Source organism: Pseudonaja textilis, chromosome 3 (assembly GCF_049901715.1).
Source record: "Pseudonaja textilis isolate UNSWEBS1 chromosome 3, rPseTex1.2, whole genome shotgun sequence".
Lineage (NCBI taxonomy): Eukaryota > Metazoa > Chordata > Lepidosauria > Squamata > Elapidae > Pseudonaja > Pseudonaja textilis.
In genome coordinates this window covers 73940518-74060519 of record NC_141992.1, presented here as the reverse complement: position 1 = coordinate 74060519, position 120002 = coordinate 73940518, and the positions used below count along the sequence as shown (strand labels likewise).

At 37.6% G+C, this 120002-nt stretch overlaps 6 protein-coding genes and 1 long non-coding RNA gene across 20 annotated transcripts in view; 6 read left to right on the top strand and 1 right to left on the bottom strand.

The window, feature by feature from the left end:
* The window catches only part of SSX2IP (SSX family member 2 interacting protein), a 23771-nt gene extending 14033 nt beyond the window's left edge, over positions 1 to 9738 (top strand). For 4 of the 5 annotated variants that reach the window (XM_026700250.2, XM_026700248.2, XM_026700249.2 and 1 more), the window contains 6 exons: positions 66 to 216; positions 2080 to 2216; positions 3010 to 3183; positions 4817 to 4928; positions 7667 to 7787; positions 8483 to 9738. In XM_026700250.2, the coding sequence (XP_026556035.2) occupies positions 66 to 216; positions 2080 to 2216; positions 3010 to 3183; positions 4817 to 4928; positions 7667 to 7787; positions 8483 to 8657 (870 nt within the window). In that variant the 3' untranslated portion in view covers positions 8658 to 9738. The remainder of the gene's footprint in view (positions 1 to 65; positions 217 to 2079; positions 2217 to 3009; positions 3184 to 4816; positions 4929 to 7666; positions 7788 to 8482) is intronic. The other variant, XM_087930099.1, reaches the window with a different exon arrangement.
* An 11703-nt stretch (positions 9739 to 21441) lies between these two features.
* Positions 21442 to 49803, top strand: LOC113435964 (vitellogenin-2-like). Its single transcript, XM_087930100.1, has 38 exons — positions 21442 to 21496; positions 21631 to 21651; positions 24745 to 24765; positions 25794 to 25814; positions 25988 to 26008; positions 26475 to 26623; positions 28356 to 28601; positions 29229 to 29396; positions 29697 to 29842; positions 30826 to 31012; positions 31128 to 31279; positions 31455 to 31632; positions 31763 to 31885; positions 32092 to 32295; positions 32768 to 32985; positions 33292 to 33389; positions 35030 to 35148; positions 35357 to 35458; positions 36227 to 36340; positions 36428 to 36614; positions 37289 to 37358; positions 37686 to 37871; positions 38357 to 38471; positions 39042 to 39219; positions 39314 to 39436; positions 39771 to 40798; positions 41808 to 41861; positions 42456 to 42548; positions 43621 to 43800; positions 43905 to 44047; positions 44851 to 44989; positions 45404 to 45515; positions 46134 to 46320; positions 47064 to 47155; positions 47560 to 47657; positions 47992 to 48142; positions 48484 to 48633; positions 49457 to 49803. Exons 1-38 carry the CDS (start codon positions 21457 to 21459, stop codon positions 49567 to 49569), a joined length of 5727 nt encoding a protein of 1908 aa, XP_087786226.1. The 5' UTR covers positions 21442 to 21456; the 3' UTR covers positions 49570 to 49803.
* Positions 49804 to 53849: 4046 nt separating this feature from the next.
* On the top strand, positions 53850 to 68527 carry LOC113436075 (di-N-acetylchitobiase). Its single transcript, XM_026700246.2, has 7 exons — positions 53850 to 54185; positions 57064 to 57202; positions 59996 to 60204; positions 65543 to 65714; positions 66502 to 66599; positions 67206 to 67367; positions 68239 to 68527. The coding sequence occupies exons 1-7, from the start codon at positions 54045 to 54047 to the stop codon at positions 68425 to 68427; spliced, it is 1110 nt and encodes a 369-aa protein (XP_026556031.1). The 5' UTR covers positions 53850 to 54044; the 3' UTR covers positions 68428 to 68527.
* Positions 68528 to 68641: 114 nt separating this feature from the next.
* Positions 68642 to 83400, top strand: LOC148126164 (di-N-acetylchitobiase-like). Its single transcript, XM_087930109.1, has 7 exons — positions 68642 to 69192; positions 71261 to 71399; positions 72477 to 72685; positions 78841 to 79012; positions 80487 to 80584; positions 81484 to 81642; positions 83130 to 83400. The coding sequence occupies exons 1-7, from the start codon at positions 69163 to 69165 to the stop codon at positions 83358 to 83360; spliced, it is 1038 nt and encodes a 345-aa protein (XP_087786235.1). The 5' UTR covers positions 68642 to 69162; the 3' UTR covers positions 83361 to 83400.
* Positions 83401 to 83516: 116 nt separating this feature from the next.
* Positions 83517 to 113186, bottom strand: SPATA1 (spermatogenesis associated 1). Of its 10 annotated transcripts, XM_087930105.1 has the most exons (14): positions 108769 to 112612; positions 108116 to 108301; positions 104935 to 105041; positions 104323 to 104440; positions 101783 to 101836; positions 101359 to 101695; positions 100382 to 100627; positions 96138 to 96285; positions 95725 to 95785; positions 94953 to 95076; positions 93194 to 93319; positions 92760 to 92938; positions 90729 to 90827; positions 83517 to 87006 (listed from the first exon to the last, which is right to left on the bottom strand). In XM_087930105.1, the coding sequence occupies exons 2-14, from the start codon at positions 108164 to 108166 to the stop codon at positions 86902 to 86904; spliced, it is 1755 nt and encodes a 584-aa protein (XP_087786231.1). In that variant the 5' UTR covers positions 108167 to 108301; positions 108769 to 112612; the 3' UTR covers positions 83517 to 86901. The 10 variants fall into 10 exon arrangements, 9 of the variants coding, with proteins under 9 accessions (XP_087786231.1, XP_087786227.1, XP_087786228.1 ...); XM_087930101.1 differs by adding an exon at positions 113064 to 113186 and having other exon boundaries at positions 101359 to 101836; positions 108116 to 112275; XM_087930102.1 differs by adding an exon at positions 112681 to 112801 and having other exon boundaries at positions 101359 to 101836; positions 108116 to 112277.
* On the top strand, positions 90823 to 93118 carry LOC148126163 (uncharacterized). The gene is made up of 2 exons (XR_015742901.1): positions 90823 to 92556; positions 92929 to 93118. It is a non-coding gene; the product is annotated as an uncharacterized LOC148126163 (long non-coding RNA).
* An 87-nt stretch (positions 113187 to 113273) lies between the features above and the next one.
* On the top strand, positions 113274 to 119593 carry GNG5 (G protein subunit gamma 5). Its single transcript, XM_026700240.2, has 3 exons — positions 113274 to 113631; positions 115954 to 116083; positions 119065 to 119593. The coding sequence occupies exons 1-2, from the start codon at positions 113551 to 113553 to the stop codon at positions 116077 to 116079; spliced, it is 207 nt and encodes a 68-aa protein (XP_026556025.1). The 5' UTR covers positions 113274 to 113550; the 3' UTR covers positions 116080 to 116083; positions 119065 to 119593.
* The last annotated feature ends 409 nt before the right edge of the window (positions 119594 to 120002 follow it).

Genomic DNA, 120002 nt, shown 5'->3' with positions numbered 1-120002 from the left:
CCATAACAAAATGCAAATGAAACTAGTAGAATTATCTTTTCAGAATTATATATATATCTTTTCAGATTCCCTCAGACTTGGAGGAAGACTCTGGAGAAGCAAATAAAGAAGACATGTGGGAACTTTCTTGTGAAACAGTGCGTGAACAGCTTGCTAATAGCATTCGAAAACAGTGGAGAATGCTGAGAAATCATGTCGAAAATTTGGATAACCAAGGTGACATCTATTTTCCCTGCAACGTTTATATGATTTCTGGTTAGGCAGAAGGCTAATGTAGTTTGATCTGGGTCTTGTGAACACCAAAAATGTTTTTAGCCTAGAAACATAACGTGTTCATTAGCATAATAAAAAACGTGGAAGAAAATTGTGTTTCAGATAATAACAATATTGTTACAAAATATTAAAATAGAAAAATAATGAAACACACTATATTTCTTGTATTCTTAAGAATATAGTGTCTTTTTTGTTTTAAACGCTTTTATTTTGAGAAGTTGCTTCCTTTTATAATTACTTGTCATTTTGACAATCTTCCCATTATCTTCTTTCCAAAGAATTTATGTCAGTCAAACAGAATGTTGTAACAACCATGAATTAGGAAAAATTGCAGAGAAATGATATAACATTTAAGATTAGTTTAATTTTGATTTAGAGTATTAAACATAAGTGTAGCGTATGTTTTTTCTACATTATCTGACCTCCATGAATGACTACTGTTTGGTTTTGCTTAAGATTTCAAAGAAATTATACTTTTTATAACTGGAAGTCCTTAATGAGCCCATTTATATTAGTGTATATTTTTTCTTTGTTCTCTAGGCAATCATGTCTGATTCTACTCATTTAAGACAAAGCCTTACAAATTATTTTATTATTGGTATATTATTTTTTTTATTTTTACATAATTATTTTCTAACAGCCCTGTTAATCTAAAGGATCTAAATAAAAGTCATGAAATCCCAGAGATTATAAATAATTAAAAAGCAATTTAATGGCTTGTCAGTTGAGAGGATTAAATAGATTTAATGAAAATACATTTTATGTAGAATTCTACTATATAGTGTTTTTTTTAAACCAATTTCAGTAAGAAATATAAATTAATAAAATCCAGTTGTCTAGATATGCAGGTGATCCTCAGGTTACAACCATTTGTTCAGTACCTTACAAACTAAGCCAGTGCTGAAGAAGTGGTTGTTACAACCAGTCCTTGGAATTCCAACTGTCAGAACACCCACTTGGTCACATGATCACATCCTGAGTGCTCACTGCCCAGTTCAAAATTATCTCTCAATAAGCTGCAGTCATATGCTTGCAATTTCCAGTATTCCCTGCCAGCTTCCCATGAGCAAAGTCATGGCAAATCTGGCAAGAAATTTGAAGTTGAGGTCACTTGAAGTCCTTGCTTAACAGTCCATGAGGTCCTCATTTAATGACAACTGGGACTCCCAGAACTGCCTACACTAAATAGTGCTGTCATGTGACATTGCACTGTACGACCATGTTTCTTACGAATGGCAAATCCATTTCCAGTTGCTGACTACAAACAATGGCATGACAAAGCCTGCAAGCAAGAACTTGTGGGTAGCCCTTGACTTGCATCCACAATTGAGGCCAAAATTTCTGTTGCTGAGCAAGACAGTTGTTAACTGACTTTTGCCTCATTTTATGATCTTTCTTGCCCCAGTTTAGTGAATCACTGCAGAGGTTAAGTCAGTAACATGGATGTTAAGTGAGTGGCTTTTCCATTGACTTAGCAAAAAGTCGCAAAAGGTGATTATGTGATTCTGGGACACTGCAGCTGTCATAAATACAAGCCAGTTGCCAAGCCTCTGAATTTTTATCATGTGACCATGGGGATTGCAATTGTTGAAATTGGTCACAAGTTATTTTTTTCAATGATGTTATAATTTCAGTTACTAATTAATGATTGTAAATTGAGGACTGTCTGTATTACATATCAAAGAAGGGATATGTCAGAGCTGATAAATATGCAATATACTTTGTAAATAACTGTTTAATTGAATATTTACAATGCAGTGTAACTAAATACACCAAAAATAATCAAGCACTTTTTCAAACATGTAGTATCGCATGTATATTCTGGTTCTCTGAGTGACAAAGATACAGTCTCACGACATGCGCATGAACTGGAAGTGGAAGGACTGCAACTGGAAATTCAGCAGTGCAAAGAGATGATAAAAACTCAGCAGCAGCTTTTACAGGTAAGCATTCAAATATGTACCAGTTTCAAAAAAGAGATGTAATGTAAAGAAGAATAAAAGTGCATCAGACCATACTCCTGCGTGTTGCCTATTGTATAAATAGAAAAAAACCATATATTAAGAACCAGTTCTTCAGAACTTATGTAATGTTCTAAATATTTAATTGGTTTTGACATATTGATAAAAAAGGAAAATTGCATGAATCATTCACTCTGCCTTCTTGGAATTGCTGGAAACTATGTTAACATAGTTCCAAGCATTGCTTGGAAGTATGCTAGTGTTAACATTTTCCCACATATGCTGTAAGGAGAACAGTGAGCAGCGTGGTGGCTTAGTGGTGAAGACGCTTGCCTCCAGAAGGTTGAGAGTTCAATCCTAGATAGCTGCAGATGTTTCTTTTTCCTAGAGTGCAAAGAAAAAAAAAACTGCTGTGAACTCTGTGTGGCATCAGGAAGGGCATCCGGCCATTAAACGCTCAGCTCCATCCAGTCACCCCGACTCTTATCCCAAATTAAGGGTCGTAAAAAGGAAGCTGTAAAGAGAACAATTATTCATGTGGAGTTTGGCTTTGGTTTGGGTTTGTTTATTTAGTAATTTAGTTTTTGAATTCTCTCCATCCTATACATTCTTTTTACTTCTGGCTTAATGTGATGCCATTTGCTTTGTTCCAGTTAGGTTTTTAATGTTATTTGATTAACTTTTTCTGGCAACTAATGATAACTTGATTGTGGCCAGGGAGGTAGCTTTCAGATAACCTCATTTGATTTCTGCGTACTTCACATTCTATCTGCAGCAGCAGCTAACTGCTCCCTGTGATGATGACACCAATATGTTGCTACAGGATTGTTACTTGCTAGAAGAAAAAGAGAGACTCAAGGAAGAATGGAAGTTGTTCAGCGAACAAAAGAAGAACTTTGAAAAAGAGCGCAAAAGTTTTACTGAAGCAGCTATTAGATTAGGACTGGAGGTACTCTTTGTTTCATAAAACTGGAAATTAATAATTTCTTAGGCAACCAGATGACCAAGAATTATACCCATAAATGTAGTAGGCTTTCTTTTTACTTTACTTCACATGGGGATCGTTGAACAGTTCAAAAGGAGGAATATTTATAACAGCATGTGCACTTTTTTTAAGTAAAAGATAGATTGTCCCGCTGTTACTGCATACAAGGCTCTTTGGAAAAATCTGAGTCTTTCATTCTCAGCCATATAATTCAAGTGCCAACATCATCACAATTCTCTATTTTTCAGGATTAATTTCTCACATTCTTAACTAGTTGCATGCCATTGTAACTCCCCTGAAGGAGCAGGTTCCTGATCTATAGCTGCCACTCGATTCACACATAGCAGCTATGATGAAGAGTTGCTCCCAATTTGGTTAGATTTAATAGTAGTCAAACCCCGCTTGACTATTGCATGTTCTCTATATGGGGGCTACTCCTTGACAGTGGTCCAAAAGTTTCAGTTGATGTAAATACAGCAAGTAAATTGCAAGATGATAAGAAGGCATAGCAATCACATAGTATCTACAAAAAGATCTTCCCTGGTTACCAGACATTTACCAGGCATAATTTGCAGTATTGATGTGGCCCTAACCAGCTTCATGCCCAAGGGATTACTCTTCTCATTACCAATTGGTTTAATTGTTAAGGGAAGATCCTCATACAATTATTTATTTATTTTTATTTATTAAATTCATATATCACCCATCAAGCGATTCTGGGAGGCTTACAATGCCATAAATAACAGCATAAACAACTAGGATGTTAAAAAAAACATTAAAACATTCAGTATTGAAAAAAACATTAAAATTAATACAAAGTGAATAAAACGAGCCAATGTGTAACTGGGGTGGATGTAGGAATCTTCCCCTAATCTACTAGCCACTTCCAAAATGGGAGACTCCCAACAGGGCCCCAAGCAACAGGGCCCCAGGACCAAGCTAGGTTTTCAGGCTGTTTTGGAAGGCCAGGAGGGTGGATCTCACCTTGAGGGGCACGATGTTTTAGAGGGCAGGAGTCAAGGCATGGAACTGGGGGTCTCTCCACAGAAACATATAGAGAAGGATTTCAGGCTCTGTGCATTTGGATTTTGCTTGCTGAGATCCAGATAGACAGGAAATGGCAGGGACCTCTTTTATCCTGCTCTCAAGAGGCAAGAGGGAGTCCCCTCGGCAAGGGGGAGTAGTTTGCAACTTTCCTTCCCAGCTTCCCCATTGACTTGCTGGGAAGGGAAGATTGCAAATGGCAATCAAGTCATAAATGCAAAGCAGTTGCTAAGCACCCAGATCACAGCCATGTGAACCCTGGGGTGGGATTGGTAGTTGCGACCTTTTGCAATAATCAGAAATAATTTATAGGCTGCAAAATGTTGTAGATTCAATCATTAAGCAACTGTTCTTTAAGCGAGGACTGCATATGTTTTATTAGCTACTTTGAGTGCTCATCAGAGTAGAAAATGAAGTATAAATCAAATAAGTGATACGTTACAAATACAAAAAAAAAAAGTAATTGCAAAAGTAATTATTGCATTTTTTTTGAAGTTGACAGAGCATTAAATACATCAATTTTTTTGTAATTTTATATTTTCTCTTGATGCAGAGAAAGGCATTTGAGGAAGACCGTGGAGTTTGGCTGAAGCAACAGTTCTTAAATATGACTTCTGATCAAAATAAGGCTGACCGGATGAAAGCGCAGAATGCTTTCCTGGGAAGTAAGACTTTTATATATATTTTATCAAGTTTGGTTTTTCCTTGATATCTCAAACACTTGTTGGTATAAATCACTGGTGATACCCAAACAGGAGGTTGGAGCCACACATAGATGCATGCAAGCTTATCTTTCTCATGTGGCCAAATTTGCCCAGAATGGGATAGGGTCTCCTCCCTCAAGCAGCGGGTTGAACTAGAACACCTTCAAGATCCCTTCCAACGATGTTATTCTATATTCTGATGTTCTAACCTAGTGGTTCCCAAAGTGGGCAAGGAGGCTGGCAGAGGGGCGCTAAGAGGCAGCAGGGGGGCGTTCAAGGCGCCAGCTGGCCCTGCAGTTTCACACATTGTGGCATCAGCTCTGGAGAGGTGCTGCTTTCAACGGGTGAAACTGTAGGGCTGGCGCCTTGAATGCCCCCCTGCTGCCTCTTAGCATCCCCAAGGGAGCCAGCAGAAGGGCACTAAGGAGGCAGGGGGGTGGCGCTTCAAATGTGGCTGCGGTGGGACGTAACATGCCACCGCTTCCGCATTAGAGGCACCGGCTCTGGAGTGGTGCTAGTCAATGGATGAACCTGCCGGGCCAGTCGGCACTTTGAGGGCCCCCCTGCTGCCTCTTAGCACCCCTCTACCGGCCCCCATGGGGATGCTAAGAGGTGGCAGGGGGGCATTCGAGGCACCGGCCCTGCAGGCTCACCCCATTGACTATTGTACCGCACCGGAACCAGCACTTTGAATGTGGCAGCACGTTGGGAAAAGCCACTGCTTTGCCAAAGTGCTGCCACTGTCGCATTCTGTCTGTCTGTCCGTCCGTCCATCCACCCAAAAGGTTTGTCTGTTTGCCTTCCTGCCTACCTACCTGTCTGTCTTTCTGTTTACCTACCTACCTACCTATCTACCAATATAGATCTATCTGTCTACCAATATAGATCTATCTATCTACCTACCTACCTATCCATCCACCCAAAAAGTCTGTCCTGCCTGCCTACCTTCCTCCTCCTCTCTCTCTCTCTCTCTCTCTGTATATCTATATATATATATATATATCTATATCCCTCCCTCCCTACCTACCTACCAATGTATCTATACCTACCTCCTCTCTCTCTCTCTCTCTCTCTCTCTCTCTCCCTCTCCCTCTGTCCCTCCATCCATGTTCAAAGCGCCAGCCACGCAGGCACATAGGGAAAGTAGAGCAAAGCCAATCTAGGAGGGAGGGAGGGAGAGAGAAAGAGACCTGATGCATCAGATTGAATGAGGCCTAGTTTAGACTGAGGCCCTTTTCCATATTGAAACCTCTTTGGCTTCTGTTAAAGGTTTTATAGACGAAACATGGTCAAGACTACCAGGAAGCTCTCACATTTTGTTGAGGCTTTAAACAGGATCCATTGGACCAGATCTCCGCCCTAAAAATTACTTTTCCCCAATGTATTACAGTGCCAATTCTGAAGAAGCCAAAACCAAAATGTACTGGTAAATTACAAGGAGAACACACACACACGCTCCCTTTTAACCCTGCTGGAACAGGTGATTGGACTAGAATAGATATCTCATTATCTTTCTTCTCCCTCCCTCCCTTCTTTATTTCTTTTTCTTTCTGTCTCTTCCTTCCAACCCCACTTCTTTATCTGCCCCTTTTTCTTTCTTTCCCTTTTCTCTTTCTTTTCTTCCTCTCTTTCTCTCTCTCTTTCTTTTCTCTCTCTCTTTCCCTCTCTCAGGCTCACCCCTTTAGATCAGGGGTCTCCAAACTTTTGGACCTCAGGGACCACCAAACTCATAATTTTAAATCCTGGAGACCACTAATATGAATTTTGACTGACGATGGCTTTCTGGCGTTGGTGGGAGAGAGAGAGAGATCTGATCCAATCCAACCTCTCTCTCTCTCCCTCTCACACACCCACATAGGCACAGGGGTGGGATTTAGACCCCTGATCTAAAGCTGTCAAAACTCCAAAAACAGGTCAAGTAGCTCTGGGGAGGCCAATCATAAATTAGAACACTTGATAAACCACAGGCCATTAAGTGAGGAGCACTTGTATTTGGTTTGCCAGTCACCTGGCCATGCCCACTCAGTCACATGACCAGCAAGCCACAACCACCCAGTCATGTGACCAACAAACCACAACCTTAAATTAGGCCACGCCCACAGAAATTTGAATCCCACCCATGGTGGGGGGGGCACCGAGGATGAGTTTGTAGCACCAAGGAGGCGGTGGACCGAAAAAGTTTGCGAATCACTCGTTTAAAGCATGAGGTAAATGCAACCCCATTATTTTCTCAGTCTCACCCAATGAATTTTCAAAGACTTGTAATTAAAAATAATAATTAGAAACAACAACAGAACATTTGTCAGCTTGGAAATCTCTTTCTAAAATCAGATTGAAGAAAAAGAAGTAAACTTAGCTGTGATATATTGATTTCTGTTGTAAACTTCCCAATAATCACAATTCTCTGGAGACTATACAAATACATTAAAAATACTTTCTACACAATCAAGTGACATAAAAAACAACAAAGGGAAATAACATTTATAACAGCAGCAATAATGATACTAATCACAACAAATAGGGCACAAACCTTATAGTAAAGTACGGAAGAATTAATAATTGTAAAAACAGTTTTAAAATATCACAGAGAATTAAATAAAATACAGATTTTTCCCTTGGTACTGGAAAAAAATCATAGAGTTGCCAGCCTCTTTAGGGAACACCTGAGCCTTTTCTGAGAAACAGTGTTTGTCTTTCAGGTTCTGAATCAGATAATCCATTAACCAATGTCAGGTCGCACCAAAAAAAAATTAATCATATGTCCAGTGTACCCAAATTTTCAGATGTTTATTCAACAACTCAGCATATTCTTGGGAACAGGTATGTTTTTTTTTCTTTTTTTCTTTCTTTTCCAACAACAGAAAACATTAAACAGGTAAAATCAAAGTGTTATGAATTGGGAGAAATTAGTTAGCTATTCCAAAAGATGGCAAAATTTTTCAATATGACTTATTGGAGTAATTGGTTTTAAGAAGGCAAGTGCTAGGCTATTCAAGTCACGGTACTGTCTGCAGATTGGCGGCAAATATCTGCAACCATTTCTTCTTAAGACTTCAATAAAATTATTGGTTCTAAGGCTGGTTTTGGAATTCTCTGGCATATGCTCAACCTGTAATACATTAGGACAAGTATAACAACATCAACTATGGGTATCTTCTTGCACAGAGAGTTTTTTATTTTTGCAGCAGTGAAGATATAGAACTGGAACCTATTGTATGTTGTATATTGTTGACAAGCTATTTGGTTTGGGGTGGATGGGTGTTTTCATAAAGGGAACCAGCTTTTATTCATCTCATAATTGTGTTTGTATGCAAACCGTATTGAGAACCAGTAGCAAGTGCAGCAAACCCTGATGAAAAAATGATGCCCTTAGGTACTTGGGTCCTGACATCTGAGAAAAGTAGAGGAAGCATTTGTATGATGTTATGATTCTATATTTTATCATTCCTTCCTCTTCTGCAAATGCCTATGTTAAGAATAGTGCATTAATTTTCTTATTTTTTGTTTTCTCCCAGTTTGAGTACTTTTCTGGATAAAATACCTGAAGACCAAAAGACCAACCAGATTAAAAGGGAGCCATTAATGCTACAGATTAAGGAAGCCAGCCCTGTGTCAGAAGACAGTGGGAACAACAACATACATGGGCCACTATCAGATTTATGCACAGACTACATCATTAATTCATCTTAGCTTTTTGAACACTCTTGCTCTTTTTGTTCAGCTGTTTCACCCATAAATTTTTTGAGTTTCACAAAACAGACTATTTATGAGTGGAATTGATGGTGATAGCTGTTATGCTGTATGTGTGGCTTTTTAAGAACCCCTCTCTGCCTCCCAAAAAACTTCCCTGTATTCCTATCCCATTTAGAAAGAGAGTCTCTTTGCCCTTTGCTCAATATAAATAGCAAATCTTTATTCAGATTTATGTATATTCTTATTACAGATAATAATGGTTCTTTAATTGAAGGAATGTGTGTTTTTTTTAGAAGAAAAAATGAAATGCTTCAGCATTTGTATGTTTTCTTGCAAGCAAAAGTAGCACTTTTAGCAGTCAATTAGTTTATGATGAACTGGTTGCTTGTATATTTCAAGTGTAACTGGCATTGAAACTTTTTTCTCTTAACTTGAATGTATTGTATATTATAGAGTAACATGGCAGGTTCTATATTTATTGTATAATTTTGGATTACCTCTTTTCATATATTTTAAACAAAAAGCAGGGCCTTAGCTTTCAAAAAGATAAGATATAAAGCATTATGTGATAATGCCATTTAATGTATGAAGCACTACATTCCCCAAACCATAGTATTTTACATGCCAAAACATGCTTATGAAAGTCTTTTTTTTTAAAAAAAAGATTATTTCAGGAACACAAAACTTAAAAAAATGAAGTACTACAAAATATGGACAAATGTACATGGAGTGCTTTTATAGGAGTTCTTATATGATAGATTCTGTACAGTGAATCAGAGATAAGCATTATGTCTCTACTTTGTCAGAGTGTTCTAACTGGCCTTTGGAATTCAACAATCAGACAATATGTCATGTTCCTGATGTAAGAATTGTTGACGTGTCTCCATTTAAAGAACCAATCTATATTTACTAGAGTGGAGATAGGCCAAATGATTCAGAAGATGATTGCAATATTTTTCCACAGCACAGTCTGAATGTAGATGATACATGCTTCAACTAAGCAAATCAGCAGACTTGAATCCCTCTGAAAATATCTCGGTTTTTAAAACGAAATAAATGTTACAATGTGTATTTCAAATTGTATAGCCTTTTTGTCTTCCAATTCACAGATAAGAGTAGATCCAGTACTCATTTAGAAGTGCAGAATAAAAAGTTGACGGCAGTTTTTACAGTGCTTACGAGTTGGAAAAAAGTGTTGCAAAGTGGGTGAATTATCAAATGGTATTTCAATTTAAGCCAATTGAGGCGCTTTGGAGCAAACTCTGAAACTTCATAGATAGTCTGAAGGAGTCTATACTTGACTGCATCTAAGTGGGAAGAAGATACTGTATAATGTAACTTGGTAATGATGTGAACTCAGCCATGAAAAAAGTGACTTTGAATAGGGATTCTGATCCAGAAGTATACACAATTGGTGCACAAAAGGGATTTGTGCAAAAACTATCCAAATTGCAGGTGCCATTTGGTTCTCAAGGAGCAGAGAGATCATACTTGCACCAGCTATAAGTGGAACTGGTCCTGAAAAACCCTAAAAACTTTCCATAAAAATGGAAAGTCCCCAGGCCAAGGGATCCTAACTGCCATACCCACTCTAAGTTGAAGCTTATTCTTCCCTAGCCAGACAGATATCCTTTCCAGCCTTCAGACTCTGGGAAAGAACTGATTGGCTGAATAAAGAGAAGGATGTGAACATCATCTTTACACAGATCATATTTAACTCCATGCTAACCACCCTGCAGCTTCATGCAGATGTTAAATAGGAGAGGAAAGAGTATAAAACTCTGACAGACCTCACAGATAAAAAGGCCTAGAACTATGGTCCAAAGGAACTTGAAAGAAAGCCGCTACCACAACGAGTCCTCTCATTCCCAGCACTCGGTGGCCATTGAGCAATCAAAAAGATCCTGGCAAAGATTGCAATCAATCAAAATAAAAAAATCTTGGTCTTGTACACCTGACTGAAAAAGTGCCTGTGTTTAAAGGCCCTCTAAAGCCTGCAAACCAACTGTCTTCTCTAAAAAGGAAAGGTTGGAGATGGGATGACATTTTTTGAACATTATTGGCTACAGGGATGATTTCTTAAAAGAGAAATGATACCACCATGCCTTTAAGAGATGTCAGAACCAACCCTCAAGGATGTATGGACTTATTACCTGGGTTCAAGCACACATCATCAGGAAGGCTTCATGGGTTCTTGTTTCAACCACCAATAACCATACCAATCAATCCCAATGAATGCAAAGCACTGGCAACTTGGATGACTGTGTTTTGGTATATCCTTTCAATGGTGGGGTAGCGTAAACTTTTTACAAAAGGAGAGTTTACACAAGAAAATTTATAAATACTCTTAACTACTTCTGAAATTAATAATAAAACACCTACTTTTTTATAGGCTCTTTATATCCTTAAACGTCCAATTTTAGTATATTTTCATGTGCTTTAATAATCTGAAATTTTACTAGTCCCTCAATCTACCCATCCAACAAATCAAAAATATCAAAGAAGGAATTAAAATAAGTATTAAAAGGCAGGCCATTTATTTATTTATTTTCAATGCTTTATTGGTTTTTTTCATTTATACATGTTACCATTACTTATTAAACACTACTGTGACATTATATATACATTTAAGTGTCCTATCCAATACATTCTATACACACTACTTCGATACCATCATATCTATTATATACATTATTTACATTTTCTATTCTTACGTCTATTGTCAATCCAGATATACCATGATTATTGCATAGCATTCTATGCCTGCTTTCCCTTTTAGTTCTATAGTTAATTTGTCCATTTCCACGCGCTTGAAGATTTTTTTGATTATTAAACCTTCAGGTGGTATGGAATTTTTCTTCCAATACTGCGCATAGGAAATTCCTGCTGCTGTTAATACATGTAACATAAGATATTTTCTTTCTATTATAATTTCTTTTTATTATTCCTAGGAGGAATAATTCTGGGACAAAATCAATTTTGTTTCCAAATAATTCCTCTAACCACAATTGTATCACTTTCCAGTATTTTTTCGCTTCGGGGCATGACAACCAAGAATGAAAGAAGGTACCTTGTTGTTCACACTTCCAGCAATTTGGTTTTAAGTTTGGATAAATCTTAGCCAATCTTGAAGGTGCCATATGTCAACGGTAGAACATTTTATGTTGATTTTCCTTACAAGCCGCTGATTTTGTTATTTTATAATTCTTATTCCAAATCGTTTCCCATTCTTCTAAATCAACAATATGTCCAAAATTTCTATCCCATGAGATCACTGATCCTTTCACAATCTCTTCTGCTCTATCCATTTCTAATAAATGTTTATATATCTTTGATAATTTCTAATGTGGGCCAATCAAAATGTTATTTAGTTTTTGTGATTCGTTGAAAAGACAGATCATTTAATGCCATTTCTGTCATACAGAGTCTGCCTACCAAGATGAGGTGGACCGGTTGCTTTCGTGGTGTGGAGACAATAACTTGGTCCTCAACTCCAATAAGACCAAGGAGCTTATAGTGGACTATAGAAGGAACACATCAGACATCAGCCCTTGCTTATCAATGGAGACCAAGTGGAGCAAGTGGACAGTTTTAAGTTTCTGGGTGTTACCATAAAAGAGGACCTGACCTGGGGTGCCCACATTGCAGCCCTGGTCAAAAGGGCCCTGCAGAGATTATACTACCTGAGACTTCTCAGAAAATAACAACTGAATGAAAAACTGCTGTTGACCTTCTATGGCTGCACCATAGAGAGCATTTTAACATACTGCACCTGTGTATGGTTTGCCAATTGCACAGTGGCAGATAGGAAAGCACTCCAGATGGTTAACATCATTGCCCAGAAGATCATTGGTTGCCCTCTCCCCACTTTGGAAGAGCTTATAGCTCCCACTGCCTTAAGAAAGTTCAGAACATTCTCCAAGATCCATCTCATCCTGGGAACCCCCCCCCTTTTTTTTGAACTATTACCATCTGGCAGAGGGTACAGAATAATAAAAACAAGGACAAATAGGCTGAAAAACAGTTTCTATCCCAGGGCAGTAGCTCTTTTGAATTCTGTATAGTGCAGTATTGGTGTGTTATCGGCGGTTTCCGGTTCAATGTGTGAAGGGTGAAGGATGTGTGTTTGTATTTACTTTCATGGTCATAGTCATGATGTGCACTGAAGATGGTGTTTGATTTTGTTGTACAAGGTGCAGTGATAATAAAATAAACTAAACTAAACAGTAGTATGTGTATACTGAAAAGGATATGATACTTCTGCCTTTTAATGGCTATTACAACACAAATGTTCTCAGCTGCTGCTTTATGCTTTGGGTTGTTAATAATTTTGATTGGCTTTTTCTGGTTTAATTATTAGCTGCCTAGTCAAGTACATAGATGAGCAGCCACATAAATTGAATTAATATATTTCTATTCTATTTTTCTAATCTTATCAGTTTATTGCTCACTTCTATGCTCCTATTGTCTTAATCTCTGTATAATATGGTCACTCTATAGAGAGCTAAACTCATTACCTATAGGGGATTTTTGGAGGAGGGTTCTATTTCTGTTTTGTCCAAGTTTTCCTTTCTCTTCATCTTTTCTCATTGTTTGTTCTTTGCTGTTTTTGATTCTTCTCCTCTTTCCCTTTTGAGGAAATTGGCTAGAAGAATGTTTACCTTACACCACTCTGGGGGAAGGAAAACAGACCCCCCCCCCTGTTTTTCTCAGCTGCTGCCTCCTTATTGCCTGTTTCTCAGCAGGATGTCTTGGTTTGCCTTGTTACTTTGAGTCTTGGGTTTTGGTTCCATTTATTCATTTTCCCTTTTCCTCCTGTCCGGAGCTGCTGTTTGATTGGCAGCTAGTATTTGATCGGCATCTGGGTTGCACTGACAATGGTAGAGGGCCAAGAAGAGAGGAGGAAGGAGCAACAGGACTCACTATAGTAGGCCTTGCAATAGCCACAGGATGCAGACAGACTTCTAAATGATCTGTCAATTAATTCCTGCTGTCACCAACATTGTCATCTGAGTGTGTAAGGCAATTGAAAAATAACATGCTGGACTAAGATTGGTCTCAGCCTGGTCCAGCAGGTATGTTCTTACATTCTTAACATTTTCTCCATCCTTGCAAAGGAGAGATGGTTTGAAACACATCTCCCAGGGATCAGATACTGTAACTTAAATCTTCATCAGGTTTAATTAAGCTAGTTATGGAAAAATGGGCAGCAAATTTAACAAAAAACAAGTTACAAAAAATATAGTATGTTGTTTAAAAATAGATTTGTTTAAATTGTAATGTAAACCTTGCAGTTTTAGGAAATTTGAGAAGTTTCTGTCTATTATGAATATGAAAGGATCAGGAACAATTCTACTTGCTTCTATCTTAAATCAGAGCAACCACTCAATAAAGGAAAAATAAATTAATAGCAATACAACAAAGCAAATTGCCAGGCAGCAGAGATTTCTTCAAGCATTATTAGCAAAAATGCTTCTACAATAACATTTCTTACACTGACATCTGATTCCTGTTGCAAAGCTAAGAGAGAGAAAATGACTCGCCAAGAAATTATACCTGAAAGAAATAGAAATATTCTATTTGCTGTTTGTTATGGCACAGTTTCATAGGATATTTGGCAATATTTGACAGTGAACAAAAATTGATCCTTGATTGACCGGTCAATTGATAATATTTGACTGATGAACTGACTTGCCAGGTTAGTGAAAATTTCAATAAGGTCATAATCAGTTAATTAGTATCTAACAGTGAAATTGCAGTGAAGAATTGGCCCACTGAAGATACTTTGTATTTGTGGATATGTGCAATAAGCTGGACCCAGTAAGCATTTATTTTCATAATCAATTTGCTCCATTGCATTCAGTACACCTAAAATATGAATTAATGATTTTACATTTCTAAATTAACCTTCACTCATGAAGTTCCAGATTGATGAACCAAATAGCAAAGTGCAATTAAAACTTACTGTAAATTAAAAAAAACCAGGAGCTAACATGATACAATATAATCTGAGAGTGGAATTGAAGTTAGAATAAAATAAACCATTAAAGTATTCCTCATTCATTTCAATATTTATAAGGGCTGCCTAATAACTTTGTTCTCATGAGGAATAATAAAAATAAAATAGCAAGAAATTGCAGCAAAAATAATATATTTTTATTCAAAGTTTTTTTCTTAATATAAAATACAAATAGAAGTAAATAGAAATAAAGACCATGGAAAAAGGAGATGTGACATATCCCTCGCCCTCTCCTTTAAAGATAAAAGTAAAGGTTCCCCTTGCACATACCTGCTAGTCATTTCCAGCGACTAGGGGGCAGTGCTCATCTCCGAAGAGCCAGTGCTGTCCAAAGACATCTCCGTGGTCATGTGGCCAGCATAACTAAACGCTGAAGGTGCACACAATGTTGTTACCTTCCCACCAAAGTGGTCCCTATTTTTCTACTTGCATTTTTACATGGTATTGAACTGATAGGTTGGCAGAAGCTGGGACAAGTAACAGGAGGTCACTCCGTTACGCAGTGCTAGGGATTCGAACCACCAAACTGCTGACCTTTATGATTGACAAGCTCAGCATCTTAGCCACTGAGCCACCTGTAAAGATATGTCAGCTAAATGTTCGAAGTGTAATCAGACTCCAGGCTTGTGCTACCACATGTGGTGGATGTGCCCCAAAGCAAAAACATACTGGACAAAAATACATACTTGGATAGAAAAAATGATAAAGGAACATATAGATTTAAAACCAGAAATATTTCTGTTGGGTATCATATTAGAAAAATACAATAAAGGGACTATATATCTAATATTGCATGTGTTAACAGCGGCCAGAATTGCATTTGCACAACATTGGAAAGGCCTGGAGATCCCTACAGAAGAGAATATAATAAAAAAAAATATTAGAATGTGCAGAAATTGATAAATTAACACTTGAAATTAAAAAGAAGGAAGATATGGAATATTTTAAAGCATGTAATTCATTTTATCAATGGTTAACAGAAACCAAAGTTAGAATATTCAAAAGTATAAGAGAAGAATTAATTTTATCATGATGGTTTATTATATGTTTATTAATATGATTTAGTATTAACAATTATTAATATTATGTGGAGAAAATATTGTTATTATATGATCACTATTAATGAACATGATATAATGATGATGACTATTGCTCAAATTAACTGTAACCAGACAACACACTGTTTATATAGACATTGAAATTGTTGCTCTTTCTCTATATATAGTAAAAATAAAAAAATATTTAAAAAAGAAAGAAAAAGGAGAGGGGAAAATGATGTAATTAGAAAGAGGAAAAAAGAAAGAAAGAAACCAAAAACAGCAACTTTCAATGTTTTTCGATGCAATAAGATAAGAAATAAAATTATAGAATCAACTTTTTTGGTTTTTTTTGTTATGATTATTAATACTGGGAGACATATAGCTAGTTTCACCTCATTTCTAAAACTATATATTACAACATCTAACTAGCGGCTTTGTTATAAAAAAAATCAAAGATTTTATGAGACCTGGTTAAGAAAGTGACAAATGAATCTCCCTGGAGTGTTGCCACTAAAAGGATCTTCTCCGTCAGCCATCCTTCTCAGTTTGCTCAGTCTGTCTGAGTTGTGATTGGTAAAGCAGGATTAGATCTAATAATTCTGTTCTTACATAATTCTTTAATCTTTTATTACACTCACAGACCAGAATTAAAAACTAAAACATTGAAACAAAACAGAACAAGATATAACAGTGGTAGCTTTTTTGACAGGTGGTCAACTGCTGCCTGATTTTACAGATAGCAAAATTTAACCACATTCAATAAAAATGTATCATGCTGATTCAATAGTAACAACTGCAGACCAAAAAGATCAGAATTTCCTGGATATTGCAAAGTTGTAAGTCCACGAATCTTTACAGAGGTTACAGTATAAGGAGGACATATGCTAAAGATTCAGTGGCCCCTTGTGCACAGGGGCACAATCTCAGCTCATATGGGGCATTTTTGTACCTGCTCTCCTGAACTATCATGGTGAGAGCATTATCATATATATGCTAGAGTTAGTGCTCTTTGAAATATAGAAACAGCTATATAATACCATAGGTTATATTCAGGGGTAGGATTCTACCAGTTCGCACCTATTTGCTAGAACCGATTGTTAACATTCTAAGCAGTTCAGAGAACTGGTTGTTAGAAGAAATTACTGGCCTAATCCTGTAAGGAAGGCAGGAAGGAAACATTCCGGTGTTGCTTACAGAAACTGCCTCTCTATTAACTCTTATTACATTCTTGGCAGGACTAGACTTCCTGTCTCAGGACCGTCTCTGGAGTTTTTTTTCCCCTCCTTTGCTGGTACTTTGCTTGTGTGGAGTGACCATTCAAAGTTACAATGGCACTGAAAAAAGTGACTTATGACCATTTTCCCGCTTCGACTGTTGCAGCATCCCCACAGTCATGAAAGACCAGGTGAGGAGATGCGTGCCTCGATGTGAGTGATGTTGAGTTGGCCACGCCCAGCCAATAACATGACCGCCAAGCCATGTCCACCAGTCACATGACCACCTAAGCCACGGCCACCGCCTAAGCCATGCCCACAGAAACGGTTGTTAAATTTTTTGAATCCCACCCCTGGATTATATCTGATTTATCAGGACTACATAAATCTTGTTTTAATTTCAAGAACCTCCCACAAATGACATGTAGAGGTAGACAGTGAGAAGAATTAATCAGTGGAATGACTTGCCTCTGGAAGTTCTGGGTGCTCCATTACTGTGGGGTTTTAAGAAGAAATTGGACAGCCATTTTCCCAGAATGGTACAGAGTCTCATGCCAGAGCGGGAGGTTGGACTAAAAGGCTTCCAAGGTTCTTTTCAACTTTGTTATTCTGCATTCTGCCATCTTTCTCTTTCTTAATGATCTCCAGGATAAGAAAGAAGAGTATTTTTTAAGACAGGGATATCATAAAATAGGACCGAAAAAGATGGAGCTTGACTTATTCTTGATTCTGACTTTACTGTGATCTCAGTCCATTGATGGTTTAAAACAGCTCATTCATAAGAGAAGTGACAAAAATAAATCTTATACCTCTTCTAAACAATTTAAAAAAACAGACACTTATAAAGAGATATTTTATGTAGAATTTAATCTAGAATATAAAATAGAATAAAAAGCAAAGAATTCTGCTTAGTAACAATCAGCCTGAATAAAGCGGAGTTTCCCGTTCCTAAGGTGACTTGTTTTTTAGGAGAACAAAAGGTTCTTATTGGTTTGCGGGTCAGCCTGAACCCCAGCCTTCTGGAAATTTCTAGTTCACAGTTGTTCCCATTTTAACCAGGCATTTACCTTGGAAGCTAGAGTATTTGCTGATCATTGCAGCTATGTTCATGTTCAAACAAATTTTTTGGCCATTGTGACCTGTATCACAGGGCTATGTAACCCTTGCAAGTAGTGTTGCCAGAGTGGAAAAATAATTTGCAAAAACATTTTGTGAATTCATATATTTTATTTTTTAGTCTTATGAATACTTAATTTACCCTTCCCAGATCTTTATATATGCTTTCTGGGTGTTCTTCAGAATGGTTGCCAAGATTTCAACAAAATGTGAAAAAAATTAAATTAAACATATTAAATAATATCTATTTAATGTTTTCCCTTTATCATATATTAAAGGTGACAATCTGGGGGGATATATTCAAGGTTTCTGGATCTCAGGTTTGATTTGATTTAAATCCTATCGCAGACCCATAATTTCAACACTTTTCATGTTTTTTTTCCCATTGCCCTATAAGAGATGACTAGGCTGAACCTGATGGAGGGGTCAAATGCATCATCAGTAATGAGTCCTTTCCCGCCGGCAGAAATGGACAGATTTACATTGAAGATTAAACAGAAAGAAGATGCAGAATACTATCAAGCATGGAATTTATTTTATCAATGGCTAGAAAAAAGGGGTAAAGATTAGGAATATAATTTGTATTGTTAAGCAAACCAAACAACCCAGACAACATGATGTTTATTAAGCATTAATTAAATGTAATAGTAGAAAATTAATAAAACTTTATAAAGAATAAAGAAAAAAGAATCTGAACTATTAGCAAACAAGGGAAATTAGCGGGAGATAAGACTAGAAGGAATTCAAGGGGGGCTGGACCTAGATCTCTTGAGGGCATGAAGGGAGTCATGATGTCTCCCATGGACTCAGCCTAATCATCTCCTACATGTTCCTTTCTTTCCAATCTTTTGGATCCCTTAGTTATCTGACTGATTTCTTCAGCCACCTCTCCCTTCCTTTCACCCTTTCTCAGTGACATGTAATATTGAAAAAGAAGAGGAAGAGCCCAATATAACAACTCTTGACCCTGGTTTTCCCTACTTGCCTGAAAGTTAGCAAATGAAGGATAACAATGACAACCTTCCAGAATATCTGTATATCTTGATCTCATTTTCTCTCTTTATTACTAATTTAAGATCTCATATTTCTCTTTTTCAGTGCTAAATATTTCCAGGCTCCCAATGTTGTTCTTGTTTTTTTTTTTAAAGGTTGGCTGAGTTTTTAATTTGATAGTTTATTTTAGTTTGATGAAGAACAATTTTATACTTCAACAAGTCTATTACACAGCTTTTGGGCATTTGTGCATGTAAACCAAATTCTGTTACTGAGCATAACAGTAATTCCGACTAATTCATATAAATAGATGGATTATGAAACTTGGAACCATATTTAAAAAAAGCCACAATTCAAATAATTTCAAAAGTTGCCAATATTTTGATGGTATTAACATATGATCAAGACATCTAGGCATTAACATTAATCAATACAAAAGTGTTGTGAGGATCTGTTTTGTGATTTTTACATGTTAGATGCAATTAATAGGGTAGATGCAATGAATTACTTTAGAGTTTAGAACTGGGAAATCCCCATCATGATAACATTACCATACCACTGTTGGTTGTATCTCTCTTAAAATGTAATTATATTATGTATTAGCTCAAAACATTGAGCAAATACAAATGACTGTCTTCCAGTTACAGACAAGCAAATGACTTTAAAAAAAAATAGGCGCAGAAAGTAGGCCTAAACGGGTGTCAGTATGGTGCCATGTGGCTACAGTTCTTTAAGTGACAAGCTGACAGCACACACATGAACAGATGCTTTACAGATATTGGACTCATAAAAGAAAAATGATATTTATTATCAACAGTGAGGTCCAGCATGTAAAAGCATAGATTTGATTTATCCTAGCAGTGCAATTGCAGCTGAAAAATGTTACTGCGGCTGGTATTTCTCTGGGTAGTTCTCACAGAGATTTCCAAAATGAAGCCTTTGGGGATAGGCAGTCTTGGGGTGCAGTGGTGGGATTCAATTTTTTTTTACTACCGGTTCTATGGGCGTAGCTTGGTGGGCATGGCAGGGGAAGGTTACTGCAAAATCCCCATTCCCTCCCCACCCCACTAACCTGCTTTCCAGCTCCGTTCTCCTGGGCAGGGCAATAAAAGACCCAGCCAATCAGCTGGGACTCAGGAGGCAGAGAAAAGATGGGAGCGGGGCCAGTCAGAAGTGGTATTTGCCAGTTCTCTGAACTACTCAAAATTTCTGCTACCGATTCTCCAAAACTGGTCAGAACCTGCTGAATACCACCTCTGCTTGGGTATAGGACACATGGCCCCACTGCCTCTTCTATTCTGAATACATCCTTAGATACATTAGAACTGACAAAATGTTTCCCACTGCTTTTGTGAAAGTCAGCCAATAAAAATCCTGCTAACTTGAGGGAATCAATTGTTTCACTATGTTCCCCTTCAAAGGTAGTCCTCGACTTACAACCATTTTTTTAGTGTCCATTCAAAGTTACAACAGCCCTGGAAAAGTGACTTATGGCCGTCCTTCACACTTATGGCCATTGCAGCATCCCCAATGGTCACGTGATTAAAAGTTTGGACTCTAGGCAACTGCTTCATATTTTTGATGGTCACAGTATCCCAGGGTCATGGGATTACTTTTTGTGACTTTCTGACAAGCAAAGTCAATGAGGAAGCCAAGATTCACTCTACAACTGGATTACTAACTTAACAACTGCAGTGATTCACTTCACAAACGTGGCAAGAAAGGTTATAAAATGGAGCTAAACTCACTTAATAACTGTCTCACTTAGCAACAGAAATGTTGGGCTCAGTTGTTGCCATAAGTTGAGGACTACCTGTATAAGATTTCTCTATAGTTGTAATCCTGGCACTAGATACATGGGACTTACTGATACTTCAGAGAAAAGGCATATAGGATTGCACTGCCTTGTACAAGAAAAAAAACCCTCATACATCAACTAATCTTGCAGATGTTACGCAAGATACCAGTGTCTTTTCCCCATGATGATTTGTTAAGTAAATATTTGCCTCATAAATGCAAAAAGGTCAACATAACCAGGGCAAGGTTTTCATCACCTGAAACAGTGCCCAAATGGCCATCAGACAGAAGTAAAAATTGGAAATAAAATCCCTTAAAACATATTTTATGACATATTTGACAACCTTCAAAAATAGTGTAGCAATATATATATATATATATATATATGATGAATTTAAGAAATATGGAGGTATTTGTAGAAAGAGAGAAGAAAAACAGGACTCTTTTCTTTCCAGGATTAAAAGTAGGATCAGTTCAGTAGTCCAAAAAATAAAAAGTTGCTGAAACTGATTAAAAAATGTGCAATCAGCAAAATCCTGGTTGACCCAGATCACATGATGCTTCTCATCTCTCTATAAAATACCCAAGATTGGTGAGAGTTGCCATTCACCTTCACCATGAAGGGAATCGTCCTACTTCTTGTAGTGGCCATTGTGGGTAAGTATGGCTTTCTTTTTACCATGACTCCATTGTAAAATTTTGCATGATTTTAGTCAAAATATATTTTATAATTTAAAGATAACTCCATCCTACTATGTTCATATTGTAATCTCTTGAATTTCTTTCCTCAGCTGCTGAGAAATTCCCAGCCCGTAAGTACAACATTAATATATCTTATATTATTTCGACTTCCGGTTGTCGGCTTTGCTAACAGCTGTGATTCGCTTTCTCTGTGATTCCTGCTGTGCTAGCCGCCTTGGTGCCTCCGATCCTGATGGATTTGGAGGCTAAGGCTGCCCTTTGGGGCAGCTGAAGAGAGGGGGGATCCGGACAGGGGTGAGGGGCATCGCAAAACTCCCCCCCCAGCCGGCAATAACCCCCTTTTCTCAAGACGGTTCCAACGGTGGTCTTTTATGACCACCATAAAGAAGCCGGCAATTGGATAATAAAGAATGCGCAGGAGGGAGAAGGAGTTTTTCTTTTTTTTAAAAAAAGAAAGTTTTTTCTTGGTTGAACTGGGACCTTAAGGATATATTTAACACCTGGGAAAGTAATGACTTGGAAGCTATTGTTCCTGATTGATGTTTTCAGCTGCAAAGAATAGTGACAAACAGGGGAAGTTACTCTCCCTCCCTTATGGAATTAACAAATGGAAAAGGGAAACCAGCCTTTTGGTAGAAGGTAAAACCTAAACTCCTTTGTTATACGTGGGAAGGGAGAGGCTTGCGAAAATCAATTTTTACTCTAAGACTTTGTTGGAGGAGATGCCTTGAAGATAAAGAGAATTTTCTTTCCCTAATTTGACTTCACCCCTAGAAGAGAAACTGTAAAAAGAAGAAGCTTTTACTCTGCCTGGACTGTTTGATGACTGTGGGACTTTGGGACGTTTGGGAACTGTTTTAAGCCTTGAAATAACTGATTGGTTTAAGAATAGGATACAGAAAGAGAAGAAGAAACTTTAAAATGGCTCTACCTCTTGATGAACTAAAAAAACAATATCTAAAAACAAAAAAAGAAGGCAAAGATGTTATGGGAGAAGCCCTTTGTTTCCTAGATAAGGCGCTTGCTATGTGTCAGCAAATTAAACAACACCTTGAAGAAATCGAGGAAGAAGAAGCCATTTTGAATGAACTAAATGGCGTGACTAAGAAAGAAAGTAGAAAGAGAGGAGCGAAAAGGAAGGACTTAAGAAATAAAAAAATATTTATAAAAGAGAAAAAGAAGATGCAAAAACAACAGAATGCTAGAAAGCAAAAGGAAAGAGGAATGCAGAAAGGGGAAATTAAGAAGACAGAGGTTTTGAGAGGAGGGGGTAAAAAGTTTAGGCGGGCTAAGAAGGAAAGGGAAAAGGGGGAAAAAAGTTTCAAAGATATAAGACAAGATGGAGATAAAGAAATTTTTTTCAGGGATAATGGGTAATATATGGGTTTTTATTTTTTTTTAAAGGGGGGGATTCTGCAAAGTACACATGAGTATTGTAATAGTGGTATTTGTATTATAAGTAGATAACCAGAACTTTTTAAGATCTAATAAAAGGCTAAAATATCAAGGTATAACTTTAAAAGGTTTAATAATGAATGATAATAAGTTTTAATAAAATACTAAAGGGAATGAAAATATTAGTTTGAATATAGAGTTTAATGGATTGATGTGTTGATTGTTATGGATTTATTATTGTAGTATTGGTTTTTGAAATAGTAGAATGTACTAAGCAGAATCTGATTGGGATTTAGGTGTTATTTTAAATTTTAACTTAGGGGAATGATAGAAAGGCATCATACTCCGATTAGGGTGTTGTAATGTACTGTTACAGACTGGTACGGTAAGCGTGGCAACCTTGTAAGAGTGATGGATGGACAATGGAATGTAGCCATGTGATAAGGTGCCGTGTGGAAAAGTACTAGCCAGAGAAACGGAGAAATGAGAGTAATATGGGAGAAACGAAAGTTATGGAGATAAGAGTACCTGGGGAGGAGCTAAGAAGTAGGAGCATAAGATATCAGCTATGGCATAGGTTTGCATTAGCATAATTATGTAGAAAGTTCTTTGTCCTGCTATGACGTATGCATGTAGCCTATAAAAGGAGTACCCACCATTATTAAAGGGTCTTTCATTCTGAGTAAACACTGTGTGCCGTGTGTTTATTTATTTACCATGAGAGGCCCAGGGCTCTGAGTTCAGACCCTGTCGTCGCCAGGAAGCAGGCGGAGAAAAGCCACAATAGGGATATGTTAATTCATCAGTTAATTCTAAGTCTGGGTCCATATTTCTTTCTAGTGAATCTACTACTTTCAAATCACATTCCTTTTGTGAATTTAATTTATTTACGATTGCCTGACTTTGACTGTTTTCCAAGGCCTTTATAACTTCATCCAACTTTTTAAAAAAGCTTTCAGCTAGGAATGGCATGTTATCAGAGAGTCTTTTCTCAAGTATCAGCCTCATTCCCTTTTCTATAATCTGATATGTTGTTCCCCAATAAAGTAAATAAGAGAGTTCTTCAAAGCAGAATAAGACAATAATCTAAGGAACAGGGAAGATATCTTCTAGATATTTCAATCCAAAATTAAAAGAAAGAATGAGAAAAATAAGCACTAAACTTTTTGCAAATTGATACAATAAAAAAATCCCTGTATGAATATCCAATAAAAGTGTAAATCAAGTAAAAGCACTTTCACTATCCGGGAATACCCTGTGATTTTCCTTATGGAAAAGCAGGAGTTAATGAAAACAGCCAGATACATCAGAAGAAAAAAGCAAAAAGAACAGATAAAATCCAGCAGTGGGTTGAATAAATCAGCATTCAACCAGCCAATTAACTTTTAAAGATAAAAGAATCAGTTTTGGCAGCAAAATCAGCAGATTGTCAGCAGGAGAGAAAATGTTTCCTACCAGTCAGCAGCCATCTTGGGGAGGAAGTGTGCTCTTTATTTGCAATTCTGCTAATTAAAAAAAGTACTTCTGCTTATTTTATAATTCAATATAATTATTTAGCAAATTATACAATTAAAGCATGCCAGTCTGATTATGATGTATTTGTTAAAAACAATAAATGTAAATGGTACCTTTTAGTAGTCTTTGTGGAAACTTTTTAGCCTTGGAGATCTTTGCTGGGATTAATGACTTTTTGTTATAAACCAGCATACAATAGGATATTTGATATTTTTGTGTATATATTCTACATATAAATCGTATGTTGTACTGTTAAAACTAACATTATATCATGTTCATTTTCTTTCTACCAGGGAACCAGAAATCCCAGACAAGTAAGCTGAAAAATTACAACAAACCTAACCTCTTGTTGAAATGACATTAAACAAAATCAACTATTAAACAATTAATCAATTGATACTCATTTAAGGACTATTACAGTTAAAGTCAAAGCTCTATATAATTACTTTTTTGCTTCCTAAAGGAAGGAAACATCTGAAACAGACGTGATTTAGTATGCAACAGTTCGCAATTTAAAGGAAACAATGATATATCAAAACAGAAGGAGATTAAAAAATACCTACATATACTCTTAAATGTGAACCCTGGAAATTTAAAATGGCCTTCCTGGTTTTCAAGTACTTTAGTTAATTTAGTAATGAGTCTGGCTAATGATTTATAGTACATAAGGAATGGATTAACATTTGTAGGAGACAGTCAGGCTGAGACTGAGAGAGGGGTAAAATGTATCATGAGTCTCGAATCCCTTCATGCTCACAAGAGATCTAAGTCCAACCCACCTTGAATTCCATTGACTCTTATCTATTATTAATATGCTTTGACAGTTAGTAGCTCAGATTCTTGTAGAGAGCTTAAGCTTGCAATAAATCAACATATGTATTTGAACTGCCTGGACTTCTGATTTCCCACACTTGACAACTTTACTACCAAAATGTTTTGCTGGTACAAATATAAATATACCATCCAGAATCTGGTTTGTGTAATCTCTCTTAAAAACTAACAGTGGTGAGATCCGACAAAGACTGTGTAGAGCATTAGACATGATAAGGATGGTGTCAAAGGAAAGCCATGATTTGCAGAATGCCTCATTCCCACCAAAGGAAAAACACCACACAACCTGTGTAGAAGACGGAAAAACAAGACATAGTCAGGCAACTTGACATTTGGATGCAAAACACTTGAAAACAGTGGAAGGAAAATATCCTGAAAGAGGGGTCCCTTGTGACTGGAATCTTGAATAGAGCAGTATAACTATGTTATAATTCCCATTTGTATATTTTTTACAATAAAAGTAGTTCAGAAAATTAACATATTCACTAAATATTGCATTTCTGCCCCACAGAAACCCAGAATCCTGAAACGGGTAAGTCTAATGACTATAACAAGACAACTCATCAGTATTCCTATGTTAGAAGATGATCATATAATAAAACACAATGTTGCAATTCTCATTTGGATATTTTAAATAAGAAAATATATATTCTATTGTTTTATTCTACAACTGTACTCAACTATTTATTCATTTTTTTCTTCCAGGAACCGAGAATGTTGACATCAGTAAGTATATTCATATTTGTATTTGTACAGTATTTAAATCAGCAAATTAAAATGACATTTGGGCTATTACTGCTGGGTGAAGGAAAGAGCATTAGTTGAGTTGAATAAAACACATGAGTTGTAAAAAAGAAATTCTTTGTTTAAATCTTGCTTAGTGGTCAAAATTACATAATATTGATCTCTATTTTTGAGTTCTTTTTAAAAAAATACAGATACATTATTATTCAATACACAAAAGCAACAGCAATCTGTTCAAATGGAATACATTCTTTTTGTTTCCTTTTGTGATTTGCACAGCAAACCATAAAGAGACTCAAAATCAGCATGTATAAATAGTAAGACTTTAATGAAAATCTACCTACCATTGTCCCATTAAAGCGTCAGGTTAATAATCATGGAGTTTACTCAGTGAAAACCTGTAGTCTAGTATAAATGTCCTCTTTACTGAAGACAACTCTGTTTGTAGAACCAGAACTTCCTGCCGGACAAATATTGATATACAATTACACCACCGTGCTTCAAACTGGAGTTCAAAACAAAGATTATGGAAAGAGTCTTCTAAGGATGGAAACTGAAGCAATAATCACAACAAGTCAAACAGAGCATGTGCTTCAAGTAAGTTTTCTCCCCGAGGATAAAATTCCTTTCAGTAATTCTCAAGCCCATTCAATTGATGGGAAACTATACTGTACATTCATTCAAGAAATAGTCACATATATGGACCACAGATTGATGGGGGAAAAAAACCCTAAGCTTTGGATCACAAAATGCAAAGAGATTGCCAGTTTTGTTTTGTCTTCTCAGTGGTAAAGTAGGCTTCATGTTGGAGAGGAGAAGAAAACTCCCTAGAAAGCAAATAAAACAGAGACCACAGAGAGAGGATTGTTTTACTCTATGTTGTACAGTAATGTACATTCATTCTCAGACCTAACATTTTCTGTACAATAGGCCAAGGGAAAAATGATCATTTTAAGCTTCAATACTTTATTTGCCTGCAGTTAAGAAAAGTTAAGCAATCCTAAACTATTCATTCATAAGTGCATTATACTCCTGACAAGAACAACTGTGATTTTAAGATTGAAGCATAATGGAATATTAAATTAGTGTTCAACAAACTAAAATGTAATTAGTGAAGGTGTTTCAAATAGTTTTTGAACTGGGATAGACCATGCATTACTTCTCTGAGTGTTGATCCCCTGGGTCTTTATGCCGTGGGAAATATTGCAAAATAACTTTGCAATACTAAAGCTGAAGCTAGGGAGCAAGCAGTTTCTTATTGCATGGAATTGTTATATGTTTTGTCTCCTCCTTTTCTTCCCGTTGGGATAGAGACGACATGAGGATGTGACGCAACTTTACCAATCCTTGGAAAATAGATTTAGGCAGGGGTGGGCTGCTGGGGGTTCGCAGGGGTTTGGGACAGCCCCTAGCTAAGATTCTGTGCAGTTCTGAAAACCTCCAAATCCCATTCCTGGCTGGCCCCACCCACCCCACCCCACCCCTTCCAGGAGTCCCCACATGGCCCTTTTTGGATGTAGGTAAGTGCAGGGTGCTCACAGAGGCTTGGGGACGGTGAAAAAGGGTCTCCCAGAAGTTCCGGAAGGCCGGAAATGGGCCTGTTTCTGGCTTCCAGAGAGCCTCCAGAGCCCGGGCAGGCCATTTTCACCCTCCCGGAGGCTCGAGGAAAGCCTCCAGAGCCCAGGGAGGGCAAAAACAAACCCCCGCCCCCGCCATGGAGGCTAACTAGGCCCACTATGGTGACACCCACCCAGCAACCAGGCAGAGAACCCTTTGCTAAAATTTTTGAAGCCCATCCCCAATTTAGGTGACATTGCAGCTCTTCCATCCAGTGAATGATAATTTTCATTTCCACCCTGCAAAAACAAATGCCATGTGAAATCACGACAGCGGTGGGATGCTGATTGATGGACAATTAATACTCCCTTATTGGTCAACTGGAGGAAGTACTGGACAGCACATCAGTATCCTCCCATGGCATTGTCAGAACAGTAGGGATAAGGTCATTTGTAGACTGGATAAGAGTCTCATGGTTTACATCACTATGCCAATTAATCATTAATGGGAACAGGCTTTTTATTGTTGAATGTTGCTATGATTGGCTAGTGCAGAAATCGTCTTTTTTTTTTTTAAGTAGGGGGAATAGCAGTTCAGGAAAATAATATTAGTGCATTTTTTACTTGCTTCCTGTTTGAATTTAAAACACATTCTGTCATGGGGAATAAGCACAATCCCTTCCAAATTAATGATTTTTAATCTCTCCTACTGACATCCACAAGACTGAACAATTGCTTCCTTTCTTACTTTCTGCCCTCCATTTTGTTCTTAGTTAAGGAATATGAGAGTACGAGATGCTGTTGGATTCCACCCGAGAAGTACCTTGTCAGAACCACGAAGGGAATATAAACAGATGCTTGAATGCCAGAAGTATAGAGTCCATTTCACCTACACTGGAAGATATGGCTCCATCCGTATGCCAAAGAATGCAGATCCATTTTGCAGGAATATTTTGAGAGGCTTCTTGAACCTGCTCATTCTCACACCACGGTACCAGAAAGAGTATGAAGTACTGGAGGTTAGGCTTTTTTAAAATATTTTTTTTCATTTTTTCAAGCTTTATTTTACTGCAGTAGACTACCTCCTTTCTTCATAATTTACATTAAGCTAAAAAAAAAATCCGGGAACCTTCCAGATGTTGCAAAACAACATCTGTGGCCATGTTGGCTAAAGCTGATAGCATTTGGAATCCATTAACATATGAAGAATCAAGTGTCTCCTACCTCCTTGAGCAATGTGATTTCAAAGGATATTGGATTACTCTTTTTAATTTGCTACTTTGCTTACCTTTATTTTTTTTTTCCTGACAAGGAAATAGAGACACCAAGATAGCCAGATTTGAACCAATCTGTTTAGGTATCAATTGCTATTCTCCCTCAAATAGGTGGCTATTCATGTCCAGGAACTTCTTTGGATGTTCCTGAACAACTGATAAGTCTATTTCCCACTAGGATTTGAAAAACGTTAGTAAATGAACAGAATGTAAAGGAACAGATAATGGGGGTGAGAAATGATGTCCCTAAGCTGTAGACATTTTAAATGCACCCAATTTTATTTAAACCTTCTGCAGATCTCTCCCTTTGACTCTCATTGGGAATGTGAGTTTCCATGTTCTTGTACAAACTGAGTTTCTCAATATTGGCAGGATGGGCTTGAAGGCGAGTGCAACACCCGGTACGTTCTCTACGAGGAGAAAAAGAACAACATCTACCTGTTTAACAGAGTCAGGGACCTGAACAACTGCAAGCAAAAAGTTATGCTGAATGTTGGAATCCCCTTCTTCCATCTCTTCCAGCAACCCAACTGCTTCCAAGTAAGAGTGCTCTACATCTATTTTCTCACATGTTGGTGTGGGTCTCTTAGCTTTAATGGAGGGCTTTCCTTTTGCAAACTACAAATATGAGATTTTGAACTGGGACACGAAGGGAGAGGAGTCCCCCATTTCTTAGGTTACTGTTCTGATCTGGACCAGGACTTTTGTATTTATATAATTTTTAAAAATGGGGGTGGGGGGTGGGGGGAAGAGCTGCTAGCCACGGCTTACAAATAGTACACTATTTGTAAGATTATATTGTATTTCTCCTTGTGAAATATGTCTCCTTTTGTTATTTAGAGAGAAAGATTTGTTCAAGGCACATCTGCCTTTGTCACCAAAGTGAAGCGTGACAACAAAGGTGATCTGATCATTCAAGTCAAGTCTGAACAAGTATTAGAGTTCCCTATAGGTGGAGAGGATGCTACTGGATATATGAAAGCTCAGTAAGTAGCAATATCAAAACAAACAAACAAACATTTTGCGCTATGTTTAGTCTCCTTTGCTTTTTAGTCTACCTTATCTATGCACTGAAAGGCATTTCTGAACTATGGCAACATTAGAATGTAACTTCAATAGATCTGTGCTTCTTTGTTCTGTTCTAAACTCTAGTAATCTACCAGCAGATCCAGGGCTGCCTGGAAACAGAAATCAATTCAGCAAATATATCTTTGCCAACACCACTTTTCATTTTCAGAACAAAAAAAGAGGAACTGCATTTTTATGGCCTTAAATTTGTGGAAGATAACACTGACTCTTAAGGATTTTGCACAGTATTTGTTTAATTGACAATGGCAAAAATATCGTAGGTGTGATAATAGCAATAGCACTTAGAGTTATATGCCACTTCACAGTGCTTAACAGCCCTCTCTAAGTGGAGTCAGCATATTGCCCCCAACAAACTGGGCCCTCATTTTACCCACCTCGGAAGGATGGAAGGCTGAGTCAATCTTGAGCCTGGTGAGACTTGAACTGCTGAACTGCCGGCAATCATCAGTCAGCAGAAGTAGCCTGCGGTATTGCATTCCAACCACTGCACCGCCATGGCTCATAATAATATAATATAGTCCTTATCATAACCTGGCAATTGATCTGATTTGCAGAAAAACCTCATAAAAGCCATAATTTCCTATGGAATCGAATGCACTAGTCTTACATTTAGGGATGAACAATGCAATGTTGGGAATTCAGATTAAACCCTTTTTAGAAAATTAGCAAATAGACATAGCTCAAATGTGTTTCTTTTATTCAACGTTTTGGAATAGCAGTGCATTTCTATTGGCTTTGGTTGCACCATCTCTTATCTCTAGTTACCTTTTTCTGACTTTCTAGAGTCAATCCTGCAGTGTTTCAAATGGGGGGGTCCTCCTTTCTGATGATTTAGTCATCTCTGAGTGTGTGTTTGTGTGTGTGTTTTGTTTTCTTCCAGCCAATTGTTGAACTTGAGAGAAGTGAGACCTGACCAAGGTCAGCAGCAGCAGCAGCAGCAGCAGCAACAACAACAACAACAACAACAACAACAAGGAGAGCTTGAACTAACCAACATTCGTTATGACATTCCCAAAAGTCTGCTTTTGCCCGTGATGGAGAATTACAACAGAGATCCTGTACAACAGGTAGAAAAATGAAATATTGAATAATTTAACCCTTTCAAAACCAAACAGAAAACACCATGATCTTGGCAGTTGGAATGAGTACATGCTCATGCTGTTCTTGATTTTTCCTTGACAGGCTGAGCAACTCTTGCAAGACTCAGTGCACTGGCAAATGCGGGATAAAATGTTTTCCACCAAGGCTATATTATTGCTCCGACTTGTACAACGCATGTCATACAACGATCTGACAACTCTCTACAATAAGGTTTCAAGAATCCCTGTTGCTAGGTATGTTAGCTAACTTGGATATTGCACGCTAGCTATTACCTTAATCTCCTGAAACCCCTAATGCTGTTTTTCCAGAGGAATTATCAAGATTCACGGAAAAATCAGCCAGAAAACGTTTCTTCATTAGTGGAGGATTCATGATATTTTTAAGAATGTGTCCTTCTATTCATTGCAGAAAAAACCTATTGATTTCATGTGTGCACGCGGGTAATTTGATCACAGTGAAGTTCATCAAGGACAAGGCAGTCAGTGGAGAATTGGCTTATTCTGACCTGATTTGGCTTTTGCCCACAACCTTCCATTTTGCTAACCCAGATATTACAAAAGTGGAGGAAACTGCTAAAGTGACAGCAGTGAGTATATGTTACATTGTTGTTGAATGGCACACTAACGTGTTTTAAAAATCTACATAGGATGCTTTGTGACCCTCAATTGAGAGTGTTTTCCTAAATTCTAAGAACAATTTTGTTTTCTTCCCAACAGGAATTACTTTCCAAAATCACTGACAAAACATCTTTCCTTGGAAAAGCAACCTACCTGGCATACGGGACTATGGTGAACAGGCAATGTTCCACTTCTCGAACTTGTCATCCTAAATTGCTTGAGGTATATGGCTAATTTTATTTATAGATCTAGATGGATATCAAGATCTAAATCTTGATTTTATATAGAGAGATAATATTGAAACAAAAGAACATTAGTTTTTTTGGCAGAAAGCAGTACAGAGTATTTGGATACAGAGTTGAAAATATATGCATACGAGTGCACAGACCCACGTCCTGTTTGTTTGTTTGTTTGTTAATTCTTTATAGCCTCTCCACAACATCCTAACTGAGGCAGTTCGGGATAAAGAAGAAAACAAAATGGTATTAGGCATGAAAGCTATTGGCAATGCCGGTCAGATCAGCAGCCAGAAACATATAAAAGTCCTGTGTGAGACTGCTAAATATCCTGAATACATCCAGGTCATTGCAATTCAGACCCTAGCGCAAATCGGCAAGCAAGATCCTACAAAGGTAAGTGGCAGAAGACATGCCTTTGTTAGAGTAGGTAAAAACTTTGTGTGTCTGTGTGTGTGTGTGTGCGTATTGTATATGTATATGTATATGTATATATGTATAATGGTCTTGCTTTCAGGTAACTGCAAAACTTTGTAACCCAGCTAAAAGTTCCTATTAAGTGATCCCTGAAATCACATTGCTGAATAATCTTTACAGCAATTTTTGGAACTGGTGGAGGCTTAAATGGGATCCCTACCTAGGGGGAAAAAAAGAGAAAGTAGCTAGTCATTGCATGCCAAAGAAAATGGTCCACTCAAAGGCCTAGCCACAATGCAATCTTAGGAGCCCTTATTTGGGGTTATTTGGCTATCTTATAAGTCACAGAAAGCAAATCCTGACAAAAACCATTATCAATATTTCCCCTGATTGTTTTCATGTTTATTAGCTGAGCTCCACATTCATTTGTTTCTTCCTTTGCTTCCTCTAGGTTCAAGGTTTTCTCCTTCAGATCTTTATGGATGTTTCACGTTGTGAGGCCGTTCGAATAATGGCTTGCATTGCCCTCCTAGACAGTGTCCCTCCTCAACCTGTAGTAATAGCCATGGCCAATGCAATGCTGTATGAGGAGAATCTCCATATTGCCAGTTTTGTGTACTCTCACATGAAGGCTATAACAAAGATCAGGGACTTTGCCTACTACAACCTGTAAGTAGAGAGACGTTCAGACTATGTGTTATATTAGGTACAGAAATGCTATATCTGTCAGGGTTCCAAGCAATACATCCCCAACAACAAGAACTCCCATCATACACGGATTAGGAAGTTTGTTAAACCTGTAGAAGGCTGCAAGCTTCTTAAATTGTAATCCTATACACAACTTCTCAGAGGATACAGGATGTGAGCTGAATTCCCTTGTCTAGTGCTGCCTATTCTGGAGTCAGTCTGTAGATGTTGCCCCAGTTAATAGTTAATAGAAACTAATGTCAACAATATCCTCTTTTTTTCATTTAGGGCTTCTTATTGCTCTATGGCCCTGAGAATTCTGAGCCCTAGGTTTGATGGACTGAGCTCCCCTTTCAACAAGGCTCTGTTTTTCACCTTTTTCAACAGTGAGTAACTATTATTTCTTTCTTTCTCCATCCTTCTTTATGGGATGAGTCGCAATATTTGGACATCTGCTCCACTATGTTCCAAGTGAAAAGGAATCACCTTATTGTGTTTATTTAGTTTCCTACCCAGTAGTTCTAATTTTCAAATTCTGTACTGTGTCCTATGTCTTACATTTTATAAACTCAAAAGGATAAGAGGGGTTATTCATGTATAAGTTGTAGAATCAGACCAAATCATTGACTTGGACTCAGTGGTAGTCTTCAAAATTTTTTACTACCTGTTCTGTGGGCATGGCTTGGTGGGCATGGTGTGGCTTGGTGGGTGTGGCAGGGGAAGGATACTGCAAAATCTCCATTTTCACCCCACTCCAGGGGAAGAATACTATAAAATCCCCATTCCCTCCTCACCCCACTAACCTGCTTTCCAATTCCGTTCTCCAGTGCAGGGCAACAAAAGAAGACCCAACTGATCATCTGGGACTCCGATCAGCTGGGATTTGGGAGGCAGTGAATAAATGGAGGCGGGGCCAACAAGAGGTGGTATTTACCGGTTCTCTGAACTACTCAAAATTTCCGCTACCGGTTCTCCAGAACCTGTCAGAACTGGCTGAATACCACCTCTGCTTGGACTGTTACAATGATTTACATTGTAGTGACTAGTAAAACTGAGAATGTTTCCCTAGTTTACAATGCCTGAGGATGTTTTTAAAAATGCTTCCCTTTCCTGCTTTCTGGTTTTTCCAAGCACTAACTTTGCAAGGTTCAGGGTTCCATGCTTCAGGCATCTCCTTTAATTGAACCTTGCCTTATTTCATACAAAACATTAAGTGAGAAATTACAGGTTGTGCAACAGTGATATAAAAATGAACAAATGATTCTATTGCTCTGAGCCATAAAAATTGTTCTGAACTGTGCAAGCTCTCTTAAGACAGAACTAGGGCTGCAAAACTGGATTATAAAGATTAGGACTGTGGGACAGCAATAGGGAGATATAAAAAATTCACTCTTTGCTATCATATCACAGCAGCATCTGAATCTTTATACTCCAGATCTGAGAGTGGTATTCTAAACTTTATTTTGCAATGCAGTTCACATAATGAGCCCAATTTTGCTTGTCAACCAAGCAAATTACTATAGATCTAATAAATAGGTAGTTTATAGTACAGACAAAAAGCTTGCATCAACATAATTTCTTAGAATCCTAGGGCATAAGGCAGGTATGTTAGCTTAAGCTCCTCAATGACAATAGTATTCTTGGTTTGGTAGTTAAAGGACGACTAAGCCTATTCAGTTAGCCAAACAAATAAAATTCCAAACCTTTCCCCCAACTTCTTTTGACTCATGAAATACAGATGTCAAGATGGACTTGATAAGGAAGCATGTTTAGTTGTCAGCAATATGTGTGTGTGTGTGTGTGTTGTATGTATACATGTATGTATGTATTGAATGTGTGGGCATTTGCATGTGTATATATATTTGTGGCAGCAAGATTATGTAACGTTCCATCTCAATAAAGAAGAATTTATAGTATAATAAATCCATGAGACTGTTTTTCAAGAAAAAGAGCAAAAATATCTTTTTCCATTTCAAAAAGCTAATTATCTCATGATGTGTGTTTTCTTGTTCTTTTTCTATGACAGCTTTTCTAAACAATGGGTTTACTATGAAATTCTTCATGTCTGGTGACAATAGATATCCTTCAAATATCCTCTTGAAAACATATTTAACGATTTCCCATAACACCATTGAACCGCTAGAGGTATATATTACATTTTTAAAAGCTCATTACTAAAAAGCATTTGAGATGTTAGTATGCCCTTACCATGTCACTTCACAAATAATACATCTTTCTTTCTTTCTTTCTTTCTTTCTTTCTTTCTTTCTTTCTTTCTTTCTTTCTTTCTTTCTTTCTCTCTTTCTCTCTCTCTCTCTCTCTCTCTCTCTCTCTCTCTCTCTCTTTCTTTCAGATTGCACTGCAAGTTGAAGGTCTAGATAAATTGTTTGAGGAATCAGTTAGCCAGTCTGACCAATCCGCTACCAAACAGAAGATCAAAGAAACCCAGGACAAGGTATATTTCTATATTTATTCCTTTGAACATAAATGTTAGAGGGATTGTTAGATAAGATTATTCCAGGAGATTTATTAGGAAAGCTGCCTGCTAAAATCTTGCGTCTGGTCACAAAATTCTTCACAGATTAATATTGTAATTTAAGATAATGTTAACCTTATTTGTGGGGTAAAATCTAAATACAGGTTGTTCTTAACTTACAACCACAATGGAGACAAGAATTCCTGTTGTTAAAGAGGACAGTTGTTATGTGAGTTATGCCCAATTTTATGACCTTTTTGGTTGGGTTGTTAAATGTAGTTTAACACTGTAGTTGTCGAGTGAACCCAGTGGTCATAAAGCAAGTCCAGTTTCCCCTGCTGACTTTCTTGTGAAAAGCCAGTTGGGAAGGCCACAAGTAGCAATCACATAACTCTGGGATGTCATAAATACAAGTTTGTTGCCAAGCACTCAAATCTAGATCACGTGACTGTTAGGATGTTACTATGGCTACAAGTATGAAAACTCCTGATTGTAACTCTTTTTTTGTGTGTTTTTTTTAGCAATGTTTTAACTTTGAACAGCCTCTATATGAATGGTTGTAAGTCAAGCACTACCTGTAAATTAAACTGGTGGAATCATAGTATGTCAGAACTGGAAATATCTTTCTGTAAAGTGTAATGTTTGAAGGGGAAATGCAAATAATCATTACATTGTCTTTTTATTTACTTGAACTTTAATTACATGAACTGACTCAATACTAAATTGCTCTCATTGGCTTGACTTTAGCTTCCAGGATACCAAGAATTAACTGTCAGAGAGCCCTTCATTGGTACATCAGTCAAATTTCTAGGAAACGATATTATATATTTAACCTCTGAAGAAATGAAACCACAATGGAAGGTAAAGATGTCTAATACATTTTCACCATAAAATCCATATTGTTATCTCAGTCAGCTTAAAGCCCCTTGTCTCTTCACCCTGTTTTAGGTGGAAGGGTTAAGACCAGCTATGATCAAAGTGTGGATGACATGTTTGGAAATCTTTTTGAAAATGGTCAACACTCAATTCAGCCAATACCACGTTGTAGATATGGGACAAGTTTTACCTACAGCTCCTGGTCTCCCATTCCAAATAACAGCTAATATTGTTGGGGGAGTAGATGTAACTTGGAAAGGTAAGGATGGAAATCACCGCAATTCAAAATAGCATGGGTAAATCATATATGATGGGGGAAATGGCCAATAATAATACAATTGAAAAATATTACCAATGCAGGTTATTAATCTGAAGCAAGTGAGATTTCTGTATGATTCTGATAAACACGTGTCACTCAAAACCTGATAATATCATCTTACTTAAAATGTAGTTGTATTACTATTTTTTATAATGGCAACAATTCAGATTTCTTTCTCTATGATACATCATTTATTAGCTTAAAAGTTTTCAAAGTAGGATATTATCATGGAGTCTTGCTTTACTCTTTTTTTGTTGTTCACAAAACAATCTTCTTATGACTATAACTTCATTGCTTATCACTATTGTATGTACATTGAGAGCTTACGCACTGGGAACAAATTCCTTATGTATCTAATCACACTTGGCCAATAAAAAATTCTATTCTATTCTATTCTATTCTATTCTATTAACTACAGGCAATGTCATCTTTCATTTGTAACCTTTCCATCTTTTCCCAATTTTTCTTTTGGCTCACTGCCCTGCCCTATCATCAATTATATTAACAATGAAAATATAGAAATGTTTGTGTGAAACAATATTACTACTAGGAGGCCCTGATCTTTAAGTTGGTCTACTTTTGAACCATTTTAAAATAATGTTTGTTTCTTGTAGCAAAATCAGAAATATTTCAGAACGATGTCAGAGCAGCCAAAATACAAGCACAACTCGACAGCCATGTTCGGTAAGCAAAATAACATTACTTTCTATCTTCCTTCCCCATAAAGTAAGCAGAATTCTGCAGCAGAATATCCTCTATCCACCCCCACGATCTCCTCTATCACTGACATATAGACATATGAAATCAATGTACAGAAGTTAAGACTGGCCCAGCTGTTTTGGCATTTGGAACTGAACGTCTCAAAAGCCTTAAATAACAAAACCTTTACCATTCTTTCATGTTGTTCAAATCCATTTAGTTTGAGGTGGTGTCTTCAATCTTCTTGACATTAGAATTTCCTCTGTTACCGTAATCTGAAACCGTATCCTAAAATTTCTCTTCTTCTATCAGCATCCACGGTCAGGTATCGATGAGCTGGGAAGTTAAGGCAGACTCTTTTGCTAATGGAATAGAAATTTCTGGTGACATCCATTCAGATACTGCACTCAAAATGAATCTTTTGCTGGACATGCCACAAAACAGATTTAAAGTAGAAATTGATAATCTTCAGGAGCAGCCTAATACACTGATTTCAAGGTAGAAGAAGCTCTTTTATAATTTGTTTCATATCTTTTTGTCATGCATTATATAGGACTTTCATCTACTGTATACTGTAAACATTATACATATACCTCAGTGATAGCTAACCAATTGGTCTAAGCCAAGAATTATGGCTGGGTACCTGTAGTGTGCTCTTTTGCTAAGTTTCTCAAACATTTTATTTTGTAACAATGTTCTTTCTGCTAGGTTTGATGAGAAATTATAAATATATATAATAATATTTATAAACATTTGATTCAGGCTATTAACTGTCTGGCCTAGTACCATAAAATGAACCACTGTTTTTCCTCTATTCTTCTTTCCCTCTACTCCTGGATCTCAACAAGGAAAATTTCATCATACTATTTCATTCTCAGGATGCTTTGATGTTGAGTTTGTGTTCATGTTAATTTAGAGTATGTTAACTTACTGTGGAGTATATTAGAACACTATCTATTTCTCCTCATTGAATTTCTACCTAGTCATAGAGCACAGGCTGTAGTAAGGTGCGGAAGTTTTATGGAAACAGCTGCAATTCTTCCCATACCAGTTGAAATTGAAGAGTGGGATGAAGAACCTGGCAAAGGCAACGTCAAAGTAAATATGTTTCTTTTTGTGTGTCAACACTGATATTTGGTGGTCTATTGCACAGTTAAACTGTCTGATATTAAATAATGGCTACTTTTATTTTTGTAACATTATTTAGAAATCTTAACATAATTTTGTTTGTATCTAGGATTTTGTTATAGTTTCAACTTGTTCAAATACATGCTTTATTTAAACATAATGCTAAACAATTTATTTAGAACCACCTGAGAACAAGAACATTTGTCAAGCTATTGAGTGTCTGTATAATGATATGATATGAACTTTGAAAAAGAAAACCAATTAAAATGCTAAATTCATCTTATTATAGAACTGTTTCTTAGAGAAGTATAATTGTCATACTTTTTCTATCCTAAACTTCTGTTAGCTTGGTAGCTCCAGTGACACAGAGCTGCCTTTTTTTAAATCTCTCATATTGCCCATAAAGACCCCTCAACTTTTTATTATCTATGAGACTTAGGATTTTCTTTAACACCCAAGTTTAATCTTCTTCTTCTTCTTCACATATGTGTACTAGCAGGTTATTATTGCCAAATTCTGATGTGTCTATCTTCATTTCAGCAACAATCTCAAAGTAGCCAGAAACCTCAAGAGCGATGGGACAGTTGCTGGCCTCTAGCTTGGGTCCCGATAAACCTTTGTGCAAAAACCATCAAGACAAAAGGATATACACCCTACCAGAATTCATTGTTACATATGTTGTGCAGTGAACATGAAATGAAGTTTTCGTATCAACCAGGTATTAATATGTGGTGAAATGTTTAGTTTGTATACTTGCAATTGTTCGTGCTGATCACTTTCTAAAATATGTATCTGCATTATAATCCATGCAGATCCTGGTTTGACTAAGATCCTAGTAGATGTCAACCTAGACTCTGCAAAAATTAGGATGAGAAGAGAACTGGTACCTGAAAATGAAGACCAAGAACAACTGAAAGGAGAACAACAGGAGGTACGTATAACCCGTGGAGGAAGAGCACATTTTATAAGGTTTAAGTTAGCTAGGTATGAAACAAGAGTTGTCATATTTATAATTTATTTGCTCAATTTCTATAGCTGCCCATCTCAGTCATTTGTGAAAGGTTCACTTTCTAAACGGATTTTGATAAATGAATTTTGTCCAATTCCACCTTCCCTCTATTAATAACACAGCAATTATGTGGTAGAATATTATAAGGAAGAAACTGTTAATTCCGAAGAAACTCTGAATTCTTTAGAACAACTTAAAAGAAATAATATTTTAACCTTCAACTGTGTTTTAGGCTGATATCAAAGATCAGAAGAGTCCAGGCCAGAAAGATCAGAAGAGTCCAGAGCAGGGGCGTCCAAAGAAGCCTGGCCAGGATACCAAGCTGTCAAATCAGGACGCTGCCTCTCCTGTAGTGAAAAATGAGAAAGACAAAAATCAAGGTGGTATCAGCAGCAGCAGCAGCAGCTCCACCTCCAGCAAGGACAGCAACAGCGAGGATACCAGTGAAAGCAGCAGCAGCAGCAGCAGCTCCACCTCCAGCAAGGACAGCAACAGCGAGGATACCAGTGAAAGCAGCAGCAGCAGCAGCAGCGAGAGCAAGGAGAGCAGCAGCAGCAGCCAGTCCCAACAGACTGGGATAAAGAGTTCTTCCCAGAGCCAGTCTAGTAAGAGTTCTTCCAGCAGCAGTGAAAGCAGTGAAAGCAGCAGCAGCAGTGACAGCAGAGACAGCAGAGACAGCAGCAGTGACAGTAGCAGCAGCAGTGACAGTAGCAGCAGCAGCAGTGACAGTAGCAGCAGCAGCAGTGACAGCAGCAGCAGCAGCAGTGACAGCAGCAGTGACAGTAGCAGCAGCAGCAGTGACAGCAGCAGTGACAGTAGCAGCAGCAGCAGTGACAGCAGCAGCAGCAGTGACAGTAGCAGCAGCAGCAGTGACAGCAGCAGTGACAGTAGCAGCAGCAGCAGTGACAGCAGCAGTAGCAGCAGCAGCAGTGACAGTAGCAGCAGCAGCAGTGACAGTAGCAGCAGCAGCAGCAGTGACAGTAGCAGCAGCAGCAGCAGTGACAGTAGCAGCAGCAGCAGTGACAGCAGTAGCAGCAGCAGCAGTAGCAGCAGCAGCAGTGACAGTGACAGCAGCAGCAGCAGCAGTAGCAGCAGCAGCAGTGACAGTAGCAGCAGCAGCAGTAGCAGCAGCAGCAGTGACAGTGACAGCAGCAGCAGCAGCAGTGACAGCAGCAGTAGCAGTAGCAGCAGTAGTGACAGCAGCAGCAGTGAGGACAGTACCGTCGAGAGCAAAAGCAGTGAGAGCAGCAGTGAGAGCAGCAGTGAGTGCGATGACGTTGAGGAAAAGGTAATTATGATGTCATTTCTTTGAATACAGTTAATAGGAGCAAGAAGGCAAAGCCTGCTTCATTGAAGGAAATGTATATAGCTGTATCTTTTCTGGCTAATGGGAATTACAAGTTGGCCAAGAGCTATGGGAGTCCACCTGACTTATGAAGGAATTCCCCAGCCATCTTGCTTGTTAGTCCTAGGTTCTGATCCCTGGAATTTGAAAGCTAAGCATTAGTTTACATGTGTATCAAATGGCGCTCACCCACAGAGATTTCAACACAATGTTATAAGGCATGGCATTTTGAAAGAAATCTTGACATCAAATAGGAAGGTTGGCGTCCATCATATTAGCTGGCTATTATGAAACTTTTGGTTGCCCATTGGGCTGACAATGGAGCACCAGAATAAGCAATTTTACCAACGAGTGTACCTGCATCAGAGTACACTAAATTCCACAAACGCAGAATGATAGAGAACAACAATGCACACTTAAAAGGAAACAAATTGTGTTGAGGTAACAACAAATGATGTGGTTTTGATTTCTGTTCATCTCTCGTCATGCTGATTTGTCATCTGCTTTCGGGGGTATGAGAAATCAGCATTGGGTATTTAGTAATCTTGTCATCTGCAGTATTGGGTGTTTTGAGTTAGCCCACAATGCAATTTCAGTAAGAGATAATAGAGCTTATAAATCAGTTATTTGGGAAAGCTTATAGTGATGGCATTGTTGTTATATCACTGAATATTCATTTTTAAAAATAGCATTTCTATCAAATATGGAAACTTTGAAAGCATCCCAAACTATTATTTTAGCCTTAAAAAGCAGCATTAATGAGGCTAGCCACCTTGTTTTAACCAATCATTCAATAAATAGACATGAATTTTGATCTTCAAAGTCCAAGAGGATCTTCAGGGACATGACTTTCAGAAATAACATTTCTATTCATATTGTTTTAAAATTAATAGTTTATGTACCATCACAGTGTGAAAATTTCTCTGAGTGTTCTTTTTAATTTTTTCCTAAGGGAAAACCAAAACAGTTTTATGCATATTCTTTTCGATCTCTGAAGAAAACGAAGGTAAGATATGGGAGTACAGAAAGTTTAAACAAAGCCGGAAAACTGTTGATGGGATGTTAGTGGCAATGCAGTATATTTCTTTTGGGGGGGAGTGCGGGGGAGTGGAAATATAATGTATTGAAATGAAGGTAACTGATTCCGGAAATGTTTCCATTTTCTTCATTTATCAGTACAATATCTTTTGCTATTTATTATAGAAAAGATAAATAATTTCAACATTCAGTTTGCTCCCCACTTGTTTAAAGTGTTGATTTATTATTATTTTCCTTTGTCAAAAAAACAAAACAAAAACCCTACATAAATAAACCACCACACCATTTTTTTCAGCTGTGAAGTTTCTTTTCTAATCTGAGGCAGAAAAATGGTTTTCTGTGCAGACTGGCACCTTTGGGAGGTATTGGGAATAGAAATTCCATAATTCCCTACCAACATGACAAATTAGCTAGTCCTTCATAAATGTGTATTCTGCACATCTTTGGGTGGCATTAGGATAGGGAAGGCTGTTCTAACTGTGAGACTTTCTTCTGCTGCTTTAAAACTCCTCTAAGGAAGCTGCGTATTCTGAAATTTGCTTTAATACTTTTGTTTCTGCAGTCACAATCTGATGACCCTTCTGATTCTGACTCTCAGCTGGACTATAAAAGAAAAGGAGACATCATTGATGAAAAAAGCTTAAAAGACTCTGAGGTCAGTATCCAAATACCTTTCCATTGGGAAACATCAATCTTGGGGGGGAAAAAAACTATCTGGCTTAAGCATGAGAAACACAAAAGGCAATAATGAGATTTTAAGTAGTTTATATTTTATTGTTACCATTGTATATTTATACATTATTTTAGACTGATATGCTACTTGGTTTTAATAGAGCCATGGTGGCACAGTGGTTAGAATGCAGTACTATAGGCTAACTCACTGCTCACTCCAGGAGTTCGATTCTGAATGGCTTAAGGTTGACTCAGCCTTCCATCCTTCCGAGGTCGGTAAAATGAGGACCCAGACTGTTGGGGGCAATAGGCTGACTCTAGACCGCTTAGGGAGGACTGTAAAGCACCGTGAAGCAGTATATGAGTCTAAGGGCTATTGCTATTGCTAATCCAAACTGAAATTTCATGTATACAGTGAAAATATAAGATCCTAATATCATGCAAAAACGATAATATATACAGGCACTTGTTATCATCAATAAAAAGCAAGTAGCATAGGATCAACTTTAAAGAGACAGAACCCCCCCCCCCCAAAAAAGCCTAACAAACAAACCTCATTATTCTTTGAAAGCAAGGACAATAACCTATAATCCTACAATTGTTGGTCAGGGTAATCTAGTCTTATAGCAGAGGTGGTATTCAGCAGGTTCTGACCAGTTCTGGAGAACCGGTAGTGGAAATTTTGAGTAATTTGGAGAACCGGCAAATACTGATTGGAGGTTTTACAGTATCCTTCCCCTGCCATGCCCACAGAACTGGCAGTAAAAAAATTTTGAATCCCACCACTGTCTTATAGGGTCTGGAGTTTAAGAACATCTGGCTGTATTAAACAGCTCAGTAATTGAGAAATTTTCAGGTGGGCTATTTAGCTCTCAGAAGTTACCTAGATTCCAGAATGTCCTAGGTAAGCTAAGCATCAACCGATGGCCCTCTTTAATAACACATTTGGGATTTAGTGGTAATTGTGATATTCACTTTAAAACAATGTACTTGTTAAACCCAGACCAGCAATTAAATAAATTTCTTCCTTTGGAATTGTTTTTTCTGCTTTAAAGATGAGGCCATACGCTGTTGTTGATTTCCGCTACGAATATCTTGGTAAGCAACCTCGTGGGCATAAACTTGTAGTGCTCAAAAGTCCCTCTGCAGTTAAAGTGACAGTGAAAGACATCGCTCGCCCAGCCAGTCCAGTGGTATGCTTCACCTACATGGAGCTCCATCCTCATAAAATGGTGGTAAGCCTTTTCCAAATGCACATGGTTCTATACAAGCATTAAATCAAAATATCGGTGACCGACATTAAGCAAAAGTATATCTGATGTATTTCTTTCCTTCTTAGGCAATTCTGAGAGCTGGTCAGGATTGCAGAGACTACGATGTTTCACTTGAAGTAGAGACTGGTGTGTTTGCTAAAAGGCCAGCTCTTCAGGCAAAATTTAAGTACCCTAGGGCTCCTAAGCCAGTGAATGATATTATAGAAGAGTAAGTAAATGATTCTGAAGATCTAATGCTGTATGCTACAGCAGCTGAGGTGTATATGTGTACTTAAATGAGCCTGATTCTTTCCCAACAAAGAGGTAGCTTTGTTTTAAACTAAACTGTGTTTCAAGCTAGTTCTGGTATCAAAGTCTGGGCAGTATTCGAAATTGATCTGTGAATAAATTTGCATTTACCTCATTTTTCAAGGAGAATAGCCTTTAAAAAATGGCTAGTTATTCCCCTCCCCCACTGATAAGGTCAACAAGTATATTCGATGGAGGCAGATCAGAATTATGTGGTATAGTACTCCTCTATGGACATTACTTATGCATTTATTTCTATTAACTAAAAAAGCTAACTTTACTACATCTGATCAAAATGAATGAATGAATTGGTTCCTCAACCAAGTACACCTTCTCAAAGGCAGCTATCTTTAAATAACTTGACTGGTTAAGGAAGGAAAGAGTATTGGCCATTTTATTTGCCGTTTTCAAACTATCTATATAACCTCTTGCTGGATGAATCTAGATTTTGGGGGAAGATTCCCTATAAATGCATTTCTACCTCCACTCCATCACCCATGCAAGCGATAGAATAATAAATGTCAAAGCTAAATGCAAATCAGGCGCATACCTACTCTTGGCTAAATCAATCTTTAAATATTATCCACCTACTTTACAGACTAAATATGATATATTGAGGACTATGAAGTTTGTTCTAGGGGTTTGTTTTCTTAGATACAGAATGTCCTTCCTATGTCCCTTAAATTATGTTCTGTTAAACCAGGCTTTTCTGTCTTTGTCAAGAGTTCTTGCAGTGCTCCCTGGAATTGCCTACATAGCAGACTTCTCTCACAAAGTCCAAAAGAATCCTGCTAAAGAAATTTCAATCATTATGGCTCTAAAACGTCCAGACGAATGTCTCATGGTCATGAAATTGCCAGAAGTGAGTTACATATTTTTTTAGACAACTCTCTTTTGTTTAAATACTAATCAATTAAATACCAAGTACATTTATTTATTCATTCTGATCAGCTTTGATGAGGTTCTCAAAACAGCTGCTCTACAGCCATGTAAAAATAGGGAGAGCCACAGGCGAATGTTATTGCCATTTTGAGGGTTAGTTTTTGGCCTACCTTCCACATATGTTCTTCCTATGTATACAGCAAGGCCGGTAAGATCTGGTTGTCCAATTGGTCAAGCCAAAGCAGTAATCCAATGTGAGAAGGACATTGATTAGGACTAGTGCATTGTCAAACTGTATCTATAAACTAAGTAAAAACAGAATCTTTGTGCCTCTTTGAAAATGCACTGGAAAAATAACTATTAACTCTACTTATTTTTTCATCTTTCTTTCCAGGATCTCCTCTACAATGATAACTGCAAACTTCCATATTCAGTGCCAATGGATCCCAAAGCCAAAACTTCAAAAATCGCTGATATTCCAAAATTGCTTCTTGCTGTTCGGAATGGTCAGCAGTTTTACTATGTACTTATAATTTCTGGACAATCTTGTGGTCCTTTCAATGATGTTGAATATCAGTTCCCATAATTCCCTGCCAAATGATCAGTAATCTGAGCTGATGAAATTCAACACCATTTGAAGGTTCACAGGTTTCCTTCCTCTACTTCAGCTGTTTAAAATATATATTATATCATAAAATTAATTTGTTTTATTTAAATTCATTTGAATATGTAGAGAAAGCTATAGCAACTTTGGATTTAATTTTTATTTTAGCCTAAATAAAATGCATATGTATATTATGTATATAAGACTATTCCATTTTTATAACCAAAGCGGAGTAATCACTTTATATATCATTTCACAGACAATTTAAAACCAAGTCAGTCTAAAAATTCATCACTTATTCCAAGGTGACTCGTGATAATGCAAAGAAAATATTAAAATGAACTGAACATAAATCTCCCTCTAAAAATATCTACAGATTTCTACATTAGATTTCTGTGGTAACAAATATAAAGTTATTTTCTCAAAGTTCTAAAATACAATTTATTGGCTGCTTCTCTAAATAGTCAAAATATTAGAAGCTTCTTTCTTCTCTCACCACATTCTTACTTGCTGTTATCAGGTATTTGTACGGTAGAAAGCAGAAGAATTTTAAATTTCAACAATCAAGTCATTACAAAAGGATTGCCTGATGATTGTTTCATAAATGTACTGGGAGATTGTACTTGTCACAAGAAGCTGCTTGTACTGATGAAATACGAAACAGCACACAATAATAGTCTTTTTATTGAAATCCATACACATGACATGTAAGTAATTTCCAATGCATTTTGAATAATCTAGCCTGAACTCATGAGAGAAAACGTAATTGCCAAAATTATTAGAAAAGAGCTATTCTATTATACATTTGTATGTTTTTTGAAAACTTACATAATTTTATTCAAAATCTGAGCAAATTAAATATAACTAAGCAACAACTATAACAACTGCAATAAAAATGGAATCTCAACAGCAGAATAAATCATGAATAGTAAGGATGAGGATAATAATAAGGCTGCACAACAATAATAACAACAGCAGGTATATATTAGAAAGCACTTATGTTACTGGAAAACAAGAATAACCAGAAGAGTCTCTTGTGTTAGAAAAATGTCAGATTTTTCTCTTGGCTTCTGAATTAAGAGTCCATCTTTGAGGGAAATGGATGATTCAGAAATGCGAAAAATAAATAAATGAGTGTTTCAAGTTTGGGTTTATCAGGAGCTATGAAGCGGGATATCCTGTGCTTTGCTTATACAGTAGACGAAAGTTCTGTTACCTCCAAGCAACCAGCATTTTTCAGCCAGTAATTAGGATTTTAGATATTGGGATACCTATTAAAACTGGCTATTTTAAATGGTATGTCTTTTTATGCCTGATAAAATAAACTTGCATAAGAGAATAAGGTAACGCTCAGTGTTAATGAACTCATTATTGTAAACATATTGAGCAAAAACTCATGAATTTTGAATTCAGTAGACTAACTCTCTTTTATATTTTCTGTTTCTATAAGTATATGTACCATGAAGCAGCGTGATGGTGAGCTCATTCTAGAAGTAAATGGCACTAGGTTACAGGATGGAGTTATCCCTCGTTCACTGAAACGTACGTAAAGAAAATAATCTTAGTCATGAGTTAATGAAACAAATGAAGAGTTTACTAAAAAAAAAAAATCAAAGAAACTAAGTTTATTGCCAAGAAATAGAAAATAATGATACAGTATAAATCGAGGAGAAAAATGAATTTAAAAAGAAGTATTGACTAATTCTGGATTTAGAAGTAGTCCTTCAATTATGCATTCTCCATATGGAAATGTTTATATTTCCTGAATCTAAAATATATTAGAAGGAACCAACATGGGTAGTTTGAAGATCAGGAAGGTTTAGATGGAAATGGGAAAAGAAACAAAGCATACTCCCTGAACAAATTTTATTTCAGGGGAATTCCATCTACTATCCCTCTTGGTGGAATTATTAATTGAACTTTCATTTCACTTTTAAAACTTACAGATGTACCTCTTCAATTCAAGGAAACAAAAAGTGAACTGGACTTTAGAATGCCCTTAGTGGGATTAGAAAATGCGGTATACACAGGATATAGTATCAAGGTATTTTTATTATATATTACTGTCATTATTACAGAATATTTAAAGTTGTAGAATGTTAAATGATAAGCAAATACAGGAATGATTCTTGCTCCTTTAAAGATTAATTAAGTTCTTGATGCGCTTAGGAGAACAGCACTTCAATCACATAAGATTTTGAGATAAATTGGTCTGAGGAATCCTGTTTAAATTTCTGGAAGGGGTGGGAAATGAGCAAAAACAATTTGAAACACACTCTGTTTTGTTGTTTCCGAATGTATTTATGATGTTTCATTTCTTTCAATGCTTGTTGTAAACAAAAATCTATTCCCCCCCCCTCCCACTTCTTTTTGTGAAGTTTGAAGTTAATCCCTTGATAGAAAATTCATGTGGTATCTGTGGATGGTATGGTTCAGAAGCAAAAGCATTCCGGAGACCAAGTGGCCACATAGCTAGAGATGAAGTGAGCTTTGTGCAGTCCTGGGTGGTCCCTGATAAATGTGGTGGAGGTAAGCAGAATCTGATGGCTTGCTTTAATAGTCACCAACAATCTGCTCCAGATTTTTCCTTGCTCTGCTCAGCACTTCGACATCACTGTAAGCAACTGGATTAAACCATCACTTTAATTTCCTATAATGGCTCAAACAAGAGTAGCCTATGGCTGCAAGGAATTAGTATTGCCCCAAAGTTGATTATTGTATACCTGTAGAATATATTGTTTGGAATAAATTATTTCAAATCACATACCTTCAAAGCTAGTAAGCATGAACATGATGCTTTCATAAATGCTACTTTGGAAAATGAAGCTGTAGAGCTTTCCTTTTGATAAATCTATCTTGTTCTCTTGTAGACTGTAAACTGCGACACACAACAGTGAGACATGAGAATCCAATCCTAATGGAACAGTGTGCTACCAATCTTCCTGTCACACGCTGTGCTGAAGGCTGCTCAGCCACCAGTACTACCCAAACCTTAGCTAGCTTCCATTGTGTGCCAACTGGTATGTAATGTTTACTTATTTTGGATATTCTTATAAAGGGGAATGTAAATGTTAGATATGGGCAGGCACACTAGATGATTCACTTAAGAAGAATATTTTTTAATAATTTTCTGCAATCTCTTGGTTTTCAAATATCTTGTCTTTAGAGGGGAGCACCAAAGAGCTTGATTTTATGGGGTCATTCAGAATACTGTAAACATTTTGCTCAATAGTGGATTTTCCTCTTCCCACTGTTGCTTCTATGTGAAGAAAGGACCTTAAAAAAAGGTGTCCTGAGCTGTACAAAAGCAGTAAAACTTTAAAAGAATCTTATTGTTTTAAATATTTTGTCTTAATAATTGGTTTAAAGAGGGCTTGACTGTTACCTACAGTGAAAAGTTATCTGCAGCCTAGTCTCAACACATAAGTATTTAGAAATACCTCATATTTACTGTGAACAGGCTTGAAAACTGAATAAGGGAAATACTCTGGTGTTCTAAGTGATCTCATTATCTTGGCATAAAGGACTGGGTCAAATTAGATTTGACTATTTGCTTGCATAAATTCAGTGAATGTGCATATCTGAAGAAGCTGAGTTATCCTTTGGATTATTGAAAGTGAGACTGAAAAAAAAAATATCCCCTTTCCCTGCTGTAGTCACAACTGCAAGTCCCTTTATCAACTTTTCCAACACAATAGTAGCTTGGGGAAAGTTATTCTGGGCAAGACTGGAGTAGGCCTTAATGGTAATGAGGGAGTTTTCTTTGGCCTTGCAGAAAAACGTTCTTTGTCTCATGCCATGTTGCTTCTTTTAATGATTTTACTCTTTTTCCTCTTCTTTCAGGATCAACCTTGCCTTCTGACCTGACTGTGCTGGCTGAAAAGTCTGACGATATGATAGACCTAGTTGAATCTCACACATCATGTTCTTGTGAACAGGAACAATGTGCTGCATGAGCCTTCAACTGAGCAGACTCAGTGCATATTCTCTTGTTTGCTGTGTGGGCTGATATGTCAATTCTAGGCTACTACACAGTTGTTAATTAAATTATTTTAAGACCCCTACTGTACCCTCTTAAAGAATCCAATTCTTCCTAAAGTAACTCTAAGCCTTATTCCAATATAACAAAGTCAACTCTAAATGTAATGGATAATTTTCTAATAAACACTTGCATTCCAAAAGAAAAAAAATGAAGTGGTGGCTTCTTTATTTCATTAGCAAAGTTTAATAAAAGGTTGCATTTGGTAGAGCAAAAATGATTGGTCATTTGGATAATAGGAAGTGGTTCTTTTTAAATTATAAGTTACTGTTAGAATTTTTCATTAGGAATTTCTGTTTTAAATAAATACTTTCCTACTCAGTGAAAAATATAGATTTCTCACATCATTGAGAAATACTATATGGTAAACTTCTCACAAGCTATATATGTTACAGAGAAAGATTAATATTCAGATTTATGGAGTTAAATTATTTGGAGTAAGATCAGCAAACTGAACTACCTTCAGTTATAATTACAAAGATCTGCTAATGCCCATAAATGCTACATAATACAAGTTAATAGATTTTGTTAACCCGTCCACATACCCTTGCTATTCCAAAATAAACTTTTTCTTGATTTAAAACCCTCTTCCCAATTACCAGAATTTCTTTCTTTTGTTTTAAAATCATAGATTGAAAAATCAAGTCTTCAATGGCATGAAGTAATACAGTAATGTATGCATCCTATCCAGAATCAGTAAAAGTGAAAAAAAACTTAAGTTCTTGTGTGCATATATGTGCGTGTGATTATGTTTTCATATACAAATCTGATCATTCAATAGCCCATATTTGAGCAGAGATGACAATGACAGTTTCAAAGTAGGGTAAATGGTGGAGATACCATTTTTAATGGAGTAGAAACTGAGCCAGTGACCATTCTTGAAATTAATGCACTGTAAGGAGATCCATATTCTCCACTGTAGTCCTGGCCCCATAATCTAATGATATTATTACTCCAATCCAGAGGTATTTTTCTATATTTTGTAGACAATGGTATGTGGAATGGGAGCAAAAGAGCCATTTTTAGGTAGACCATTTCTCAGTAGCGCTTATCAGTACCCATAACAAAATGGTTGTCATCTGGAAGGACAAATACTGCCTCTAATAGTTCAGCAGAATGGAGTGAATTTGCAGATAACAGAATAAAAGTTGGAAGGAATCTTGTAGGTCATCTAGTCCAACCCACTGCTCAATCAGGGGACCCTACACCATTTATGACAGATGGCAGTCCAGTCTCTTCTTGAAAGCTTCATGTCTCCCCTGGTATTTTACAATACAACCAAAGATAAAAGCACAATACAAAAGAGATAACCAGATAGGGAACCCAGCCAAACCTGCCCGAAAGACACATTCCAAACACCTCTAGCATCTCTAGCAAGGGGCTCCATCCACCCTGAATAACCGAAGATGTATTGACAGAGGCTCCTGTTGCTTCATCATCCTACCTAAAAGACCAATACTTCTACAGATTGGTCCATTGTTGGAAATAAGGAATCCAGATAATTAAATAAGTGTGGCATTACTTGAACAGATGCCTGTGTATGAGCAAACTGTCTGGTCTCATAACCCAAACCAAATTGGTCATAGTAGGCACAACTATATGATCAAAAGAAAAGAAAGATGCCCACAGGAGCTTAACGTGGCCATTGGTATCCAAGTAGATCACAAGTGACATACTGTAAATAGATAATATGACAGCATTTGCATTGGGAAAAGACAATTCCTTTTTAACAGCAGACCAAGTATGCTACCTCTATATCAGGCTGCAAATGACTTAGAGGTGATGAGATTTCTCTTTTAAAAAAGTCAACAAGCTATCTTCATGCCCTGGTTTGAAGGGTATAAAAATTAACCCTATGCCTTAAAGTAGAATGAGCAGGTTTGCATTTGTCTGAATGTGTGAAGGTTACTCTTTTTCTTTAAGCATCTATGAAGTGAATGCGACATCAGCCAAAGCCCAAGAACTCTTCGCATGGGTGAGAAGAGCAGGGAGGACTAGGCAAGATTTTCTGACTATAGGAAAACAGACCTTTATTGCTGCCAATAGGAAGAGTATTTCTGTGTAATTTATGATGCTCCGCAGCTAAATCAGTTATGAATAATTTCAAATATCAAACCCAGATGGCAGCATGTGAACATAACAATCTAGAATTGATTGTAGCGAGACTGGAGGCAAGCATCCACAGAAGCAATGGGAATGAAGGAGCAGCTGGTGAGGAACTTTTCACTCACTGCTGCTGTTACCAACTGAGCTGGAGTTTGGCCTCTTGGCTTTGCAGAGGTCATCATTTCTTGAGAGGAAGAACAATGGAAAGAGCTACATTTGTCAGGCAGATCTAGATTCGATGAACCTGGCCTACATATGTTCAAGCTGACTACTTTATTATATCCTGCCTATTATACAGGAATGTTATACAGCTCTTAATCTTTTTTTTTTTTTGCAACTGTGTAAGAATTCAAGGACACCTCCTGCAATGGTTCAGCTCCTAAAGCCACATCTGAGGCTTATGTCTGGTCAATAAATCTCTTTGATGAGCCTGGGTCTTGGAGAAGGGGCTGTTTGGTAAAGAACTCCTTTTGGTAAAGAACTGTTGGTGGTGCAGTGATTAGAATGCAGTATTGCAGGAAAACTCTGCCTATAGTCTGGAGTTGGATCCTGATGGGGCTCATGGTTGACTTAGTCTTCCATCCTTCCAAGGTCAGTAAAATGAAGATTGATTGTTGGAGGCACTATGCTGACATTGTAAACTGCCCAGAGAGTGCTGTAAAGCAGGGCTCTCCAACCTTGGCAACTTGTGGCCTTCGACTTCCAGAATTCTTCAGCCAGCTTTCCTGGCTGAGGAATTCTGGAAGTTCAAGTCCACAAGTCTTAAAATTGCCAAGGTTGGAGAGCCCTGCTGTAAAGTATTGTGGGGTAGTATATACATTGAAGTGCTATTGCTCTTTAACTTTTCAAATGAAGATTATTCTATTTCTATCCAAGCAAATTTCTCTTTCTGTTTCAGCAATTGAGTTGAGAAGCTTAATTTGTGTGCAAAGTTAGGAATGAACTACCTATAAAAGTTAGCAAAGCCTAGTAAACATTAAACCTCCTTTGCATGATAGGGGGTTGCCAAGACAGTACTCTGTGCACCTTCTGGGGATCCATCTGGATCCCATCTGTGGAAATGGGATCACCCAAAAAAGCCCACCTGCTTTAAGTCAAATGTACATTTCTCCAGCTTAGCAAGTAGGTGATTTTTCAATGGTCTGCGCAAGACATCTCATACATGATGATTTATATCCTCTGAACAAATCAGGATACCTGCCAGATATAACACTACAAATATGTCAATTACATCAGAAAAAAAATTGATTCATAAATTTAGAAAACACTGCTCCACAATTGAAGTACCAGCATCATACTGGAGCACTATGCCATGCAAAAATGATCTGTGGGCCACTGAAGGGATGGATCTAATTGCAGTTGCACTAGTACTTAGTATAGTGAAACTTCATTTTAGCATACCTCAAAATTTGCACATAATAGATGCAAATATCAAAAGTTGATCAAATGATACAAATCACTTGGATAATGTTATTGTATAAATGACAGAAATCACACTGACATGCTATCTTATTTAACAGTTACTTGCGAATAAGACACACCCTTTATACATTTAGTTTCTTAAAACAAGATTTCATTGCCTCACCAGACTGCAAGAATTCCAATTGGCCAATCTCTTTCTCCTTTGTGAATGCAAATATCACTGGAAAATTATGTAACACAAATGAAAAGTTTTGGGAAGATTATAAACTATGGATTTTGCATTTTAACATCTTTTCTCCCCAAGCCGACTGAAACAAACAGATGCATTGATTACGGACTCCAGTTTCCTTTTATTCAGCAAGGCAAACTTCTGACAAGGTAGGGAGAAATTATTTTATTGGGGTTCTAGCCAAAACGAAAATAATAAGAATTTATAGTTTTTCCACCAGGGGTGTACGCATATGTGTGAAATACAGAGAATACGGCTTAGCTTGAAACAAGCAAAATTTGTGACTTCCTCAAGAATATTCTTTTTTTTTTTTAAAAAAAAGGGGTACTATCTATTTCCTTTGTGACTCATCGCCCCTGCACCCACACCCCCCATATGCTGGATGAAAGACAGCCATCACTACTAACCACGATGACTGACGCTTCGATCGACGCTGGGGGGCGCTCACAGCCCCTACTTTCCAACAACCCAGATCTCCTCCTTCTCTGAGGAGCGACAGTTCCCCAGCTTCCTAGTCAGCCGGCAGCCAAACAGGTTCTTCCCCAGCCTGAGACAGTGCGACCAAGGCGCAGGGCAGAGGAACGTGCGTGGGGGACGCTGTTAGAGAAGCCGAGCCGAACCGGCGCGCCCTGGCCATGAAGACTTCGGGAGCGGGCGGAGACGCGCGTCTCTTGACCGCGATCGTCTTCGCCCTGCACTTGCGGTTGGCTGCCGGCGTGTGCCCGTGTCAGGATCCCGCGCTTTGCAAGCCTATCTCCAGCCCCAGAGACTTCGAGGTGAGCTCCCCGGTCCCGCCTTTTCTCCCCTGGAGGAGGGGGAAAGAGTTCCGCGAAGTTCACGGATCGGGTGGACTTGCCTCGCTCGGGTCAGTCGGTCCCCAACGAAAGTAGAAGCTTACGGGACTTTGGGGCTTACAGGGTTGGGCATTTGGCTGGGGAAAGTGAAGCAGGCGTGGCCCGCGCGCGACCGTGGGAGCCAGAAAAGGTCTCCGCTTTTTAAAAGAGGCGAAGGACAGGGACCCAGTGAGGATCCCCCCTCAGATCCCAATGATCTATGTTCGCTATGCATGCACAAATGCTTCCTTAGCCAGTCTGTTCTGTCTCTTAACATTAAGCCTACTCCACGTTAATGGACCTTAGCCTTCCCAAACTGCAGGCGGCTGAACATTTCCCCGGGGTTGGTTGTCCATTCCGGGAAGTGGATCGCAGCTGGAATGGATCGATGCCCTGCCTCTTTCTGTCGCTTCAGGCGGAAAGAAAATAAAAACTCTGGAGGCATCTTCCAGCCTAAGGCTTGATGCGTCACTTGCCTTTCTCTTCTTCAATTTCCTGGTGCTGGGGTGAAACTCCAGGAGGGTGGTTGCAAAATGAAAACAAAAGGTGACAAATCTGAAAATATTTGGCAAATATTCATAATTGCCAGAAGTTATCGGGGAGGGGAGAGATCCAGCCCTCAGCCTCTGCTTTGCAGTGTGCCACAGGGCTCAAACCTCTTCTCCTATTTATCATCTACAGGTACATGAAAGGATTGGGCAATGTCATCCATGAGCACAGGTTAAAATTCCATCATTAGGCTGATGACATTCCATTGTATATCTATGCCCTGAGCCACACCAGTAAAGCATAGTTGATGTAGTTTCCTGGAGCCTGTGAAGGTCTGGATGGTGAGAAAGTGTCTTGGGCTTGACCCTCGCAATAATAAATGTGGGTTTTAATATCCCCCATACCTAGTAAATTTCCATCAATGACTCTGAATGGGCGTAACAACATTCCCCAAGGCAGAATTTGTGGGGGTTCTCAAAGAACAGATGGCAGCTATGGCTAAGAATGTTTTTGTGTGTGTGTGTGTGTGTGCACAATTACATTTTGTGTAGCAGTTGTATCCATTCTTAGATTGAGAAGCATTGCTCATGGTCACTTGTACTTTAGTCACTGGACTATTGCAACATGTTTTACATGAGGCTGTTCTTGAAGAGTGTTTGGAAGCTTCAGCTCAGGGAGTACTGGGCCCTCACAGAACGCCCCCATAATGTTGCTGTTTTGTGAGGTGTACTGGCTCCTGGCGGCCTTCCAGATGCAATTGGAGGTTCTGGTTGTCAATTTTCCAAGTCCTGCATGGCATGAAGCTAGGTTACTTGTGGAACTCACTCTCTCTGATGATCCCATCAGAAAGGATAGAACGGGTCCCATCAGTAAAGCTGTGTCACTTAGTAGGTCTTTGGAAAGTGTATTTTCCCTCATGGTTATTGTCCTGTGGAACAACTTCCCCTAGAGATATGGATAGCCCCAACCCTGATGGTCTTCTATAGGATAAAGGCCTAGTATTCTTCCAGGGGATCAAGATATTAATTGAGCTCTGATGTGGGCGTAGATTTATCTGTTTATCCTAGTGAGACTTTCAGGGGTGGTGGGGAGAAGCTCAACTGGTGTTGCTATTTCTTTTTTTTATATATATACCTTTTTTGCTATTATAGGTTCTGTTTGTTGTTTTTATTAGTTTACTGTTTAGAGCGCTTTGGGAAAGGGGTAGGCTTGACTTATAAATACATAAATACACAAACAAACAAATCCCAGTTTGAAGAAAATAAAGAGAAATTACATATCTTGGCCAAACTGGAAATGCCAAGCAAGTTCATGTCTGATTAATTATCAGATGGGAGCTCACCAAGAAATAGCAGAGCTGCAGGATAGACTGGGAAATAGGAAAAAAGAATGCACGCCAGAATGTGGCAGTGGCAAGCTATTTTGTGGTTAAGGAAACTACACAGACATTAAGAGATGTGTGGGCTTTATTTTGTAACATAAACAATGTTCAGTTGACAATAGCTTCCATGTTCCTATAAGGATTTTCTTTTTCTAGTCAGTTAATATATCCTGGTTCTTTTGGCATTTTGTAGGAATCTGTCTTTAAACCAGGATGCTTGAGCCAATCAGATGGGCCTTTATAAAAGAAAATACCACACAGCCAAGATATAAAGTCTGCCTAACGTTTTCTAAAGTCTTTACTGTATAAACCTAAATTACAATGACCACCCACATAAACTGAAAGACAGGATACTGTACAAATATATAGGTAATCCTTGACTTATGACCACAATTGACCATGACAATTGGCCTTTCCTCCCCCTCCCCAGAAAATGTCAAGAAATATTACAAAACCTGATTAATGATAATTGGATGCTGCAGTAAATGCGAGCAAGTTGCCTAGTGCCTGAAATGCAATCACATGACTATGGAAATGACATAGTCATAATTTTGGAGACAGATTTTAAATAAAATTTTTGAATTAATGATTTTAGAATGATTTTAGAAATCTATATATATTGCAGAAAAAAATGCATATATGTGAGTCACTCTAGGGGGAGCTTATAATTGAACCAAGCATTTCTATGTCATTCCAAATTACCAGAATTTATACTAGGCAAATAGCTTTTAGGCCCCTTTCCCAATTTGATGGCCTTTGAATTTGTTGAACTTTGGACAGAAAATTATGGGAATTGGTTCAACATAACCCCCCTCCCCCCAAAAAAATCAGGCTGTAGAAACTTTTTTCCTCCCTAGTCCTAATTAAGATTGTTTTCTTTACCAGCTAAATCAGTTAAAGGACAATGATAAGAATGATACTTTTTTTAAAAAAAAACCTGTTCCTCTGTAGGTCTTTGTATTTGATGTTGGTGGGAAGACGTGGAAAAATTATAACTGGTCACTAATTACGACAGTGGCCACGTTTGGAAAATATGACCCTGAGCTTATGTGTTATGCTCATTCAAAAGGATGCAGAGTAGTTTTGAAAGGTAAGTTCTAATCAGGATAATGGGACCATTTTCTGCACCTTGTCTTTATGTCTTTTCCCACAGGTAGGACCCACTGAACTTAATTAAATCTATATTAAGTATGTGTAAAAATGCAAGCTTAATCATTATGTAACACTCTAGCCATTATTATAATTTACCCATGACAAAAGAATTTGCATTAGGGCATCACCAGACTCAGGATAAAAAAAATGTTTTCTATTTAGTCCAGTTAGTTTTAGCATATTGGGAGTCCAATTACTTTTAGCACAATGGGATTCTGAAAAATGCCAGTTTAATAGGCATTTCAAAATATTTAATGTGCTGAATATTCCATCACAGACATAACCTCATGTATATATTACCCAGCTCCAGTATTTTAATTAGTGTACACCTTGGAGTAGTTTTTGTGTCCTCTGAAAACCTTCTCTAGTTGTACATTTAGAGCTGACTACATGTACAGGTAGTCCTAGATTTACAATAGTTCATTTAGTGAACATTCAATGTTACAACAGCAAAAAAATGATTTGTGAACACTTTTCACGCTTGAGACTGTTGCAGCATTCCCATGGTCCCATATCTGATCAAAATTCAGATTCTTGGCAACTGATTATACAGTATTTAACATGGTTGCAATGTCCTCAGGTCATGTGATACCCTTTTGTGACCTTCTGACAAGCGAAGTGAATGGAAGGCAGATTCACTTAACCACTGTGTCACTAAGTTAACAACTGCAATGATTCACTTAACAACTATGGCAAGAAAGGTCATAAAATGGACCAAAATTCACTTAACAAATGTCTCGTTTAACAACAGAAAATTGGGGTTCAATTGTGATCGTAAGTTGAGGACTACCTGTATAATTTCATTGGAATAAATATCAGTTTCATAGTTATACTAATTTATACTCATATATAATCCCGTTACATTTATGTTGACAGAAAAACAACCCTATGGGGCCTTTTTGATATATATAAAATTCAGAGAATCGGGGCCTTCTTTCAGTGCTTTTCCTATTAAAGCAAATTGAATATATTACGCTTTTCAAGACAAATCATTTTAATATAACATATTCTGACATTAGGCTTCACTTACTAATTATTAGGGTAAACACTGACATTCTAAATTACTGGTTAACCAGATTATATAATAATTGGAAACAAAAATTCAGACTGCTAAAAAGATAATAATTTTTAAAAGTGATGCAGTTATAAGTAAATTAACCAGAGTGTCACAAAATAGATTTATTCACAAGGCAACTACAACAAGGAAATAAATTTGAACATTTATCACTTATGTCCAAAATCAAAAACAACTCCTTTAAAAATGGAGGTGATCAGTTTCTTTGATTTTCATGTAAAATAGAGATTTGGCCCTTTAGCCCTGACAGGAAAAGTAAATACGTTATCCTAACCAAGAAATTTTTTCTTAAAGCCTAATTATTTTGTTCTGGTCAGCCTTCACGCAGCCCATCTACATAAGTATTAGATGTGCAGCATTGTTGAGAGTTGTGGAGAGAGCTCATCTAGAATGTATCCATATGAAAAGATTACTAAATCCAGTTTGTGATAATGTTCTTCCATGATGAAATTTCTTTGCTAGGTTTTTCTCATGCACTGTTTTTCAGTAGTTAACATTACACCACAGCTGTCAGACTCCTAGCCTGTGGGCCAGATGCATCACACGCTGGGCACGCCCACACCAGTTTAGTGAAGGAGGGGGGAAAGTCCCAATATGTCACATGACGACGCCGTGACGATATGAGTTTGACATCCCTGCACTAAAAATATTCAAATCATAAGTTTGTCCAAATAAGTGTCACCAGCAAAGCAGGATAGGAAGCATAGCAGAAAGAGGATATAAATCCCAAACAATGAGTACATAAAAGCTGAACAACTTGTTGTATGGCTATTATTATTTTGGTATCTTAAGCAACATCTGAAGCACTTATGACCTTGGTGTTCCTTGTTTCAGTTTCTCTTTTATGTACTAATGAATTTCTGGTCTTCTCTTCATGCTTATGCTTATGGCCTCTTTTTAAAGCTGTGATTAATACAATTCAGCAGATATTCATTCCTGTGATCTGCCCTGATATGTTGATTAAGGCTTTTAAAAATCATACTTAATGTATGAAAAGCTACTATAAAGTATATCTTTTACAATCTGGCCCTGTTCTTCTGATGAGATGTGGGCCTTCAAAGGTGACTTTTCATTACATAAATCCATGGACAAGGAGAATCATGTGGATATTCTCTCCTCATTGGAATTTTCCTTTCTAGAAGCAATTTTGCAAAAGCAAAAAGTGATTTAAATTCATTACTTGACTATTTCTAATGGTGTTATCAGATAGGGATTCGGATCTGTTTGTGAAATGAACAGAGATCATGATTTATGCCATTGCTTGGCACTTACTATTGTGCTTGGCAAAGCAAAGTTGCTGACGAGTTTTGGGCAAACAGGAATCTTCCATTTGCAAGCAGAAAGCATAACTGCGAAAGCAGAAATAGGTGAGAGTAATGCTTTGCATATTAGGAGCCTGGCTATGGTAGGACAGGGTTGCCATGTGCTAAGTAAATAAATACATGGACGGGGTAATTGCTTAGCAATATTGATTGAGTCCTCTCTGTGCCTTATTAGCCAATAGCTTCAGTGTTGCAAAAATCACAGAACAAAACTGAAATTCTCAGGACAGAACACACTTCAAAGGCATTGTGATAAGGATAAAATTGATCTCAAAATATGTTTAATGCCTTAACAAGGCAGCAATTTGGCAAATCATCACCCTTTTTATTTTAGGAGACATATCTGTGAAGAAAATTATTGATCCTGCGATTAGAGCGGCCTGGATAAGCCAGCAGGTGGACCTGGCCAAAGTACAGTATATGGATGGAATCAATATTGACATTGAGCAAGAGATTAACCCATTTTCGGCAGAATATTATGCATTAACAGCTTTGGTTAAAGAAACCACAGATGCTTTTCACCAAGAAATTCCTGGATCCCAGGTAAAAATAGAATAGTGACTCTTCTCACTGTGCACTAATTTCATGCTTCTCAGCTATGTACCAAAATTCAGCAAGACTTCTGGATATGATACACACATGCTTGTTATCGCTCCAAAATCCTTATATGGCACAAGGCCAGGCTATTATTTGATCTCTGTCTATTTGTCCTCACCCCACTAAAATTAACAGGAATGCCGTGTTCCATGTCTCGTCTATTATATAATGCCATTTTCCTGGACATTGTGGGGGGGGTGTCTTACCTTCTCTGTTGCAGCCATACACTGTGCAGCAGCATTCCCTTCAAGTTCCAGATGACCCCCAACCCTACCAGCCTTTCAGAAAAAAATAAACTTCTGCATATCCCTTAGGAATTCTGTCTGGAAGATTAAGCCAGCTCTGCTGGTTGATGGATTTTGTTGTTTTTCTCCATTGTAAATCAGGAATGATCACACATTGTTACCTTAATAGTTGGTTTAATTTTATTGCTATTTTAATTTTAACTTATTTTATGTTGCCCAGAATGAGTCATTACAATGAAAGTTTGGCCATATAGCATGTTTACATACATACATACATACATACATACATACATACATACTGTTGTAGAGTGGCGGAATAACCTGAGGCAAACACGGAGTGAACTTCAGCTTTTACTTTATTGTAACAATAAAGGGTTGCCGCGGCTGCCACGCTAACAAGGCAGCCAGCTGGCGGACAACAGGTGATGCCGTTTGACAGCTCGCTTTTATAGCCGGCTGTCAAATGGCATCAGCCAATAGGAACGGTCCGTGTTCCCGCTGGAAACACAGACCAGAGCGAAGACTTCAGCTCAGTCTTTTCTGAACACCACACTCCTTTCCCCCAGAACGGAGCATCCATAGTCCTTCAGATAACTCAGGCACTTGCGCAGGTGGCCAGATCTTCTAGGTTCTGACGAAGCTGCTGGTGGAAGGAACTTTTCTGCTTGTTGGGCAACTTCTGGTGCCGACAAAACTGGCGTCTCAGCTTCAGGTGTCTCTGGGCAAGGGACAGATGGCTGCTCAGGTAGGCTTGCGTTCCTGTCAGATTTGCGGGAAGTTTCTTCGGGCGCCGGTGGTTTCTCTGTTGCAGGAACGTCTTGAGGGCCATCTGCAGACGAACTCCAACGCCTTCTAAGTTGATCGATATGGCGGCGTCACATGCGCCCATCTTGCAGTTGGACCCTGTGAGACTTAGGACCAGTTACTGCCACAGTCTGCCCAGGCATCCACAAAGGGTGTCCCGCATAATTCCGGGCATAGACCTGGCCCTTTTCAGCAAACTCCCTTGCCTGGCTATTTGATCCTAGAGGCGTGACTGGGGCATAATATGGATGGAGTCTGTCTAAAGTAGTCCTCAGACGTCTACCCATGAGAAGTTCAGCCGGGGACCTATTAGTGGTGGCACAGGGAGTCGTGTGCTGGGTTAGAAGATACTTAGCAAGCCTAGAGTGCCAATCTATGGGCCCAAGCCTTTCCAGGACCTCCTTAGCAGATCTGATTGCTCTTTCAGCCAGGCCATTACTGGCAGGATGCAAAGGAGCTGTAAGTGCGTGCCTGATTCCCAGGTTAGCTAGGAAGACCTCAAACTCACTGGAAGTAAACTGGGGGCCGTTATCAGACACGATAGTGTCAGGGAGGCCATGGGTAGCGAATATCCTTGATAGAGCTTTAGTGACGGCTTCTGAAGTTGTGGTGGTCATCAAGGTCAGCTCTACCCATTTAGAAAAAGAATCAACCATCACCAGGAATGTATGCCCGTAAAAGGGGCCAGCCAGATCAATATTCACCTGGGACCAAGGGGTCCCAGAATCTTTCCACCTGCCTAGAGTGGATGTGGGTGGAACAGGTCTGGTAACTTGGGATGGCTGACAAGCATTCACCCAACTTGTAACCTGAGCATCCATGCCCGGCCACCATACATAACTGCGAGCTAGGGCTTTCATTCTGACAATGCCAGGATGCCCTTCATGTAGGACCTTTAAAACTGAGGCTTGCAACTTGGAAGGGATAACTACCCTAGTTCCCCAAAGTAAACAGCCTTGCAAAGAAGACAGTTCTTGCTGGCGAGTTTTGAAAGGCACGAATTCGGGGGCATAAGGAATTGCAGGCCACCCCCTTCCCACTCAGTCAAGGACTTGGGCGATTACCTTGTCCCTGGCAGAGTGGGCAGCGATATCAGGGGTGGTGATGGGAAGTTTGAGGTCGTTGATCAGGAACACAGCATTAGTTGGTGCAGGATCCTCCATAGGAACAGGCAGGGGGCAGCGACTAAGAGCATCAGCGTGGCAGAGACTCTTGCCAGCTCGATGAACCAGTGTATAGGAATAGGCAGCCAGAAATAAAGTCCACCTGATCATCCTTGGAGACAAAATCTGAGGAGTTTTTCTATCGCCTGACAGAAGGCCTAACAGAGGCTTGTGATCCGTAACCAACTTGAAATGGTGTCCATATAGAAACTCATGGAATTTTTTGACAGAAGCAACTGCAGCTAAAGCCTCCTTGTCAATTTGGCTGTAGTTGCGCTCAGCTGGGGAAAAAGTTCTGGAGAAAAAGGCAATGGGTGCCTCAGAACCGTTAGGCAGTCTATGACTTAAAACGGCACCTATGCCAAAAGGAGAAGCATCTCCTACTAAAACTAAAGGTAAATGCTCATTAAATTGGATCAGAACAGCATCAGATGTAAGCAATGACTTGACTGTACGGAAAGCATGGGCTTCCTTAGGTCCCCAGTGCCAGGGGGATTGCTTATCCAAGAGTCTGTGCAGAGGCTCTGCAACGGAAGCTTTATGTGGCAAAAATGAAGCATAAAAGTTAAGAAGTCCTAAAAAGGCCTGGAGCTCAGTTTTGTTAGTTGGTGTGGGTGCCTCATGAATAGCCCTTACTACTAGCCACCTACTAGAATGTAGTAGGTGCTGGATAACAGGGACTGGATAAGCGCTGATTTGTAAATATTTATTCAATGACATCTTATAATCTGCACAGATTCTTATGCTACCATCTTTCTTCAGGGGTGTCACTATTGGGGTTTCCCATTTTGCGAAGTCCACAGGCGCTAATACACCCTGTTAAATTAATTTGTCAAGCTCCATGTCTAATTTGGGGCAGATTGCAAAAGGTACCCTTTGAGGCTTTAAACGGATTAGTACTGCCTGAGGGTCCAAGTTGAAAGATATTGGGGTTCCTGAATAACAGCCCAGCCCATCACTGAACACATCCGCATAGTCATTAAACAAGGCATCCACTTCATCATTTGTAATAGAGTAGATTCCGCTTATATGGAGGCCAAGGGCAGGGAACCAGTCTAACCCCAACAGGCTAGGGAGGGCACCATCCACTACCACTAAAGGCAAATAACCTTTAAAATTTTGAAATTGAACAAAAAACTTGCCTTTTACGATGACTGGGATGGTTCTGCCTTGGTAGTCATGTAGGGTTAACTGGCAGCCGTGAAGCTTCTTCTTAGCCATTCTGGGAAGTAGTTGTTTCAAGGTGCTCCATGAGATGATGGACAGTGCTGAGCCTGTGTCAACCTCCATTCTGCAAGGTTTCCCTTCTATAGAAACAAAAACACTGATTTTGTTAGAGCCTTTGTTAGTCAGCTTGGCTTGATAGCAGGTAAAATAGTCTTCAACTTGTTTTTGGAAATGTTGGGTTGTCTGAGGCTTTTGGGCAAAAGTCTTTCCTGCTTGACAGATCCTGGCTAAATGACCCTTCCTCTGGCATTTTTGACAAATGGCATTCCTGAACTTGCAGGATGCCCTGAGGTGGTTTCCCCCAAAGCTTAGACAAATGGGCTGAGGACGTGGAGGTAGATTGGGGGCCTGTTCTCCCTTTGACTGGTTTTTTGCTGCCTGAGGCGATTTACATCATTAGCCTCTTCATAGCCTTCTTCTGTGGAGGCTTCATCGTAATGGATGGCTGAGCTGCTCTGGCTAATTGGATTTCCCTGAATTTCTGTTGCTGAAAGTGCTGATAGTTCAGCAGCTTGAGACTCTTCAATTGCTATTTTAAGGGTTAAATCTCTTTTAGCCAATAGACGCCTTTGTAGCCTTAAATCCCTGACTCCACAAACTAGTTGGTCTAATAACATGTCTTCCAGATAGTCTCTAAACCCACAATGCAAGGCAGCTGTTCGTAGGGCAGCCATGTACCCACTAATAGTCTCTCCCTCAGCCTGAATCCGTCTCCTAAAAGCAGGACGCCTGGCAATTCGGGATGGCTTAGGGGAATAGTGGTTGGAAAGAATTTCCTGCAATTCTTCCCATGGAACAGTCTTAATTGAACGTGAAGCCAATAATGCCATAGCAGTGCCAAACACTGTGGCTCCGCAAAAACTTAAAAAGTAGGACTTTTTCCTATGGTTGAAAATGTCAGTGAGGTCTATGGCATCTAGGAAACAGTCAAATCGGTTTCCGTAGGATTCCCATGTTTCTGCTGTCGGTCTGAAAGGCGGGAATGCAGGGTTCGAAGTCATCTTGACTCAGCGGTGCCGGATCTTCCAAGGAAAGTTGAAATTCGCGCTCACGAAAAGTGACAGTAAGCTCTTAAAGTGACATTCAGCTCGGTAGTGACTTCGGCTCTTTTTTGTAGTGACTCCGCTTAGTGATTCTTTGCCCGATTGCCTGTTATATGCATCCCGCCCTCATCGCCAGTGTTGTAGAGCAGCAGAATAACCTGAGGCGAACACGGAGCGAACTTCAGCTTTTACTTTATTGTAACAATAAAGGGTTGCTGCGGCTGCCGCGCTAACAAGGCAGCCAGCTGGCAGACAACAGCTGATGCCGTTTGACAGCTCCCTTTTATAGCTGGCTGTCAAACGGCATCAGCCAATAGGAACGGTCCATGTTCCTGCTGGAAACATGGACCAGAGTGAAAACTTCAGCTCAGTCTTTTCTGAACGCCACACATATATACTGTTTAAAATATTATGATCTCCCAAATATATGTAATTTGAAGTTCAGGTAGATATAAATCAAAATCAGTTTGGGGTGCTTCCAAACTGGGCCATTTAAGCTGGTAGCTTGCATTTGATTGAGTGCACAAAATGCTGTGCGTATTTGCCATTAGATGCATTTTAATTTTGGTTTCTAAGGGAAAAATTGTCCATTTGTTAACGTTATAGTATGATACCAGTGAAATACCTTGGTTTCAATACTATATAGCGTTTGAGCCTGTTCTACTGCACTTTAATATTCATGTTGGTAATTTTATGGTTCCTGCGCAGACCTATGATTTATATTGATAGTGCAGGATCAACAGTTACTTAATCCATAAAAAGTGGATGAATGCAAAAAGATGGGTGTGTTTCTTTCATACAGGTAACTTTTGATGTACCTTGGTCTCCTAAATGTATAGATTGGAGATGTTACAACTATACTGGGATTGCTGACTCCTGTGATTTTGTGTTTGTGATGTCTTATGATGAGCAGAGTCAAGTGTGGTCACACTGCATAGCAAGAGCCAATGCTCCATATAACCAAACCTTAGCAGGTATACTATAAAAAAGGGAAAACGTTGGAAATCTTTTTGAAAAAGCCCTACAATATATACAGTATTTCAAATTTGAAGAATGTACGGTATGTTTATTTAAAGCATTTTATTCTGCTCTTTGGTAAAAATAATCACTAGATAAAATCCAGAAATTAACCAGTCTGGGCTGTGTATTCAATTAATAAATAATTGCAGCTATTTTTTAAAAATAATAATTGTATCCGTAATCTTTAGAGATTTAAGTGTCATTATTATACCTGAAGGGATCTAAACATACTATTTTTTAAAATAAAAAAAAGCTTTTGAGAGTAAATAAGGTAAAAGCTAAATATCATAATAAATTGTAATATTTGTAGTTATTATGGATAGTCTCCTTTATTGGAATCTTCAAAATATTTGCTGAGAATTACACTGAGGGCAATTTAACATAGGAGATATCTGGTATAGATTGGATGAAAGAGCTTACTTGGCTTCTCTTGCAAAAGACAACATTGACTTTAGTTAATTTGGTTAATAAACTTCGCCATGTACCTTTTCCATATTCTGAGGCTATGTGCTATTAATTCTCAACATTTTCATGAAAGCAAAATAAATAGTAAAAACTAAACAAAGATGTTCATCTAGAAAGAGAGGACAACATCTGAGAGATCTTAAGGTTTACTTGTGTCTTGAATGTTTACGTCAGTAGCCTTTGATTGCTTGATGATGCAGATATAACTATAGATATGGAAGTATATATAAGAACAAAAAAGCATGTGGATAAATTCTGAATTTTATATTAAATTAGGGTATGACAATTACACTTTCATGGGCATTAACCAAAAGAAGTTGGTGATGGGAGTTCCATGGTATGGATATGATTATCCTTGTCAAAATTTATCAAAGGTAAGAGTAAAACGGATGACTTATTTATTCTTCATTAACTCTGGGGTTTACTTTACTTGAGTAATAATCCTTCTTAAAATGTTAATATAGATCAGGGGTCTTCAAACTTGACAGCTTTAAGACTTATGGACTTCACCTCCCAGAATTCCTGTCAACTCTGGGATTCATCGTTGCCATAGGGTTCTGGAGGGAGGAAGTGATGTACTGAATAGTTCTTAGGGAAAAAAAATTATTATGAATTATTAGTTCAAGGTCACAGAGAGTGGCATAGCAAAGAATTGAGAATGCAGATCACTGGCTCATGTGATTGATGAGGTGTGAAAAAGGGGGTGGAGGTAGGTGGAATTTTGTGGGATGAGCTGGTAGGATTCCAGTACTGAAATTCCACTGGGTGATACCAGTCCTTTTTTTTTTGTTTTGAATAAATCACTTTGAGAATATGTCAGTCTTGGAGTTAATGTTTCAAAGGAAGGATTGCTGGAAGTCTGACATCCTCCACCAGTCATGTTAGCTCAGGCATTCTGGGAGTTGAAGTCCACAAGTCTTAAACTTGCCAAGTCTGAAGACCCTTGATATAGATTCATAACAAAAATTGTACTTTTTCAGACTCATGAGTGCATCATTGAAGAAATCCCTTTCCGGGGAGCTCCATGTAGTGATGCTGCAGGACGTCAGGTTCCATATAAAACAATAATGTCTCAAGTGAATAGTTCTCTTTCTGGGATTCTGTGGGATGAGGAGCAGAAAGCACCATATTTGGAATATAAGGTAAATTGTTTATTTATTTATTTGGAAGATTATTTTAATTAGTTTATTACATCAAACAGATAACATAGCTATGGGGTTCTTTTTGTAAATTTTATTTGAGTTTTCACAAAGAGAAAAAAAATTCAAATAAAACATCTTTTTTGAAAGTAGCGTAATCCCGGAAAGTAGCGTAATTTCTTCATAAAGACACAAATTCAGGTTCATGCTCATTTTTATATTCTATTCCATATCTTATTACTATTTTACATTTTCTGCATAGCTTCTCCCCTCTTTTAATTTTCTTAATTTTATTTTAATTATCTCATCTCAATTCAAATCATTGTATTTGTATTTTTTGTCTGTCCTGTTTCAATTATCTATTATCTTTTCTCATTAAACAAAATTTCTCCTGTAGTTACTGATTGGAGTATGACGCCTTTATATCTTTTCCCTAAAGTTGTAACATAGCTATGTTGATTCATTGTTTCGGAGGGAATTCCCCAAATAAAAGTACTGCATTACTTTTATTAGGACCAATATAACAAAGTCACGAGGAAGCTTCAGATCAAATCCAGCAGCAACATGTGTAGAAATTAAACGGCTTACAATAAAGGAAAGAAAGAGTAAGGGTAAGGGGAAGAACAGGAAGGGAAGGGAAACCATGGAGATGATATGAGTAATCTTTCCTGGAGTTGGGGACGGAATCCAAATTATTCAGCTTCATTAAACTCACTGGGTGATCTCATCCAATAATTTGGAATATGTTTAGCGAATATTGATTTTCATATTTCATTTGCAGAAAGGTGGCTGGTGAGCTGAAGGGCCAAGGTGAAAAGAACATAAGCTAACATATTTGTTAATATTTTTGCTGTTACATTCTCCTATCTTACAGGATTCAGGTGATGTTTTTCATCAAGTATGGTTTGATGATCCCAGGAGTATTTCTCAGAAAGCTGCCTATGTGAAAAAACATGGCCTGAGGGGCATTGGAATGTGGAATGCAAATTGTCTTGAATATTCTGGGAGTTTTGAAACAAAGCAACAGACAGAAGCAATGTGGGATGCCTTGATGCCAAAATAATGTGTGTGTGTACACTGCCATTTTAAATTTAATGGTTTGAATTATGCACCATTTGAGTTTTAATTACACTATATTACACTTAATCTGTCTTCAGACCCCCTTCACTTTTGTCAATTTTGTTATGCTTCACCTTGTTTCTGCAGTTATTGAAATTCATTTTTTCTCATTAATCTATACTCAATACCCATAATAAAGTGAAAACAGAATTTTAGAAATGTCTGTAAATTTATTTAAAAAGAAAAAAACTGAAACATCAAATTGACATAAATATTTACTCAGTACTTTGTTGAAGCACCTTTGGCAGCAATACAGCCTCGAGTCTTTTGGGGTATGATACAATAAGCTTTACACACCAGGACTGAGGAATGTTCTGCCATTCTTCCTTGCAGATCCTCTCAAATTCAGTCAGGTTGGATGGCGACCATAGTGAACAACCATTTGCAGGTTCCCCCAGAGATGTTCAGTAGGGTTCAAATCTAGGCTCTGGCTGGGTCACTCTAGGACAGTTACAGTGTTGTTCCTAACCTACTCCTGTATTGTCTTGGCTGTGTCCTTAGGATCGTTGTCATGTTGGAAAGTGAACCTTCGCCTCAGTCTGAGGTCCTGAGCACTGTGGAACAGGTTTTCATTGAGGATATCACTGTACTTTGCTCCATTCAGTTTTCTCTCAACCCTGACCAGTCTCCCAGTCCCTGCTGCTGAAAAACACCCCCAAAGAATGATGCTGTCACCGCCATGCTTCACTGTTGGGATGGTATTGTACAGGTGATGAGCGGTGCCTGGTTTCCTCCAGGCATAACATTTAGAATTTAGGCTAAACAGTTCAATCTTGGTTTTGTCAGACCAGAGAATCTTGTTCTTTGCAGTCTGAGAGTCCTTCAGGTACTTTCTTGCAAACTCCAAACAGGTTTTCATGTGTTTGGCATCGAAGAGAGGCTTCTGTCTAGTCATTGCCATAAAGCCCCAATTGATGGAGCACTGCAGTGATGAATGTCCTTCTGGAACTCTAACCCATCTCCACGCAGGATTTCTGGAGCTCAGTGAGAGTGACCATTGGGTTCTTGGTCACCTCTCTTACTCTAAAGCCCTTCTCTCTCAATTGCTCAGTTTGACCAGGTAACCAGCTCTTGGAAGAGTCCTGGTTGTGCCAAACATCTTCCATTTGAAAATTATCTTACTAGGGTTTTATAAAACAGCACCAGTACTTCACGTGATCTTGATCCTTTATTAAACTTTAGCTGTGAATTTGGCTATAGCATGCAATCATAAATGGGTTTATTTTGGGTTAGCTAGGCCCACTACATCAGGGTTCCAGTATTCTAACCAGTAGCACAGAGTTTTCTGAATCAATTTGCTGCCACCTAGCCGTGCCTCAAAATGTTGGTAGATACTGGACAAGTAGCCCAGATTCTTTCAAATTCACCAGAACCTAGGTCCAGTTAAGTTCATGGGGCTTTGCGGTGCTGGCAATATTGGTTCAGATTATGTGAACTGCAAGGTTATTTGGTTAACAATACATTAAAGCCCAGGCGCCTTTGTTACTTGTGAGCATTTATCACCTTTACTCTTTTCAAGGATTAAAAAAGTGTGTGGGGGGGTGGGGGGCGGGGGGATCAATGCAGGATTCTCAAACGCTCGAAGCGAATTGGCCCATCTCACCTTCCCTAGCTGATTTCAGAGGTGGGGATGGTGGGCGGGGTGGGGAGGACAAGAATAACCACCGTAACTAAGGTCACCGATTCCAAGCGGGAAAATCTCCGATGAAGCGGTTGCTAGGCTGCGGGGGCGCGCTCCCCTGCCTCGCGCTCCTCCTCCGCCATTGGCACTTGGGCTCCAGCGCGTGCCCGTGCGAGCAACCTGCCCTTTGCAAACCTATCTCGAGTCAGCGCGACTTCGAGGTGCGCAGGTGGCGCGCTCTTCTCAAACGGGGCAGGGGTGGAGAGACACGTGTTACTGCGATCGGTGCTGTCCGGTCTTCCTTCTTTCTTAAGCTCGCTAAATAGGTTGCCTTGCACTCCGCTTGATGTTTCTGAGCGGCCCCTTTAAAAAATGCCAAAGTGCATCAGCGGAGACCCCCGCGACTGCTTTGTCTCCCTGCCCTTTGAAGTAGCTCGGGGTGTTCTGAACAACGTGGGTAAAGTTACTTGAGGATCTAGCACAGCAATCTGCTGAGCTTCGTTGGCATTAAACCTGGTCAGGTATTTTGTGTTGTGGCTTAGTGAATCATTGGAGCCTGATTTCTTTGGTGGCTATGTGGTTCCGGACCATTGTTTGAAGCTAAATAATGTATGTTTATGTAGAGTTCGGGTTATATATTTCAGGGCGACCAGTGCTAAATCTCTAGACTTTGGGCAGGTGAAAAAGCTCCATACTTGAAAACTGGCAAAGGACTGAATCTGAAATCTGTATTCAAAATTAGGGATTGCAGCTCTCCTACTTCATTTAGGACTGATAGATTATGGAAGGTATAAGGGCCTTGTTGGTGAGGAATGGAGGATAGAGGCAATCTTAATGATGGTACAACTCATATATTCCACTTTTTAAGTGGATAAAGCCTCTTATAATAAAATGCTGGTGTGGTGGCACAATTGTGGCAAAAGAAGTCATACTAAACATATCTTAGAATCTTTGTTATTAGCAATTTAAAGCCATTTTAAAAGTTGCCACTCTATATTTTATGAATTGAAAAATGCAGTTTTATATTTGATCAAGATTATTATTATTATGGAATGCATTAATTAAGGAATATGCCTGCCCTACCAGATCTAATTCTAATGTTAAAAAAATTAACATGTCAAGAAAGGGAGATTATTTTTTTGCTGTGCCTTTCTAGGTCTTTGTATTTGATGTTGGTGGGAAGACCTGGAAATTTTATGATTGGACACAAATTACAACAGTGGCAACTTTTGGAGACCATGACCCCGAGCTTATATGTTATGCTCATTCAAAAGGATCCAGGGTTGTTTTAAAAGGTTTGTTTTATGCAGAATAACATAAATTGTTAACAATTACATTTTATGCAGTTTGCTGTAGGGTTCTGAAGTCAATTAACTTTATTCCTTGGACATGTGCATAATTATAACCCATAGTAATTATTCCAAAATGATGTTATACTCATTACAAGTTTATAGTGACTGCCATCAGTTTCCAGATAGCTCATGTTCTTCATTATGTGAAACTTCCCCCCCCCCAATAAATGGAAGGTATATTGACTGAAATACCTTAGGAATCTATTCTAAAACATCCCACTAGTTTTTGAGTAAGTTTTGTCAAACAGATGTCGTTTTGGGTTGGCTGTCACCAAGCCAGTCTGTTCATAAATAATATTAAACTGCTCCGCCTCACATGATAGTTCAAAACACAGCTGAAGTGAGTCCACATTTGGAATACTATATCCATTGCTGTCATCGTATACAAAAACAGATAATGAGATTCTGAAAAGTGTGCAGAGAAGAGAAACAAAGGTGATAAAGGGTATGGAGGTTAAATTGTATGATGAATGGGTTGAAACCTAGGTATATTTTGCCTATCGAAGAGAAGGATCAGGGTGGACATGATAACTGTCTCCCAGTACTTGATGAGCTATCACAAAGAAGAGGAGATTGACTTATTCTCTAGGACGCCACGGGGCAGGAGAAGAAGTAGTGGGTGGAAGCTTGTTCAAGAGAGGCACAACCTAGAAGTAAGGAGAAATTCTGACAGTAAGAACAATTAATCAGTGCTAATTTTAAATGAATTAAATGTACATGGCTATTGGTGATATGCATATGGTAATGAATGTTACCATTTGGAACATCAATGTTGATTATAGTTGTAGTACAAACTGTATATTTTATTTTGAATCATTTTTCCATACTTTGCCCCAGAAAAACAATTTCAGATAATTCATTTAGGGAGAAATGGAACTGAATTAATATAGCTGTAATCTAAAACTCACAGTCCATGTCTGTTCTCTGTCCCTTCCCCCCACCCCTTCCTGGGTGATCTCCTTTTAAAATTTCTTTTAGTGATGCAAACCTAATGCCAGCTAATTGTTATGTATTGTTTAGGAAATATATCTGTGAAGAAAATTTTAAAACCTGCTGTTCGAATAGCCTGGATAAAACAAAATATTGACCTGGCTAAAAAGCAATACATGGATGGAATCAATATAGACATTGAACAAGCAGTTAAAAAATCCTCAGCTGAATATTATGCATTAACTGCTTTAGTTAAAGAAACAACAGAAGTTTTTCACAAAGAAATTCCTGGTTCTCAGGTAAACTAGAAGGAAAGATTATGGTTTACATTAAATTCTCCATTTAGTCAGCCCTCAGACTTTTAACACGTGAGTTTCTTTTGACAGTATTTACTATTATGAGCACACATTTTAGTGCTGCATATTTGTTGATGCAAATATATTGTCAAATCAAGTATCAACACAACTAAGGGCTTTTGTTCACTGACACCTAACTACAGCATGGGAATCTCTTTTTTCACTATGTTGCCCTGACATTCTCCTTCATCTTCAAGTGAATCTACGTGAATCTTTTGAAAGATGCTATTTTTTAAAAGATATTTTTGGCATTTCTAGTGTTCAAGTAATGTTTTCCCCTTAAGTAGACAACAAACATACAGTTTCACCATGGGTATCATCTGTTGTGCTTCACTGGCCATTTTGTTGTTGGAATCGCCATTGAGTGTCTCAATACTCAAAGTTGGCCACTTCAGACTGGAGTAAGGACATTTCATCTGTGTCAAGCATTGGTCTCTGTCCTGCTTTCAGCAGCAAAAGAGCTTGGTTCTTTCAAACCTGTCTCTCTCCCTATACTTGCCTAATTCCAAACTGATCACTGGCTCAAGAACAGCCATAGCTTCTTAGTACAGTCTACCCATTGAACCTATTAGTCATTGTTTGGGATTTTAAACATGGCCACAATTCTATCTTAAATCCCACACTAGCAGCTGCTCTTGGAACTATTCCAACCATGCTCATTGTTAATCATGAGATGTGCTGCTGGATAACAGCTTTAGCTGGTTTCAAGAAAGGATCAAATCAATTCCAGGAAATCATGGTGATGCATGGCTACTAGCTTTGATGGCAGTATAATTGTGAGACAGCCAGCTGCTGGCAGACTAGTGGGTTTCATGTGTAGTTAGTTGACCACTGTGACAATAGACTGCTGGACAAGATGAGCCTAGGGTCCCATCCAACAGGGCACCGCTTAGGTTCTTAGGATCCAGGCCTCTAAACTGGAGATTGCCTGTTGGATAAAGGTCTCCCTTCTCCCTGCCTGGCCAGTTGTTACACAAGAAAAAGGAGGGAGATAAAGCCAAAGCAAGTTTCGACTGATGGCTAAACTTGTAAGCATGGCTTAACTATCAGTGAAAACCATCAACAATCACAATTGTGTTGTGACTGACAGATGAATTTTCTGCTGGTTTGGGAAAGGTGGGAGGGTAGAGACCAGTGATATGTGAGAAATGTAGACATCCACCTAATAACTGCAACCCAGAACAAAGGAATTGGGATTGTAATAGGAACAGTACAATCTGTTCTGGTTTAGTTTTCGGCTGGCTCATTGATAGGAGAGCATTTTAATTGAACCATGATGAAGAATAGAAAGGTGACTAATAATAGAGTCACACTAAAACAAAATAATTATATTTTGGGAGGCCACAGGAATCTGGATTTTAATTTTCAGAATGAAATATTCTACCCTTTGTAATTACATACAAGACATTTTACAAATAGTCATAAAATTAAAATTAAGCTAGTAGCAGGAAAACAGTGTAAATACCCTGTTTTCTCTAAAAATATAAGGGAAAAAGAATATTTTACATGGCATTTGAAAGATACAGTTGAGATATATATTAAGCCTGTCCCTTTCTTCTAATTTGGAACACCATGGTATAGCTTGCTTTTTTTGGCTATTCGGTGCTAATGCAACATGTTGTGAGAATGGAATCCAATAAATTCACATACAGGTAGTCCTCAACGTATGACTGTTCATTGAATGATCGTTCAAAATTATAACAGATTCCCCCCAAAGCTTTTTTCTGACCTGATTTCAAAGTTATGATGGCTGCATTCCCCCACAGTCATTTTGGAGGCTTGGCAATTGGCTTACTTTTATGGCTATTAGCAATTCTCACAGTCATGTGACTATGGTTTTTGACAGGTTTTTTTGCTGGTTTACTTCTGATTTCCAGCAAAAAAAAACCTCTCATATAAAATGGATTTGCTTAGCAACCACAGCAAAAAATTGAGAAAACTTGGTCTAATTGCATGATGCCTCATTGTATGACTGCAGTGATTAATAATTGTAATTAGAGGCTCAACTATGAGGCTCAACTATGTTAATGAAGGACTATGTGGCAACTAAAGATTAGCATATAGCTTTTCTGTACCAATCAAATATTAATGCCACTGAGTGCTCTTAACCAAACCAAGGATTGTATTTAAAGGATAACACATACATACAATTTATTTTTAAAATTTCCATATAAACTGTCTTAAATTTACCTTGAAGGTACCTTGGTACCTTGAAATTAACAGACTTAAAATTGTCTGCCTTTGAATTTGAGCTGCATAGAAAATAGAGCTGGTGTGGAGCAGAATGCAAAATTAGATTCTCAGCTTCCTTAATTGCACTGATAATAAGATTATGGTTGAAAAATATATGCACAGTCTTTTCTGGTCAAATTATTGCTTTGGATAATTTTTTTTAATATTTATCACTCATTGCGAACTATACTAACACCCCATTTCCCCAAAAATAAGACCTATCCTGAAAATAAGACATTTTACACATGCAATATAAGTCCTACCCCCAAAATAAACCCTACTTAAAAGCCCGTGCAGCTGGGCCACCTTCCCATTTCGTCTGGTTGCTCACAGTGCTGCGGCCACTAGGCAAGGTGGTGAAGCTATCCCACGTGCTCTGCATTGGCTTACCTCAGGGCCTCTGTAGTCAGGTTATCTATGCTCTGACACCTGCCTCGTGGCAGGAGCACCAGCAGCCATGTGCAGCAGGAGCTCACCTGTCCGCCGGGCCTTCTGCTTGCTCACGGCTGCAACAGAGCAGGAGAATGAGCTGTGTGCTGGTACCATGGCCACAAGGCGAGTCAGGTGTAGGGCCTGGATAGCCTAGCTATCAGGGCTCTGAGGGAAGCTGGTGCAGGGCGCATGGGGCCCTGGAATGCTGTGCGGCCTCCTGCCCCACCGTGAGCAAGCAGAAGTGGGCTTCTTGTACAGTACATGGGGAAAAATACCGCCCAAAAGAAAATAAGATCTGGTCTTGTTTTCGGGGAAACACAAGTATATTCAAATTCCCAAATCAAATGAACAATGTTAATGTAAAGAATGTATAATTCAAAGTTTCTTCATATTGTACAGCAGAGCTGTACAAGTTTTGAAAAATAACAAGATGGGTCAGAATTTAATGACCAAACATCCCCCCAGATGCAGCTACTTTAAGGAAGTGCTGTGCCTGCACTTTGAATATTCTAAGGTATCTCTTCCAATCATTTTCAAAGCATACATATCACTATTATGTAGCTTAATCAAATATGTGTAGATTTGTTTTAACTACATTTTAGGCAACTGCACATTTTGCAATAAACTATGGAAGACATGAAATTGTTCCAGCACACCTTGACTCATACTCAAAGGAGTATACTCCTTTGGAGTTTACTAATTAAATCCCTGTTACTCAGCTCTGTTACTCAGTGTGTGTGCCAGGTGTGTGCATTTTAGTGTTCCCAGAATCCTCAGTAATGACTGCGAACCAGTCTTTTTCAGCTTTAACTTTAAGATGTGTGGACTTCAACTCCCAAAACTCCAGTTGAAGTCCACACATTAAAGTAATAACTAGCAGTCAGCACAGATTTGTTAAAAACAGATCATGCCAAACCAATCTTATTTCATTCTTCAACACAGTGACTAAATTAGTAGATCAGCAAAATACTGTGGACATAATATATTTAGATTTCAGCAAGGCAATCGATAAAGTAGACCACAACCTACTTCTTAGTAAGCTAGAAAAAAGTGGAATAGATGGCACTACCACTAGATGGATTCGCAACTGGCTGGGAAACCGTACTCAACGAGTAGTCCTTAATGGGTCTAAGTCTACATGGAGGGAAGTAAGCAGTGGGGTGTCACAAGGTTCTACTACTCTTCAATATCTTCATTAACGACTTAGATGAGGGAATAGAAGGGGAACTTACTAAATTTGCAGATGATACTAAGCTGGCAGGAATAGCTAACGCCCAAGAAGATAGGCTCAAGATCCAGATGGATCTTGACAAACTAAAACACGGCCGTATCTAACAAAATGAAATTCACTGTAGAGAAAAGTAAAGTCCTACACTTAGGCAAGAAAAAACAAAAGTACACATATAGACTGGGTGAATCCAGGCTCAATAGCAGTAACTGTGAGAGGGATCTTGGAGTGGACAACCAGCTAAATATGAGGCAGCAGTGTGCAGCAGCTGCCAAAAAAGCTAATGCAATCCTAAGTTGTATAACAGAGGGATACAGTCAAGATCAAGGGAAGTACTAATACCACTCTATAAAGCCTTAGTAAGACCACACCTAGAGTACTGCATCCAGTTTTGCTCACCACATTATAAAAAAGACATTGAGACTCTAGAAAAAGTACAGAGAAGAGCAACCAGGATGATTAGGGGACTGGAGGCTAAAACATACAATGAACGGTTGCAGGAACTGGGCTTGGCTAGTCTAGTAAAGAGAAGGACCAGGGGAGACATGATAGCGGTCTTCCCATATTTGAGGGGCTGCCACAGGGAGGAAGGGGTCAAGTTATTTTCTAAAGCGCCTGTAGGCCAGACAAGGAATAATGGATGGAAACTGAACAAGGAGAGATTTAACTTGGAAACAAGGAGAAACTTTCTGACAGAACAATCAGCCAATGGAACAGCTTGCCCTCCGAAGTTGTGGGAGCACCATCAATTGAGACTTTCAAGAAGAGATTGGACTGCCATTTGTCAGAAAATGTCCCACTTGGGCGGCGGGTTGGACCAGATGACCTACAAGGTCCCTTCCAACTCTGATTATCTGTATCTGTATCTTAAAGTTACTAGGCTTGAGAAACTGGTGTGGATTAAGGAATTTTAGGATTTGTTCCACTTGGTTACAGATTTTCCAGATTGGGGAATAGTTTTATTCTCAAACACTTTGATACAATAATTCTAGAACAGATTAGTTAGATTACTACCACGGTATTAAAAAGAGTTTCGGTTATAAGGTTTACTAAAATTATAGGGCAGCTAGCTTCCACTGAACGTATGAGATGCATTTAGATTTTGTTGATGAGCCATGCCACAGCAATCTATCCCTAATGCTTTTTTAACCTTGCATCTTTTCCCCACAGTTTTTATCATTTTGTATGGCTCCCAACTTAAGACAACTAAGGTTTCTCTTTGTGCTGGGTTGGGAAATGCAAGTTGGAAGATTAACAGGGAGCAGATGTCCACAGGACCAAAAGCAGTGTAATTGATGTAGGTTATAATCCATAGGCGATTCTTGATTTATTATTGGATCTGTGAATGTACGGTAGAACTTACAGATAAACGGAGGTTTCCTTGATTTTCATTCCTACACTCTTATAAAATAGATTCGGTTGAGAGAAACTGACTGTTGAACTCACTAGTGAGCCTTTGAATCAGATAGGTTTGAGGGTTTGTTCTCTTTAGCCCGTGTTTAGCACTTATTTTCCCCCCTCCAAAGTTCATAAAATATACATAAAAATCAAACCTAATCAGAAGGTTTGCAAGCTTTACATATAAACCTGCGTAAAGGATGCTTATTCACAGTCAAATCTGTATAGCAATCTTGTGGGAGGAAAACCCAAATAGACAGTATACCAACTATAAAGAACTGATTTTTTCAAAGAGCAGGATGTGATAAATGAGACAGCCACGTATTCTGTGAAATATAGGTTGCAGATGGAGAGTCTGTGAGGTTTAATTGGATATACATTTTTGAACTCTTCAGAGTTCAAAAAAACACTTATATTCTACGTGCTATAAAACAGAATTTTATCACAAAATGTTTCCAAAAGAAATAGCCCGTCTTTATTCTTTTTAAAATACAACTTGCAACCCTAACTGGGATTGGAATTTCCATTACTAAGCAAGGCAGCTGTTAGCTGTGTTGTGCCCGATTTTATGCTCTTTTTTTTGCCATGGTTGCTAAGTGAATCACTGCGGTTAAGTGAATCATGCGGTCGTTAAGCAAATCTGATTAGTGTTTCTAGTTGTTTATCAAAAGGGAAACTTGACTGAAAGGAAATTTTATCTAACCCTTCTTTGTATACATTAGAAATGATTAGCAAGGAAAAGAGATGTACTGCTTGTGCTTTTTTAAAGACAAAACTGCGCCAATGTTGTGTTTTTCTTTCTCTGCAGGTAACTTTTGATGTGCCTTGGTCTCCTGAATGTATAGATGGTAGATGTTACAACTATACCGGAATTGCTGACTCCTGTGATTTTCTGTTTGTGATGTCTTATGATGAACAGAGTCCATTGTGGTCCAACTGCATAGCAGGGGCCAATGCCCCTTACAAACAAACTTTATTGGGTAGGAATCAGCTTCTTCAAAATATAAAGTATAATTAGCTTCTTTAGTTCAGGAAAAAACATAAAGACTGGGTCTTCGTATAAGATGCCATAATGGATTGAGTCAAAATCAGCCCTTAGCCCAACAAACTCTCTGCAACCAGTTTCCAAGCTTGGATCACACTATACTCCAAAACCTAGGCTACTTCTAGTTTCAGTTTCCAGCCTAGGCTATTTCTAGTTTCAGTTTCCAAACAGTCCTCATTTGCTGATTTAGTTGCTATGCCTATTCATTGGCTAACTTTGTTACCATGCTCTATTCCAGTTCATGAATATACTTTGACACAATTTCATGGCAGAAGGCATTAGGGGGAAAAAGGGTGCTGAGTATGCGTGGACAATCCTAAAACATGGCTGTTGAGCTCTGAGTCTGAAAATGAAACTGCTTCTCTCCTCTGCTGTGTATCTTGCTTACCTGCTGAACTAAAGTGAAACTGGTATCTGTTTCTGAGCTCCTGATTTGCTGCTGAAGCTTTGAACTTGTAGCATATCTACTTCTGTTTGAGTTTGCTCCACTGGAGTAATCTACAACTGGTTTGTAAAATTTACTTCATATCTTTATAAAGAAGTTAAATGATGCCTCAGCCATCTGTGTTTACTTTTCTGGTGCTAAATTTACGCTGCAAAACTCTGAACAAATCGTGCTTATCTTTTCTATATTGAAATCCAAGATATATACTAGATTACAAACAGTTTTAGCTTTCCTAAGTTTCAAGAATTCCAGCTCTCCCAAATTTTCCACTAATCCCACTTTGTATACTTCAAGTTTCCGGTTGATTAGTATCAATTCAGGAGTGGCTTATGCCTTCTCTTCCTCTCTTAATACAAGAATTTAGCTGGTTGTGGCAGGTGTTCCATTAACAAAAGCCCAGCTAATGCTTTGGGCAGGGAGAGCATGAAAAATCACATCATATCTCATAGGACAATCAGTTGTGATTTGGGAGACCTGAATGTTTATACCCCTTTCCTGTGAGAAGTGATTTTCAAATTCCTGCCCTTTAGATAATTATTATCAGTTGAAGAGGAATTTTTATCTTCTGCTAATTTGTTAAAGAGTCTTGGTGAGGAATTTTGTCAAAGGCTTTTTGAAAATCAAAACGAACTTACCTGTTTTTAATTTTCTTGTTTGTAGAATGCAGAGTACTACAATCATTCTTTTGTAAGAGTTGGGAGGCCAGAGTTTAGTAAATGGATTAATAGGAATCTTAATTGTGTACAATCATTCTCTGACATCTTTAAATCTATTAACATCTCTTTTCTCCATGAATAAATATAAACATAAATTATATAAATTAAATGTGAAATTCAAGAACAAAATGATATATGAAAAAACCCTCTGTTGGTTTAGTTTTACTTTAAATGTCTATTTTAATGACTTTTTTGTCTCGTTGATATTACAAATGCAGATACCTGAATACATTTATATATTAAATCAGGTTATTACCAGTATATTCGCATGGGCATTAATCCAAAGAAACTGGTGATGGGTGTGCCATGGTTCGGCTATGATTATATATGCTCAAATTTATATAAGGTAGGAGAAAAACAGTTCATTTTTATGGTTTTGTGGGCATGAATTTCACCTCAGGACTATTAAGTCAAACAATGTTAATAACCAGTTGGTCATTTATTAAAGTATTTGCTTTAGTTTCTCTCATTCTAAAATTTTCTTAAAAGAGCTGTTGTATTTAAGCAGAAAACCACAAGAGAATGCTCCAGAATTAACCAGTGGGGTGGAGTGGGAAAGAGAAATAAAATCTTAAAAGAAGGAAGAATTGTTAGAAGAGAGCGGCATGGATTTTTTTTCTTCCTATTATATATTCAACAAAAAGGGCCACCACTAAAAGAAAGAAATCCTGTAAAATGAGATGTGTGGACTTCAGCTCCCAGCTGGCTGGGGAATTCTGGGAGTTAAAATACACACATCTTAAAGTTGCCAAGTTTGAAAAATACTGATCTAAAATGACATGGATTTTCTTCTGGAGAAAATAAGAGAAAAATCCCAGTGACGCTGGCTATATCCACATTCAGGCAGCATAAATGCTCCCATAGAAATGATTCAAACACTGCCGAATAAAAGGCTAAAGTGACTGAAGGAACCTAATCAATGTTTGAAACTCTGCTTAGGTTGCAGTCTGAAGCATGTGGTTTTGGAATCAGTAAAACCCATTCTGAGGTAACATTGAAAGGCCTGAAGTTCCCTTGTCTTAAATTATGATTATTCTTCAAAATCCCTGTCTTTTATAATAAAGCACCCAAACTTAATCACCTAATTTTGGAAACTGAGATTTTCTCCTGCATGAGACAAATAAGAATTTATAAAGAGAAGGTTTGCAGTGCCCCTTATTTGAGAAATGAATGTGTGAATGAATAACAGAACCCTTTTGAATTTTACCATAACTACATAATGGAAATTACCCTTTTTTTTTTCAGGATCACGTTTGCTTCTTTGCAAAGAATGTTTTCCCAGGGGCTCTGTGCAATAATGTCATAAGACAAATCCCATATAGAATCATCATGACATTGGAGAAGACTTCTACTTCTGGCATCCTGTGGGATGAGGAACAAAAAGCTCCTTTTTTAGAGTACAAGGTAAGTTGTTCTAAAGATTCCTTTGCATTCCACGGAAAATGCATATTTATAAAAGACATTAAACAACAAAAATATATCAGTACAAAATTTAATGTATTTTCCCTGCTGCAGCTGACTTTCTTTTGTACTCTGCAAGTTTTCTATTTAGATTTTAAAATTCCCACTAATCTTATGGCTTTTATGCACACACACACACAAAAGGAAAGGTTACGTAAGAATTGTGAACAATAGATTACAACTCAGGAAAGAATGATGGAATGTAGAGGATAAGAAATGGATAATTTTTAATTAAAAAAACATGGAGACAAATATAGTCATGCCAAGATCTCCACAGTCTCTAGTATAATTACATTTTAATTCCTCTTACAGCAGGGGTGGGATTCAACTGGTGTTACTACTGGTTTGGTAACTATGCGCGTGTGTAAAAATCTTAAGCTGTGCTGCCCGGACAGCTGAAAAGCACTGCGCGCAGGTGCGCAGCATTTGAAAAGCCACTTTTTTCCTGCTTTTTCAACCTCCGCTGTCCTGCACAAAGCAGCTGAGGTTGAAAAAGCAGGAAATAAAGGACAGGAAAGAGCCCAGGCGGGCGGGTGGGCCAAACAGCAGGAAACACACAACCGATTTGGTGTCTGCTGTTCTTTAGAGCTACTGGTTCTATAGAGCCGGGCAGAACCGGTAGCATCCCACCCCTGTCTTACAGCCAATTTTATCAGTGGCCTTAACTAAAGGAGTTAGGGTTATTCGTGAAAGAAATATTAGTGCATCCTGTTCAAAGACACATTCAGGTCCATATGCTTGGCTGAGTGAATTGGTTAACTGGAAAATGTTTTAAAAATTACATTATGCAAGTTCATTAAAAATTATCTTGTTCTTCAGACTATAAACTGAAGCTATTGTTCATAGATTGTTTAATAATTTATTGTATAATTTCAGAAAATTCTTTATACAACAGTTTTTATTCAGCCTGCCTTCAAGATGAAACTATGAAAATGCTTATTATGTTCATTTTATAGAGAGCAAAATCAGACTGATGGAAAGTGATCCAGTATAAAAGTGTTGAATAAAATGATTGGATGAATTTGTGTCACTATAATCAAGACATTGTGTAGCAATTTTCTCTTTTCATAGGAATATTAAAAATGAAAGATATTCCCTTCCCAAGAAAGCTTTATTTTTCACAAATAATTTAAGCTGGCAAACTCTCCTTCCTCCTCCTATTTCTCTTAACCCTGTGAATTGGATTGGGCTGTGAGAGAGTAAGTGACTTACCAGCTTTCATGCCTAAGGCAGAATCCATTAATTTTATGATAGAAACGTGTCTGAAAGCTCTTTTTTGCTTAGCCTGGCTTATCTTGCAGAATTCTTGAGAGTAAAACTGTGTGAGACAGTAGCCCTATCAACTCCATTTTAGTATATTTGGTGGACATGTCCCAAATTGGCATTTCTTGACCTGGATTACACATTCTCTTTCTTTTGGCTTTTTATAGGACTCAAATGGTGCTTTTCATCAACTGTGGTTTGACAATGCCAAGAGTATTTCTCTGAAAGCAGCCTATGCGAAAGAACGTGGTCTGAGGGGCATTGGGATGTGGAATGCAAATTGCCTGGATTACTCGGCAAGCATTGCAGCTCAACAGCAAAGGGAAGCAATGTGGAAAGCCTTGAAAGGCGCAAAATTTATGCAAGAGCCAGACTTGAATTCAGACAACAGTGAATGATTAAGTTAGTTTTTTAATGGGTACAGCATAATGCAGTAAAAAGCTGTGAAGGCTACTTGCTGTTCATTTACCTTGTTCCATTATGAGATACGTGCCATGTTTCTCAGGGTTAAGGTGTTTTATTTATTTCTCCATAAGAAAAAGAATTTACATCAATCATTCTAACATTGTCCTTTAATTTTAGGAAAGGGAAAATACATGTCATAAATACAGCAAATAAAGTATTTTTTATAATTACATAAAAGCTTTTTGCTTATGACTGATAAAATCAATAACTGGAGGGGAAGAGAAGAGAGTGAAAAATGGTTGCATCGATGAACAGTTTTTAATTTACAGTTTGGTTCAGAATATGTTGCTCTAGTGAAGTAGAATAACCTTTTTTTGTAGCAGCTTTAATTTTTCAGATTATGTATAATTGTTTTCCAGAATCAATCCCTAGTAATTGTGGCAATTGAAAATGGCAATTTTTATTTAAAAAACAATATATGTTGAGTTGTAGGTAGTTTCTCAATAATGATACTAAACTGACCCGAAGCACTATGAACATATTTAGAGGAATTCCAGTGAAAATAGAATCATAGTAGTATGAAATTTACATATAGATGACTGTAAAGTTACTCAAAGTGGAAATACCAATATTAGTTTGTACATTTTATATTTACAGCTTTCATTTTAAAGTTGAATTGGTTGATTCTCTTACAGACAATATACATTGCACTTACATTCTTTTGCCTTTAAGGAGGCAAATAATTTCTGTGGGTTTACTCTAGCATAAAAATCAAACTGTTCATAGTTTGAAAGAAAATTCAGTTTCTTGAAAATGTATATACTTAAACAAGAACGTGTAAACATTTTTAAAAGAAAAAAATTAAAATTTCAGCTTTGGGTTTTTAAAAAAATGACAATATGGCCTTTCAAATATTGTAATGTATTGAAAGTTTATTCTTTACTGGTTCTCTCCATCTTTAGCTCTGAACAGTTATATTACCTCTGAAAGAGGTCATCAAGTTCTCTTTTTGAATTTGTGACCCCTTGTATAGCAGGTGGAGCTTATGACTTTACAGAAGACAGTGACAAATTATCTTATGCCTGGATTTCTGCAATTTGCTTTGTATGGGACTGCCCTGAGGCTTCAGTTGGTCAAGAATGCAGCTGCCTACATGCTGACTGCTAGAATAAAATTAATTTTATAGGAACTGCCCTTGGGTACTTCCAAATCTTTATGTTTATTCATATCTCTGTCTTTAATCTTCCGGGGCTGAGGGTGGGCTTGAACTTGTCTTTCTGGTTAGAGTCTTTCACTACTATACCAGACTAGTCTTTCATTACCTTCATAATTTAAGATGAAAATAAACATTCCCCACAATGTTATAGATCATCAACCTTCAATAAGAAATCCCCTATTGAAAGGATTTATTCATTTTAAAGTTTAGTATATACCAGAATTGTTTGGAATGTAAAAGTCAAGTTTCTCTAGGAAGTGTTATAAAATTTTAATATCCTCTTTCTTACCTTCTTTTGCTCAAAGTAATTAGTACTTTTCTATCAATAGCCTATTGCCGCCTAATTCCTTGGTGTAAGGATAGGTTTACAGCTTGTCTTTCAGGCTGAAGAACTTGAAGAAAGAGCTTGTCTAGGTTTACCAGAATGATATTTACATTCCAGAAACTCATTCTCTAAGGACAAGAAAAAGCCCCAAATCTGAGTGTCTATTTTTAAAGCAAGCTATTAAATATATCTTTAGATTGCTTGGCCTTGTAAAATTGATCTTGTTTCAGTCTTTCCAAAGGAAAAAACACTTGCTAGCAAGGAACAACCACAACAGATTTTGGAGCCAAGGAATATGTATAGGCTAATTCATACTATCTGCTTCATACAATTTTTCATCTCTTTGTCATAAAGAACATGAAAGCATTTCCACACATCTATGTGAACAAAATGCCTCCCCAATGACAATTCTGATAACACAAAACCTAGACCATTTGTGATAAAAGGTATAGCAGTTTTTGTATCTTTTCAATATGCTCTTTTCTGGTATTGTTATAATCACTAAGAAGCTCAAAGCAGCAGTGCTGCTGTTACAAGGACATTTGCATTGGATGATATTTTTACCTATTCTCCCATGCACTCAGTTGTACCACTTTACAGTGAATTAGGCAGAGGGTGTATCAATGATCTTCTTGTGTTTTGGAAGCATTTCTGCAAAGCTTTTGAGAGCTCACTGACCCATATTCCTCCCTCCCTCCTTCCCAGAAATATGTTTACCACTAGTTTATCATTCAGCCTCCCTTAGGTAAACTTGTTCCTATATCACTTTAATGATGCAATGATTATGTATTAGCCATTAATTTTACAAATCTGTGCAGCAGGATAGAATTTTGTTAATTCAGGGTTAGTAAAATTCTTGAGACTAGAACACACATTTATTAGGTCAGTTTGGAAACATCAAGGGAAAGCCCTAATTTTTCTGCTACAGGCAAAAATATAGACCTACTTATATTTCAAAACATTTTATATTAAAATATAACTAAGAAAAAAACCATTCATTTCTTTGGCTTCATTTTATAGTAGCTGGAAACTAACGTCTTGTTTGCCTGAAAGTGCCTTTAAGCTTGAGAACACAGAAAGAAAAAATGTTTTGTATTTTGAGATCAAAGCAATCAATCTTCTCTATACCAATATTGAATCTGGAGGGAGGAAATTAAATGTGGCTTTTCAAGAATCCAAATAGAATTTTGCTACATATATTAAAAGTTCATGATCCCACCCTTACCACTTTGCAGGATAACAAGAACTTACACAAACATATATGTAAAGGTCAGTAAAAAACAGGAAAGAAACTGGTTCTGTTTGCCCAGGTAAACTTCCCATATTCACAGATTCTGCGTGGTTAACATTTGTTGATATAGCTATACCAGGAACCAAAACTGAAAACACACGTTTACTGTATATAGTTACTGGTTTTTGTACAGTAATAAAAGTGTATTGGCATACATCACAATTAACAGTTATCAAATGAATGTGGTTTACAGAAAAAAAGCAAAAAACCTGAAATGATGGAGGAATTGTAAACAAAACTATTTATTTGCAAAACCTTAGATTTGCAATGAGAAAAAGAATTGACTAATAATTCTATCTTTAGATATTGTTCTTCCCAACCTAGGTGTGCTATAGTTATAGCAAATTATTCAGTTAAATAGACAAAAGTCATTCTACCCCAAGAAATGATATACAATGGAGGATAAGGGCTTGAAATCAATCTAAGCATTTCTTCACCATTCCTCAGGATGTAATCTTTCCAGATATGTAATAGTGAGGCTTTCTCCGTCCATCAACAATGCTGTTGCAATGGATGCAACTTGGTTCTTCCCTCCAAGCTTGTTATTGCTGGTTTGCAATGCTATTGCCACATCAGCAATAGAACCAATTTAGCAATGAATAGTTTTTCACTGCATACAAGCTTTGTTATGTTTAACTAAAATTTAATCAAAATTAGATTTTTGAGTAGCTACAGACTGAAGAATTTTATTGAAAAGGTTAACTAAAATATTGGCTTTCCAGACAAAAATCTTAAAGATGACTGAATCTTCTTATGCACCAGTTCTGCCTTCAGCGCTTGTAAATCAGAAGTTGCTTGTTTTTTCATCTACAAAAGATCCAAAGATTATGACAGGAAGTATTAAGTTACAACTATTATAGATAAGAGTCAACTTTTATGTGGTTTAACAAATGCAATCTTGGTCTTCAAACTTTCTAGCCTAACCGGTTATAGTGCAATGCATCTTGAGACATGTTAATGCGTCAGGTGATGGTGGATCATAATATACATAAGGCATCATGTTTGATTTGACATAAATGGGAAATTGGCTAAAGAAACATTCAAGTATGATTACAAAGAAATTTTTTGTTGTGTTGTTATGACATGACGGGAATTCTGGGATGAAGTTCACACATCTTCTAATTGCCCCAGTTGAGAAACACTGCACTAGATTGTATTACAGTTTTCCAATACAGATTTCTATTCATATCATTTTTCTATATATGGCAAATGCCTGAAATTATTATGACTGCATAATTTGTACAGTAGCATCAATGTGTAAGATACTAAAAAGAGTAGAGAGAAGTACAACAAAGATGATTAAGGGACTGGAAGCTAAAACACAAAGAAGGGTTGATGGAATTGAGGATGTCTAGTTTAATGAAAAAAAGGACTAGAGGTGACAGGATAGCAGTGTTCCAATATCTCAGAGGTTAGATACAGATAATCAGAGTTGGAAGGGGCCTTGTAGGTCATCTAGTCCAACTCCCCGCCCAAGCGGGAGGCCCTACACCAGGCTTGTCCAACCCGCGGCCAGTGGGCCGCATGCGGCCCAGGTCATCTCGTAATGCGGCCCAGTGCCCACCCCAACCTTTGTGCCAGAGCCAGCGAGGAGGAGGAGAGGCAGGCGCGAGGCGGGGTGAGGCAAGCGCCAGGCCAAGCAGCAACAGAAAAGGCGGGCACCGTCAGAGCGCCACCTGCTGTTGCCGCCTCCGCCACCGCTGCCACTTCTGCCTCCGCCGCCGCTGCCCTCACCGCTGCTTCTGCCCCCGCCACCGCTGCCCCCACCGCCGCTTATGCCCCCGCCACCACTTCTGCCCCCGCTGTCGCTGCCACTTCTGCCCCCGCCGTCGCTGCCGCTTCTGCCCCCGCCGCCGCCGCTTCTGCCCCCTCCGCTTCTTCCCCTACCACCGCTGCTGCTTCTGCCCCCGCCGCCGCTGCCCTGCCGCCGCTTCTTCCCCCGCCACCGCTGCTGCTTCTGCCCCTGCTGCCCCTGCCCCCGCTGCTGCTTCTGCTTCCGCTGCCCCCACCGCCGCTTCTGCCCTCACCACCCCCGCCGCCTCTGCCCCCGCCGCCGCCGCCACTTCTTCCCCCACCGCCGCTTCTGCCACCGCTGCCCCCGCCGCCGCTGCCCCTGCCACTGCTTCTACCCTGCCACTGCTGCTGCTTCTGCCCCGCCGCCGCCCTGCTGCTTCTGCCTTCCAGTCCTGCCTCATCCAGCCAGGCCATTTGCAGGAGGAGAGGTAGGTGCGAGGCGGGCAAGCTTTCTCTCCCCCGCCGCAAAATTTGGCCGGAAAATAAACCGTGATAAAAAAACCGTGATAAAAAAACCGTGATAAAAAATAAATAATTTTTAATAAAAAATTAATAATACATAATAAAAACATCTCACTAACTTCATTTCCAAATAAATTTAATATGTTAACTATGTTTTCTATGGTTTTTTTGGATGATCAGGTATCGTTACTGTTATTTTATTTTATGTGCGGCCCAAACCAAATTTTCATCTTCTAATGTGGCCCAGGGAAGGTGAAAGGTTGGACACCCCTGCCCTACACCATTTCTGACAAATGGCAATCCAATCTCTTCTTGAAAGTCTCAACTGATAGCTGCCACAAAGAAAAGGGAGTCAAGCTATTCTCCAAAGCACTTGAGGGCAGGACAAGAAGCAATGGGTGGAAACTACTCAAGAAAAGAACCAACCTAGAACTAAGGAAAAATTTCCGGATAGAACAATTAATCAGTGGAATGACCTATCTCCAGAAGTTGTGGATACTCCAACATTAGATGTTTCTGAGAAGAGATTGGACAACCATCTATCTGAAATGGTATAGGGATTCCTGCCTGAACCAGGGTTTTGAACTGGAAGACCTCCCAGGTCCCTTTCCAACTCTGTTAGTCTGTTACTTTATAAAGCAAAACCTTCCAAAAAGTATGCTTTATGAAGGATGTTCTGAAGAGCAACAGCACTCATGCCTTTTGCTTCTGATTTTAGTCTTTCATTGGTATATCCACTGCACAAAGGCAATTTGAAAGTAAGATCTTACTATTACATAAGGCCTTCTTGCTTGGCTGTGCTGGGTCAGGAGGATAAGAATCATAGGAGTCAGTCTGAGAAGAGCTCAGTAAGATTGCTTTGAATAACAGGACTATCATTTAAGGTCATTTGTTAATTGCCGCTCACCTTCCTACTGAGAAATCCATAACAACTTTCCAGATCATAGTTTCAAGACCATTGGAACAAGTATTAACATAATTAGTGTAAAATTATTTGCCAATTATATGACAATTATGTGCAAATATGCTCTGAACATACTGTGCAGTTTATGTATATGTACATCTGAAAGGTATTAAAATGGTTATGCTTAACATCTCCTTTTAATGGCATTCTACATGCTCACAGTATGAGATATATCACAGAAAAAGAAATTGCCCTTCTAGAGCAGCACTTCCTTTGCACATTCAGTTTTCAGATTAATGGGATCTTTAAATTAAGACAATCTCCCCATGGCTTCAAAAGTTCCACAATTTTATCAGCAGGACTCATCAGAAATTTCAAAATCCTAGTAACTGAGGGTTAATTTAACAACTGTTTGATGGAGGCCATTGAGAACGGCATTGGTGTTCCATGTTTCTGGTGCAATCTTTAAAGCCTCACTCTCCGTGCACTAGTCTATAATGATGTGCAGTATTTGTCTTTTCCAAGGGTCCTTATGGCTGGCATAGAGGTACAACTCATGTCTAGACTGACCCTGGGACAAGACGTTTTTGAAAGTTACTGTGGATGAATGAAACAGTGATAGTAGTGACTATGCACAATTTTCAGCATTATTTTCCCATGCCACAAACAATGCCATCTTAACTCCTTTTTTTCATAGTCCTTTCATAAATTATCAGTGCAAGCCTATATGTGTTATGTTCAAAAACAAACCAGTTGATTTCAGTGTATGCACTTAGGAAAGCAAATGTAGAATCATTTACTCCAAGCGATTGATAAAATGGAACTAATTTTCTGAATATTTATTTTATTTGGTTTGTCAATTGCTTACAAGATAATAGGTATAAGTAAAAACATAGTTATGAATACATGGATACAAATAAGAAAAATAAAAGAAACAATAGGACAGGGATGGTAGGCACGTTGGTGCGCTTATGCACCAGACCTCTTAGGAAAGGGGTGAGGTCAATAATAGAAAGTCTAAGGTTAAAGTCTAAGGTTAAAGTTTTTGGGGTTTATAGAGATAATTTACTGTGGTAAGAATATTATTGTGTGGGTTTCTGAACCAAGTAACCCTTCCCCTTCCCCACAACCATAATGAAGATTTCTTAACTGAACAGGAGCGTGTATACCTTGGAAATCAGCATATGATTCATTCTCAAAATATGTCTCAATTACTACTACTTTCCTTGATTTCCAATTGTGTAACCCTTGGCATATTAAAAGCAAGTCTTGAAAGAAACCTTTGATTTGTTACTGGCTTCACTGACTGTATGTGTGTATATGCTATGTGTAGAAGTGCAAGCATACATGTAATAAATTAGTACAGTACCTTGATTTCTATGACAAGCTTCATTTTGGCATTGTCTAACTTTCTCTTTAGCTGGTCAATTTCCCGCTCCAGAGTTGTAATCTGGATTATTATATTATTCTGTCAAAAAAACAAACCCCCCAAATTAATTTGGAACATAACTACATATATAAACAACACACACATTCCATGATATAATTGCTACTCAGTAATATAAGTTAAACTGATGCCTAGAGGTTCTCTAGGAGTTTGTTTTTAAATATATTTTAAGTTCTTTAGCACTCAAACACCTATATATTGTTCTTCTTCAGAAGAATATAACCACTATGATGGTATCTCTCTCATATTGGATTTGACCATAGAGCAAAGCAATGCTTTCACACATTGACTACAATAAACTAGGTCAGTATTTGAATGTTTGTTTTGCTATGGCCAGCCTGGATTTACCCAGTTAAAAATGGATTTGACTATCCCTTGTGAAATTGTCGTTATTAAAAAATATATTTATTAAATAGAATGGGGAAAAGCAGCCAATTCTGAGGTACCGCAGAGTCAACCAAAGCCCTGAATGCTGCTCCCCCATGTTTATATATTGAAACTCCATTCGGGTAAGGGTGGAATCATTGCAAAACAGTGTTTCCTTCTCTCAGCTCACACAGGCTCAGAGAACTTTGCTTCTTTACCATAGAAAGTAAAAGAATTATTGTGAATCTTAACCTTTATAATATTCTACAATTTAGTGCAGATAGTGAATTAAACTGTGGGACTGAACACACATCACAAAGTAGATTTTCAGTACCTTCTTTAGAAATAAACATAAGGTATACAGCTGGATATATGAAATTATGACTTAGCTGGAAAATAACCTTAACAATAGGAGAAAGTTTACTATGTGGGAAAAAACATGATAGAACATTTCTTAGATTAATTAACCAAATTGTCTTGATATTAAGAGGATATGATTCATACTGGAAGTATTTAATTAATTTTAAACTTCATTCTCATGAGTTTTATGGTTGAGCTCCGAAGAAAATCTTACGTATACCATATTATAATGAAAGAATGAGGACTGAAATCATTTTAGCAACTTGTAACACTATTTCAACTCAAGGGAAAAGAACTTAAAAAATATTCTTCTTTATTCTTGCCAATAGTACCTTCTTTTTATTAATTACAAATGTGACATATTTATAGTAATTTATGTTATATCTTTATTAGAACACTAGCAGGGTACCTGTGCTTCACTACAAAACTATGTGATTAGGCAAGTTTGGGGGGAGGAAAATAAGGCGGGGGGGGAGTGCTGCCTCTGCCTACCAGCATCCATTTCTTAGATTAATTAACCAAATTGTCTTGATATTAAGAGGATATGATTCATACTGGAAGTATTTAATTAATTTTAAACTTCATTCTCATGAGTTTTATTGTTGAGCTCGGAAGAAAGAGCTCGGTATTCATCTGGCAAGTGTCCTGTCAGCGTGTGAGAGAGTTGAGGGCTGTTTGAAAACTGAAACAGTATTTGCTGTGTGAGCAAGAAAGAGACAGCAAGGAGCCTGGGTGTGGCTTAGCTCAACTGTTTTGTACTAAAGCTTCTTAGTACTGTGAAACTAATACTGACACTCCTCTCCTTTGCTTGTGTTTTGCATTTGGAACAGATTTCTTCTCAGGTGGGGAAGAAGAGTAGAACTCCTTAGCATCAGAGCATGCTAATAATAATATACGAAATACTAATGCTCTGACGGTCATTTTGAAAAATCCTTTCTTAGTGAGCACCTAGAAGCCAAGAGGAACATATGTGCCAGATTTCAAGTTTGTAGGCTTTATGGTTCTGGAGATTTTGTGATGATCCGTGAGTGGTATTTTGCTTTTATATATATAGATAAATATAGTCATTATATAAGTTGAGTTAAATTTTTGCACAGCTTCAGCTTTAGACATTTTTAATATATATTAGCAACCCGTCTGTTTAAAACTGTGTTAAGATTCCAAGATTTGCTGTACTGACAAAACTTAAGTTTTTATGGGCAAGGAAAGTTTTTTTAAAATAATTACCTTTGAATTGGTGGTTTGTGTTAAATTATTTCGTTTTTTATTGATATCTCTAGCTTCCAGCTGCCTCAGTAATTTTTGATGGTGTAGTTCTAAATTTTCCTGTAATTTATTTAAAGCTTCCTCTGAGAAAACTGTGGCTTTCTTCATTTCAAAATATTTTTTTTTCCAGGAATCACGGACTGCAAGATTAAAACAACAAAACATACAGCATATGTTCCTCAGAAAAGGATTCCATGCAGGTCAATAGCAGTTCAATAATTTATTCTAAATGAATGTATATAGATTACAGCTAAAGAATCGGGGAAGTACATATTTGATTCAACAATGAAAAATTAAAAATATTTTTTATAAAACTCAAACCTGATGTTGGACAACATTCAGTTTTTATAGTTGTTGGTCAATGAAAAAATTGGATGTATCAACCTAGAACATACCATGGCATCTCCTGAGCTTGTGCCGTTCAATCAGGTTTTTTACTTTTTTGATTAGTTCCTCTCTGGTGTTTTCCAGATGTCTTCTTTCTGTCTTAATATGTTGCAGTTGTTTATGTAATTGATTGCCTGAGGAAGAAGAAATCCCATATTTATCATATTTGCAAAAGTTAATGAGAACAATTGTGAAAAAAATTAAAATAAAAATGTGCCATTCTTCTATTGGTCAACACAGGGTTGATCCACTACAATAAAATAAAATGAACTCAACCAAAGAATGGTTTAGTGGTTGGTGCTGGGCTGAAAAGAGAAATATCTGTGTATTTTCATTTGAAGCAATTGTCCGGTATGTGGGATCTACACAGATTACAGAATTCAGCAGATAATATGAAGGAATAATGTACTCAATCAAGAATTTTTTCCCATACTTTGAATCATGAAGTAAAGATGAAAAAAAAAATCTATATATTGACCTCTGCAAGAACATATTGTGGCAGAAAACTGGAAAAGAAACTTTTGATGATATTAGATTAAATTAAAATTGGAGAATATGCTGCAATATACATTGCAACAAAACTAGTAATATCTATCCACAATAGAAGTTTAGCCAAACTCAGTTAGGAATGATTCCTTTACGTATAATATATTATACGGCAAGGTAAATTGGATTATTGTTTGTAGAACTTAAACAGAAGATAACAACAATCTTAAGTGTTCAGTGTAAAGTATAGATATCTGAACTATGGTCAGCGTTTGGGGACACAATGGGAAGGATAGGGAAGAATATATTACTAGTGACTCCTTTTATAATGTTTTTAATATATACATAGTAATTCTTCAGCTTTCTTCTACTTTGTGTCTTTCCTTTTTATTTATTTTTAACAATAAAAATGTTTTAAAAACTAAAAATGATGAAAAATTGATATATACACATGCTCAATATATATATTTCTGTAGCTAAACTGTAAGCAAAGTAATGAAGACTTGAAAAACACTTTTAAAGGATGCCTAAACTGAAAAAAATAATAATACTTTTAGAATGTCTCTTGGACAAGCTCTTTGAAGAATACACTTATTTTTGGAAAAAAATAATTGAAACTATGTAAGTTGTTTATTGCTAATCTTATATAGATAATAATCTGAATGTGAACACAAGGAATGCAAAATGCTATCCATTCACAAGAGGTAATTACTGTTGGACTTGAAGGAGGAAGAGGAGGCGACAACTTCAGGGAGAAAAATAAACAACCTAGTTAATGGTGATTGTCCTCAGTGGACACAGAATGAGGACCAGTTGGTGGGGGAAAGGAAGAAAGGGTAAAGAAGGAAAAAAATAACCCTAAGTAGATGGAGTATAATGCTTCCAATCATTAACAGAAGTAGTCCAAGTAGCATGCCTTTTAGGGCAATTGTATGTGGGTTGCAAAAGTCCATAGCACCACAAGAGGGCAGAAAACTCATAAATTTATCAGAATTTTTACATTCCAATATTCTGTGCTTGATAGACATGAATTCTATACCTGAAAAAAATACCCATGTAGCCTTTTCCAGAAGTCACTTAGACAAAAAGAAGGCACGAATTACACTATGAATTATTGCCTTAAGAAAACGGTTGACAATCAAAAATTACCCTTTAGAGAGGCTTTTTGATTATGTTTAGTAGACATGTGAATACACAATTGATAAGAGGGAAAAATCTCTGCTCCTGAAACCTTTTGTGAAACCCCTAATCTCATGGGAGGTCTTGGACAGATTTCCTCACCTTCTGTTGGAAAATCTTTGTGAGGAAGTTGAGCTCTATTTACTGAGACAGCCAGAAGAGGTGGAGTAGGAGGGGGAAGATAGTGACTAGAATATGCAGAGTCATTTAGGTTATTCCCATCAGCCTAGGATCAAATAAAAATGTGTCAATGTTCAGTGTTATTTTTAGGATATAAGAACTCTGGGGTTGAAAAATCATACATGTAAAGTTCAAAAACTCAAAGAAAAAAAAACCCGAGGGGCCTTTATGAAAATCTTAACAGAAAATGAGCCAAATCATAGGAAGCATTAAAAAATAACTTTGCTTGAGGATGTCAAAATGTCTAGAGCCAGCCCCTGAGATCATGTGTAAGTGCGTCGTTGCATTACAGCAAACTTTTTCATTTGAATCATCTCTCAAATGTCAGAGTGCCTAATCTACTTTAGATTTTGAATGTAGTCCAAAGGGTTTTAGTCCTAAGCAAACAGACATACGCTTGTCCTGTCCCTATCTGATACTTCATTATATCTATATTGTATATCTCTATTATACAGAAACAGGCAGACAGTACTTACTGTTTGTAATGTATGTCCTACTTCAAAAACACTGCTTTCAAAACAATAGAAAATTGGCTAGATATGAAATGATTAATCACAAGAATTATATGTAATTATAGTAAACCTGTAAGATTTATTATCTTAAGTCAAAATTAATTCAACCCAAGACACAGAAATGTGTTAACAAACCATTTTAACTAACTTAGTTGTGGTGCTAGACTCCCCTGGGAACATACCTGATTATTCTGCACATTACCAGAGTGAGCAGCAGTCTTGGTAATTCCAGGATGTTGTTGGCTACAGATGAAATCAAGGTAACAGCTACATTAGAAATAAGCCTCTGATTAAACTTGTTGGGATTACAAGTTGCTTTGATTGAATTATTAATCTAAAAATTAGGATAGTGAAATCAGACTGGAAGAGCCTTTTTGGTGACAAACTGGATTAACAGCAAGTATTCTAAAGGTGCACTAACCTCGCACACAGGAAATTAAGCTAGGTGAACTAGTTCCCATGCTTAATTGCATTTATCTGGAAGCTAATTAAAGAGCTAGCTTTTTGCATTATTGAATATGTTAGAAGTTCTTAATGTGACTTCAATGATTGACATTGAATACTGTCAGCAGAAATAGCATATTTATTTCCTTACCTCCTCTTCTTGGGTGAGTATATTATGTCTCTGTCTTCCAAGGATTTGGGGATTCTAGAATCAGCAGTAGTAGTATGCCTTTCCTTTCCAATCCCTGTCAAATTCCCTCCATTTTCTGTATTTGTATCCAACATGAGAGAAACCTCTTCTGCATCAAAGGTCAAAATATTACCTGTCTGTACAGGAATGTGTATGCACATATACAAATAGAAGAACACAGAGCTTTTACTTTTGTCAATTGCCAACTAACAGCAAAATTGGCTACTTTTTGGTAGTCATCAAAACAAAAATACTTCCAATATTTTGAATAAATAAGAGTTCTCGAAACACCACATATTTTCTGAATTTGGAAGTTTTTGCAGACATAGTTAAGATTTCATCAGATACATGCAATCCACACCTGGATTTGAAAGATCACCTTTCCTAATTACCGCTACATCCATTGTCTTATAGTTCTCTGTCACTTAGCCTTAGTTTGTTGTGACATGAACCAGACAGCTCTGTTAGTTCCAAACCCCAAACTACAGACACAATTCCATTTCAAAACAATCTCAACTCACAGATTGAAAGTTAAATGTAATCACATTTTTGCTCTGTTTTGATATCACTACAAGCAATTATTGAAAAAGAGAGAACTGTGGCTATTTCCAATCCTCTAAGCAGCAATGGTTTTAATTAGATATGATATTTTACAAGCATTTTAGAGAACTAGATTAACTTTAATATTTCCTCTTGATTGTATAATGTTGCTCTCAGCTTCTCCCCAATTTACGATTTAAGCAATTATCTACAATTAGTTTGTGTATCAGTAGTTGTCCCCCTTAATTTAACACTCCAGCAGCACAACTTCAAAATGTATAATATAATGTTTTCTGTCTATTAACTTACAGGTGAAGTCAAATGAAATGTCAGTACACAAAGCATGTTTCGGGCAAACTGCAAGGTGCTGGCATAGTCCTTCCATTCTTGTCTTAGACAATCAGATGGCCATTTCCACCCCTAGATTCTGCCTTCCAATAAGTGCTATGTAACCTTTCTCAAAAGCCTATTTTTTAAATCAAATCTTTGTAAGCTTCCAGCCAGGTGTATGGGTGGGGGGAAGGGAAGGGAGAACAGATGTCTCCCATTTGAAGAAGAGGGGTTCTTGAATTAATGAGATTTCTACATCTCCCTTGACCACTTTTTCATGGCAGTGTTTGCCTCCCTTCTTTCCAAAACTATTTCTGTCCTATGTTTTTCTAAGGTAATGTAAGGTAAACAAGCAAACCCTTATATAAGAAAATTGCAGAGATGCATTTACAATTGGTATGTCCCCCCCATATGTTTCTTTATTTCACTTTCTTTTGAACTAGAAGGATACCGAAATGAGATACAGGAAAAGAGGCAGATAAACCAGCCTATTGAAGCAAACAGAAAATCCCCAAACTATGAAACTGGGTAATAACAATGAACCAACCCTGACTATACTATACTATACTATACTATACTATACTATACTATACTATACTATACTATACTATACTATACTATACTATACTATTCCAGTTGATGGATATTTTCCTAATATTAGTGATAAGTTGAAAGGAGTGGTAGCAAAGCCAGCCAACTTTATTTTACAGAAGACAATGTTGAAAAAGCACTATGCAATCTAAAACCATCTCTATCTATTGGACACAATGTTGAAAAAGCACTACGCAATCTAAAACCATCTCTATCTATTGGACCGGATGGAATATGTGCCTATTTCTTAAAAAAGCTATCCACTGCCATAGCCAAACCTCTAAGCATAATCTTTGAAAAATCTTTCAGGACCAGCTCCTTGCCTAACCTATGGTCACAAGCCACAGTCATCCCCATCTTCAAAAAGGGAGACCCCAGCCTAGTTGAAAATTACAGACCAATCTCCTTATGCTGCGTCTCCTGCAAAGTCATGGAATCAATTATTAACCAATCCATCATCCTCCACTTAGAGACAAACAACCTACTCTCCAATAAACAATTTGGTTTCAGAAAAAAACTATCCTGTAATCTGCAACTCTTACACTGCAAAAACATATGGACTACACAACTTGATCAGGGCAAAACAATAGATGCAATCTACATAGACTTCTGTAAAGCCTTTGATTCAGTGGTACATGACAAACTACTACTAAAAATAAAATCCTATGGTATCTCTGGACAACTGCATAACTGGATAGAAGCATTCCTGTCAAACAGACAACAAATGGTCAAAATTGGGAGCGTCCTATCAAATTCTGTACCTGTCAATAGTGGTGTCCCCCAAGGCAGTGTTCTAGGACCAACTCTCTTCATACTCTACATAAATGACCTCTGTGATCATATTAAGAGCAACTGCGTTCTTTTCGCTGATGATGTAAAGCTGTTCAATACCACAGACAATACTGCTACCCTTCAAAAAGATCTTGACTGTGTATCAGAATGGTCAAACAAATGGCAACTTCAAATCCCAACAAATAAATGCTCCGTCTTACATATTGGCAAAAAAAATCCGAAAATAAAATACAAGCTGAATAGTCAAGATCTTGTTGATGATCCAAGCTCTGTAAAGGACCTTGGAATACTCACCTCTAATGATCTAAGTGCTAGAGCCCACTGCAACTACATAGCCAAAAAGGCATTAAGAGTTGTTAACCTAATCTTACGTAGCTTTTTCTCTGGTAATATCACACTACTAACGAGAGCATACAAAACATTTGCTAGACCAATACTCGAATACAGCTCATCAGTCTGGAACCCACATTACGTATCTGATATTAGCACAATTGAGAAAGTCCAGAAATATTTCACAAGAAGAGTTCTCCACTCCTCTACTTGTTGTAGAATACCTTATGCCACCAGACTTGAAATTCTAGAACTAGAAAACCTTGAATTACGCCGTCTTCGGTCTGACTTAAGCATGGTATATAAAATCATACATTGCAATGTCCTACCTGTCAATGAATACTTCAGCTTCAACCATAACAACACAAGAGCACACAACAGATACAAACTCAAGGTTAACCGCACCAAGCTTGATTGCAGGAAATACGACTTCAGCAACAGAGTGATCAATGTCTGGAATACTCTACCTGACTCTGTAGTTTCTTCCCCAAACCCCAAAAACTTTAACCTTAGACTGTCTACTATTGACCTCACCCCTTTCCTAAGAGGTCTGTAGGGGGCGTGCATAAGCGCACCAACGTGCCTACCGTCCCTGTCCTATTGTTTCTTTTATTTTTCTTTTATTTTTCTTATATGTACCCATTTCATGTATTCATAACTATGTATACACTTATACTTATTATCTTGTAAACAATTGACAAATAAAATAAAATAAATAAATAAAATAAAAATAAATGTCAAAAATTAGATATGGTTTAGGAGAGAGATACAATAAGCACAATGAAGGCACAGGCAGGATAGAATGAATGATCTGGACAACCAATTTTATGATGGCATTGTTTTCTGCCAAGTCAAGGATGAATAGTGGTTTAACTTAATGGCACATTAAAATAAATATTATGTATGAAATTGATCCCACAACCTGGTATAAAATGAGGTCTTATAGTCCCTCCAAAGAGCATCTACTAACTGCGATGCATTTATCCATCTGAAGTAAAAAATTAAAATTATTAAAGTACTAGAACAGAGGTAGACAAATGGTTCTCAATCACAATCCAAGTGCAAGACACAACCCTGAGATGAAAAAGTGTTTAAAAACAACTAGTGAAAGATATATAAAGGAGTCCAGCCCTGTAGCACAGGAGGAGGCGAACATTAAGAAATGGAATGCACGCTGGATTTAAGCCATCAATTTACTGTTTCTGGATTGCATTTTCCTCATTTTTACACAACTGTCATTTACAGAACCTGAATGTAAAATTACAGAATGTAATTTTTCAATTACGTCAAGAGCAAAAATGGTTAGCTCACGTTCCTAATGTGATCTCATTTTAAGGTCACCTAAATATATTTCCAATAAAGGTACCCTTGTATGAAACCTAGATTTATACCACCATTCAAAGAATTTATTGCAATCAACATATTAATGAAATGTTCTTCCACTTGAAATATCAGTATTCTCTATCATCATGTCATAGAAATGCCAGCCAGCTCCTTACAAAATGTATAAATTAGGAGAACAGCAGACAAAATTATAACAGAATAAATTCCTTACGCTACTAATAGCAGATACAAATGCAAATACAAAAATTATACGTCATACTTTGTGCACTAAGGTATACCTTTTGTTTTTTGTGAGGTGTGACTTAGTGGAAACTGGTTGTTTTCCTCCTTTTCATAGCTCTGATCCATCTTTGGAGATGCAACTGTCTTTCTATATTTTTCATCCTTTCCTGGAATATTATGCCTTTCTCGGGTTGAAAAATCAGTCTTTTTCTGATACATTTTCACTGGTGCCGATTTCTTTACAGGGTGCTGTTTTGATGATGGAGCAGATTCTGTTTTGTTGATGTTACAACTGATTTTTCCTGAAAATGACACGATATATATTAATATATACACAGATTGACATAGACAGTATTGTAAACTTCAAAGTGCTGTACTATATAAGACCATATCATTTTGATCTTATTACATAAAATAACTTTTAATTTTCTAATATAGAAAGTATATACATTTATATTTATAATCAAAGAAGACATGTTAATAAAATATAAGACAAATCTTTTAGATATCCTATTTTTTAGAATATATATGAGAAACATAAAACTATCAGATCAGATTAACAAACAAATGTTTACAAATATATGTATATATGTTTATGTCATATTCTCATCATGCACTCAATAGTAATCATGATAACAGACAAAAAAGAGCAAAATCCAAGATGCTTATGTAATATGGCAGAGATGTCGGATACTGTCATGAATTATAAATTAGATAAACATAAGGCAATCCAAAAGTTCCATTGCTCACTAATTGACATGTTGCTACAGAATCCTTAGGCACCAAATGTTCCAAAAGCCCATTTTAATCAATGATCTCTGTGCTGTAAATTTAACAATACAGAATTTTAGGAATTGAAACAAAAAAAAAAAAAAGCAGAACAGGAAACTTTGCTATAGATTTAATAGCAAAACTAGATATATCTTGTTTGAAAAATTAGAATGACTCTTCTTCCCATTAGTGCAAAACAACATTCATTACCTTATTTATAATTTGACTTTTATAGCTTTCTATTTAAATTCTAAAGTCTCACCTTTCCTTTGTTGTGAGCTATTTTTTCTTTGAATACTTTCATTCTTTTCTTGCTCAGAGCTTTGCTTTTTATGTAGAACTGGAAGAGTTTCCTTTTCATTCCACTCACCAAAATCAGATTTTTCCAGAGTTTGACTGAGATTATTTTTGAAGGAGCTATCCAACATTGTTGAGTTTGGATAAATATCAGGATTTGGAGAAATTAAACTATGTGGTCTTTCATATGATGCAGATGTAAGCAGATATTCTGGATTATTATGGTGTTTCTCTGGAGTGGATGACAAAGATGAATAAATACTTTCTGTTCCTGGTAACAAATAAAGTTCTGGATGTAAGGCCTGTAGTGTGGAACATGGTAGAAAAAAACTAAGAACTAAGAATTGTAGCTTTGTTCTTAAATTGAAATAATAATATATTGTACATACATATGGAGGAGCAAATGATTTCAGCTTCAGTTCCATCTCTTGTTTTCCTTTCACCTTGGAACATTACAACAAAGGCAATATTATCAAAATGCTTTCAATCATCCCATCACCTTTATTTATAGAAATTGGGCAAAATTCCAATTTCACATGAATAAAAACACAATTTTGCCTCATTCTCCTGAAGTTCTGTAAAACTCCCAAAATGTTCAAGGAACAAGGGTTTTGTAGCAGACATCTTTTCTTCTTCAGTACATTATGTCCCAATCATAAAATATTAGTGGCTTAAACGTCATATTCAAGAGTTAGCAGAAAATCGTAGACAATAACTGTAAAGGATATTTGTATAAGATTTTATTTGTTTGCTTAAAGAGACGTTTTTGTTATTACATTATTTTATTGATTTTTAATTTTAATTATTGTAACATTTTTTCTTTTCAATGTGATTGTCTAATACATTGTTTGGTGTCACCTTTATCCTTTTTTTAAGAAACAAATTTCATAATGCTTGTTAAAAGAAAAAGAAACACTTTGGAAAACTTTAAAGCCCAGTGTAAGTAGAATTAAACAAATGTTTACTCATATAGATATAGCTAGAGTTGTTTTGCAAATTATGCAGCAATTTCAATATTCTTAGAAGGGTGCTTATAATATTTGTAAAAGCCCAATTTGAAATGTATCAAAATAAATGGTACTTGTAGAGGAACCCGAAGGCATGTATTTTCAGCAAATTATAGTTTGCAGATTGGGAGCATATCTTTGGAACTTTCAAAATGTTTATTCCCAACTTTCCTTCTCTCTCTTGCAAGAGTTTTTCCTATATAGTTTTGTTTGCCTTTAGTTTGTATAGTTAGCCTTCCCAATTTAGTACTGTCAAATGTGATGCACTTCAAGATACAAATTGTCCTAACCACTTGGAGTTACAAGATATACAGTTCAACATATCTGGATATATAAAATCTGATTTATGTATTATATTCAGACATGAAACACGATCGACAGAAACTAGTTTCAGTTAAATTAAGAGTTTAAAATGTGATTTTAAGTGGGTTTTGAATATTGATTAATGTCAATTGTAATTAGCACTAGGTATAATTGACATCAATGAAAATGCAGCACTGTATTACTAAATACAAACCTCTCTGTTCATGAAGCTAACTGCAAAGCCATAACAATTATTTCTGAGAAGTCCGAGATAGTGCCCAAGTAAGAAACTATTTCATTGCTGCTATCGCAGTGAACATGATTGCAACTAGATTCCCTTTGTTGTATAATCCAGTGTATACCAGTAACCAATCTGTGATGCAGGCATCCGAATGTGTTACTTCTGTGCTTGTTTTGAACTTGTTTTCATAAATCACACACCGGATAGTTATATAAGTGAACATTTAGTCAAGGTTATAATGTAGGCAAGTCTAAAGGAGAAATAAGCCTGAATATGATTTGTTGTGACAGTTTTATCAATGGTTACCAGGACCACCACCAGAGTCAGATTTTTCAAGCAGTTTTCAAGGGAGATGGATAAAATATGATTGCGGGTTTATTGTTCATATGGAATAACCTGAACAGCATGTGGCTGGTCAGACAATTTAAAGAAACGTCGTATTTCCAACAGCTAAAATCAGAAAAAGAACTGGCAAAAAACAACTGTGACAGGAAATAGCAAAAGCAACACAAATGTCCTTACCAGTGAGTGCTCTAGACACTCAAAAGAGAAGTAACATTTAACTATTCGGTTTCAGAATTATTACCATTACCACATCAGTAATTAAAAACAACACACCACCACCTATATGTTTTTAGAATCTCTTGGCATCTCAAATTAAATTAAATGTATATACCACCCAACTCCCAGTGATTTTTGCTATAGGAAGCTTATATAACCTTTCAACCTCTCTCATGGTACTTATGGAAGTTTTTACTATTCATAGAAAAGCAGCCTTTTAAATGAGAACAAATCTTTAGCTCATTTAGCTTTTTCATTTCCTGTACAAACTATGGTAGTTAGAATTTCTTAATTGATGGATTGCTCTTGCAGTTATATTATGCAACCTTATGGAATTTTAGCATGTAAGTTTTGATACTCATCGTGAAGAGAGATGCCTCATGTGCAGTTCTTTTCCCCAAGCAATAGTTCATCAGGCTTATTCTGAATCTCCTTTTAAAACATTCTTCATTATTTTTAAACATCATTCCGTTACTGAACATAGGTATTTTCTTTAAAATTCATGAAAAGGGGTACTGTTCAGAAATCCCCCATTTACATGGTGGTTGGCAATTGCCTATGGACATTCTAATCCATGAAATTCAAGCAGAATACAGGGACATGTTATTTGCTGCCAAGATTAGTTTCAGATGTTTTTTTAAAAGAGGCCTGCACCATGGTTAATAAAATGTCAGAGTATATTCATTGTGTCACAGTGTTATTCAAAAGTCATTTCTCCAATATCAAATTATGAGTTTTGTTCTAGGTGAGATTCTTGGTTAGATCGTATATGTTGATAATCCTGTAGGATAATCAGCAAGAAACATGAAGTACTTACCACCACAAGTTTCTCTCCAATGCATTTTAGAAAGACATACTTATCTATAACTGCATCTTCACCTAGGTACTCTCCAAAGTTTTCTCTCAATGTTTTCAATGTCATATGAGGTGACACCCTAGAACATCAGATTTTATTGTTGCATTAAAATGGATATGAGATAATGCTTATATTGTGCAGTATTTAGTTTTAGAGAGGTGGAAATATAAAGGGAATAAAACATATATATAGGAGGCACTTGAATGTTAGAATTGAGATATTAACACACACTATGCAATTAGTACTTTTAGCAGCATTCAGGATTACAGTGCAATTTTATTGTCTTGTTCACTTTTATTGAAATAATGAAAAGAATATATAAAATATAAAGTAGCGTGTAGGGCATAATAAGATAACAATACTCTTTGGATGCATACTTGTTAGCTTAAAGCTGTCCCGCACACTCTAAGACTAAATTTACATGGTCTCTGTGGTTTGATATAAGATAGAAAACCAGTTTGGTATAATGTTTAAAGTGCTAATAGAAACCAGAAAACTGTGAGTTCTAGGCTGCCTTAGGCACAAAGCTGACAGAGTAACTGGAAGAAAGTCACACACTATTATTATTCTCACCTTATAAATCCAGCTGAAAAGAATTTGCTAATAACTTCTACAGAAACAGTATTTAATTTGAAATTCCACACTTCTTCTGGAACATAAAATACATGCAGCTCTAAAAGCTAAAAATATATAAAAAGAAACTGTTTAGTAATTAGCATGGCCAATTTTAATAATGGATTTTACATCTGACAATATATGCCAATGATTTCTTCTTAGGCAAAATGGTGCAAATTATGAGAATTCAATCCATCATGCCATAAATGGACATGTAATTTTTAGAATTTACTGTTTAAATATTTCTCTCTGTCCAAAAATCATATGCAAAAATGAATACTTTTAACAAGCTGCATATAAAAAGTGTACTTCTTGTAAAACTTGTAAAAAAGAATAATTTATTGAAATTGTATACAAAGATGTATATTGGGTTGACAGCAAATAAGCTATTCTGACAGAGATAAACATTTATATGCAAATGAAAATATGGTCTAGAGATGATACTGTTTGTGAGCAATTTGGAACTAGAATCACTTGCATTTATTTTGATTTGGATGTCATAATGCTTACAGACCTGGTTGGATGAATATTTGATCTCTTTTGTCCAATTAGAAAGAATAATTTAAACCTGAAATTCGACAAGATGAAACCTATTTGATCCTTGTCTTTCTAGGTTATAAAGAAGCAGAAGATGAATGATATGAATAGACCACCTATCAACACTTTCCAACAAAATAGATACCCACAGAACTTTATCAAAAAGTGTCTGACTACTTACCCCTGGTAGACTGACCAGCACAACCTACACAAGCTATGAAAAGGATGACATTACCATAGGCAGAAACAACCAAGACTAATTACAACCACATAGCATCACCATAATACATAAACCAACTAAAGCTTTCCAATATATCTTAAGTAAACCAAAAGACCCAGCAGCCCAAGAACAAAAACCAGGAGTCATTTACAACATACAGAATAAGGACTGCAACAGCCACTCTGTAGGATAGATGGGGAGAAGATTAGCAGGGGACATCCATGAACATCAAGCAATACTCAGAAAACAAACTAAAAATTTAATTTTTCAACACCTGGACAGATTCAGCCACAGTTTCAAGCCAAATCCAAAAGTGCTAGGGTATCCCTTGGAAGCTTGGCACTAAGACAAATCAGCCATCAATAGATACATAAACTACATTTATATGTCGTTCAAAAGAGATAACAAAAAGCAAAGGAAACAAAAAAGACCAGAACACATCCCCTCCAGGGACCAATACGCATATACGCAGGGACCACCAATCAAGCAAACAAAAACAAAACCCTTAATCAAGTACTGAGAAAAGCACATGCCCACCGAAAGTGGTAGGGCAAGCTACTACCTATATATAAACAGGGACGAAAGAAACTTCATATTCAACACTGATGTTGTCACCTTATTGAGTAATGAAATGTGTGCAAGGAAATAACCAGGCTGAGACCACCAAGGACTCCAGAGGTATGTTTTTTTTTAAATCCCTCCTTGAGCTCTGTCAAGTTGCATCATTCCTAGCCATTGTCCCTATATTCCATTTTTGGACAAAGTGCTGTAATTTTGTTGATGATCAAGGTCCAGTTTAATCTTTCTGGATTATCTCAATTGCCTACCTAAATTCAGTTTATATTTTGTCTCATGCCAGAAAACTGACAAGGAAAAAGCATCCCAATTGGTTCTGACTGATTTCTTATCAACTTTCCTAATGGTATGAAGTTCCGCAGATGTAGGGAATAAAAAACTATTATTAATTGATAATTTATTTTATCCTTCAGGTTTCCCAGGTACAAACTGTGCAATGGTTTCAACTTCAGAACCACTATCTTTCATGTAGATCAGGGGTATCAAACTCACATCACCATGTGACATATTGGGATTTTCCCCTTTGCTAAACCAAGCATGGGCGTGGCCAGTGCATGATGCATCCGGCCTGTGAGTTTCACAGCCCAGATGTAGATTCTTACCAGCAAAGATGCTGATTTAAAAGCACTGCTTATATACTCCTGAAGCTGTACAAGCAATTAATAGTAACTGCTGCATGTTGGTCTAGCTGAAATTTCAGAATTATCTCTGTGGCAGACATATCACACAGTAGTCCAAAAGAGACTGGACTGCATCCCATTCCTAATGAGTGATACCACTGTCATCTGATCAGATGTGATTATAATCCTGTAAAGGAGGTGCCGATGTTTGAGATAAATCATTCCTAAATAGTCTTTTCGTTGTTTAATCAAATTATAACTTCAGTATTTTGATATCATTCAGAAGATGACACGGAAACAGATAAGAAACTCCACTCTTCCATTCAATCCTTTAAAAAATATGTATTTTCCTTAGACTTGAAACTGGTATCGCTAGAAATGTTATTGCCTGTATTCAGGTCCATTATCAGGGATAAGAAATCTGTGGTCAAAGCGTTGATGAACATCAATTCTAAGAATCCTTTCACTGATCATGCTAGCAGGGAGTATTGCAAATTGTGGATCAATCACATTAGAACAATCATACAATCCCTATTCCTTATCTAGATGTTACTTTTCCTGCATATTTTCTTTAATATTAAATTAGGAAAACACAGGTTTGACATTCCCGAGAAGCTATTCCTCTTTCTAGTATATTTGTATAATTACTGCTACTAGTGCTGGGTCAAACCCAGCAATAGGGTAACTGTTCACAGACTGTGGTACTAGAGAACCTAACACTTATGGGATTCTGTTATTAATATCATTTTGTCTCTTATTAGTCAAAGAGCACTGCAATCATTCCTGTGTGTACCTAATAGCAGGTGCAACCATATTAATTGAATTATTTCTGACTGCAGGACCATGCCCCTTTGCTTAAAGTTAAAATGGTGCCGAATAAAAAAAACAGCTATGAAACTAATTGTTCTTGCAATCTCAATGGAAGAAAATTGTGGTAATCATCTGAGTAAAAAACATAAAATCTTGATCACTGCCTTCGTCCATAATTAGCATAACTAAATCCTAATAATGTTTTCAAATATTATAGTTTAAAATTAGCTAATATGTGACTCCATTATTGACAATAAGGATTAGAAGCTGAAAGATCTAACAAGTTTTTAAAATATTTTTATTCTTATCAACCAACAGAAAACATTGCACTATACATAAAATTTATCAGTGGTTATTACAATCCATTATCTCTTACCTCTGAAGTACATGGTCTGTTTTGATTGGGCAGCATATTCCTTGATGTCATTTCTGATTTATACAGAATTCTGGATATTGTTTTTTTAATCACATATTGAATTCCAACTATTACTTAACACTGTAATGATAAATCCTATAGGTATTTATGTTGCAATATTCCACATTTTAGAATTGTTTCCATATCCTGAAAATTTGGATATAAAATAGGGACAGCTTCAGGGCAGAAAAAACTTTTGCTTCTTGTTAACTGAAAGGAGCCGAACACTTGCTAATGTAGGAACTGAACCACCTTTGAGGTGGCCACTCCCTCTGTGTAAGTAAAATCACCTTAGTAACATGATGAAGTACCTAGCTAGGGCTATGCACATGTGATTTGCTGCAGTAATCCAAATCTGCTATACTTGTACTATCAAGTTGTCTGTTTCAACAAGTATTCCATAATCTGGGCAGTGTACTAGGGAATGAAAAGTCTTGATCATAACTCCATGTAAATATTTACTCAGCACTATGAAGAATGAAGGGTCTTACTGCTTGTTTTCTGTTCTTTCCCTTCAATACCAGCAGTAATTATATCTAATTTAATTCACATTGACTAAAATGGACCTATCTCCCTTAGTCTGTATACTTGACCAAACAGAAATGAATACCAACCAATGTTAAACACAATATTCTGGTTCCTTACAGCATGATCAGTATGTATTTATTTAATTCCTGAACAAAATCTTGCAGAACTCTTAGCAGTGTTGAAAGGAAAATCCATCGGGTTCAGTTCCAAGCTGGGAAAAAGACGCTGGAAACAACATGGAGGCTGATTGGAAAGAAAAATTATTGATGAACAGAACCACACACAAAGACAACATGAAGTTCTGGATCAGCTGAACAAATGGCTGATCTTTATAGTTTCTGTAGCTTTGAAGTTTGGGATTTGTGCAATATGGGCTTTGGGTTTCTAAAAGGGTATTGGGCAATTTCTATTTTGGCTAATAGCTTTTATCCTGTGTTGGATCTTGGGTGAGGGGCTGCTTGTTCTAATCCTATCTTTCTGCTTTTGTTAGCTGTCAAACTTTGCTGGAAGGAGTTTCAAAATATCCTGTCTTGAATGGATTTCTGCCTGCACTAATTGCTTTGCTTATGAATGGAGCCATCTAGATATTTGGCTTCTTCTTTCAATAAGCTCTTTATCTCCTTAAGTGCTGGCATCTGCTGTGGGCTACTAAGAAAGCCTGGGGCAGGCTTTCTGTCTCTAAAAAACATGTTCCTTCTTTTCTCCTTTAGGGAAATACAATATTCTACATTTTTTAATATTTACCAAAATATTTCAATCTTCTGGGAGAGGGGTTTCCCACAATAGATTTCAGGAATACAATAATAATTAAAATATCATGGTCAGTATTGAGATATACGTATACATATACTACTAAAAACATATGCAGTAAACCAAAATCCCAAACTCTCTCTGGAAGGCCTCTCTTATCAGCCAATTTGAGGAAGCAGTTTGCATTCTAATCTAGAGGACTAGTGCTGCCATTGGGAAAATTACAGTGGCAATTCTAAGTCCAGCCTCCCTCATCACATGAAAATGGGAATCTACTAGCTGTTTACCCAGCAAGACTTAATTAATGAGGCCAATTCTAGTGGGCAAATGCAGTCCTGAAAAATAACTTGGTGCTAAACCTTGGGTGTTATAGGTTAAAACCAGCACTTTAGAAGTCTATGGTGGAAGCCAGGGCAGGATTCAAAGTAAAGGTGTAATAAATACTACTTGTAGAGCCACCAAATCAACTTTTTCTCTTATCAAGTAGAACCATTCATTTTAGAAGCAGAACTACTGCACAACAGTACCACCAATTCCCAATTACTGTCAAGAAGTGTACCAAGGTCACTAACAATGAAGGCCACTGAAAGATCTAAAAGAACTAAAGAGAGGCATATTATCCCATCAATTATATCAAACAAAACTATCTGTCCTATGCTCTGACTGACAAGGGTCCAGAAAATCTGTTTCATTTAGTATGCTTTGCAGTTGATTTGTCCTCATTGTCTCAAAAACCTTTGTTAGTAAAGAAGTGAGGAGACCAGGTAGTAGTTGTCTAATCTCTCCTGATCTAGATTCTAGAATGTCTTTTAATGAGGGAGCATACCAAAGCCTCTTTTAAAACTATCAGCAGTGGCTTCTCCTATAAGGTCCTAATAATTTCTCAAATATAGGAATTATCCCCCCTCCAAATGCTTGAAAAAGCCAAGAGGTACAACAATTCTGCCTCCCTGTAGCAGGGCATCCTAAAGAACATTCAATCTACTTTCCCAAATCATAAACCAAAAAGGAATACCAGATAACAAGGGAGACAATTTCTTACTCACTAGTGCTGCATGCTTCAGGGATAAGGCGATAAACAGTTTGAAGAGGGTATAGAACTTGGTAGTAATGCAAATATTCAAACTTCAAATTGGCTACTACCTAGACCATTCCTGAGATGTTAACAATGGCTACTATTTATTTGTTGATTTATAACACACTAATTTTTTACTGCTCAAGATGATATTTGTAATATATCCAGAATGTAGATTACATCCAATGTAGATTAGAACACTATATGGAAAATGAAATTAGTCATTGAAACTCCAAAGAATATCATACAGAAGCAACTAAGTGACACAAGGCAGAAGAACAGGATAAAGAGTATTGATGCATTTGAATTTTGGTGTTTGAAAAGATTCCTGAGAACACTGAGAACAGCCTAGAAAAGAATTCAGTGCCTCATCAAACAAATTAACTGAGTTCTCGCTGAAGGTCCAAGTGATAAGACATGTAAAGACTTAATTTAGAGAAGGCTGTAATGCTGGGAAAGGTGGAAGGAAAGAGGACAACCAAGCAAAGTTGGTAAGACATAGTTAGTGGCAATTAGTGCACATTTAGCAGACTTAAAAGACCAGTTTAGGAATAGGTTAATATGGAGGAAATATATGCGATCACTAAGAGAACACTGACTTCATAACACATATTACATCTCATACCAGAATTGTCAATAAAAGTAGTTAAGGAATACAAGTACAAGAGTTCAACCACATCCATTCCCAGCTTGTAGGCTTTTCACAGCCATATGACTGGTAGATGAAGAACCAAAATATTCAATTAATCAGTTTGGTGTGGGTCTTCTTATGAACTTAATCCAAATGATACACAGGCTAGATGTGCTGTGCTAGTTGTAGATTAACTATAATCTTCTGATTAAATTTCAAATTACCTAGGGTTGCACAATACACTTAAGCTTCTAATTGTATTTACAAGCAACATAGCAACATTCATGCAATTCAGTAAGCCAAAGCCAACTTCATTATTAATTAGTAATGTTTTGTGAATCATGCTAAAAATTGTTTAAAGCCTGAACTGAATGAAGCTCATAATCTACTGACATAATACACTTCTGGTCACACACACATTTTCATTTTAAAAATTCAATTTAGGGCAGTGGAAATTATGTTTAATAATACTATTGTGAAATATTTTTGTTATTGACATTTCTGTCAGTTAAATAATTGTTGAGCTGTTCTCTCAGTAAATCCAGAGATGTACTGTTGGTACTATAATGAATAGTAGCAGGAAGGACTTGATTTCAGCTCAAGTGAGGCTATTGTTAAAACTGCCACTTAAACCTTAAACGTCTGGGGGTTTAAAAAAGTGCACAAGGAAGGGGTTTGCTTTCACATAAATGTGTACAAGATTATACTGACCAATGGAAGGAAAATAAATCATAGCCTTAGCATTCATGCTTTTAAACTGAAATTGGTAAAAGTTTAAGCAATTTGCACTAAAAAAAAAACTGAAGAAAGGAAGAGGAAAACGAAGCTTATTTCTTGAAGTTACTCCTTATTGAGGTATGTGTAGCAAAACCTTCCCCCAAACCTTGGGCAGTCTTCCACCATGCGGAGATAGATTGTGGTTTAGTAATATCTGGTTTTGACCCTAAGTGTTACAACGTGTGGAACGATGTAGGATTCTTATCTATTAGCTTATTGCCTTTAAACTCCATCTCGATGACTTCGAAGAAGAGTCCAGACCTCCTCCTCTAAAAGCCAGCCTCACAACCGCCGTTCACCCATTTAGGGTAGCATGACGGCTTCCCACGTAACAGGAAGTTGGCTTGTATCTTCGCTTCACTCTGCTCGCGCCCGAGAGCCGTTGAAAGTGGCGGGGGAGAAAAAAAAAATTAAACAGGGAGGTCCCGTTTCACGGTGAATCTCAGCTATGCGCGGTCACTGCTGCGACGGCTGGCAAGGGGGAAAAAAGTGAATCGTTCGTTACCCAGCGGGCTCTCCGCCTCGCCTCTGGGTAACAGATCAAACATTAATTTAAATATTTCATTCGGGAAAACCTTGTTTCTCCATTGCAGAACAGACTTAACAGCGCGGGCCTGTTGGAAATGAAAGTGCAGAGATTATAATAAAACAATTACAGACAATATTTGCAGTGGCAGCAGAGCTAGCCACCTTAATCTTGCATCTCCCCTCCCTCCCGGCTGCGTGGACGTCTGTAGTTCTGAAAAGTGGAAGTTTACAACAAACCTACAAATGCAGCCGTTCGCAGGTTATCGGTGACCGATTGGTAATTTTCCAGTCCCAAGCCTCCCAATTTTTGCACCGGTTTTGAGACGCGCTCACGCGATTGCACACACACACAAAACCAGCCTTGTGCCATCTAATTGGCAGGCAAATAGAACATCCAGCTGGTTGTTTGCACGGACTGCCAAAGAGACTGGGGAGAGAATCCACACGCAAATTTTAAATATATAGTGTTGTTGCCTGAATGTGGACGAATTTACAGGCTCGCCCACCAGCGCCAACATTAGCGACGTAATATAAAGATAGGCGACTCCATGCAATTTTTTTTTTCAGCAGTTCGCTCCCCTCCCCCCCCCCAACTCCAAATTCTGGCAGTACAAAACAACGCCTTCATGACCGAGGACGCACGGGCGACGCTCCAAAGTTACTAGCGAGGAAGTCAGAGAAAGAGAATCGCGCAGCCGCCTCCCACAACCAGCAAAGACGCGACCGACTGTGCTCTTTTTTTTTTTCCGCCTTTCGAGACGGGACTCGAAGCCCCGCCCCGCTCAAGCTTCTCAAACTTAAGTTTCCAACGGGCAACTTTGACTTCCGCTTCGGGGTAGGGTGGGGAGCGCGGGGCCGAGTTTGCGCAGGAACCCGCCAGCGCGCGCTGCGCACGAGTCTCTTTTCCTCTCACCTCCCCACCCCGCTCTCGAGAGTCTATGGGCGGAGGAGTTTTCCAAGCGCCGGAAACTTGTCCGAAAGTTCCGAGAAACCCCCTCCGCTCACCCGCCAACTCCCCCCTCGCCCCACAGCGACCCGCCTGTTTGCCATCAGCAGCGCTTTTAACGGTTTCGACGTCGCGCAGAGTTGAAATTGAGGGAGGGGGCCATGTCCGGCGCCTCCAACGTCGCCGCTATGAAGAAAGTAGTGCAACAGCTGCGGCTCGAGGCCAGCGTGAGCCGCGTGAAGGTGAGCGCCGGAGTGGGGCGGAGACCAGGCCGCCCGTCCGTCGGAAAGCCTCGGCCGCCATTAGCGCACCTCGGGGAGGATGCTGCGTGGGCACTCGGTCGCGGAGCCGCCTCCGAGACTTTTACTTCCTTTCTCGGGCCTGAGGAAGAGTGCCCCGGGGCTTGTACAGAGTGCTTTTTCTTTTAAAGTACTTCTTTAAAGGGTGACCCTAGGCTAGGGATTCATGAGGGGTCCCCTCTTAGAGGGGTCGGCGAAATTGAAATTATTCGTCAATTTAGTTTCAAAAATCGGGCAACTTAAGGGAAGTAAATGCGCCAGTTTAAAGTTTAATACAGTAAATATCGATTAAAACTAATCCACGCAAACAAAAGCTCTTTGGGGTTTCTCCATAATTTTTAAAGGTGGGAAAGGATCCCTAGAGGTAAAAGTTGAAGAAACACTGGCCTATGAAATGCCGTACAATTTAACTCCGGTTTAAGCCACAGTGTGTGCAGCCCCTCCCTGCCAAGGCAAATTTAGCCCGGCTGCTCTTGGATTTTATCATAAACACATTTTATGATGTATGGAACCCCTCCCACCCCAAAAATCGTATTTTCCCCCAAGCTGTGGGAGTTGGAGTGAGGGCACCGTGTTGCCGAAGTCGGTCCCTGTCGCATAGTCCCGTTTTCCGCTTGGATCAAGTTTTGCTGATTCTGATCCTTTTGCGGGTTCGTTTTTAGGGTTTCCCCGTTTAGGTTTGGGATCGCTGTGAAGGAAAGGACGCAATTTGTCATCTTGATCTAGAGCTTTACTCTTCAGAAGAAAAGAATAAATGCCATCTGGCAAACACAACTTGGGACTCCACCCTTGTTGCAAAATGGGGAGTGAGTTAGGAAAAGCTTTTGGAAGGAAGAATTCTTTGCTGGGTTTTGCTTTTCAAACCTAAATCAGAACATTCTTCATTAATTAGAAACGATTGTAATAATGCAGCTTGCCCTCAAAACCTGAATTGTAACACATTTGCTTTCTTCATTAATCAAGAAAATTCATAATAAAATAATACTACTTGCTAACACACCTGAGACTTAAGCATCTGAGACCCTTCCATTCTTTTACAAGAATTCTGAAGAGCAAAAAAAATGTCACATTTGACAATAGCCAAACATGGCTTTTAATATTGAAAGTTAGCTTGTTGAGCTGAACTTTTAATATACTTTAGTAAACTGACTAAATTTTCATTTGATGTTCCATCGAGAACAATATGTTCTGGAACAAATATTGCAGTCTCTGATTATTACTTTGGGATAGTCAGGAAATGACATACAACACCTGCAACTGTAAAAGACGTTATTTAAAAGCTGGGGATATTAAAAGGCTGAATCTGGAAGTTATATCAATTAGCAGGAATCTTATGAGATTCTGGGGGATTCCTGCCATTGACGATAAACATGGTCTGGTTGTGAAGATGTTTTTGTATGAAGATAGGGTATGCATTTGACAATTCCAAATGTTCTTACATACTGTTGATGGGTTAATTTTGGACAATTTTGTAATTAATCTACTGTACATATAGTCTTTGACTTATGATCATAATTGAGCCTGGAATTTGAGTCATAAGTTGTTGCAGTCATAAATTGAGATATCGTGTAGATTTGAAGTTAATCATTCTTCTATAGTTGTTAAGCAAACGCAGCAGTTAACTTGGGTGTCAAACTGGATTTCAGCATTGTAGTTGTCCTCCATGAGTCGGCCGGTGGGGAGGGTGTTGGAGACGGGGAAGATGCTTCATGCAACACTGCTGGTTAAAATGTGGCACAGGAATGTGTGGCTCCCCTGTGCTCTATTTTGGTTGCCAGAGCTATAGGAAGCCATCCAGGCCCAAAATGGGGCACAGGAGGGCCATGCACGGCCTCCCATGCCCTGTTTTGGCTGCCAGAAGCACTGCGGCCCAGTCCTTTGCTATTTCCGGGCTGGCCCAAGAGCCTTGAATTTGACACCTCTGAGTTAACTGAATCCATTTTTCCCAATTAGCATTTTTTGCCAGTATCTGGAAATAAACATGAGAAACTGGCAAAAAACAAATTTTGATCACATGATCCCAAGATACTGCAAACGATTGTCAAGGTTGGCTCAAAATGTGATACATGACTATCTGCAGCTGCTGTAACTGCAAAAATTGTAAGTAGCTCTAGGTAGGTCAGTTGTAACTTTAAATGGTATCAAATTATTGATTATAAGTTAAGGCACACCTGTATAGTCATTGTCACTTTTTTGATGTCTGAGCAGTTTCAACATTTGTTATTTCAATTATTACATTGTGTAAATGTGATTTTCTGTTCATAGGTTTCACAAGCTGCAGCTGATCTGAAGCAGTTTTGCCTTCAAAATGCACATCATGATCCTTTATTAACAGGAGTTTCATCAAGTACAAATCCATTCAGACCACAGAAAGTCTGTTCTTTTCTCTGATTTGGTGAGCCACTAGAATCTTTCTCTTGTAAAGCTTTATAAAGTTAACTATGACTTCACTTTCCCTAAAGCAGGGGTAGTGACCTCTGGACTTTTTCCCCCTTTGTAATCTTACACACATTGTTGCTTGGTCAAAGTTGTTAAAGTAATCAGAAATTCTGTTTCTGGAAACAGGAAATAAGCACAAAATAAGTAGAGAGGCTTATTTTTTTAAAAAAAATTCCCCCACATCTCCTTTAAAACCTAGAGAATCATAGTCTGATTTATGTGTCTCCTAAAAGGCATTAAGTGTTGGTCTTTCTAGCCATCCAAAGGTTGCTACCCTTGTCCTCAGGTTTAGTAGTTCATGACTTATCCTTCAAAATATATCAAATGTTTCCTGTAAGCTGATTTTATACAGGACTTCTAGGAAGTAAGTCCCTCTTTATTTAGCACTTAACTTCCTTATAAGTATCAGATTGTATCATAAGTTTTTACTTAAATTTGTAGTTAACGAAATATCATTTTTATTGAACGATACATGACCAGTATTTCACAATTTATTACAATTTTGAATACTGAAATATAGTCTTTCACAACAAAGTTCATTCTTATTTAAAGAGGTAAAGAATCCTGGATGTTCCTGGTTTGCAATAACTACATACCAAATACCTGTAATATTTTATAATAAGTAGTTGGAAATGGCATTCTACTAGGAAGTTTTTCCCCCTAATCTAGTCTAAAACCCTGGGATTTCCTGGTTTCCCAATCAGATGGTATCCAGGTTTAACTGTTTAAGCATCCATCAGGCTTGGCTAGGTGCCATCACCTGATTTCTTATAGAAATTGAATATAAGTAGTCCTTGACTATGACTATTTGTTTAGAATCATAACTGATGATGGCACTGAAGAAATGGTAGTTATGACCAGGTTCTTGGACATTTGGCTCTCCGTGTTTCCATTATCATGGGATTGTAATTTGGATACACTGTAAGATTCACACTGAAGCAGGAGCAGTTGGAGCTCCCTGCAATAATGTGATTGTCATTTGCAACCATTACTGTCAGCTTCCCCAGAAGGACAATGGGGAAGGCGACAGGGAAGGTCACAAGGCATTGAGGCCAGCCTTCTCCATTTGTGCATCCTCCCTCAGCTTGCGCTGACCACTTGTGCATGTCCTTTCACATTTCCCAACCCATGCTGCACCTTGTTCACTCCTTGCATTCTGCCTGACCTGTGCTTTTGTGGTCCCTGTCCAACCCACAAAACAGCTCCATGCACCCTTCCCAACCTGCACCTCTCACACATAGCCTAGTCCCATCTTCCTTGATCTGCATCGTGTCTGTCGTGTGTCCCCTTATGTGCCCCCTCCAACCTTCCCCCATCAGCGGTATCCACTTATCTGCCTGATGGCCTGGTTGGTCTTGTAGGTCCACTGACTTAGCTGTGGGAAGTCAGGAGGTATTTGCCTCAGCTAACCACTGTGGGATTCAGTTAACCATAGCAAACTGGACTGCAGAGATTGCCATCATTAACTGATGCAATTGTGTTCTCCAACATCACTTAGCAATGGAAATTTCAGTCCCAATTGCCATTGTAAGTCCAGGATTATGGGCAATTTGAACCCTGGTAGCGGTTTTTATACAATGTGCCCATTTTGAATTTCATGATTCATTGGTTTTCTTTAATTGTCCTTTTATGCCATCAGTTAACAGTTTTCTGGATGGTATTTTGTCACCTCTATTGACCTCTGCTTCTAAGTTTCCTGGCAGACCAAACATATCCTATGGTCTATTTTTTCTCACATATCTTTAAAACTCTGACAATTTATTTCAGACTTTACATTATTGGGAAACATAATGAAAGGTGACTATTACACCTAAATCTACTTAGAAACAAATGATATAATCCAGCAATTTTATAAAATATTGTATATTATAGTTATAATATACTTTATAATATTTTAAATGGATAATTTTATATGAATACAATTTTTAACTGAAAGTTTTTTCTTTATACCAAATTAGGTTGTACATTAACAATTTAATCTTTAGTGAATAACATCTTGGCTTTCTTGTATTTCAGTGCTACCTTTTTTGTTCCCAATTACTTTTTTCCATGTAAACCTACTACAAAACTGTGTTATTTTGGACAATGACTAGAATAGAGATATCCTGTTTTTGTTTGATATGCAATCATCTCAATCATACAAAATCTCCTTGAAGATTAGCTTATTATTCCCCTTTCCAATTAAATAAGAAATATTCCTCCCATGAGGACTGAACAAATATATAAAAATATGAATTTGAGTATTCACTTATTACTGAATAGGACAATAATGGAGGTGGCACAATCTCATGTTTGTTGTTTTTAAATAAGCCCTTGCTGAATATTCTTAAAGATTGGAATTACATTAATGCCTCTTTATGGGATTTTGTTAACAGCAATTTAAAAATTATGTGGTCACTATGTAAAACATAACTAAGTATGCTCATCCTGACCTAAAGTAGTATTGGAAAACCCAACAAACTGAAAGCATTTCTGGTTTGCTGAAAAGAAACCATTTTGGCTGATACTTTGACCATTTTTCCCATATGGACTGTCTTCCCCTTCTAATTTGTTCCTTGGTGAAGTAAAAATGAGTGATTCTGTAAAAAAGCATGGAATAACTCATTTTCTGTCCCCATCTCTGTCTCTGAAATACACATCTACACAAAGGGGAATTAGGAGCCCCATTCTGTGCTGTTTTAGTGTCCTCTCTCTTGGTTTAGAAGCCAATAAAGGGAGTAAATAAGTTTAACCACAATGTAATGTTCATTTCTGTTAGCTTGCATTATAAATGAACATGGCCAGAAACTGATTTCTGTGGCTTATATTGATTTGTTGTATTGTATTGCAAACTATTAAAATTTTGTCATAAGTTTAAACATTTGAATGTAAGCAACATACAATTTAAATGTTATGCTTTACTTTGTTCAACAAGTTTGTGTACTCTATTTCTTGCAGACCTAACAACTTTTCCTAGCTGATTATGTTGAATATGGAAATGAAACAAGATGGCTTGGAACCTGTACAGAAACTTTGTATTAATGTGCCAACTTTGAGCTTGTAAAATTGCTATTGTTTCAAACCCCTTTAAAATCTACCTCTCTAACAAGCTGTATGCTAGTTGCTATTACTCTATCCTGAGGGAATCAATTTTATATTCAAGCAATAAAGGGTTGACATGATTTTGAACGTTAGCGTAAAATATTTGAACTTGTCCTAATACTCTGAATTGTGTATCCAAAACTTCACTTATTCTAAAAATATTGTAAAAGTTAGTGCATTTTGTAAAAAATATTCCTGCTTTTCCAAAACAATAGCATCTTTAAACAAATTAATGGTTTACAGTCAATATAGTTCTTGTTCTTTCTACTTTAGTTATTATGTAGTCATAACTAATTTGGAGTAAGCTGTATTTGCCTCTAGAAGCATCCTAAATTGTGAATATCCTTCTATAAAACTAAATAAATAAATGCCTTGTTATACACTATTTACCAATGTAATACAATTTTGTTTCTTTTCTGTTTTACATCAAGCTAGAGTGGCATAAATTAGTCAAAAAAGAAACCAAAAGATTAAAATTGATTACTAAATACATAACATAGAACAATATTGTGTAGATTTCTAAAAGTTTCAAAACAAACTCTGCATAATCTTAAATAACTGGCTGTATAGTTTTTTTTATTTATAGGTGCCTAATTATCATGCCTGACAGGTGAAAGCAAGATCTGAGTTAACCAAGCTATCAGTTTATATTAAGTGCAGAGATGATGCTCAGTTGAGTATCATATTTGTCTGAAACAATTATTCTGTGGAGACCATTGATTTAATTTTCTGGCCTCTCTGAGGTGACTTTTAAGGTATAGTTCAGTTTTTTATCTTCTTCTTGTGCTATATCC

What these genes read in the sequence shown, in the direction of transcription:
- LOC113435964 (XM_087930100.1), top strand. Translation starts at nt 21,457, where the DNA reads ATGAAGGGAATCGTCCTACTTCTTGTAGTGGCCATTGTGG. An exon ending in GATCTCTGAAGAAAACGAAG is followed by an intron (nt 41,862 to 42,455) that starts GTAAGATATGGG and finishes TTGTTTCTGCAG; the next exon opens with TCACAATCTGATGACCCTTC. An exon ending in GAAATCCATACACATGACAT is followed by an intron (nt 46,321 to 47,063) that starts GTAAGTAATTTC and finishes TGTTTCTATAAG; the next exon opens with TATATGTACCATGAAGCAGC.
- LOC113436075 (XM_026700246.2), top strand. Translation starts at nt 54,045, where the DNA reads ATGAAGACTTCGGGAGCGGGCGGAGACGCGCGTCTCTTGACCGCGATC. An exon ending in AAGAAATTCCTGGATCCCAG is followed by an intron (nt 60,205 to 65,542) that starts GTAAAAATAGAA and finishes TCTTTCATACAG; the next exon opens with GTAACTTTTGATGTACCTTG. An exon ending in CTTGTCAAAATTTATCAAAG is followed by an intron (nt 66,600 to 67,205) that starts GTAAGAGTAAAA and finishes GTACTTTTTCAG; the next exon opens with ACTCATGAGTGCATCATTGA.
- LOC148126164 (XM_087930109.1), top strand. Translation starts at nt 69,163, where the DNA reads ATGCTTCACTGTTGGGATGGTATTGTACAG. An exon ending in AAGAAATTCCTGGTTCTCAG is followed by an intron (nt 72,686 to 78,840) that starts GTAAACTAGAAG and finishes CTTTCTCTGCAG; the next exon opens with GTAACTTTTGATGTGCCTTG. An exon ending in TTACAAACAAACTTTATTGG is followed by an intron (nt 79,013 to 80,486) that starts GTAGGAATCAGC and finishes ATATTAAATCAG; the next exon opens with GTTATTACCAGTATATTCGC.
- SPATA1 (XM_087930101.1), bottom strand. Translation starts at nt 108,166, where the DNA reads ATGACATCAAGGAATATGCTGCCCAATCAAAACAGACCATGTACTTCA. An exon ending in ACAGACCATGTACTTCAGAG is followed by an intron (nt 105,042 to 108,115) that starts GTAAGAGATAAT and finishes ATATATTTTTAG; the next exon opens with CTTTTAGAGCTGCATGTATT. An exon ending in TAGCTCACAACAAAGGAAAG is followed by an intron (nt 100,628 to 101,358) that starts GTGAGACTTTAG and finishes TGTCATTTTCAG; the next exon opens with GAAAAATCAGTTGTAACATC.
- GNG5 (XM_026700240.2), top strand. Translation starts at nt 113,551, where the DNA reads ATGTCCGGCGCCTCCAACGTCGCCGCTATGAAGAAAGTAGTGCAACAG. An exon ending in CCAGCGTGAGCCGCGTGAAG is followed by an intron (nt 113,632 to 115,953) that starts GTGAGCGCCGGA and finishes TTCTGTTCATAG; the next exon opens with GTTTCACAAGCTGCAGCTGA.